At 41.1% G+C, this 144,179-nt stretch overlaps 1 protein-coding gene across 1 annotated transcript; it reads right to left on the reverse strand.

Annotated features, from left to right (window-relative positions):
* Positions 1–958: 958 nt before the first annotated feature.
* Positions 959–113,121, reverse strand: adgrb3 (adhesion G protein-coupled receptor B3). The gene is made up of 30 exons (XM_041947375.1): positions 112,368–113,121; positions 67,880–67,990; positions 65,259–65,420; positions 58,956–59,120; positions 58,042–58,206; positions 55,969–56,133; positions 55,354–55,455; positions 49,877–49,983; positions 48,678–48,872; positions 46,754–46,822; positions 43,705–43,813; positions 36,281–36,427; positions 34,758–34,833; positions 32,397–32,499; positions 31,847–31,890; positions 21,487–21,613; positions 20,339–20,442; positions 20,132–20,234; positions 11,971–12,121; positions 10,040–10,109; positions 9,577–9,643; positions 8,224–8,309; positions 7,789–7,887; positions 7,275–7,446; positions 6,842–6,937; positions 5,954–5,993; positions 3,781–4,460; positions 3,603–3,638; positions 2,619–2,723; positions 959–1,332 (listed from the first exon to the last, which is right to left on the reverse strand). Exons 1-30 carry the CDS (start codon positions 113,119–113,121, stop codon positions 1,144–1,146), a joined length of 4,599 nt encoding a protein of 1,532 aa, XP_041803309.1. The 3' UTR covers positions 959–1,143.
* Between the last annotated feature and the right edge of the window lie 31,058 nt (positions 113,122–144,179).

Raw genomic sequence — 144,179 nt, forward strand, 5'->3', positions numbered from 1 at the left:
GGAACTATTGTGGATAATCCAGTCTGTACTCACTCACCTGCAGACAGAGTTGGATGCTTAACAAAATCCATTCAATTTTTATGCATTTTAGAGTAAAAGGATACTGTCAATTGCATTTTAATCTTAATAGTACAATTTTCCTAAAATTCCACCCTTCATCTCATGCATGGATAAGATGCATTTTCCTAATCGGCCACATGGCCATCATTTGAGTTCACACATCCAAATGTTCTCTCATCAACGCAGCGAGTAATGAATTCCACAAGCAACAAACCACATAAACTTGACACAACCTCTGAAGCAGTACGAACATATTTCCTCTTTTATTTACATTCCTTTTCAAATGTTAACATTTTTCGCTATAACTTTTGATCAGGTTGGCATTTGTTCTCATTAAAATAAATTGGCACAAGTAAAACATATGTAGACAAAAGTTTATTTACACCATACAACATTTTGTTTTTAAATATTTTATACAGAGCTGCAGACGAGAGAGCTTGCTGGGATCCTTCAAGCAGATTCTGCAGTATTAAAGTTGTGAAATATATTATTTATATAAAAGTGAGTATTATCTTTATTGCATTTAAAGCAATGAAGAATGTAGCTTGACAAACATTCATTTTAATATGACAGAAAAAATCCTCTTTGCCTCCCATGTTTTATATTATAAAGTAAAAAGTGTAGTAATGGCCAAACAGACTGTTATAAACTTTTTAAAAACCTGCATAAATATATACATTGTGCTCCCGGGTCCAGTTTTATGAAATCAAAACTAGACCCAATGAAGCTGGGACGACATGGCATGTCATTTGCTTTGTGAGGTTTCATCTAGAGAGATTACCTTTTTTAGCCAGTTCCTCAACAGATAATTTGAAACACATGATGGTAAATATTGTACACCAGGCTGCCCCACACTAAGTACACTAGTGAGAATACAAAAAGTAACACTGATGTTTTTTTTCCCTTTTTTTCTTTTTTCTCTCTCCTCAGTCCTTATATTGTATTGGCACATATTGTCCCTGCCACACTCGTATTATCCAGATATGTATGCCAAGGCTGTTAGAAAAGTCTGTTGCTTTATTCAGTGCAAAATACATCCCCATCTCCTCCTTCCCTAGTTTGCATTTCCTCCTTCTTCACCCTCTAGACCTCTGTTTGGAAGTCTCCCTCCTGGACGTCTAAGGGTAAGTTGACACACTTTTCCCACTCTGCAGGCGTCATCTCCAGTGAGTCCTTGGTTTCAGATTCTAGTACATTCATAGTGGCGTAATTCTGGTACTCACAGGCTGGATTGTAGCTCTCCCATGGGTTCTTGTTTGGCATTGCCTTGTCCTGTGAACATGGCCAGTGGGGTGTGATATTAGTGGTATGACATCCTCTGCAGCTATACTGTTATTTTTACAAAAAAAAAAAAAAAGGAAAAACTTCAACAGAGAATTCATTTCATTCAAAAGGGCATCATATGAATTCCTACCCACTGCTAATCGAAAATAATGGATTAATGCTGTGGAAAGCATCAAATAACAAAAGATAATGGCAGTGTATTAAATGTGACCATGCTTACACTATTATCATGGAGTCGTGGCACAATCGTGTTTTCCCCAAGCTCAGAAACTGGTGTGCTATGTTGGCTTCATGTGTGAGCCATTCATCTGAATGTGCTCTCATTGACAGTCCCAAAGACACTATTGCAAAGAAGGGAGAGAAGCTGCTCCCAGTCAGGGAATATAAAATGGATACTAATGTCTGCAGCCAGCTCTGCAGTAGATTCATTTGGAAAAAAAAAAAAAAAAGAAAAAGAAAAAGGGGGCAGCGAGAATGTACTGTAGTTATCGTTTTCTATACAAAAGAACTTGCACTGGTAACTAAGCAACGGGCCTCAAATTACACTGTGCTGTAGGGGTGATTGAAATGTGAGGATTACATGCAGCCAAAAGCCCGCTGCGTAGTCTAATAGTCTGGCTGTGTTTGGTCACCAGCCCAATTTCTATTTGTTGCATTCAGCACGGAAAACATTGCTGCTTGTCTGAGGGACGGATAAAGCCTGACGTCCCCATTGTCTGCAGCTCCAGCCAGGTGTGGAGACAGATGGGGGGACTTTCGATCTGCAGCGAGGTCGGGAAAAAATCCCCATAACTCGCCTGACTTCTAGATCCAGTGTGACAAACAAGAGGAGTTTCCCCCCACACAGTAAGAGAAAAGCGAACTTCAGGGAATATTTGTATAGATGTTGATAGATTAAATAATCTGCCATGCATTAATGGAAAAAAAGATGGGGTTGCTAAGTAGATAAATGTGCATGTAAATAAAAGTGCATTCATGGCCTTGCATTGGAATGGATGCACTCTATTGCAACACGGATACCAAAGGTCGTTCTTCCCTGAGACTGGCCTTGTGGAGAAAATGCTTTTAAGGGGCAGCCCCCCACCCCCCCCGCCAGCTGCTGGCAAACCCGCTATGTGTAGGAAGGTTCACTTCCACATGAATACTTCAACTACATAACTGCTCATTTGCACAATCACACATTATGTGTCCTGCACCGGATATCTGAATAGGGTGTTTGGATGTTGCTCTCTTTAACTGGCTGACCGCCACCCCCCTGGTTTCCTGTTACTCACCATGCTGCCCATATTTGGTATGTCTCGAAATCGGTCCAGGGTTTGAAATTTCTGATTCAGTTCCTGGAACAGCTCCATGTGTCTTTTCCTGGTGTGCATGACTTTCTGCAATGGCAAGGGTTTTTTCTTTGGTATTGACAGCCAATAATGGAAATGCATCTTCTTCTTCTCCACCCCCTCCAACTCTAATCAATTTGTCAGTGTCATGGTTTACTTATAGGCCAGGTTTGAAACAAATCTACTTGCCTCTGCATATATACAAGTGACTGCCAAAATAAAGGAAACACCAAGATAATTAAAGTTGGGGTATTACAATGCTGAAAGCCTGAACTATTTTAATTTGCGATGGTTGGAGTATCTGGATTAAACACAATTCTTCAGTAACAAATTGCCTCATTTAGAGTTTTGTTGGCGTAAGGGAAATCCTTATAATCAAGCCTTGGCACAAATCTTCCATTTTAAGGGTTGCTGTGCATCTAAGCTAAAACAAAATGCACCCCCACGCCAAAATAGCTGCCAGAAGCCTTGTGTTTCCTTTACTTTGAAAGCTTGTTTAATATATATGCAGCAAAGCCTGATTTAACAATGCAAAGGAAATGCTAAAGGGGGTTTGAATATGTGTTTGCAAGCCAATATAATCATTGTCGAAACCAGTGGTAAAATCAGATGTGAAATGTGCAAATGACTTTAAAAGCATACATTTTGAAAATCAACATATAGCTAATGGATGTAGGAGATGGAGGAGGACAAAATGTAGATGAGAACTGTTGCCCTGTTTGTCAGTTGACAGCCTTGCTTTTACCTTAACAACACAGCATGTCAATAAATTTAATTGAGTCAAGGCTGTGTAACTCCAATAAGCTTAAGAGGCACAACAAGTACTAGTAAATCAAATGACAAACACAACTGCAAAAAAAATGGCTTTTCTCTGCATAAAGAAAGCTCGATGCGTGTACTATGGCAGGAGACATTTGTTTTACGTACCTCGAAGTCCAGATCAGAATATCGTGACTTTCGTCTCTGTGAAAATAAAACACGAAGGCATTAAGTTATTCAGTCATCAGGTCAAGAAGATGTGTGCATTAGTGAAGTGTATGGCGTGTGGCAAAGTGTTTATTGCAGCTCTGTGTCCTCTGTGATTAATCCACACGAGCATATGTACCTCTAAGGAGCTCATAGATATTGTAGACCCTGTCTCACTCCTAGAAAGCCCAGCAGATTCCTCCATCTCAGCGAGGAAGTTCTTAACAGCCGTGCGAGGTTCAAAGGGCAGGTTTTGCATCTGCTCTGGAGCGCTAGGATACTGCTGCTCCAGGTTCACATTCATGTGGTCCATGCCCGACGGGCTGATATTGAAATCAGGACTCATCTTGTAATGCATCAGCCTCTCGTGTGGCAGCGTATCCATAGTGATGTTCATCTTGGTGTCCTCTTTCAGGAGGGTGGACGTGTTACACGACCCTGACACCGCTGCTGCAGAGGCGCGAGGCATGACTATGTAGTCTGTCTCCATCATCTGGCCCTGAGCCGGGTGGCCCTCCATGTCATGGCCGACCATGTCATGGTCGCTCTGGCGCATGGCGTCGTCGGTGCACAGGTAAACAGTGCGGCGCATGTCAGCGTTGCTGTCTGCCATGCACTGCTCCTTAAGGTCACCCACTCCCATTGGCATGTGCAGAGCTGAAGGCTGCTGGATAATCACTTTGGAGATGATGTTGCCAGGCAACGTGGAGTAGTTGAGGCCCTCAGGGGCCTTCTCATCCTCCTCATCATTGAGGGAAATGCGGGAGAGGGTGCCTGTTATGGTGGCGGCGCGACAAGAGCCCATGTCTTTGTGGAGTGCTGCAGGGCAGAGTGACACAAGGATTAGTTGGAATTTGTCGGTAATGAAAGTAGTGTCACAGTTTGTCTGAGATTATCCAGCACACGACCAACAGAACAAGAGAATTCAAATCAATATGAGCCAATTCCCACAGGATTTTGTGCTGCCGAGGGAAAACTGTAATGAGAGGACAAATAACTGAGATTACGCATTAAGTGTGACATTATGCCTGAATGCAAAGGGACACGTGGCAGATACAGGTATCTCTAGAGGATGTAACCGCAGATAAGGCAACATGGTTTCATTCTCTCCCCAAAAATTCACCCTGTAGCATCCTAATCCTAATTTAATGATTGGTGATGACCTTATAATGCACTGAATATTCTAAGAAATGGCAGATATCCATCCAGAAATACCTCCTGCTTATGAGAACGCCCTGCTGTCCCCACTGAGCATTTTAATCTTTGCATCGTGAATTATGTTGTCTGTTCGCAAAAGGCATGCAAGGAGGTCGCCAGGACAACAAACACTCACCTCTTTGTTTGAGGCTAATTTAATGCTCAGCGTTGACATGAGGGAAACCAGCTGAATCTGGTATTCATGCTGAAGAATTCCTCTGATCAAAGTTTACAGCCATATACTGCAGACTGACACTGCAGGACGTTACTTCAGCGGCCGACACTAATCCCTGTTTGTAAACAACCAACTTAAACTCGGTGAGCCCGGTGAGTGCATTTCTCTCCGACTGCACCTCTACTTCGGTCTGGATCTGGTCATGATTTATAAATGACACCTGTCTGCTGTGCCTTTTTGTATCAGCTGTGTCCACTTTAGCTTTACAAGACCGCACAGCATGGAGGAAGGTGGGTCAGAGGAGCCAGACGGCCCCTTTCGTCTCTTAACAAGCTGTGTTCCTGAGAGCTCTAAATAATGGTCAGGTTAGTCCCTGCAGATCCATTTAGGGTGTGTTCTTCATTGGTTTGGAAGGAACTGGAGAGAGGCGAGGCTCTGGGCTCGCCACCGCTAGTTATATGCAGGATGAACTGCACGATCTCGTAGGAGCATTTATTATCATTTTATTAAATCATACTTTAATAACAATTACTGTGGCTCAAAAGTACAGAAGAGGTAGATGCAGGAATCAGGAAGTGATATTACCTCCCCAACCAGTCAAAATCCTCCAAAAATGAGACCAACAGCACCCACACACTTATTCTATGACATGTTAATGAAAAACATAATTATGTAGTGCGACTGCCAGAAGATGGGAAAAGCTGCTGTTATTCACATTCATTGCAGTAAATCCGAAAAAATGGAGCGAATATCCAACAGCTCTCTTTATACTGTTTTGTTCTCAGATTAAAGTCAGTGTTTTGGTAACTGTGAAAAAACTCCTGTGGGGATTGTTGGTTGTTATGTAACCTCAGCTATTTTTTACTGTCTAACCTCTTTTGGGGTTTTTTACATGCCAGGCAAGGAGAATCCAGTTAATAAGAGACCATCTGTTCTTTACCTGATCGGCAGGCGATGTCCACATCTTTCTCAAAGTCCGTCTGTAGGCAGAGAGCAGTCGAATGGTCAGTACAGCTAAAAAATAAAGCCTTTTCTACTGCGTGCTGCGTACATACAAAACCAGAGGCACACTTATCTGTAAAACCCAGCTGCAAGATTAGGATCAATAATACATTTTTTTATTATTTCCTAATGCTTTAGAAAAATGCAGTCATTTTGTTTCCTCTGCTTCATCCTAACAATACATCAATAAAACAACGCTGGAAAAAAGTGCAACTGCAGCAGCTGGGAAGTGTTTTGTGCTGGCTGCTAATGATTGTATTGAACCAGGGGGCCCTGACACTGTTCGGCTATCATGAAAACTATTTCACCGTGAGGGGTATTAGAATACTAATGGCAGATCATTGCTATGATGTGCCAGTGGCGGGGTCGTGCCAGATGAAGAGACTGGTGTCCCATTCGAAAGGTCAGGCAGGGGAACACTCCTCTATTACCCCGTGAGAGGAAATGAGAGGCATGCGCTGCAAACACGGACAGTAAGTTCAATCAAACAGAAATAAAGGATTGCTCTTAGGGCCCAAGAAAACCAAAGGGAGCTAATGCCATTTATCAGAGGGCCAAGTGTCCACCCTGCATGTAATTGCAGCTTTGCCAAAGCGTTGCATGGAAAATTATAAACCTATGGGAAACAATGCCTTGTGTTTTAGAGGCCGTATTAAACCCAATAATAAGGACAAGAAAAAAAAAAACGCATGAAGGGCACAAGTTAAATTAAGGTCAATGGAGAACAAGGGGGGTTGCATGCATATTATATATAAGCAGGGAACATCGTCAGCTTAAATTATAGAGGACCTAATGGTTCCAGAAAACAGGGAGTAACTGCACCTACCATTATCTGAGCATGCCCATTAGGGAAGGTTCCTGTTGCATCGCCGCTGATTGGGTCTTGGCAGTTTCTGAGCCGGCATCTGAAAGCATCTTGGACCTAAAGACGGGGGGGTTGTCAGTTTCTCATTACGTCCACAATACTGCATATCAAATGTTTCAAAACAAACAAAAAAAGCTTGAAGGTTCAAATTGATTTTGTTATAGGTTTTTGTCCCCTGTCAGATCTGAAAAGGTACTGTATTTTAGTTGTGAAAGTCGTCAGAAAAGTACTCTCTAGAGCAAGTTAAGACGTCTGCAATTAAGCAAATCTACACCCTGCAACCTTTTACATGAAAAACTAAAAAAACAAAACCAAAAATAAAGACAAACAGCTTGTGTATCCGAGTAAACAAAGATCACGGGTGAAACAAAGATGACTTCAAATCATCCTCTACCTCTCTCCGTAGGATACAGTGCACCATCACAATGACAAAACCCTGCAGCGAGTCAAAGACCGCAAAGAGGATCTGAAAGAGGATGGAGCGCTTGTCTGTCATGGCGAGCACTGCAGACATCCAGGTCAAAGCCAGCAGAGGTAGGACGACACAGGAACTCCACAGGGACGCCCTGAGAGGAGGAAGAAGGGATCGTGTAGAGGAAATAAAGGCAAGCAAATTGGTGCGGATAACACGATAAGGCCCCGACTGAAAGGTAACATTTCCATCAGGGCCTTTTTTTTCACTCTGCAGTGACTGTAGGGCTTTAATGTGCATGCTAGTAGTAATGTAGTAATGTAAAATAAGTCTGTAGCTGTATGTTTACAGTAAGAGTCCTGTAGTGGGTGTGATTGGAACATCAGTTCACGCTGCAGTGGACTGCAGTATGGTATCGTAGAGGTGGACACGCTGTACATGCAGAGACTCCCCGTAGCATCGTCTTATTGATTCACAGACACTGACAGGCACTTACATTGCATTGCTAGCTGTAGTTGCTGATAAAGCAGTTGTTGATACAACACCACATTTGGCACACTTGAGAGTTAATCCTGTATGCGGCTCACTCATCTGTCTGTGGGACACAGAGACAACAGCATGACAAACAACGCTAACAGCCACTAGCCCGACTTTAAATTCTCCCCCGTCATATTAGCAGCAGCAGAGGCAGCCAGTGTGTGGGCGTTTGAAATGATTTTCATCTTGGACTGATTCTGCCAAAGAAGTACGATGCCACGACGCTCCCGAGAGAGATCTGACCTCTTTATGTTTATGCCTCTAATTTCCTTTTCAACAGCAAGAAAAAAGGAGGTCTGAATCTCCATATGTGTGAGAAAATCAAAGCATATTTATACTTATGCATGAAGTTGAGAAGAAAAACGGAGGTACTAACAAGGACGTGCTGTCATACCCTGCTCGGTGCTTCAGCTTCTTGTCCAGTATGCCGTCTCTGGACACTAGTTTATTAAACACCAAGATCCCGATCACCATGTTGACCTGTCATATAGGAAGAGGACAGGAATATTAGCTTTTCAGTGAATCAGCTGCAACAAGATTAGCTCAAAACCAACGTTAAATCTTAATTTCCCTGCTTGACATTCTACAGCACATAGGTAGTCGATGATTTAATGCCATTAGCCTGCAGGCGTATTTTTTTCTTTTTTTTTTTTTTTGCTTAAATTTTCTGAGTGCACTGAGCTTTGACCTCTAGCCTCTGTTTGCTCATCTCTGTGGCATTTCAGCCAATGGATGAGGCATGCCCTGGATACTCAGCCCAGCACAACAGCCTGAAGAAAAGATCAGCTTGACAAGAAACACTTGTCCTCTCAAAGGCACCTTCTCCTATTATTAGCAGGGCCCACACTAATAGGAAACAGAGGGCGACTTAGAGAAGCTGAGCAGCAAATTCTTTAAAACATTCAGCTACAGTCTTTTTCAAATCCCTTTAGCTGAGACAAAGAGCTCATTCAGTATTTATACAAATACATTCGGGGAAGTTTTTATCCCACAAGCTTTGTTACTGGGAGACATTTTATTATGATGTAACAGTATCAATATAGTGATAACAGCAGCTTGGTGTTCCGGCCGTTCTTGCAGAGATTAGCCTGCGTTCCTCAGAGGCCCATCACGAATGAACACCACAGCACGGCGAGACTTTGAGTCCAACGAAGACGTTTTGTCACTTTTTAAAAGAAATATCTGAAATCGCTTTTCATAGGACAGAGGTTTGATGCCGAAGAGCATGAGTCAGTGTTCGCTGTCCTCTGTCCCTCTGACACAGACTCAGTGATTTGCATAATCACATTCTTTGTGTAATTATCCCCCTACAACAATGTAAATACAGGATGATTAAAATACCCCCGTATATTAGATTTGAACAAATCGAATGCATAAATACTTTATAACTTCAAAGCTACATGGAGCACCATTATGGCAAATGAAAGGGAATTACTTGAGCACAGTGCCTGATGGGATGCTCATTACTTTGACTTTGAAACCCGAGCGTGTTCCCCCTGTTAGGCATTTTCATAGCAACATTTTGTCGCCTTTCATCACAGTGCAGTTCAGCCACATTGCTGCTGTACCATCACTTAAACTACATTATGTCTGTGTCATGTTGCTTGAACGGGATAACTGCACATTACACACCTGAGACATTACATGCCTCAAACATCATCTGTTTTTTCTTTGTTGTAAATCTACATTTCCCTTGTATTCTCAGCATATAAAAGTAAAAGCTGGACATCAGATGGCTGAAACGTACCAGAACAACAGCAGCTGCAGGTCCAACAAAGGCATATAGGAGCCCACCCTCCAAAGACAGCCAACAGCTGCAGGGAAAAGCAGGAAAGAGCAGTTAACTCCCACCAAGACATTAACATCCAAGTTAATGGTGCACGCCAGCATACAATTGTATTTCTCCCAATTGTCAGGGGAGAAGTGCCATATGCTGTAACTCTATTTCCAAAGTTTCACAGGATAATAAAATGCTAAGGAGATTTTAAGCAGTGTTTATGCGTTCAGTATCCAGCAGGGATACAACTCACACGGAATTGGGGTCTTGCTGCGCTATTTTGAAATTTGATTGGGTTCAGGGGACTTTGTTTACGACACTATTTAGGATAAGTAAGCCACTGCAGAAGCACTTAATCATTACTCTTAAGCGTTACCATGAACCTCCTGCATGTGTACTGAATAATGAATAGAGATAAAAAAGAAAAACTTACTATAATGGAGTCCCATAGCCCTTTGTTTTGGTGAATCCCATTGAAACGGCGACCACTAAAGCTGGTAATCCTTAAAAAAGAGAAAACAATCGATAGTTATTCGAGCAGCTCTTGTCAGAACTGAGAGGGTGAGCCCACTTCAGTGCAGGAAAAGTCAGCCTCTGTGCCTCGCAGTCATTAAAGAAAGTGCGGCTAGATTCACTCTATAAGAGGCTCCAGTATGAGACAATCATCTGAGAATATATGATCAACTGTATGCATTTCAGTGTTTCGTTCAACACACTGAGCAGTATTCCATTAAGTGGCAGAGGAGAACAGACTGTACTGTGCTTTGACAAAATGGCAGCAGTGCATCGAGTCCAGAAAACCACGTAGTGAAATTTCATCACTGCACTGTGAGAAATTTCCCCACCCTCCACACCTTTATTATGACAGGGATTTTTCCTTTTTCTTTCTCTCCTTTTTTTTTTTTGCTGTATGGCTCCTCATTATAGATTGGTGTAATGGATTCGGTCCTCACTACCGTGTGCTCAGAATATTAACGCTCTTTCCTCTTGGAGCAGCACAGGCAGGTGCTATTGATGTAATCAGTTTCCTGGAGGCACGAGGCGAGGACCCTGTGGCCATCCAGTGCCTCTCTGCAGTGCTGAAGAGGTAAAGAGTGCCGAGTGTACACAAGCATGTCATGAATCACCGCGCAGGCAACAGCCTGGTGGAGACGCTGCACTTCAAACCGGCTGAATTAAGAGACAACAGGTACGTGCTGCACGACGCTTTAGAAATCAATTTTCTAAATGTCCTCTTTCAACACAGGTGGCATCTGAAGAGGATTAGGGTAATTTTTATTTTCAAGTCATTCCATGCAAAAAAATTGCATCCATATAGCGTGATGCAGTTTTATTATCATACAACAGGACTCTGGCTGTCTTATTCATCATCAGATTTGTCTGTTTTGGCGTTTCTTTTTTGTAGAAATCTATGTGATTGTAGAACAGCCTTTGTCCGTTTTTTTTTTTTTTTTTGCAGCAGGCACTGCAATGACTAAGAGAACCTTGTTTGTTGCTAGGTAACAAGAAGAATGAGTGTGGGCTCTTTCATAATCAAATTGATTTTTTTAAAGGAGAGATTTCTAGTATTCTGTAAGAAAGAGCCCTTTGGACGAGGATTCAGACTGACACATATCAAATGGAGAAAAAATCGACATCTTTTAAATTTTGATACAGATATTTGGACTCCCTGTGTTTATTGGCACATATATATAGCTGTTGTTATTGTATTTTTTTTTGGTTGTGTGATATTCAAGTGCAGGGACCGCAGCGTGGGAGCAGGAGAAACTTAATTATCTGAGACCCAGACTGAATAAAATCTGTAGCAATACGAATCCTAAATCTGTTGCATTGGTTGCAATTTGCTATCTGTATTTCATTTGTGATGTGTGTTACAAACGTTAGACTTTGCAAAGGACTTCAGGATATGTATCATACTGAAACCAGCTTGAGTGCATAAAGTCAATACATTTTACCTGTGCAAACATTTCACTCCCCTGAACTATTTCTGAGGGTTTAAGATAAAAAGCATTCTGCTGCAGCGTAAATCCACGGCTCACGCCCTCTTTATCAGACATAAGGTCATCGTAGCCTGCTATGGGAGAGCCGCACCAGTCTGTCTCCCGCCACTGCTCATGGCCAGTCCATTTACCCAGCCCTCAGAGAGCTTGACTGGAACACAAAAGCATCACAACAAAGAGCCTGACAGGATGAAGATCTGGCTGCCCCACAGAGAGGATGAGAACGGCGGATTAAAAAAAAAAAAAAAAAAGATGTGCAGGTACTTGGAAAGACACCTTGGCCGGAGACCTTGAGAGAAAATGGCAGCAGCGAGGTATGATGGGAGATAATGAAGAGGTGTAGGAGAACACACAGTTTACTTACCCCAGCCGAGACACAGAAAGCGCTTGCGGATGAGCCTGGTGCGAACCTTTCCTGTCACCGCCATGTAGGACTGCCAGGCCTCTGTGAGGACCCAGCAGAACGATGCCAGGAAGAAGAAGTGCAGAAAGGCTGTCGTCATGATGCAGACGCCCTATTGATATGAGAAAAGAGGGTCAGAACTGACTGATTTAAAGAGATGCTGCTCACCATTACCTTTAAAACAGCTGATATAAAAATGGAGGTTCGGCTGTAACACAACAGCAAATGCAGACACCATCAGACTGCACAAGTACAGAGTCCTGTAAAGCAAGAGGCTCCCTGCAGGTACACATCAATTATATTGATATTTCTTTACTTCCTTGAACTATTCTTGAAGCAGCATTTGAATGTCTAGACCATCCCCTGAAGTGCCATCATGCACAGTGAATGAAACAACGCGTTGGTTTAAACTGCAGCAGCAGAGGTGGCAGTTGTAGTAAAGATCAGAGCCAGGCAGGCTAGCTGACACAGAAAGCCATGGCGTAGCATTCTTCTGCACTAACCCTCATTAGTATGCTGGGGATCCCACCTGGAGGCATGTGAGCCAAGGTCAACTGTTTTACACAGACAGGAGGGGAACAAACCACAACACCGCTTAAACGATACACAATGCACGTGTCGGCGGCAGATTGCATTCAGGCTTGACAATGTAGTGGCGCTTTTTCAGCGTCATTAGCTCGTCCATCTTTGTTCCACTGAGAGCTGCATCTCCAAATGGGATTGTTTAGAAGGGGATTAGAAATAAAGAAGTATCCTTAGGAATCTTGTCATTGCACGCTGACATTTGTGAGTGAGAAGAGATTAAGCTTTTTTTTTTCCCCAGTTCAGACTGTTTGCAGTGTGAAGCTGTGGTAATCTGAGCAATGCTGCACAAAAGGGGGAAGATTGAAGTGTATCATCTCGTCCCAGGGCGTCCACACCATACTGTGAGATCTCCCATACACTTAACATCCCCGCTGAGAGAAGCACACTAAATCCATCCATCGCCTGTAGTGTTCATGAGGTTCATACGAGATAATAATCCTGCATGAGAGGTGGGAAATTCTGCTTCCCTGCACTCATGAGGGGTGTTAAGCATGTAAATGTGGATTTAGTTAGAAAATGTTTATCATAATTCATGCATGATGCATTCAGGTGCAGTATGTACATTATAAAACCATATTTTCAATGTGGAACTCTGATACTTCAATATAATTGTCTGTAAAAAAGAATAAACTTGCTTACAATGACAGGATACATTAAATGTGTATATGCTGCAATTCTCTGGTGCAAAGTGACAACAACATAGCACACAAACAGCTATGTCAAACTTGCATTTTAACTAAAAATTCAGCAGTGGTGAAACCTAGCTGCAGGAAAGATCTGCTGGGAAAATATGTTATGCCATTGTGGCGACATAAATGGTGAGCGCGAGCAAATATGAGTCCGTTCTGGCAGATTCTAACCGTTAGAAGATTAACAAGATCAGCAGTGTCCTCTTTTAGAGAGCAAACTCCTTTTTTATATATTTGAGTGTTAAAAATTCCAGCCTCTTAAAATGCACCGGTATCTGCCAAAATCTTCATGGTGTACTGTAAGAGTCAGCCTTGACATTTTGGATTTTATCAGTAGAGTCTAAATGGGAAAGTAGAGAACATCAGTGCAGCTTTATAAAGTGTTGTAGGCAAATTGTTTTATTTGCACTCTTATAAGAACAGCGTTCAATGTTTAAATGCCTAAAATGTCCCACAGGAAACAGCAAAACAACTCTGCTTTAGTTTTTAAGTGCGTACAGCTGCTTTTGTAGAAATCACACACATTCTGTCCTATAAATCTTTGTCTAATAAGCTCTGAGTAAGAAATGCACGTGATTATTATAGGACAAACACGGCTAATGACTAATGTTTATATAAAAGTAAAAACAGCAACTTTACAAGCTTTTAAGTGAAGGAGACAACAGGGGGTGTGTGAAATCAGCATGTACACTAGCCAAACTGCCTGTAGTTACACCCCAAGCTAATTCTAGTGTTGCTGTTGCTCATGTGCTGTCCAAGGTGCTGAAAATAGAGCCTGCCTTGTTTCCTGGAAACAGGTCACATGCAACCATTCTGTTTCACGGTTTTGTAGCATCCGGGCTCAATTGTCCTCAAAAATACAAACTGTACATTTATAAAGAGAGAAGTGACATTATGATAGCACCAGTTGGACACAGACAGTCATACACAAACAAGGTTGAAACCTAGAGTTCACACTGCCCTTTAGAAAGGCAAATGCCGGGAGATGTTGAGCGCACTGTGCCAGTATCCATGGAAACTGAGGAACTGAGGAAGGGACCACATTAAAACATTGCAGAGCTGATAGACGTGAAAGTAAGAGCAGGGGCTGACGGGGAATACTTCAAGCCAGTTCGATAATGGCAGTTTAAGGTTAGGACAGGAAATTTGAAGAATTTCTTACAGTGGCCCCACTAAACTCTGACGGAAAGGTCTGGGCCGAGCCTCGGTGCTCTCGTAAATGTTAAGGACTGAAAGCCTAGCTGCCACAAACTGGTGCACACCTAATGCAATGACTCAAATGGAAAGAGGGAGCAGGGACATATTGATAAAAAGGGATTTCATTGTTGCTTATAGTCAGGCGGAAAACACCCTCTTCATCACTGGATTAAACTAATGTTGACTCAGTGATCAGATTAGAGGTCCGGGCGTTTTTATATGCTGATCGACATTCATTCGGCCTGGCTAGCAGTGTAACTTTTCATACATATTCCCCCTATTAATGCAAGAAGCACTTAAAGAGATCTAAGAACTAGCTTGCTGGGGGAGAAGCACATTAATTGCACTGTATGTATAAAATAGTTCTGCAAAGATCTACAGCGTTATTTAAAACGTTGCAGAAGAATCTGAGCCAGACCTTAGAACATCACTTTCATCTTCCCAACCGTTGTGAATCAGTGTGGGAGGAGGAGGCTGGTTGTTATTTTGACTGAAGCACCCTCCGTTTGAATCAAGCAACAAGTGCCCCAGCGCTTTATACAGTAGGTGCTCGGGTGGAGGACATTAAAAACTCCAAACAACAAAGTGGTGGTGGTGGTGGCAAAGTGTTGTTGAAGCACAGAGAAACACTGAACAAAATGCATCGACTTTAGCACTACAGTCAGAAAATGGCTACTCCTACTTCCAGTTCTATGGATGTACCTCGCAACAACCTGGAGCGAGTTCATACTTATGACACTTCTGCTTCTGCCCACTTTATTTCAATGTGTAACACTCGTAAGGCTCCAAACAATGAACCTCACAAGAGGAGTCCTGCTGTTATGAAGCCGCTACCGGGCATGCAGGAATAAGCTGCGTGATGGCTGTGGTAGTTTCTATTCATTAGTTATGTGGTTACAACATTTAACCTTCCACTGTCAGGCAGGGATGAATGAAATCCTTCTTTCCTCCACCTCTCTATACAGGAGGTCAAGCATCCTGCACTAAAAATATACTACTGCTCATATGTGCATACTGCAGTTACTGCACGTGTAATATACAGCGCATATATGACCTTGAACTTGCCTGTTTTATGTCTTGCATGAACATGCATGCAAAAAATTTTATTCTTCATTTTCTTAAAACTCATCAAAATGGTGAATCCTCATGATATTCAGATCGGTTTGCCGTTTCCGTTTGCAGATTTTTTCTGGGGGTTTTCCGCATTTGTTGGATAGCAGAGGCAGACAGGAAAGAGTATGACATGAAACAAAGGTCGTCGACTGGAATCGAGCCAGCGACATTGTGGCATGCTCTGTAACCACTGGGCTCCCAAGGTGCTTCGCTTTCCCATTGCTACCACTATCACCAAATAATGTTGCAAATGTATGGAAGGCCTGAGTTTACTAAAGTCATGGGACCTCTGTAGTATATTTAATTTCAAGTTGAATTTCAAAGCTTTTCATAATAACAAGGATATTCATCTTGACACCAGCTTTGATAAGCCATCTGTGCTCATACATGACATGCAGTGTTTAAACAAAAGGTGATAATTGTCAATCTCCTGACGCATCAGGTGGTTTAGACGCCCAAAAATCAGCAGAGAAGTTGCACAAAGCAGTTTGTCTACAGGAGAACTGTGTCAGCTCACAGTGCTAACCAGTTTATGACATGTTAAGAGCTAGTTTTTTTTAATCATTTTATAAAAGCCGACTAATGTTCTGATGTTTTATTGTCCTCTCTTTATAGTGACCGGAAAGGCTGACACACAACAGACCTTGACTGCCACCAACATAATGTATAAAACATTTTTACTCATTATAGGATGAACATTTTACAGGAACAGCCTCTCTAACTCCAACACTTTCTACTTCTACCTTCCCTGACAAAACAAACAGTGTCTGCTTCTCTGTGCCTTCTTACCATAAACCAGGATGAACAATGACAGAGGACAAAAGAAAAGCACAGGCAGGCAAAGGTGAGTCACTGATTTCCTGCTCCCGGAGGACACCTCCACACCAAAGAGATGATTTCTATTAGGCGATGAGCAAGTCTGAATCCACAAACAGTGGAGCCAATTATATGCACTTCTTACAAGAGATGGAGGAAAAACAAGTGAGGCAGTGTCAGGCAGTGTGGCAATTAAACCCACACAGGGGCTATGTTTTCTCCTCCTGCTAGCCTACCACTCAAACAGAGGGTTCTACAGTATGTCTGATCAAACAGATGAAATATTTCACAAATATTATTACAAGAGGAGGTGCAGTCAAAACAGAACAAAGGGGCAGTGGTAATAAATTGTCCTGGAAATTTTATCCACAACGTTGTGCAGACCAAAAAGACAGTTGCAGCTTTCTGACTTGACTGAACCAACGACAATATGCTGTATTTTTCTTTGTTGCTGATGGGCCTCAGAAGAACTGCTTTGGTTTTAAGCACTCAGCTCGGTGACAGTGACTCTGGCTGTCGCCATCTTGGCAGTGCCTGACTCCACTGAACTCTCAGGCGATCCAAAAATGGGCAAAGACGTGGAGCGTGGGTGGAGCTGAGGCGGGCTGAATGGATCCTGGTAGCTGAAACCTAGCAGTCACTCAAAGAAGCCATGCCCTTAATTATGCATAACTTTAAGCCTTTATATAACGTTTTCTAAGAAATTAGCTATAGAGAACAATCAAAGCTGACCGAGTGCACATATCCAGAAGCAACATTTGATTTGATTTGATTGTATTTTAAGCAGTTTGATCTGCAGAATTGAATCACTAAACCTCCATCAAGTGATTTTTTGGCCACTTGTAAGCAGAGCAATATGCTATAAACACACTGATATGGCAAACGTGTTAGCAAACAATGGCCTAAATACACATCCAAAACACTGAAAGCAACATTAGCATTTATTTGGAGTCATGCTTTTGGCCACCTGATGAATCTTAAAGTCCAATAGCCACTCTTCTTTTAGCTATGCTTTGGTCTCCACCAACTCCTGGGAGAAACATCTGGCTCTTTAAATGCTCCACTGTGTTCACCAGCTAGCTGCTAACTGCGTCTGTCTGTTATTTGGTGCTGGGCAGGCAGCGGGCATATCTAAGCCGTCTGCTGTTGCTGTGTGAAATAAGTTTGATGAGAGCCATGAGAGTGAACCAAAACGCTGAGCTGAAAGATGCGAAAACACTCGACAGAGCAGAGGCAAACTGCTGAGTCGGGTGATAATTCTCTGTGGGTTCACAACTACAACTGACCTCTTTCACATGACATAGTCATTTAATCTATTGTTAGTATGAAAAAAATTGATTGGTGCAGCTTTAACGTTCAGTATGAATAACAATACTGGCCAATTACAAATAAATTAGTCAGTGTTGCTTTAATGTGGCACCCAGCGAGCCCCGTGAGCCCTGTGAATCACTCTGGGAGATGCTGAAATGACATTTTTAGTATGTCAATGGATTTTCTGAAAACCACCTAACCTCTTTGCAGATTTCTGAGATAGATATCTTATTAGGAGCATGCAGAGTGAGTATTCCATGTTAAGTGGTGGTCCTTATAATCAAGACAGGAGATGACTGGAGCTCTGATTAAATCTGACAAGGCTTCAAACCAGTTCAGCTTTAAAAATGCCCTGAAGCTTCGTGCATTCATAGTCTTGGCTACTACTGTGTGCCAGATGTAAGGGCCAGCAAGAAACAGATGAACTTACCATGTGTGGATGCTGTTTTTTCTTGTTTTGTTTGCTTTCTCTATGAGGTTACAATGGTCTGCATGACATGAACCAATTCAGTTTCTAGTGAATGGCTACACTTAGTACATTTTGTCCCTGTTTAATGTATAGTGTCACCAGGAACCAGAGTTTGTGGGTTTACAAAACACACTTCAGACTATTTTTCTTTCCGTTCATTCATTCATTATTCATGATTCAATTTTCATTGAGCATGAGAAAATTAATGGGAGGAAGCAGTTTGATTTATGAGCAGGGCCTGGTCCAATGTGAGCCCCCAACTGCTGGTAGGCCCATCTGCTCCCGGAATAAGTCATACATGTAAGCACAGTGTAAGTAGCCACTCTGCACAGCTCCAGAAAATGCATTTCTAATGATGGAATACCCCCACAGACATACATTTTTGCAAGCGTTTCAAAAGATTGTTGGCTCTGTTTCACATATTCTGTTGAACTCCACTAAAATCTATGACTGCTGCGACATAAGAATGTCCAAATACTAAAACGCTGGCTTGTTAATGAGCCGAAAAACTAAAGACAATTGATTAATGAGCAGAAACAGTGGGACATAATGAGATGAGGAAAAAAACAGTGTTCCTTGCAAAAAGGTAAAGGTATACTGAGAATATGGTTACACAATAAAATGGACAATGTGTCATTCTGTAGTGCTGCCAAATGACTGAGAAGGGCATCTGTGTGGGCAGCTTGTAAATCCCAACTACTGTTTGCCAAACAATCTTTTACATTAGCCACTTGTTTACTGGCCTGTTATGAAGCTGGGGAGAGGAAGTGATACATATTTATTGGATGCAGTCCTTCTTTAACTACAGCACTTGTCCTTTTGGATCCTGCTGACTCGATTTGAACTTCAGCTCTCGTTGACATCTGAGCAAAAACAGTTTCATATGCCTCTGTGATGGCTTCGAGTCATTTCGGTAATGCACACTGCATGGAACAATCTAAGCACGAGAGCTGCTTTTATCCTCCACCAGCTTTATTGTCACCATTATAGGATCCTCTCAGGGGCGACATCACAATAACTTCATTAGTCTTTGATTGACCGGTGCATGTCTCCCGGCGTGCATCATGTCTGCCTTTCTTCTCCTGCACTGTTGAATATCCTTAACTGCCAAACTATTTGGACTCGTTAATAACTGCAGCGCTTCACGTTGGAACCATAGCAATAAAACCAGCATCAGTATTTCATCTCAAAGTGAACTGACTTTTTGTTCTCTTTTTTTTTCTGTTTTCTTTATGGCCTCACACTTTTACTGCAATTAAAGATCATCACCGTCTCAGTGCCAACAGTTTGGGGTTGTCTCAAGTTTACCAGAGGACAATGTAACACCTGAGTAAAGACCAATGGTCCTGAGCCAGCACAAAGTAGATGTACATCTTACAGAGGCATTAGAAACACTTAATTTTCCATTTGGATGAAATATGAAAAGCTTTTCTGTACAAAATGAGTACTTTGCTTGAAGGAAGCTATAAACTAACTGTTATATTCTTGTTTTGTACTTTCAATGACAAAGCCGACATCTGGTATACAAAAGGATCTATTTTGTAGATCTGAATTCTGGTGAATGAAGAATGACTGAACCTTTTCAAAATAAGAGTAAAGTGGGCTAAAATGTGTCCAACTGATTTGGAATAGGTGGATTTGACTGAATTTTGACTATTGTTTATCTTTTAAAATCACAAGTAGGAACATCATGATATTCTGCATGATAGACTGTACCAGAACACATTTTCACAGGTTGCAGTACAAACCTTTAAGACCTCTAAGGAACGCTCCCTGTGGCTAACACACACGGAGAGTACTGAGCTCTATTCAACCTCAACAAGGCCACAGTGAAGTGACGCTTGAATCTGTCGAATGCACTATTACCCTGTCTTGTATAAAACAACCACTGGACGTCCACATGTTTTAAAGCGTGCAGAATAAATCCGTAAATGACACTCACCGCATTGTGGGTCTGCGTTTGTCCAACAAGGATCAATATGTTTGAGCAGATTATAGATAAGCAGAAGTTGAGCAGGATGATGGATCGTTCAGAGCGAATATATCTAAAGAAGGAAAGAACAACAAGAGAAACCAAAATCAGTGTGTTCCTTTGTGCGGTTTGTTGTCATGTGGTCGCAGCTTATGCTCTTAAAGTGTTTGCAATTACCTCCAAAGCACGGCATAGATCACTGCCAACGTGATCAGGGCGAGGCAAGACAGACCACAGCCAACTATCAGTGTCACAGATGGGACCCCTGAGTACTCCATGGTCTGTGGAGGAGACAGAGCAAGACGAAGCAGTCAGTGGGAGGTTGGACGTGGCTCATGCAGGACAGTAAACCTTTATTGTTGCCCAGAGATTGAACCAATCAAAACAACAACCACCGGCCTGAATAGTCCACAGCGAGTTCCTTAATATACTGTGAGGTTTGAAGTGCATGCGTGGGCTTGGAGGTTGTTTGCCCAAAACTTTCCACCTGTCTGTGCTGGAAATGATATTACACAACAGCCAAGGCTGGAGCCAAGACACTGGAATCTAGAGCATCAAAATAGTGCTTTTGTTTGATTTTGTCATTCCAGGCACACTTAAAATCGTAATGGCTGGCCAATCACAGGCCTGCAACCTGGGGCATACTGCACACCAATGTGGTTTCATACAGTACATGCAGCCTTGAGTGAATCACAGCCACTTTTATGGCTAAATGAACGCTTGCTTGGGGCCTGATATAGCTGGAGGCAACAGGATTCTTAAGGCGATCTCAATTCCTGCTGTGTACTAATGCAGAGGCCACAGTGTAAGTACTCTATGTCCTCAATGTTAATTACTTTATCTTCTCAAGAAATTCGAGGCTTCTGGTTCCCTTCGCAGCAGTCTGATTCCAGCCATGGCGAGCCCAGGGCATGCTTTCCCGACCTCACCTGCAGAACCTGTCCGCTTTCCCCGCTGCCAGTCAAGACAGCAGCCCCGTGTAAACGTTAAATCTGACAACTTTTACCCCTCTCCCTCACCGAGAATGTGACTGAGGAGGAGAGGGGACACGAGAGCATCGGCATGCACACGCCCTCCCGCGTGCACGCGTGCACGCGCGCACGCAGAGTTATCTAAAATCTATGTGCAAACTCGAAATATCCCCACACAATCTCCCTTCACCGCTGAATTACTATTTAACGGGATTAGCACGCCAAAGATTCAATTCCCATTTGCACCATCACACACATGCACACACACACACACACACGCTCGCACAGGCAGCGTTTCTCCTTTACATTGGCCTATAAAACCCACACTGAATAACAAATCAATAGCCTACTTACTATTTCTCTTGGTTGCTGAGCCAAAATGGCGAAGGTAGATACACGATCACATAAGCACTTTGTATGGGATGCATCTGTAAGCACCGTTTTACATCCTTTTGTGGACCAGGCTCCCCAAGAATCGTTCCTGCAAGAAGAAGGCAGAGGCAATTTAGAGGTTTAATTCCAGCGGTGGCACGACTTCACAGGACTTATCGACATCGCTTCGCGGTTTTTTACTTAATTATTTATTTGAATCGGGAGAGCTACAGAGCCGTGCAGACTGTTACATGAAAAAAAAGGAAAAAAAAAAAGAGGCGAACAGACACATCGACACGGCTCTTGTGTGGCTACAAGCAGCATTTCAGCTGGAAGCAGATAGAGAGGCAGAGACACGGAGGAGGGGGAGGACGCACGGAGCTGTCCAAGCAGACCGGTGCTGATTGATTCGCTATACGCAGATAAATAGCAAGCAACTGATGTGAAAACACCGTTATTCCCCCCATAAAGCGTAGAGATAAGAGCGTTCATATTTACCTGCGTGATTTTCTATTCCTCTAGATGTTTTCCAAACGACTGTATTCCTTTTTCCCCCCTCCTCTCAATGCCCCCCTGTTATCCTGTCTTTTTTCCTTTTCGGTTGATTTTTTTCGCCTCCCCTCCTCCTTTCAACTGTTTTAATTAGCAGCTTTTGAATGCTTCCTTAGGGGGATTTTCACCCTGGAAACGGTGGACAGCATCAGATTGATACTCTGTTCGTCTCTGCTGGCGTGAGAGGGGGAGGCTGATACAGTGGAGAAAGAAACGCGCGCTGTCGCAGGATCTGTTTATTCGGCTGCACGTCTAATGGCAGCACGGGGATAAATGATGTTTTTGGAGCATTCCTGAAGATCATTTTACACGAAAGTTTGTCGCAGCCCGGCGAGAAGCGCTTTGCAAAAAACCACCGCAGAACTAATACCACCCCGCGGAAGCAGCGCGAATGGTTGCAGCCGGTCCCCACTTCACACCACTAGCAGGTGAAATGAAAGGAGCGCTTCTCTTCCATTTGTCATTCGCCCCCACTCATTTTCAATCTCCGGGAAAAAAAAAAAAAAAAAAAAAAAAAATCACCCTCGTTGATTAAATACCCCACGTGCAAAACTTTATTGACACGAGCATGCTGACATGGCCGAGCTCGGATCAGTCTTTGCCGCAACACATAACCCGATATTAAGATTCGCGTCACAAAACGCTCGAGCAAACACCTGTTGTCCTGCAAGACACCTTGCTGTCCTTCTACTCCGCCAGACTCATTTCATGACAGAGGCAGAATGAGATTCATGCCGCTGATTTGGAGCGACACTAGCTGTTGATTTGTGTGCCAGGTGGCCTCTGCTGCGTGGAGCAATCCTGCTGTGTCATTTGGTCAATATGGCAGCAATATTTATTATTCCTGAATGGACCGTGGAGCCAAATTTCCAACCAGGGCCGAGCAGTACTCTGGGCTGTGTGTACACAATAATGCAACAATAAAGAAATCATCACTATTTACTCTTAGCTAATGCCTGTTTTCAGTCTGGTACCACTCAGGTAGACATTTCAAACCATAAATTAAAAATTTGAATGACAAAATAGGTGGTTCTCAATTATCCACATGCAGTGAACAACAAATGTGCATTGTCATAACAGTGATATATAAGGCCCATCTTCTCTGCAGGCTGTGGAGGATGTATCTCACAGCAGCCACAGCAGGAGCCCTGAATCTCGTCTTAAAGGTTCACAGTGAATGCATCATTCTGCCGATTCAAATTTTCAAGGCTTTCTTTGGTGGCTTCATAAAGGAAAGTTCAGAAACTGACATTTCATGATAATAACGGAAAGTAAATTCTGCAGTGAGGCTCTTGAACAAGTCCTTAGCGTAACTCTATTGAGCTACATTGAATTGAATTGGAATAAAACTGTGACTCAACACCTTCTAATGACTTGGATGGCATAGTGGGCATTTGAAATGCTCTAAGACATTGCATAGTTGAAGATTTCTTTGAGCTGGAGGCCAATCAATACATGACAGACAGAAAACAACATGATTGGCAGGAACCAAATGAGCTAAAATGAGGCACCTGCAGGTGCCATTAGGACCTCAGTTTAGTACAAGAATGGAACCAGTGTATGACCTCCAATCACTGTTGAAAACCATGTTACTGATGGTCGCCCAAAGCACTTTACAGGCCCTGGAAGCACAAAGCCTTGCAAAATTAAGCCTCACTGAAAGCACTTTTTGTGGCAGCTTTTCATCAGTAGAGGTGTGTGACTGTACAGGAGCTTCCGCTTTTAAAACCAAGATGAATGTTGGTTTCCTCCCGCCTAAACAATTTTCTTGGACTATGTACTGCACGAACCCAATGAGAAGTTGCAGAGTAGGAAGTCCTTTAAAATTGTCAGTACTATTGGTGAGGTTGCTTTGTGCACATTCATGCATGATGGAAAACAACAGTTTACACACATCCTTTAATAGCAGTGCAGGCCTTTCATTGTTCCCTGTAGGACGGGCCATGAGGAAACTGCTGGTTGACCAACAAGCATCACACCCTTTTACGCATCTGCACACATGAGATCGCCCTCGGTGCCGTTGCACCTGAAAGCATGATTGTCAGATTGAGAAGCGAACCTGCTCTATAATGCACGCTTTGTTGCGATGAGATTGATAGCATGTGTGCTGCCTTGCCTTCTTGAAAACTTTGCGATGAGTCTGCCACTCCCCCTGGTGAAGACTCAATCCTCGCCATGATCTGTTCCTAACTTTTGACTTGCTAGATGTTTGCTTCTCTTTTGTGCCAGTGAGGGAAAGTGACAGGAGAACATCCCTGACTGGGGATTTATGTACGCCACGTTTGATGTGTTCTCTGACCTTATCTGGGCTCGGTGGCCTTAGAATATCAAATGTCCCCAAGAGAAAGTGTCAGTGTTGATCTTAACCACAGTGAGACTGATGACGTTGACGTTCATCACATACCCTTTGTTGACCACTTTCTATCCATGCAGTAACGTATCTACAACTTTGTTCTAAAACTTTCAGGATCACAATATGTGACAGAATTTGATCGTGCTCCAAATTGAACACATTTAGTGTCAAAATGCAAGATAAGTGACAGCAGAGTGACATAAAAAGGCTGCAAAGTTTAAGACACATTCAGTATTTAAACCCTCGCGTCTGGCTGAAACACAGATAGACAGTTGTTCAAAAGTCCAATTAGGTTTGTGTTCCTTGCTGAACTTTGACAGATTGAGTTCTTCCAGCCACAGAGATCTTATTACTAAACCCATAACTTATCCAGATGTCCAAGCAGTGCACTTAAGAGTCAAACAGTGAAGCTCTGTAACCTCATGGTCGTCCAGCTAAACAAGCTGAAGCAGTGTATATATTAAATAGGTATAGGGCCAGATAGGGCTGCAGTTTTTTAGCCTGTGTTTTTCTTATATGTGTCAGTAAGCTTTGCAAATCACCATGTAGTATTTCCTCAGTAACAAGGAATAACAATCCAAAAACCTATTTACATGCATTGCATGGCCACATCAGGTTGGCCAGGCACTGGGCTTGGGGCTCAAAGAGTGCTTCAGGCGATGCACTTTAGGCAATTTTATAAAGTCTTGAAGGACTGACACACAATGACGGGCAGAGGAGGGCTGGGGCAGTGCTGGGAAATTATTCCATCCATCTTGGATCTCTTGATGACGGGCAATTTATATCAGCCTGTGGGCCTTGCTGCGTTTGTTAGCTGAGTGAAGACGAAAGAAAAATGAGTGCATATTTTTATGTAGCAAGAAAAATCTTATTAATCCTGAGTGGGACAGAACTCTGAAAAGGAGGCAGCAAAGCCAAAGAGGCTGCAGTTTGGGTGTGTTAGTGAGGACATGAATGGCTCCAAAGGTACACACAAAGTGATGGAGTCATGCATCTGCTAACAGGTCCATTACGCTTATTATCACTGCAGTAAGGTGACCTTCAGCGCACCTTTAACTGTGTCTGTCCTGATCCGGTTGTATTCATTTTAACATGCGTTGTTGTCAGAGTAACACAAAGGTATTTAAATTTACATGACTGGAAAATAATTGTTGCAAACATACTTTAAAGCTTTGTACAGTATGAATCAACCCCACTAGGTTTACAAGTAAAGACATATAAGAACAATCAATTAAAGCAAAGAGAATCAAATCAGTCACAACTGTTGGTTGCATGAGTCATCACAGCACCATGACACTGCTGCACTTCTACTTCATGTGCTACCTCAGGGTGCACATGTGATTTACCCCAACTCACATCCTGTGCTGTCACACACACAAACACAGCAAAACCTTCTGCTGTCAGCTAATGCATGGTTAGTGTCCTCATCAGTCCATCATGAGTCCTCGCTGGAGCGAAGCTTACAATTACTGTAAACATCGCCCACATTGTTGCTTCTTCTGCCTGCCAACGTCCTTTTACAGTGCGCAGTGATCATTGCAAAGTGGACAAGCAGCGGCCCTGAGCAAAACCCAAAGTGGTTTTATTTCATCACAAATGAACCCATCAGAAATAAAGAGTGCAACGCTCATACCATTGCTGTCTCCTGATCTGCAGCATTGACACTTTCCATTTGAAACCAAACCTAAGAACATCAAAAATATTCCCTGGGACTGAATCTGATCAAGTCTGTGGATCAAATGTGTCTATTTGAGGATCTATGACGTGAGAAGGCTTGACAACTGCTGATCTCAGATATGAAAATGTCGAAGAAGCTTGACATCAAAGGAGGAAACCATTAGAGAGCACTTTCAAAAGAATTTGAACAGACAGATGAAACCTGAAATCAAAGATAACTTAAACTGAAAGATGAAGCTGGAGATATGAATTTTGAGCTCCTAATACGTGTCACCTGCTGCAGGTGTATCCACTGTTTTCATAACTTGTCAAACTTCTTAATATTCTATATATTGGTTTATGTTACTAAACATCAGCAAAACAAAGCTGAAATACGTGTATCAAACTGGGCCCATGGCAGTCATTTATCTTTTATTCTCTATATCTTAATAATGTTAGGAGCCCAGGTGATGGAGAACCGGATTTTGCAATACATGTTTCTCTTGGTTCTTCAGATTTGCTGCAGTTGGCAGCGTTTGGTGGGGTCTGCTTGGCTCAAATCCAGCATCTCCAGATGTTTGTAGAACCTGAAGCTGCAACAGCTGCTTTCAGCACCTTGATGCGTAAATGATTCATATGCTTTGATTCCACAGGATGAGCTTTTCTGGTAACATTCATGGTATGAACTGCGTAGCACTGAGTAATTCTTTAGTAAAAGCTGAATTACAACATTTAACTACTGATCAGTTCAGGTAACTATATTTTTGTCTTGTCTGCTGCTAAATCCAACAATAAACTGCTTGGTGTTGCTTGGCCTCGTTATTGCATGGTGTGTCCTCTAGTTTTTTATCCTATCCTTTGGGCTGTTATTGTTTAGTATATGGCCTTCTACGTTCTGCAGAGTAAATCATCTCAACTGACTCGAGGAGAAAACTGTGCAACTTTAAAAGAAGGAAAATGCTTAATCCTGCTGAGTTTCAGCACTGCAGTTATGGCAAATGCATTTGGCCATAAAGATTACAGTCTGTGTGGTTATATGGCACCGTAAAAAGGAAACTACATTTAATACTTGCTATAGCATCATGGTGATAATATAATTTATTACCTACAGAGTGCTTTAGAGTGGAAGCAAAAAGATCAAACAGGGGAAAATAAATCTTAAAAGAGAGAAACAGGTGTAATAAATATGGCAGTTATTAAGAAGGCTATGTGTTGTAAGAAGATGTTTTAAAGAGGGGTCAAGATGCTGTTAATCCTGATGTGGCAGGTTGTTTCAGGATCTACAAGCCTTTAATGATGAGGGTTGTCCTCCTCAGTTTTGGCCTCTATAAGACTCTGTTGGATAATCTGAGAGGGGACGCCAAAATATATGCAATTACAAAGTCTGGAAGACACTCATGTGGCTCTCCATGCACTGCTTGACAAGGCTTCAAAAGCATCTAATTGCAGTGGAATGTCAAAAGGCTAAAACTGTCATTCTGTAATTTTCTTTTTCTGCGAGTTCAGTGGCAGTATGGAACAACTCAAGAGGTACAATTCATTCACTTCGCAAAATTAGATTGAATAAACTTCCCAAACCATTTCAAGAAAGATGAGTTTCAAGCTAAGAGGCTGAAAAGTAGTCTGATTCAAACTCATGATGCAATGATATTAAATTTCCAAGATAGTGCAAGATAGTTCTTGATTTGAACGGTAGATTACTCCCCCTCCCCTCCAAATATTTATCTTTGAACACAACAGGGAAGTTAACTGATCTGAAATCACTGGGTTGCGTTTCATATGTTTCCCTCGGCACAGCGGTGGGATATTGGTAATTTCAGGCGTGTTTGATAGCTGGAAATATTGACATTTGAAAGAGCAATAAAAGTGTATGCATCTGACATGTTTACACTTGGTGCTGTGGAGCCGCAGACTTAAGAGTAAAGTAAAAACAAGATATTGGCTCTCTGGATGCTCTAATGTTGGATTTTTCACAACACATGGAGCGCTTCATACTAGCACGGTTATTGATATCTTTGTTTTTTTCTTCACAGCATTTCTTTCCCACGTGGCTTTAAGGTAATCACTGAGCCAGCCAGGTGCACTAGATTATCCTACAGCTCTCTGGCTGACAAAACTAGTCAAAACATGGCAATTACAGGAAGCAGACATCATCAAACGTGGCCCAGACCTTTGCCTCATGTGAAAACTATAACAGCAGTTCTGACAGGTGAGCAATTTCACTTGCAAAGAATTATGATTACTTGGAAACACATTTCCTTGTCAGGATTTATTAATACTTGTTGGAAAGATGCAGAAAATGATGCGCTGTATTGTTTGCATTCAAATGAATTATCATCTTATTCTTCTTGAAATAGTGGTGATAGACTTATTCACATCCATGTGTAAAAGTACTAATACCACAGTATTAGAAAAATATTCAATTCCAAGTAAAAATGCATTCATATATATTAGTTACAATTGATGCTAATTTCAATCAATTTATACAGTATGCTGTTGGCTAGTATAATCAATAACAATGCAAGTGTAAATACAATGTACATGTAAAATATGAACCTGTGAAGTAGCCCACTTGTAGTTGTAGCTGTATGATAAATGTAGTAAAAGTTAAATTTCCCTTTGAAATATAGTGAGGTACAAGTATAAACTGGCATAAAATCGGACTAGACAAGTGAATTACATGTACCTCAAAACTGCACTTAAGTATAGTACAGTAAATGTTCTTCAAGATACTGTGTATAATCTTCGGGCTCATGTAATATCAACAAATTTTTAGATGTACAATCTACTCAGTACTACTGAGAAAGAATTTACCAAATTTTAAAACATGAGAGGCTCTTGCTGTCTCTCTTATTGCTCCTTTTTGCTCAAACAAGACAATAATGTTTTCTAGTTTTGCAGATATTAAGATTTAACCATGTTAAAAATGCACCCATTTGGTTCACTCTGGAGAGTAAAATATGGGCAAAAGGCCAGTACAGAAGGCCACAAGGTAAATAAGGAAAGTATGGATTCTATCACAGTATCAAGCTGCAGCTTTGCAATGATGAACAGCGTGTTCTCCTCTTTAAAGGGCCTCCTGGTCGCTTACACAAAAAGACAAATCACAACAGCTTTTCCTGGCGTTGTCACATAAGAATATTTATGCCTCGGGTTTCCACCCCTGTGGTGAAAGCAAAGCAGCAGAGACTCAGGTGTGGCAGCTGTCTCAGCCCTGCAGCCTATACTGTAGCTGCATCCGGACCACGACGAGTTAGTGCAGCGGGCAGCACAGAGGACACAGTTCTCCACTTGTGAACAACATTTTCATTCTGCTAATTGTTACAGTGAGCACTCTCAGTCCGTTTGAACCAACATGGCTGACAGATGGCGTATTACCCCCCTCAATGAGTCCTGAGAGTGGCTGCTATTGTGTAATAGGACGAGCCAACTGTTTGAAATGAACATGATAATCATACCACAAAGTCATTCGGCGGTGCTCTGATTAAAATGACTTGGTGGATCAGAAAAAAAAAAATGCTGATATGGTTTGTGAAAGTCAGGGAAAGAATGGAGCAGAGTTGTCCCACTTGTATCTTTCTTGTTCAAAAATAGACCAGTTGCCCTCAAATACCAATAGAGATAGTGATAGAGGACAGACCATGCACATTTCACATGCTGTTTCAATGTGCAAATAACAGTCTCATGTAAGCTGTTGTCAAAGCTGGTTCATCCACAGCCTGTTGGGTTAAAGTATGGTCTAAAATATTCCAATAACTGCTCATCAAACTTCAATTAAACATCAAATACACACTAATAATAATAATAATAATTAGCATTAATATACTGTAGGGCTGTGTTGTTGTTCTGTTTTGGAAAAATACACCATCTAGCTACCCATCAACACTCCTGAACACAAAGGCTGATCTTAAAAGTATAAAGATTTCAGTCCTGGTGAATTTGGCGACACCTGTGGTTGCTAGTGGTAACTGTAAGTGCCTTTCACAGTAATAACACCGGTCCCCAAGCTGCGTTCAAAAGGCACACATGTCGACCATTGGGGGAAGCAAAAGCAGCCTTGAGCAGCTACTGTACTTTGTCAGAAATGCAACAGAAGGAGAGCAAGGAGTGTGTCTGTTTACAGCCATGGGCTGAGAGGACTCCCCACATTCAACAACACTCGTCTTCTGTGTCACATCCAGTGAGTGCATGCACCGTTTCCTGTGAATCCCTTGTGCATGTGTGTGTAATCTGAACCTCACACAGGAAAAGCGGACTCTTCAGGTAACGATTAAAACTGCTTTATATAGAGAGGCAACTACAGCATGCAAATAGAGTGAATGGCTATAGCTCAAAAATCCTGGCCATAAAGAGTATTAAAAATAGGGTTTGCTATCGTGAAAATGTTATCACTTTTTGATCAAAATGATTCAACAGCATCAGGAGGATTTTCTAGGAAGAAAAGTTGACTTTTTGCATGTGGAAATAATCCAGCAACTTCGGTTTTATCAGATGACACTGTGACAGGCACACTGCTGTCAAGTGTTGACTGTGCAGGTACGGAAATCGCAAATAAGGTGACACCAAATCTCCTTAAAAAGCATCATGACAGCAAACTCAGGCAAAATAAAAGGGCACATGTAGCAGTCGATGAACAGTACAGAAAAGCATTCATTAGGTGTGTAAATGTACAGGCTGTGGACAGAATAATGACAACACATTACATGATAATATAGTGTGACTCAATAACTTTCTTTGTGATGCTTATGATGTTTAAATGTTGTTGCGATGGTGTCAGACCTTTTCTTGTCTCAATCTGAAGGCTTTGCTTTGTGCTGTTGTTGTGTTTCTTTGTGTTTTGTATGTATTTAGTTACATTTGTGCCTCATTCCTGAGCGAGCAATGGGAGATTTGGAGAACCACAGAAACAATACATTTTGCAAACACATAAAATATATTTTGAGAAGAAATTATAACAAAAAAATATTTTGTTTGAGCAAACAAAAATCTATTCTGAGCTCAATAAATGCATTTGCATGTTTGCTATTATCCATAGTAACGTGCAATAACAACTGCTCTCACTCCATACATATGTCCTCATGATTTTGGAGAGTTTCCCCCTCGCTATATTACATAATTCTGCAGCACTTGTGGCTGATGCTCCAGCACTTCAGGCAGTGACTATCTGGCCTGCTTGTATCTCGCTCACGCTCACTTGTGAAATTAGTATTTTTCAGATGTCCGCTGAAGCCGACGCATGCTGCTAATTGCAACTCACTTCTGCGAATGTCTCTGGAATTGTGAACTTATGACTCATGAGTGACTCACACCACGTTCACATAAAGGTTTCGATGAAACCATGCTGAACATCTGCAACTGCAGAACCACACCGACACTGACTCAGACGCTGAAAAACTCCTCAAACTGAACAACAACTGGCTTAACTCGAGACATGTTAAGAGTCTCAGCAAAGCATCGACGTCATACAGTATACCTCACGACAGTTTCAGTTATTCCGATTATTTTGTCCACCCTGATAATGGTTTAACGTATAATTTTGCCTTGCAGGTTTACTTTCTCCAGCTCTCTTGCTTGTTTGCTTCTCTGCAAAGACGTGCACAAGAGAAATGTGTGTTTGAAGGGAGGATGCACACTAACCTAATTTCAGAGATGCAACAGCAAAGTAAGATAACAAGTGTGTTATCCTGAAAGCCACAGCATTACTTCAAACTGACAACAAACCCTTCCTGGGTCTACCACACAAGATCTAAATTAGAAGAGTGAAAGTGCATGCCCACTTACATTATGGTGCTGTCCCACAGTGCACAGTAAGGGTTCATTGTTCCCTGGAAGGCAAGAAAAGGACAAAATGTTTACCAAGTAAACTATGATGATAATTGATCATCATTATCATTATAAATCAACTGCATATTTGTCCTTCAGCGTTTGAAAATGTGTTTCACATGTGGAGTAAACTATTAAGACACACACACACACACACACACACACACACACAAACCTGCTGACAAGTTCAGACTTACATGCACTTTATCTCCAAGATGAATAAAAAGGCCTGGAACATAACAGGGATTGTCCAAGTAATTATCTGACTGCGGCACACTCTCCTGACACCGGATGCTTGCAAATTAATTAGCGAGCCAATTAACCGCCATTGTGTGTTGGCTAATGGGTGGCGATATGTGCTGTGGTCTATGCAGAACATTCAGTCGGCACACAAAGACGTAGCCTTTCATCTTATATGGCGAAACTAACATGCAAAGCAACCTTTATGGTTCCAAACATGTGCTGAAGATGTCAGCCACTGTGATTCAAAATGACAGGTGGTGCTTACGTTTGCCAGGTGAGCCAGTTCAATCTCCAGGTGGGACTCCGTCGCCTTGGGCTCAGGTCTCACAGTCACAGCAATGACCTTTGAGTTCACAACTGTGTCGTTCCTGAGGCAAACAAAGATGGCCAAAAGTTAGAAAATGATAATTTCTTGGATTTTTAATTCGTGTAATTGTGGGTAACGATCTGCTTCGCTTTCTTACACAACGTGCTACAGTAAAGGCTCATGTTTGATTTGTCTGCTTAACTGTATTCTCATACTGTATATCCCTATAAATGTTTCATGGAGCTTATGGGTATAAAGGATGAACATCAGACAACATTTCCAGTGTTCAAAGCCTTTAACCTGATTTTACTTCAAACACCTGAGGTCTCTTTTTATGCTCTGTGAAGAAGCATTAACACTTGAGGATTAGCTTTAAGTGCAGAGTGAGTGAGACTTATGTGGGATCTATAAGGAACACTGGTATGAAAACCTGATTTGGGGTTTCTGAGAAGATTGTGTGCACATATTTTGAATTTAAAGTCCCTCTCCGCTGGCTAATCTAATCATCTAAAATTTAGAGTTCTTTGAATTGATTTTTAAACTAGTCAAGTATTAGCCGAAGGTATTTTCTCTAGTGCAGCTTGTATTGAATGGTAACCCAAATATCAAACACTCAATAACAGGAGGATTGAAAATCTGCCCATTAGACGTCAGAGCAGCTATACAGGATGTTTGCCAGTAATGGTGTTCAAAACATCCAAGCGGACCAGAAAGGATAGAGTACAAATCAAAGGCTTGTCTGAACTGAACGAGATGTTTCTTTGTATCCTAGGCTTTTAAAGTCTGGCTCTATAGTCCTGTTTCAAAAACCATCTCCAGCTATTGTATAGTTGACAGAATATTCTTTTTATTAGAACCTGAAATCCATGAGCACTTCCCACAAGGAAGAAAACTGTCAGCTTCACAAAGGAAAGTAGAGGTGATACTCCAGCAGCCCCCTGTCCTACCAGCACCACTTGAGTTGAGAATATTTTTACCTGACTTTATCATAGGGTACGAGTCAGTTGCATTAAAATGGGACTCAGTGGAGTAAATGGGTGCGCTCTTTAGTTCTCCACTCTAAGTGCGCTGAGAGTTTTCTGACATTTGGTGGCAAAAAAAGTTATTTTCTTCTTTGAAACTTCACAAGCTTAAAATCTGGCAAATGGAAAATCCTCAAGTCTGACACTTTAGCCGCTTGATCTGCTTATCCTTCTGTTAGTCTGGAGAGGGCGAGCTTCAGTGTCCCTTTATGAGCTCCTCTCCACATGTGCACAGAGGGTTGCTGCTCCACCTGTGACAGCTGGCCTGGCCGGTCCTTGAATGACCGCTCTGTCCTTGGGACGTTGGTGCCAGGGACTTGTTGACTGGGGTCTGACACCAGGTGTTTGTTTGGGACATCCTGCTGCTTTTCCAGGCACTAATGTCATCCTTAATTAACTACATATTGCATGCTACAGTGAATATCTTTCATTTACCAGGTTAGAATGAACACAAAGACATGACATTTCTGCAAGTTTCATGTATGCAAAAATATCATGTTTGTTTTCTCTTAGGACAAAATCCCAAGAACTACAAATGAGAAGTATCCTTAAAGCTACAATGTGAAAGAATTGGCCACCTATTGAAGGTTGCTCCAAACAAACACGGGGCAGCATCCCACCAGAGTGACCGCTAACTGCTGCTCACTAAACTCTTTGCTGTGGCCATCTTTGACTGTAGCTACTAGCTGCTGTTAGCTAGTTAGCTCAGTTAGCCGTGGAGCTAGTGGCCCTGTAGCTGACTGAAGCACAGGGGGATTCTTGTTGTTTACACCACGGGCAACGGAACCAGGCTCAGCAGCTTCCAAGTGAACACAGCCGGATCAGGACCGAACATGTCCTCCAAGACCGACGGAGGCCGGTTTGACGACACGGAAAACAGTATTGAGGTGATTTACAGCTCCGACCTCCAGCTAGCTGGTTAGCATGCTCACTTCAGTAGAACTGTTATTTCTTGTGTTGATAATTTTACTTAAATTTTGAATGTTTTAAACTAAAATTCTTCCAAATTGCTCCTTTAAAAGTCATCAACTTAAACCTGAAATAGTATGTCAACAAATTGAATACAGGGAAAGTGTCTGGTTTTCTGTTACTCCTGAAATTTCAACAGTTTCAAGTCTTTGAAGTGGAACATTTCAGGGACACTGGAGTCAGGCACAGCCGGTTTTTAAGACTTGATCTACTACTCTGAATATAAATGGACACCTCTGCTGCTTCCAAAGGATTAAATCTGTCTCATATTTCCTCTTGCCAGCAGACCAGAAAATACAGACAAGGAGATACAGTATGCAGCACTTACTTTGGTGAAGGTAGCATGAGTCCAAGAGTCTTGTAGAGAACTGTTCCCAAAATGAAGACAGGCGAGCCTTCCATATCTAAAGTGGAAAATGAACAATTAATGAACAGTAATGTTGTTTTTTTATACTGATAGACTTCCTTTTTCATAGTATCCCCAGCCTTATTATACAACTAGAGCTTGTTGCCAGATTTTCAGTTCAGTTCAATTTTTTTATTAAAAAAGTAAATATTCAAAATGCCCATATCATATATATTTAATACTGTAAGTTTTGCCTCCAATAATATGGCAAATTTTCATTATTCAAAGGAAAGTTTTAATTGGGAGTAACACTTGGCTTAAGTGAACCTGCTAGTTTGCAGTGCCAAAGCAGTCTCTGCCAATAAAAAAGATTTTTTTTTTACAGAGAGAGCTTTCCGCAACTTTTTTCAACAGACTTTGTTGACTCCAGAAGAAGAAGTGAAAAGTCTCCAGTAGAATCAGCCTCTTACACTGTCCAAATGAGAGTGGCTGGGATTAGGCACATGGCACAGGTTCCCAATCAATGCCTTGCTTTGTTATCTTTGATATATTCCATTCAAGACTGATCACACCAATTAACCAAATTGTTCGGCTCGGGATTGCAATATACAGTGGCAACTGGCAGCGCTTGAAAGGATCCTGAAAATGCTGAGTCCATGGAAAAGTCAGTGTCTGAACAAGCACAGGCAAGCAAACTGGCTTTGTTCAAAGGCTTGTAGCATTATTTCCCTTTCCAAAACAAGGGGTGATGTAGCATAAAACGTTAAGAAAATACCCTCTGCGGAGCACTGATGTACTGTATCTGGGTGAGAGTCTTATTGTAAGTTTTCCGACAACACAATACGCAAATCATTCTGCTTTTGATGAAATCTCAAGTTATTTGATTTCCATTGGCCAGCAGTGGCCAACGAATCCTTCATTGTCTACTGTAGGGCTGCCCAAAGTTGGCCCGTGGGCCAAAGTTGCCCTGTCATAGCGTGCAATTTGGCCCACCAGATACAAAAATACAATTAATTACAACAATTATAACATAAACTGCTGTTTATACTGTTTTATTATTCATGAGGTAAATAGGCTCTTTAAATATGTAGGATCCATAATTATTTATTAATTGTCATGATGTAAGCATGGAGGGAAAAGCGCTGGAAGTCATTCAGTTAAGGGAACTTGGGTTCCTAGCACCATTTTGCATCTTAACGCACAATACAATACTGCTTTAAGGCCATGGTCCACCATTCTGATTCAGTTTTGGCCCTCCAAAGAAAAGGTTTGGCCACTTGTGGTTTACTGTATTCACTATGCATTAATCCTACATTTCTACCACAGTTTCCTCTGCATATCCTATACATGTTCCTGCAAGTTTTATTGAGAAGTAAACTTTACATATACATTCAAAGACAAAGTTTGTTCATGAAGACTGTGCGTGCGTGTGTGTGTGGTCTCCTAAAGAAAGATGCACTAGACTAGAAGTAGAATGACTCTGTGAAATATAGTCAGTCACATACCTGCTGACTGGGAAACAAAGAGGCCCTTTGGGATGACCACTTTATCTTCAGAGTTCCTGGCCCAGTCAACCATGCCTTTACGACCCTTCATGGGGAAGTTGATGTCAGTCATCACAGACACTGCAGGAAGTCTCTGGATGCTGGCCACTGCAGAATTCAAACACAGACCAATGAAGAAATACTGATGATCGATATTGTACTTTGGAGTATTTTTGAGTTTGTAGTTATTAGTTATTGTTATTCTCCTTTACATATGATGTGTTTTTCCTGTCTTGCGCACACGTCACACGTTAACTATGAACTTAAGTATGAAACAGGCACACATAGATGCATGCTTCTGTGTTTTACATACTGGTGCATTTAAGTCTGCTACATAAATACTGCATATTACCATCATTTTACACTGATTTGCATAATTTGTTAATAATCTTTGAAAAACAAACAAACTTTGCTTCCAGCTGCCATGTCAGGTTGTTAAAAGGTCAGATGGGAAGATTGAGACCGCTCTCATGACTGTATGGTAAATATGAATCAGCATCAGCAGCCAATGAGCTTAGTTTTGCATAAGGACTGGAGTTTATTTTATTTTGTTATTTTTTGTATTTTTGCCAATTATAACTTGAACTAAACTTGAAATATTGGTTGTGGTTTTGCAGGGTTTATGTGCTGGACTACTGTTTGGCTGTGAGCAGTGACTTTAGAGAGAGCCATGGAAGCTGTTCCAGTCTTTATGCTAAGCTAACATAACCAGATGCTGGCTGTAGCTTCGTATTTACTGTACAGGCTGTATATAAAGCTGGACAACATAACAGTTCCGCAACAGTGAAGCCAAAGCATCTTGATCGCCCCCTGGTGGCTGGCGTCACTAGAACTCATAAACCCTGCTCCCCCGCCCCATTTTAGCGGATGGGACATGGGTCAAACTAAAAAAAAGTACATGTCAAAACAATTTTCCCCAAAGATAGTGTGTTATTGCAGGTAGTTCCCGGTATGTTCAAGTGTTGATTTTTGTTATAAGTTTGGTTTTAATTAGTTAGGAGGTGTGATGTTATGATTGACAGATGAGCCTTACTTGCAATTAGGTTGGGCGGTGTATGGGTGGGACCTCGAATCATTACTGTGCATCACTACTACTCTATGGTGCTTTTTGAGAAGTTCTGAAATGATACCGTGTGTGAGTTTTCTATCTTTCTATCTACTAATGTCAATCATCACAGTGTTCAGCTGTGCAGCAGTCAAAAAAATGTATTCTGTTTTATGTCCTGAAAGTGGTCACACTATATCTTCTTATCTGTTTTCACCTGCTAAATCTCTGCTTGAACATTTCAAATTAGGGGAAAATATGAACACAACAAAGGAGAAACTTTCATCTATCAGAGGTTGTGCAACAACACATCTGCTTTACTCTTTAATGCTCAATCTCTAATTCATGTTTAAAGGAAAAAAGGTCAAAAGACAAGACTGTAGCCTGCAATCACTCCCAAATTGAGAGGCAGATCTTTAAGCACTCTGGCTAAGAGCACACAACAGTGACATTTACGTATTCAGATGCAAGATTTGTTTACATCAGTAATGTCTGAGTATGACAGCTCTATATTTCCATTTGTGATGAAGTGAGGAACACAGAAACACTAATTTTCATTCTTCAAATTGAATAGCGTATGTGAATATAGAAGTAATTTCTATGTCAAAGAAATCCCCAAATCGGTTGTTAGTGCATCCAAACACATTTACCACAAAGTGCAAAGTCTAAGCAACAGCTGGCATCTGACAACTGGTAGACAGGTAATCTCCTTAATCACTCTTTTCTTTTCTCACCTCCCTGCTGAGGTGCCGTAAAAGGCCAATCCGTGCACTAAGGCAACGACAAGGAAAATTCCAAGGATCGGCTAAAAAGGCCTCAACATTACAAGGGGGGGATAAATATGTACGGTTCTCTACCTGGTATCACATCCAGCCGTGGTCAGGTGGTGCTTCAGCGAGGGGAATCTGAGGCTAATCCTACCATTGATGCAAAAGCTCTATTGTTCCTTGTGCTCTGCCAATAATACAATTTGAATCCTGGCAAGACTCCATGTTTGAGTGAAATGTGTGACAGAAGGTGTGTCTGTGTGTTTGGGATGATCCAGCAGCGGGCATGAAATCACAGAGTGCCACGAGACCCGGAATTTGCAAAGAGGCCTGTTCACAGCACCAGATGTTGGAGCAGGAGTGGTAAGTGTGTGTGTGTGTGTGTGTGTGTGTGTGTGTTGGGGGGGTTTAGTCACGGGTCACACTGTGAAACACAACAGGGTGTTAGAAAAACTGTCTTTCAGAGTTCTGGGTAATGCTGCAGGTAAATGGGGCTTTGCACTTGCCTGATGGGGCTAGACGGCATAAATAAAGTGATCATTTCGGATTGTGATGCTTCTGAACACTGATTCAGTGAATCTGCATGGCTCATTTTCATAAGAGGGAATTATAGCATTGCTCATTACATCTGAATGCGTTCATGAGAGGTTCAGCATTAAGTAAACTGTTGAAGTCTGACAACACAAACATTTTGCACGGAAAATAAATTAATGAGCATTTGCAGCTATTGTATGTGTGTGTAATTGCAATTAATCACTATTAATGTCAAAATATTCTCTCGACCGTGAAGTACAGCCTCGCAATAGACAGCAAGAACAAAGATGTCAGACGCGCATGATGTATTTCACCTTCAGAGCGGTGTTTAATTTTCTAACATGTCCCAAGCTTCACTTTGTCCTCCAAGTGTTTGCTTGTAAGGAGAGTGGATAAGTTGCTGGAGTGGAGAGCCTTTTGCAATCAAGGTTATTTTACTAAAAGTAGGAGGACAGAGAACGATACATCGGTGACAGCCAGTATTTATCTAGGTGTCAAGAGGCTGCCGTAAATTAGTGACGAAATGATGCCGCAATATCTTACTCAGCCAGATGCTCTCCACTTGGCTTCCGCCAATGGAGCCACAAAACTTTCCATTCCTTTAATCAAGGGGGCCACGTGGCCACCAAGGCTCTGTGGTGTGAGCTGAAATGACTGTGGCAGGCTACCAAAGCCTGTGCTACGTCCAGGGGTAAGAAAATTATCCTGAAAACTCCCTGTTCCACAACCTACTTATGTATCATCAAAATAGAGTTTGGTATATTGACTCCGTTTCAAACTAGATAGTAAAATGTGGCTTGATTAATGCAGCTTTTATATAAAGGCCTTGTGTCTCTTAGTCTGCATTGTGGAACACAGTGGCAGCACTGAAAACACAAACAAGACGCAGCATTTTGTTCCGACATTTGCAACAAACAGGTAAAGCGTGTAGTCAGTGCTTGTGCTAAAAATTCCTCCCTACAACACCTTTCTATTTTTCCACCGGTGGCCAGGAAGGCTCTGGCTGATTTTAGCCAGAGGCAGCTCATTACTGCCACATCCTCAGATAATTGCTCAAAAGCCAAATGGCCCCTCCGTGCTGAAAATTTCCCAAAAGCTGCTTCAGGAATCTGCCTGCCTCGGTCCTGCACTTCCAGCATCACTCTAAGAGGTTCACACATGTTCCTGAAGAGTTTGATGAAGACTAATGTGTGCTTTTGGCATGAGCCATCAAAAATGACTATTGTTTCCCCTATTACTTTATGTAGACATTAAAATTCTATATAAAACCCAAACCTTTCCAGGCCTCAAATTAATGTATGAAAGTTCATGTTCAGGCATCCTATTCATCAGTCCTTTTCTATGAGTTACAAAAAACAAAAATCATAAGTTTCTTTCAATAAAATGTACAGGAAGCAATATGCCACTATAAAGGATGGAAACTAAAGGGAAATGATTCTGGGAATCAGAATTTTGTCATTTTGATGTATTTTAACTGAATTAGTCTGAAAGAAAAGAGGGGCTTTATTAATATAAGTGATGAGCCAACACAGCTGCAACTCATTAACAAGGAGCATGTAGTAATCAGGAAGACTTCAGTCACACCTGAACTGAAGTAAAGAAGACAACTGGAGGCTACGTGCTTACAAAAAGTTCTCAGTGCCTGTGATGCACATGCAGTTTGAAAGCCATGTTAATGTTTATTGTGCAGAACTAGGAAAAACAACATTTAGCGTTGTTGCTACATGAGAGAAAAAGTGAACTGTTAGTATTTTTTTTACCCCTTTTCTTAATTATAATTCAAACTGCCTAGGGATCAATTAATATCAGCGTGTGTGAAAACAATTTTGTGTCAACTAGACCTGCCGGTGGTTTTCTATTTGAAGTTTTAGCTCATTTACTATAATCCACACACTGTTATTGCCAAACATAATGTCATAGTTTTTTAGATTTTTGTATGAGGTTCTATGTTCCAGGCAGCCAGTGTTTTCTATCATTTTAGTACACATAAGAAGATAAAGTTGCAGGACTACCAATCACAGGGTTATCATCAATATTATATCTGCATTTATATGTGAAGAAATGACATCATTGTTAGACAGTGCAGAGAAGACTTTTCAAATTCAGTCCAATTCATTTTTTAAATCCATGTCCTTTTACATGTTGTACCACACAACAATATACCGTTCCAGGTGGAAGTCCAGTGTGCTGCACGGAGAGTGAGCTACAACAGAAGTTGCAAACATAATTAAAACAAACGCATAAACAAGAAAGAAGGAAATAGATAAGACAATAAAATACTTAAGACCAGCAGCAGACCAGTAAAAAAACAAGATGTGAATTAAAACCACTAAAAACGTGAGAATAAAATAAGTTTAAATAAAATAATCATTAAAACCAAGAGTTGACCAATAAAAAAAGTGATACATGAGGTAAAACCAATAAATTGCAGCTAAAAAGGAATGTTTTCATTTTGGGTTTAAAAGACGACAGACTTGGAGCACATTTAACTTGAGAGGGCAGGATGCTCCAACACATTTTGGGCATGAAAGCTAAAGGCACCACCGGTTTTTGTGGGGACCCGGGGAATAACCAGGCAGCCTGTTCCACATGACCTGACCGGTAAGAGCTGCTGTCGATCGGGATGCTTTCTTGACATTCCTGTGAACAGCACGTTACAGGAAGCGTGGACGAGTTTCTCACTGGCTTCCTGGGATAAAATGCTCCTTTCATGTGCAATTTATCTTAAATGACCCGGTTTCAACTACGCTGTTAATGTGGCTCTGGAAAGTGAGCTCAGCACCCAGGATGATGCAAAGGTTTCTGTCTTGTGACGCTTTCAAGAGACAGTTGTGACAATCTCCTGTCTGTTAGCTTTTAATGACAAGCAGGATTTCTGTCTTGTCACGGTTCAACACTGTTCAAAACTCTGGACATCCTATTATCAATATCCTTGACAGATTCTGCCAGTGTGTCAATAAGGCCGAGCTCATCGGGGGGCAGGGAATTATATATCTGTGTGTCAGCATAATTATGGTAAGACACATTGCATTTCTTAATAATATAAAGACATTATGATCACTGTAGTCGAGTTTTTAGGCTTCTGTGATTCAATTTTAATTTTGTGTGAATTCAATAGAAACTAATGGACCTAAAAAAACATTCTCAAAAGTGAAAAATGATGGTATGCTTGGAAAACAGTCAGCAGAAAAATATACATGATATGCAGAAAATAAAAATAAAAACCCATGCAACAACTCCAGCATAGGCCTTCGAGAGCGGGCCAATTATGCCAGTCAGTGCTTTCCTTAAGACTGAAACACAGCGCTGAGCTGCATCACCACTCCATGTTTACCGAAAGATTTTCTGTCATATCATGCCTGACGGATAGACACAGTTTAATGCACCGTCCCACAGATTTGAGCAGAGGCCAGGAAGTCATATGGCCGACTAATATAATAAGAGTCAAGTGTGTCTTGTTCAAGTTTAGCTATGAACTGCGGCACAAGGAATTTGTATGAATCTGGATAAAAACACTTAACGGTCAATTTAGAGTCATTCTCACAGAATGGATTGCATACTGTGTATGAAGCAGGGGTCATGTGTTAATGCTTTTCCCAGCATTAAGAGGAGTCGGTGGCAATGAGGTTGGATGACTACCATTAAGCCAAATTGGAAGAAACATAAAATAGGAGAAGGGCACAGAAGTATTATCGTGTCTGTGAATGCAGTCATTAATGTTTGGCATTATGAGATGCATTCAAGCCTTATTTCCAAGTGTCCATTACTTAATGTGCCTCTCATGGCGTTTCATAATGGCATTTTGATGGGTGCATTCATTGTACCATGTTTGGTATGCTATTCTTGGGGGCTACCTATTTATCATTATGGAAATCATATTACCATAAAGAGCCACTGAGTGTGAGCGTTTGCTGGAAGTGGGTCAAATGTTAGCTATTGTAAAGAATACAAGGAAGAAACCTCGCTCCTCCAGAGGAATTGCCTACCAGCACAGCTGTACATGCTCACATTCACTTGCATGAATAAATCACGACCGCAATTCTATTATTCCATTCCAGTAAGACACCATTTATGGCTGAGTAAGAAATGAAATGCCACAGAGACCTCAGATCATCCAAGAGGCAGCGCGACAGAAGCAAAAAGAACCCACGAGAACATTAGGGAAGAGACATTCTCATATCCAGAGACTCCAAAGAGGGGGAGTTATAATCTGGACCACAATCAGCAGTGCAGAAAGAAAAATGTTACCAAGCTCATTACAGCTGCAAAGAATAACTTGTAATTTTGCTTGGAATTTTACAGGCTTTTATCAGACACTCCCACAACATATTTTTTTAAATAACTGCTAATCTTGCAAGGAACTGACAAACAATCTTTTTTATGGTGCCGCACTTCTGCACAACACGCTTTAGGGTACGCTCTGCTAATCATGTCTTTCTCAAAGGATTGCAGTACAGTGCAACATCAGACAGAATGACTTCACCTTCAAATATGCCATAATATTTTATCTGATTATTGCAACAGAAGCTATGGATGGATAGAAAATGTCTACGATATGGAAATTAGACAACAATACAGTGAATAATACAGGTAAAAATAATCTGCACCTGCACCTGTTGTTTTAATACTACTGCAAAATCAATTTGCTTTACACAATGATTTCAAATTCTTATTTAGTTTGTACTCCTTGAAATAAAATATTGGTAGAGTAGGAGTGCTGTGTGTAGTTTTTCTTTATAGCTCTCCTCTGGTGGGGTCCTACACTGCACACTCTTGATATTGGATTGGGTGTTAAGTGTTTTCATAGGAATTTAGCACATTAAGACCACAAGCTCAGTTTTAATTAACATTATTGATTTGCAGTAATTTTACTCCCCCACCCTTACCACGCGCCATTTATCCTAAATTAATGATGGTGGGGAAATTGACACAAGGAGTCAGCAGAGCACAGGGATTATGTGTCCATGTCAAGCAGAAATAAATGGCAAAACGAGCTCAGCCGCTGTGAGCTGGGAGGAAAAGTGGGCTGATTCTCTTACCCAAGTTCCCAGTCATCAAATAGGCATTGTGGAAATCCTTCATGCCCAATCCCACGATGTGGATGAATTCCTCTATGACCTGCATGAGCTCCACTGCTCCAGGATAGATCTGGACAAGATAAAAAAAGCGAAAAAGACACGTTCGATTTTTTACAAACACAGCAGTAGTCAGAATCACTGGATGGATGGAAGTATGGAGTGCAAAATACACGTGGAAGAAGGCAAACAAGAAAGCAGCTTACAAATGCATACTAGAAATGAGCTTTAGGCATAAAGTTAAACATGGAAGCTGCAAAGAACAGAAAACCATAAAATTTAATATTAAAAATTGTAAAAGCTGAACAAACTGAAGAAATAATGAAGCTAATTCAGAATATAAGAGAGGAGAAATGAGAAATGTATTAGAACTACAGATATTTAATTTCTGTTTAAAATTTGCAACAGATTTTAACATTTTTTGGACATTTATGTTATTTTGTGTTCATGTTTGTTGATTAGAATCATGATTTTTCTTTGGTTTTTTTGGTTTGTTGGTTACACAAAATGAACAATTTGGATATTTAACATTGACTTCTGCAAAAGTGTGATGGGATTTCATTCTTTTCTGATTTCTTTTCTTTATAGATCCAGTGATTAGTCCACTCAGTCTGGAAATAATGGGCAGATCGTAGCAGCCCTAATTGAACCATCCATGTGACATCAGCATCAGAGCTACAACCACCCAGTTTACACACACAGTTGTTGGTTGGCTTCTCCTCTGAAAGGCTCTGCCAAGTCAAGGGTGATTGCCTGGGTTCATGTGACGCTTCACGGACATCGGCACTCAGTGAGGGAATGTAGAGCCGGGAACTCAGCGCCATGGACAGCTCCGCGCCTCAACCAGTGACGCTGCTGGTCGGGTCAGCTCTTTCCTCGGAGTCGATAAATCATAGACACGCTAATCCAATAAGTGACCTTCAAAAGATTGGACAGTGGTCCTGGCTGCCAATCTAGTGGTGATGGGTCAGATCTAATAAGAGGCTTTGATTTGGGGGCCAGCAGTTTTGTCCTTTGACTGGGATAAAGTGAATGCTGATTGTAGGACTGTGCAGCTGTGCCTACATGGCGACATTTATGCCAGACTCTAACACGCTCTCCACAGAACAATGCTGTAACATTTCAAAATGTCAAATTGCTGGGGAAATGTGTCATATTATACAAATATTATCGCAGGACTGTAACAAATGTGTGAGCACACACTGATGATGTCAGGCAATTAGAAAGGCCTTTAAGTGGCATTAAGCAATTAACACCTCACTCTTGATATTCAACAAACACCTGAGGCAGGTATTTCCCCCCTCAGTGACACCTTGTTCTCTGTGCGTTTGCACATGCCTCCACATGTGCTGCCGCTAAGCCAGGCAAGCGGATCAGTGATGCTGAAGTTGAGAGCCTCTGACACAGCAGAGTGAAAGCCATAGTGGGGGAGAAAAGCACATCACGTCGCCCCTTCCGGCATGTCTGACGCACAGTGCAGTCATGCTCATTCGGCTGGTCTCCATGGCAACCGTGAGATGTGAAGGCAGCGCAGGGAAATGGCTGCAGTGGAGGTTCTGTAGACAGAGCTCTTCCTTTCCTTGCCATGGTAACAGTGACAGGAGGTGAATATATAGTGAGCTCTGCACAGAGCCAACTCTGCAGCCAGCAAAACCTCATAGTGAGGTGTTTCATGTGAGTGTTTTCAATGTCCACAGCATGCAGTGTGTGGGTGCTGTGTAAAAACTCGGCTCATTAATGCAGGAGAAGCCAGCAAGTGAGACAAATTGCTATCCGTGAAGTCCGAGCATCGTCTACTGAAATCAGAGACGCCGCTTAGCTAATGCTGTCTTGGTGGAGTGCCGAAACTGAAGCAGCACTCTTTAGACAGGCACATTAATAACTACAGAAATAATTAACACATGTCTCTTCTGGGTGTTCAATCACAGAGACAACGTTTTCTATATTTCCTCTAAGCCGTCTGTCTCTGTCTCTCTGACACATTCTTACTGACGAGACTGCTCATTTGTGAGCTCTTCTCACCGACAACCTACCTTTGGGGCCTGCCAAACCGAAGCTGCAGTGAGTAAACACCTAATTACTGCCTGTAGAGAAACTCAGGACTGGCAGAGTTTGAACTGCCTGCGTTCCACCCTACAATCTTACCTGAAGTCAGCCATGGAGAAACGGAGGCACAAAAAAAGGGATCTGACTGATTTTAAGACGCCACCTCAGTCGTGTGACAGTGCAGGTGATACCTAATTTAAGTCATTTTGCCAGTGAAGGTGACAAGAGAGCAGATGCCCTGCGCAGACTTGCAGTCATCACAGATGGTATGTCTGTCAGAGTCTGGATCTGCATGGTTTCGGGGTTCACGTTGTCTCAGACACCAGTGGCAGTCTTGAAGACGGGAGTTGCCACCTCTCGAGCTGTGAGAGATGTGCCCGACAGAGGACGTAGCCAGAAGCCAATCTCCATGGACAAACACGGTGACGAGAAAGTGCACCGTTCTGTACTCAAACTTTTCATCAATACATTACAACAGTGCTGCAGTCCCCTACATTTTGTCATACTGCTTCTCCATATGACACAGCTGCCTTACAATGTCAGAGAGAGGCTGATAGAGAGTCTTAGCTGCTCTGGTACAAGCAATGAAATGTCTAACCTGTTTGTTTCTGTTCTAAAATTTAACTGAACTAATGGCCTAATCACACTGGTTGCTATGATGTGCATCTGCTGGGCGAAACAATGCGTGTGCAGCAGGAGTGAGTCCTGCAGTGTTAATAGCTGGACAGTCTCTGTGACAGTGCTGCTGCCACCAAGTGGAGCTCTGAGGAACTAGCTTTCTAAATGAGGCCAGATGTCACACCTGCTGAAAGACCTCTCGCGGTGATATGTGTAGTACTAACCTGTCTTTTCTTTATCTCTGCTATTCAGATGGAGCAACTGCAAACAAGCTCTGAGTCGATTTTTGAGACGCACAATGGTCATGCCGCAACCTGAATTACCTCTAAGTGTACGGTAACATGCTTACCTTTTGTGCATCTTCCCATTTCTCCTTATTTTCCTCCTCCAAGAGGTTACTGATGATTTGAAAGAAGTTCTGTGGAGATGATGAAAGGGAAAATACGTAACACACCCACACACAAGTATTACAGGCACTGCAGCAAGATGCTTTTAAAATCATGACACATAAACACCATGCACTCAAAAAGGGCTGTTGTGGATACTATACTGACATTCACGGGGATTTCTGCATGGGAATAACGATGGTCCCTGCAGGGCTGAATAGCACCAGGACATTTGAAACCATGAGACCATGATGGTAAATCATCAGAGAAAAGACAGACATTGTGGACCGGCTCTGACAAAAATACACCTTGAACCCCCCCATGCAGCTTGCAGCAAACATTAAATGCTAGTCGAGAGAGGCACGAGCTGCAATCAAAAAAAAAAAAAAAAAGATGAAAGGGAATGTTTGAGCAGCTGTGTGGCTTGTCTTCTTCTGCAGCGGAGAGAAGGGGCTGCTTGGGGTGCATGCCTGCAGTAGTAATAGGACCCCCTGTCTGATCTTTAGCCTTGTTATTTCGTCTGGTCTACAATGTGCCTGAGGGAGTGGCTCTCTCTCTTGACACAGGCTATCTTGTTTTCTACTTGAATGCTTATGCTCCCTCTGGTGGTAATGTGCCCACTTTAACACTGCATTAGCGCAGAGACACACGGAGGGGGTGGGCTGGCTGACTGCTCTCCTGTCTGCCCACACACACTATAGAGCTCTCATAATAACCAGAGACAGGATGCTTTCCTCATCTCAAAGATTTTCTATGGTGGGGAAATGGCTGAATGGGCTCTGGTTTGCCATCCATGGCCAGCACATTTGGGTTTTATTTCTGCAGAGTATTATCAGCAGACCATACACCTTCCATCCTGTGGAAACGGCTGATAAATGTGCAGGAAACTGAGGAAAAGAGCATCCCTTACATTTTATAAATACCACTGCGCTTTGGAAGTGCATAATTGAGTTCAGCATTTTGATGACTTAATTACCTACATCTGAAGTACAAGATGTAAGCCAATTAAGTCCTATCACATATGCTGATTTATCCCAATTCTTGTGTTAGATATCTTGGTTGTTTGTTTTTTCCATTCTTTATGTATCTCTATTTCATATTTTCCCACTAACAGTTCCTCAAACCTCAAACACACTACATTATGAGCATTTTTTTAAATTAAAAATATCCAGTAAAACATTTTCACATTTAATATGGGAAAAATAACTTCCTAGTGAGTAGAAACAGCGCTGTGTAAATTGACTTTAGTTTCACACTGTTAAAGCAGAAATTATTTCTTTGCTAATATGAAGTACATCTCTGTGCAGAACAACAACAATAAAACAAGCTTGATGTAGCAACAAAGCAAGATTAGAAATCTGCAACATAACTATAATGGAGAATTAGGTTTTTCACTAACACTCGGAAAATTCAAAGCTTGCTTTGCCGTTGCCATCAAATAGTAAATAACATTTATTTCCTTCCTGCGGACAGCACAAAGACCACAAAGAGACGTGAGAAGGGTGTCTTTGAAAATGACACAGCACTGAGGACATAAATTATCTTATTGGTGATGGAGGTGGAGCTTTAGCTGTAATCTCCATCATCCTATTGACATAAAGAGGATCAAGACTGCAGTCAACCCTAACATGATGAGATGAAACAGCTTAGGACGTGGAGGAGATCTCTTGATACAATAGAGCCATGGGTGTGTTTGTCAGCCTTTGTGCTGTTCCAGACCTGCTAGAAAACCTTTTTCCTCATATCTGTTGGTGGTAAAATGCATCATACATTTCCCTTATCCACTGATTACTTTGTCACAATGCTATAGCCGCTATACAGTAGGAGATCAATATATTTTACAAAGATCCATGTCTCAGAGTTAGAAGAAGCCCACTGTCCACTTACTTGCACATCATCTGAAGATGGCTCATAGCTGGCTCTCTTGAAGGTCTCTGTCACATTGCGAAGGATCTCCACAGAGGACAGCAGGTCACCAGCGTAAAAGTTCCTCCTCTGGGTGAGGTCCAGCAGGTTTTTCGTGACCTGGGACATCCCATCCCCCGCCAGCATCCTCTGGCCCTTAGCAAGGTGCCCCTGAACCTCCAAAAACAGGAGAAGACAGAACTTGGGGCATCGGTGTCCTCAAGACGCGAGCTAAGCTACACATTTTGGAGTAAATGGAGTGCAAAAAATCGGGAAGAAAGACTCAACTCTCAGAGGCCCTTTATGTGACACTTATATCTAAGCCAGGACGAAATGTATTCTGCCTCACGGATGTTTTGAAATGAGCCAATATGAATAAAGGAGTTAACTGGAGCAGAAGGCACACATTTAGGCAGAAATTGCACAGCGAAATGACATTTCACATCATTGCACAGGGTTTATGTCCATAAATACATGTTCACAGGTGCAGCGTTGTATGTGCTATCTCAGCTCTTCTGAATTATTTTATTTTTAACAGTGATGGAGGGTAACAAAAAATTCCTAGTCCAGTGGAAATGCTATTGTGTTTCCAGACTAAGTACAAACACAATAAAGCTAAAATACATTTAATAAAGCTCTCTAAAATGGACCAAGACTTACAGAAAAAAAGAAAAAAAATATTTTTTTGTGTGTGAATCAGTCATCTCATCATACAGGAGATGAAAAAGGATGAAAGAGAGTTCACACCAGGTTCCTTTGATACAAAAAGGGATTCTATTAAAAAATAAGGTAGTTACCATTCAACTTTGTTATCCTGGTGCAATATAAACTTGTATTGTAATGCACTGTGATGGGTGTTATTTAAAATTTAGTGGGTGAGTAGAGACACTTCTTTCAGTGTTCATAAATGTGCAAAAGTACAAGCTGAGGCAACGAGACAAACACAGGTGAGAACGTGCCAAAAACTTTAAATCAAATAGTTTAAGCACTTGACGATGACCATTCATTACACAGGGAAAAATGGCAAAACCAGTGTTTTAATTTGCTCCCCTGTTGAGAGTGGTTAATCTTTGGCTACAGTGCGATGAGAATGGGGGTGGGGGGGTGGGAAAAACACTGGGGACGTAATTTATGATACATTGGAAACAGAGGCTCTGAGAGGGAGCTGACTTTGCACCTACTGATTGCTGCAAGTATCTGAATTCGTTTGTTATGCATCGAGCATAGCTGGGCTGCTCCCAGAAGGCCATACCACGGTGATCCAAAGAGCAGCGTCGACTAGTGGTGCCTGTAGAGGGGAAAGAGACAGCGACAGATTTGGAGAGGAGACAGAGAGGGATGAGAGGGGAGATGAGGATGCGGGCGTAAAGAGCGTAGAGGGGGAGGGGGGATCGGGAGTGGAGGGGTGTGTGGGATTAAGACCAAAGGAGAGTCAAAAGAAAGGCAGATGGAAGTGGCAGAGTAGAGCGAGTTGGATAAAGGAAAAGAAGAAAGACAAAAAAGGAGAAGGAAGACAGAAATATTAATACTTTTTAAGTAAGACTTATCTCTTTCCCTTTTGTCCATTTCTGTTGCCCATCACTCACCATCAAAATTTGATATCAGCCATTAAATTTTGCAGTGGAGTGGAGGCACATTACAGACAGAGGGGGAGAGAGAGAGAGGCTTCTGGAGAGAAAGTGCTGCAGTGTTTGAACAGAAGTGGTTTCATATTATGAGCTACAGACACAGTCCCATGGCTTTTAATATATGCACTGTGTGCCGTGTTAGTACAACTTACAGTGGATTATTCGAGCATGCAGCAGCTCAGCTGCGATAGCTGTCAGGCATTTAAACAGTGATCCCGAAATAGCAGAACCACCCAATATCCGCCCACATCGCCATACACATCCCACATAGGGGTCCAACATCACACCTTCCCAGCTGTCGACCTGGTGGAGTGCACTTCACACATCACCCCACCGCTCCAACACAGGTGCTTGACATCCTGAGGAAAACTCCCACAGTACAAAACATTTCCCCTGGCATCCGTGCTTCACATAAACCCTTCGCTATCTCTTGTTCTCTCTCTCCCTCCGTCTCTCTCGCTCTTTCATACGCTAACACACACAGACAGAGAGAGATCAAAACCACACCTCCTACGCCCACCTTCTCCACAGCTACTACCTGGTGATAGGCACTGAAGCCATGAGTGCACACAAAACACCGCTATATGCCGGGAGCGCCCATGCAGCACCATGAGACAACCCAGAGGGCAGCAGGAGAAGCCCATCGCTTTTTTTACAGCATCCGTCTCCCTCCACAGCGGCTTCACCTGGGCACTTTTATTTTCTTTCATAATCCAGACTCCTATTTTTAAAAATGCCAGCACTCAAAGGAATGTTTTCACATTTTTTATTCTATCATATTTCTGGCCTTCACACTGAAAAAAAAAATGGTAAAAAGTGTATTTTGTGATGGTGCGATGCGGAGAAATTAGGGATTCACTTCAGCGTTTTGGCTCTGACATTCCTAAAGGTCATTGTAAACTGAGAAAGACTCGCGCTTTAAGTGGAAATTGACAAAAAGACACAAAGTAGTAAAAAGAGGTCACATTAATGCTACTGGTTGTCCTACCACCAGATATTTGTCACCTGTATGCTTGTGAATGATATTTACCATAAAAGCACCAATAAAAATGTTAATCATGCAAGAAAGAGGTCACATTCAAGATAAGCTAGAACGTTTCTCGAATGACTGATGTGAATCTGATTGTTTTACTGATTTGAAAGACGAGTTTAAATCAAAAGCTACAGAAAGATGTTTTCAAAGGATGCCTGATGACCTTTAGTCTGCTTTCATTTTAGTATTATGCTGTATGATTTTGCAATCCTAATGTGAATTCACTAGCAGGCGTGAAAAGCCTGGACCATAGCTCTTTTTGAGTTTTGCAGATAAAATCATAGTTGTGGTTTATTAGCTGTATAATAAAACTAGAACTTTATACCACACGTGCCGCCATTTCATGAAATAAAACGTACATAAGCACTCTGTGGTCTAAATTTCCTGAATAAATTTTCATGTTATTTCAACTTTTAGATGGGCATTTGATAAAAACATATATTCTTCAGTGATTTAGGCTTTGATCCATGTCGGTGGTGGTATCAAACGCGGTCAGGGATGGCAACGTGAGGCTTTTGCTTTGATTCTGCATCAATCTGTCGTCTCTCCTTGCATCATCAGTGATGTAGAGTAGGTTGAGGATGAAATATAGGTCAGTGGAGATGCGCTTGATCAAAACCAAGGCTGCACTCCACTGAGGCATTGACCTGTCGCTGTCCGGTTTTACAGCATCCTAAACTCGGCTGCTGTTAAAGGGGAATTTTTATTCGAACAATCCTCCCCAAGACAGCAGGCTAGAACAGTGTTTACCAGAGATAAGAGGTGTCTAAAAACACTCACAGACAAGGACTTTAAGTGGTGAATATCATCCAGTGGTAGAAAAACAACATAAATCCCTTACTTTAGAGAAAGAAATAAGAAACTAGGAACTACCTACCACCAATGATTGTACTTAAATATCACACATAAAATGACGTCCATAATATTTTAATAAACCTGTGATGATTTTAACAGCTTGTGGTTTTCATTGCTTAAATTTCTCCCCACTTCAGTTGGGAGATGCAAACTTAAATTGAGATTTGGGGCTCTTGTTAAACAGGCACATAAGAACTTTTACATGCAAAATCTCTTCTGGAAAGTGACCCCAGGTGTCAGCAGAGTCAAAACTGCATGTAGAAAAAGGCTACACAAACAGTAAATATTTAAAAATGTAATCAAATATTAAAGCACACAAGCTATTCTTTTTGTATATATACTTGTCCAGTATAACATGATTAAGCATGCAAAAAGCACATCTTACAGAATCCTTTAATAATCTACAAGACTCACAGAATTACAGACTCACAGCATTCTGTGCTGTATGTTAAAGAAATTTGGGAATCTCATTTTCTAACATGCATTTTTCTTCTTCTTGCATCTTGCTTCAGCCTTGCACGGTGCCTAGAAGTCGCCAAGTCCCTTCAGGAATGTCTGACTAGCTAGACAGATGGCTGCTGCAAATGTACTTTGTGTATGAACCTCTGTTTGAGCGATACAAAGCCAACAAATTCATCTGCCGTGTCTGTGTATCCTCTCCACTTTCCCTCCCCTCTCGCCTCTGGCGGCCGTTGTCATCCGTGATGACCGAGGTGGCGCTGATGCCCGTGTGCTGGGTGCTTCTCCTATGATGACCTTGATGATGACGGTGACTACGGCTGAGTAGGCGTTGATGCCCCCTAACACATTTGGACGCTTCTCCCAAGCAGCCCTCCTGCACCAATGTCGCACATTTCCTTGTGTTGCCTTTGCTGATCAATATTTCATCTTTGTTTACCCGCTCTCAGCAGCAATTACATGTCCGACTGTCCTGGAAGGAGGAGGTTTGTTTGTGCGGTCTTTCTATTTACATTTTCCTCATTAAGGGTTTCGTGACTTTGACCTTGACCTAATTACAGGTCAAAGGCTGGGAGGTGTTGTTTTCATTTATAGCTAGACAACGTGGGATCTGTGAAACGCGCTGACACTGGAACTGTGATTAATGGCTTCACAAATGAACTTGACCTGACCTGAATCATTGTCCATCATGGTCTTTTGTTCCAGTGGTCAGCGGCAGCTTTGAAAGGGGGATGCACTTTGCTTAAACATGACATATATTTTATCATGACACTTAAATCTTGCTTTATTTCCACTGAGTCCGCCTGAGTCTGTTGATGCTTTTAAGACGCACCTTGAGTTTCATCCTCTGGCTTTTAGTAGTGTTATTAGTGCTGTTTTTATCTTTATCTGATGCCTGGAGTTTAAGATTATATTTAAACATGTCCATATTTTAATGTGTTTTTATTTCCACAACCTCTGTTATGAACATATATGTACATATAGGTGCTCTATAAATGAATAACCTTAAAAATTGAACCGCTACACAGGTAATAAGGGTCCTGGCTCTCTGGTAAAGTGACATGGCCTCCTCGTATTATCTTCGTGTGGGACATGCTCACAGCTCAGCTCTGCTTTATTGTCAGATGCCAGAATGTGTCTGAACCTACTGTGTGATCATAAGATACCAGCACACAGACTGCAGCAATGAGATACATCTCTGTAACAGCATACAAATGCAGTTCATTTAAGAAAAAACTGTGGAGTAAATTAATCATTAATGTCCAGGGTTCACAACAATACAATGTTTACTTCCTTTAAATGTAATTAATGTAATTAATGAATGTGACTCTGCTCAGTAAAGAACACTAATTAGTTTGTATAAAGGAGGGGTCTGTCTCCCCCGGACTGACTGACCTGAATCTGGCACACATAGACACCTCTTGGTGTAAATTAAACTGTTAATCAGCGAAGGTGTTAAATTCCCAACAACATCATTTCAGAGAAGAAGAAGAAAAAACACAAAAAGGCCTCCCTGTGTGCTGGAAATAGCTTCATAGTGCCAAACATTTATTAGCCATAAAACTAATGTCAAGCCAGAAAGCTAATGTCACGCTACTAAATCTTACTCTGCGTAACTTTGCCGCGGGTAAGCCATCTGTGAATGACAGCGTGTTTGCTACTACAGCTACTTTGCCAGTTAGTTATTTTATGGCTGTGGAGGAAATGTCAATTCAGAACACCTCCGACTGTTTAAAGTTTAACAACAGCTTACCAACCAACATGTAACTTTGGCACCCAACAGCGCTGCACTGTCCTGTTTTGTTAGCAAACTGACCTTCGGCGAGAACAAAAGTATCACAACAGCTTCATCAGCGGCTGCACTCCCTTTTTATCCCCCCCTCCTTTCTCTTCTTTTCAAGAGCTGAGTGTTAGTCTCGCCTTGCATCCTCTGCTCTAATGCCCTCCTCGCCATGCACATGTTAAAGCTTCTGCTTACTGTCTGAAAACAGACCTCGGTGTGCATTTCTTCAACAATGCTCTCAGAAACACAGCTACCATTCTTCCCCCCTCCGCTGCACACGCTGTGCACCGACGGGTGTAGCCGGGGGTTACATCGGTGCATGTGGAAAGGGGATGAAAGGATACGTGTTTTCTCCTGCCGTCGCACAGCTTTGGCAGCACATATAGTTTTATCACCATGATGTTTTGGTGAGTTTATACATCACGCAGAGAAAAACTAAAAGGCTTGTTCATAACTTGCTATGGCGGCAGAAATCATTATTCCTCATAATGTAGCCGAATTACTAACATTTTGATGTGTATTCAAACAGTGAAACTATGACAGTAGTGTAAGATTGCAGGCTATTTCTACCGCTATAAAGTGACTTGTGGCAAATCAGTGTGAATCAAACAGCCATCCCCTGAAATTTAGTCAAATGTAGGTGGATCAATCACGCCATCGCATGGTTTAGCAAAAAGCTGATTCCGGATCATACATATTAAAATGTACTCCAGCCTTTTGTCACCTTTTATGGGAGGACTACTCTTCTCAATTTACACTCACGGGATGGATCAGACAGATTTCTCATTTCTTTAAAAGAAGGAAGACAGCCAATAATAATGTAAGGAGACTAAGAAGACACTATAACATTTAGAAATTAGGTGGTGATAACAAAAGAAGAACTGCTGCTCGTGTCCTCACCTGTGGCGTTGGGTGGGCATCTATTAAAGGCCAGCTCTCCCGAAGGCGTCCGTCTCCACACCATTGACACCGCATAGTCCTCAGGACAAATCTCATACGGTGCTGGAAAGAAAAGAGGTGCAAGCGTCAATGCAAAGTGCTTTTCAGCATTTCCAATGTGATGCAACAGTTTCTTCATATTACATATAAGGACGTATGGAAATGTAGGAGATCAAAGCTGTATGGTGTTGGTGAGTATGAGCACGCCGTTTAGGGATTATAGTAAAATGTACCCTCTTCCTGAATCACAATTTTCGGGCGTGTAGATGCTACATAATTATAATAATAATAAAAATAAAAATGTTACTGTGACTTCAGATAATAGAAGCACTAAGTGATTTTATGTTTAAGACTCCACTTCAGAAAGAGATTACTTGAAAATTGTCATCACCTGTTTTTCAGTGACTTTGGAATATATTCACATTCATTCATCCCTCCTCTGTACCAGCTTCTCTGCATCTCCTCTTCAGATCCTGTTTTAACTAATCTCATGTAACGAGACATGTCATTCAACCCGCAGAGATAATTATCCCCCCGCTTTCATTCGGATGCAGGTCTTATTATCCTTTGGCTCACCTGGACAGCGTTGGTCGCTGCACTTTCTGACTTCTTCTCCGGTGCCGTCGCACTGCTGCCCGGTCACCGCTGCCCCCTGACACACCCGGGCTCGCCTCTGCCACCCGCCGTCGCAGGACTTAGAGCAGCCGCTCCACGGGCCCCAAGGATTCCACTGGCCGTTAGCTAAAACAGAATCATTCTGGGTTAGAGACAGACACTCTCGGAGGTGTAAAATGTGCCAAAAAACCAACAGAACGTCAACTAAAATGAGATATCTCTATGAGGATTTTTCTTCCTCTGCAATTCAAGCTTCTAATTAGAGTGTGACATCTAAAATATCATTTTTGATTACATTTATTTCTTTTGCTGTCCAAGCATTCAGTCTGTTGATGCAGTTTATAGGTAACGCTCCAAAACTGAACAGAATTACTCTAAATAATCAGGGGTGTGTGTGTTTTATGGCTAAAGAAGCTGTTCTGTGAGTGGTGATTATTTGCCTCACTTTGCCAGTATTAAAAAGGCATTTGTGCTGAAGTTTTCAAAACCAGCAGCATGCTTTATGCCCTTGTAATGAACACTGTTAAACTGTGCATTAGACAGAAAAAAACAAAAAGAACAAAAAAAAAAAAAACAGATGCTCCCCGTCAGCAATGTTGTAAATCATATGCCCTTGTCTGAACAAAAAGGTACAACACCCTGTGAGCAAGAAACACGCTCCGCTCTCATTTTAACCTCCACTTACCCCCTCCTTCGCACGTGCGGGGCTATTTTGTGTCCCACAACTAACCTGCGCCAGGATCGCTTCCGGAGGACAGAAAAGAACAGAAACCAGTGTGACCTGTTGGCTAAAACTATCCGCGAGACACTGATCAAGTCCCGGTGGATGCTGAAGCCTCTGCTCCACATCAGAGCAGCTGATTCCTCAGACAGATGCATGCTCATGAGTTTCAAAGAGCTCATTGTGCGGCAGCAGTCCTAGAGAAATTCTTCCAATTTTGAAACACATAACATTGATTCAAATCCTGCACAGGCCTTTATTGTACTTATTAGTCAGGCTTTTTTTTTTTTTTTTTACTTCTGTTTTGTTTCATTTCAAAAGAATGCCTGTTGCTTTTTAGCACGCTACATTGCTCAAAGATATATTTGAGCATTTCTGAAAAACATACTGGGTTTGCTTTGAACTCGTTTTTTTTTTGTGTTTTCTTTTTCCCACAAAGCAAGACAATGCCTCTAGCAGTCGTGAACATGGTGCTGACTTGTTAAATGATGGCTCAGGCTGTGTTGTCTCACTAATGTTTGATCTCTCACCTTGGAAACAAATAAGAATTGCTGAATAGGTAGGCCTCATTAAATGAATAAATTGCATAATGCACGCTCTCACTGTGAGGCAAACAAAAGCATCTCCAGCTTCATTATCATAAGCACAAATTGAAAGTGCGCATTCACAAGCTTCTACCGCTACTCCAGTGGTCCAAGAGAGCATAAGGTTGGATGGCTGGTTACACAACATTTCCACTGACTTTCAAACATTTAAGAGGAATCGTCTTTGCCACACACACACACACACATACCAGAGAAAAACAGAATAAAACCCCAGCTGTTTTGTGCTGCTGCAGTGAAAATTGCATCAAGAGATTATGAGAGTGCTCAGGCCCTTCATACGATCAGACAATTCAAAGCCTGATGGAGACCACTAAGCTGACATCTTTGAGCCTCTAATACATCTATGATGTTGACAGGCAGTTTGGACAGCTAACCCTGAATTATGTGAAAGGCATACAGTATATCTAACTGGATTTTACAAATCCAATTGATAGAGCATGGTCTTAAACATTATTCTTGATTCTTACAACACAGCTTTGATTCTTGCTGCAGAGCTTTTCGGTACACAAAAGAAGGGGTAAAACAGCTCAGTGAAATCAGGCTGCATGCTTCGTCTGGAGTTCACAGTAATGATTGTGGTCCTCGTGATTGTAATGACGATGGCAATATGGGTCGCACTCTTTTTTGTCTCTCTGTTCCCTGTTTGAAATAATGATTTCGAATTTAGACATCAAAGCGGATACAGAATTAAGAGGCTCAGGATTTTACCTGTGCAGTCAGGATTATGGCACTCTCTGCTTTCTGCCCAGTGACCGCGACACTCAGATCCCCCATGGGCGGCCGCTGAGCACTGCCTGGTCCTCTGCTGAGTGCCATTGGCACAGGTCACCGAGCAATCGCTCCAAGAGCTCCACTCCTGCCACTGTCCGTCCACTGAGGCACCAACCACAACCCAACAAGCATGTCCCATGTGAAGGGAGAAAGACGGCAGAAAGAAATGGGAGGAGATATTCAGATCACTATTCTCTCTCAGGGAGAAAACCAATAAAACAGACATTAAGTGGAAAGCATAAAAAAAAAAAAATTACATTGGCTACCAGATTTTGGTGAAACACACTGCTGGTTTCCAGCATTGTTTGTTTGTTTTTTTCTACAAGTTAGAATTCAGCCAAAGAACAAAGCATAAAAGGCGTGCTTGTTAGAATGTCTGTATATTAAGATTTAGATTATTCAAATATCAAAAGGCACAAACTGCAAAAATAAGGTTTGTTAACTGCCTTCCAGTTTGCCTGTCTGGGCAGAGGGAAAGCATCTGGGATTGAGTGGTTTTCACTGAGTCTGTTAGAGCAAAGCTAACATTTACTGTGTGGAAAAACTCATCACCACTAATCTGCTTACCATTCACAGGCCATTGCGGGTAAGTGATTTTGACGTCAGTATTACAGTACTGACTCTCAACAGGGTTTCCTGAACGGCATCATTGTGTAAGCACTACTACTTGAAATGCACCACAGACCCTACATTCATTCAGTTTTTTACTCACCTTTGCAATAATTGTTGAGTAATAACTATATGGAAGCGTGTAAGGTAAATCGCTTTTACCTCCCTCTCATCATCATGCCTTCAGGGATAATTGTTAATATTGTTATTCTTAATACATTTAGAGAGCAGACAGATGATACCTGGGCATAGGGCTATGTTGCAAAGCTTAGTCTGGGTCTCAGGTCCATCACAGGCCCTGCCTCCATGCTGGGGAGGGGCACACATCCTAGTCCTAGTGCGGTGACCTCGGCCACACGTGAATGAGCACAGGCTCCACGGTGACCACTCCTCCCATACACCGTGTACTGCGGGCACAGAAAAGGCGTCAGGCCTAATCAATGTCTCAGTCCCTGCTATAGCATAAACAAGCCCATAACAAGCTGCAGTGAAGCCATAAATGAAACACAATCAATCAAAAACAATTAGCAACAGAACTAATGTAAATGAAACACTGAGCACACAGACACTGTGGGTCTTCACAAAGCCTGGCCTCAAGCTTCAGTCACCTCTGTACATTTAGTTTTGGCTTTTCATGAACACAATGATAATAAATGGTACCCACTGACAATGTGTCCTACAGTAGTAACGGTATAGAAAATGATAAAAAAAAATATTCACATGCAGAATAACAACAATAAAAGTCCTGACTTCCAGGGTGTGGGTGAGGAGCAGCAGGTCTACATCGTGCTACAGTCTGCTGAGTTTATTTAGTGGACCTTCAGGCTAATGTGGCCTGACAATGGTTCTGCATATCTCTCATTACACTAACATGCTAATCATGCTTATACACAAAGCAGACAGCTCCTTAACCTGGTTCCAGACCTCTGACTAACCCCCCTGCATTTTACATTTTGTCGTGTTATTGTTAATGAAACGGCCATTTTGACTAAATATCAGGCTAGACAGCCCAAATCCAAAAGGGATTCATCCATTGTATAATATGTACATATATATATAGTCTACTTTTTTATCTTGTGGTTTTTTTTTCAAATGTTCTCTATCTCTGCTGCTATTTTTCTTCCCACTGATATTACATGCTGCTGTAATGCCCAAATTTATTTAAAGTTTTATCTTATATTATCTTCATTGACATGTTGCATATGGTGTTTCCTCATCACATATATGCCTGAGCAACTAATGCTAAACTTGTTGAAAGGCTAATAATTTTACGTGAATGAAAATCATTCTAAATCTCACGTAGCACACTGCTATCAATGGACTCTTGGCACATACTACCACTGCAATTGTTCAGTCAAAATATTAAAAACTAAAATAGCAAAATACATTAAAAACAACGACAGCAAGATGTCCCATTTTACAAAGTTTTGATCTTTAGAGTGAAATTTCAAAAACTTTTAATTGAGAGGATAATTTTGGCATGGGTTTCTAATCATTTCCGGCATTTCCCTTTGTATCTAACAACACTGCAGACCATTTTCCAGCACACATATCACTAAAATATAACGCTATTGATAAATTTGTCAATTTTTTACACTATAATTGCTATTTTCTCATTTCATTTTAAACAATAGCTGGTAAAAAGCACCGTTCCTCTTGCATCTTGCTTTGTGTGTAAGCTTAACAGGGTTCTGGTTGACAGATGGTGAGTCTTCATAGAACTGCAGAGAATATTTGCTATTGGCTCAAAGTTTTACTTTGGAGAAGGAAATATGTAAATCTGAGAGGCTGACAGCAGTAAGACACCTCCTGTCATGTCTTGGCACTCGCAGTGTTCCTAAACGTACACAGTGATATGAAATGGTGAACACAAGACTTTGAAAGTGTAAAAGTTTAACCTCTGATATTATTTTCCAAAGCAACTGCTGGCTTCTTGATCCCAGCGATACTGTGCATTTACTGACAGAACTGAAGGGGATGGAAATTGTATCAAGCCCAGATCACGCTGGAGCTATTTTCTAAGTGTATGTGCCTGCTAAGGACAAATCACATTATAGCCGCAAATTCCTTGTTTTCTAATCAGCTGCAATGGCACACAGGGAGCTGCGATTAAAATAACAGGCTGATATGTGTGCAGTCATGTCTTTACATTTTCAGCCTTTTCAAAACTGAGGCACAAAATAAAGAACAGAATTAATGACGATTTGCAGAGGACACAACATACTGTATGTGGTGGCCTTTTATCATTTGTTGATTGCAAATGGGATTTTAGACCTTGTCTGACTACTCTGTCCACAGGGAATTGATGGTTGGTCTTCAGAGGGGTCACTATCCACAGCTTGTGCAGAGGCTTAAAGTTCCTGCAGTACAATAGTTGGATCTCAGGATCAGTTGTAGAGTAATTGGACCTTGGGATCAAGCCGATGGGCCGCCGTGAGGCGAGCTACCGTCTGTCCCGGCCCCTGCCTCCAGGCACTGCTTTGATGCTCTTAGCTAAGTGTCCCGTGGTGGCCGAAGCATTTACTTTGAAAATTTCGAGTTCAAAGCAGGCAGTCACCATAGCTAGCAATGATGGAATAGGATTCCGCTTCTTTGTGTGTTTTTTCTCTGAACTGCGGCCACGATTTACAGGGACGGCCATGAGCGACCGTATTGTGCTGCTAGAGGTGAAATTCTTGGACCAGCACAAGATGGTGGACAAGGCTAATGCATTTGCCAAAAATGTTTTTATTAATTTGTGGTAAGCTGGGATTTGATTGGCCCTCTCATAACATTCCAGTGAGGTTTTCCCATTTTAACTTGTTAGCCTGCCTATTGTGCAAAGCTGTATTCACAATACTGTGCTTATTATTTTATTGCAGAGTGCCATCTCTTTTTTTTTGCCACAGAGCTGTTTGAGATGGTTTCGACTAAAAACACAACCAAGTCCACGCTGCTAATCATTATGCTGCAGCATGAGGCTGCTGTGTGCAATACTACACTTAGATTTGCACAATGCAAAGAAAGAATCAACGGCGCCTGGAAATGCTTTTGCGATACAGTAGGTTTTCCTCTCACATACAGTAATCAGAAGTGCTTTAAGAGTCCTTCACAGGGTTTCTCTAATAAACAGCCACTTTTCAGAGTTCATGTCCTTATCACATTTATAATGCTACATGGGGAAATCTTGTTTTTATTTTGCTCTTGTTCTTATTTAGCTTTCCCACAAATCAATTTTAATATCCCCCTTAATTCGTAAGTTTCCAAGTGTGACTGGCTCACAGTCAAACTTTACTATTTTGCACTGATGTCTTAACAGGAAATGCGCTCTTACTTGTACTAGATTGTGTCTTATCATTACTGTTTCTTCACTGGTTAATAATAAAAGCCAGAACTTCTTCCAGTCTTCAATTTTTGATTTGCCTCTGGGTTGTTTGTCTTTTTTTATCAAGCTGGCAAAAATGTAATATTTTAAGACGACACCTGTCTTTTGTTTGCAAATGCTTTGTTTCCATGGAGGCCATTTGTGCTTATGCTAAATGCCCAGTTTTTCCTCTGTTTACTGTAAGGAAATCGGTGGTGCTGCTAAATATATCCCACTCTGTATACCAGCGATCATACTAGCCTAATAGCAGCAGGTATTTAGTGCAGCTAAAATAGACCATTTCATTCATTTGAGGCAAATCAATATTTATACAGCATATCAACTGTCAACATTCCTTTCTACATTAAACACATACTTGTTGGACAAGGCTGGCGTTATTGTTTATTAACTCACTGTCAACAAATGTCATGACAGACCACAAGCTCCATCCTGAAGTAGCCAGTTCCTCTAAATCTCCACTGTCGCCCAAAAACCACTAAAATCATACAAGAGACATACCTTTGCTCTTGAGCGGCACAGTAAGTAAGAGTATTGAGCAGAGCGCAGTTAATTCCGAAAGAAGTCCGCGCGCCTGCATTCAGGTCGCAGACGCAGAGTAGGAGGCGCCCGGACAGACATGTCTGCGCATGCTCAGTGAGGGGAGTCGTTGTTTACGTCGCTTTGCTAGCTTAACAGAAAACTAAGCTATGTTAGCTGCGCTCGTTGAAATCACGGAATATCTTACTCAAGTGCAAAGGTATGGCTCTGCTCTGTGTTTTTGGCAGCGTTTGAAGGCAGTGGGGGGTCAGTGGCATAAACTGCATCAGTCTATAGTGGTGAACAGACAATACTTTATCACTTGCTGGTAGCAAGATAAAATAAAACCAGTGCATTATCCTGGCAGCCAAGAATCTTCAAATTGACTGATGCCATAATTGGTCAGTCTGAAAACGTAAAACAACTCTGTTCCCCCACCCCAGCCAAACCACACATTGTGAAATTTGTAATAGTTAATACTAACACAAATGAAAGTCGTGCTTTGTAAAAGTGTTTTAATGACAGCAAGGGTTAACTTGATAAATTGAGATAGCATAATATTTAACTTGCTCTGCAAACAGAGCAGTATTGAATGCTAAATACTGACCTCATTTCACTAAGTTATATTCAGTGCAACAATGTAAGAGCTAATTCTGCATTGCTCTAAAAGTTGTCACTGAACGTAAATCCTGTACTGCAGAAATGTCAAATATTAATAGAAATATCATAATGGGCTGCCTTCCTTCTGCAGAATAGCTGCTCCAGACTTTAAAAAAAAAAAAAAGACACGGGTGCTGTTAGTTGGGTTGAAAAGGGGGACTACTAAGGTAAACTATTTTGTAAAGCAGAGGTGTTATTGTGTTTTGGCAGATGCATTGTGTTGGATGAGTGGCATCACAGCTTGTATTGAGGCATGCTTGATCTCAGCCTGCAGCGCCTGAACCATTGTTCACAGATGATGTTGGTGTTTTCAGCGATGGTGACTAAAAGGTAAGGTTCCTTCAGACTGGAAGTGATGTATCTTTAATTCAAGCATACTCTGTTTTGGAGGTATCCTTCCACCTTGGCATAAAGACAGGTTGAAGAAAGAGAATCTATCTGTCTGCCTTACAGAATATTAGATATAGTCTCGCTGTTTCATGCGGCACCATGCCAGGTAGGATTTTTTTTTTTTTTTTGCACCAGTTTGCTACTGTAAATTTTTTAAGGTTAGTGCTGTAATAGCTGGATTTTTCGAGGATGACTTGAAAAAACAAATTCTGTGATATAACTGCAAGGTTTTCAACACAGATATTACAGGCAGTACAATTTATCGACGCTGCAGGACAATAAATTAGATTTTATCTAACTAAAAACACATGAAACAATTTAATAAATTAAAAATAGTGACATTTTAGAAGTTAACTCATCCCCTCTCTTATTTCGTCTAAAAATCTCATACAGGCCTGCTCTTGTGAGAAAAGTTCAAATTGTTTTATAGTTGTCCCAGACTTTTATGGCCCAGTTATTTGGTGATAAGCGTCTCTGCATTATTATGTGAAAGAAAGTTCTGGATCCACAATTAGCCACGAGCAAATACCTAATGTCTGCAGGTCTTGAGATAAATCAAAGACAATAACGAATTCACTTGGGCAGCTCCGTACGTTCTGGTTCTGAATTGATAATTATTCTTCATGCAAATGAATGCATATACCTGGAATTGGGCTGTGTAGCGTTTTATTTCTTGAGAATTAGGAGTTTTAATGCTGTCTGAGCTAAATATTAATGGCCATAGAGGAGTCACACCAAGAATGTATTTGGGCAACAGCTCTTTTGAAATGACTCATTCTCTTTCTAGCTCTTAATGTCCACGCTCAGTGAGAGAATGACCCCTTTGAAAACTACCAACTTCCCACTTACACATGCCACATCTAAAAATGAAGTACAGTACATCAGAAATCAGAATGTCAGAGGATGCAGCTCATAGTAATTTTATCAGCCATAATTAGTTAAGAGTTTGTGATGCAATATCAGAAGCACTTCACTTAACAGCGCCAGCAAATGTCTTGACGAAACATGAGTTCAGAATCTCATTACTAAATCAACATATTTGTCTGTGTAAACAATCCCAAAAAAGGATAATGGTGACTTGTTTAGAAAGGCACGCTGTCCTACCAGACGCATACAGACAAACATTAGGCCGCTGCAATCACCAGTCACAAAAACATCTGATGCTGATACCTGACTGCCAGTGACTCATCTGCCCTGCCATCATGGGTTGAGGAAGAAATGCCTTACAGTGTGTTTGAAGAAACGCTGCCAAGCTATTTTAAAATGCACGGCTGACCTTCAAGGAAATGAAGCTGACAACACATCAGTATCTACTGCTCCCCAAGCTCCATGCAGAACCACATGTCATTAAACCATTTCAATGCTGATGAATTGCCTTTACAGTTATATGAAATGGAAAACACAAAAGTGATCATGAAAAAGGAAACACATTCACAAAATAACATTAAAGAAAGAAAGCATTAGATTGATTATTATAATAGTACCTGCAATATTGATAATCATACATTCTTAAATAGACACATTGAAAAGTTTGTTAAAACACAACATCACATTTCCTCCCATAAACAACAAATGAGCAAAACATTAATATTCAAGAATCTGCGGCTAACACTACCTGGACAAGGGGCAGTGTTATTGCAAACCCTTGATTCTCTTAAAGGGCCGCTGCAGTGTGTTCCGTATGGTGAGACACATGTTCTTGTTCGCACCTGCGACCCTTGACCGCATGTTACAGAGCATGAGCTCCACTGGGACCACTCCTCTGCACCTGATTCACCTGTGTGGGAGAAGGGTGACACTAGTTAAATGCAGCAATATGGTCCTGGGGCAGGGCTTACGGGGCGGGTGGGGCAAGGTAGGCGGGGTTTGGTCAAATGGGGAGGGGCCAACATGAGTCACGTTGGGGTGAAGTGGGGTTTTTAAGATTTACAAGAATAGTATTGTACAGTCTATACTACCTTTATGTGATCTTTGATAAATACTGAATACTGACTAATGATTGAATTTAAAGCACAATTAAGTGTTTTGGGGTTACAATCATCGTGAGAAGCTGCATTAACAATAGTCTATGTGGTGTATGTGTAAATGAATCAGCCTTTTTCACAACAAATTTAAATGTGCATTTATGCAAAGATCACAGAGAGGGCATAGCTATGGTTATGAACAGTAAACATTGGGGTTACATCTAACCGTTTCACTTCATCTTTAAAAAATAATTCATGCATTTCAATGAAACCCATTAATGTGTTTAAACAAACGGAGAAAACCACCGTAAACAAACAAAACTTTATAAGAACATGGCGACATGCAAGAAAGACAACATCTGAGAAAATAAAATGGAATTAAATGGGTGTTAGTTCAGAAAGAGGTCTGAGATATGGATATCCCTTGCACTGCAGCAAACTCTAGTTTCCTTGACAACAGTGGAGGAAATTCTATGTTTTAGACAATGGTTTCAAATAATTTTTGAAATCTGTCTTACTCCATTAACTCCCAGGGGTGGAGAAATATGAGAAAGTTTGCTAATTTTATTCAGCAGATCACAGCCATTTTCATGTGTGTTTCATCTGTTTTCAACATATTCAAATTTCAGTTGTGACTGCCCAGAAGGAATCATAACAGGTAGAATTTAAGCCACAGAATGAGAATGGATTCTATGTCTATTGTCCAGGCCTTTGGGCCTATGTGAAGGTTTTGCAAGCAGATTGTGGAGTAGTTTAACTCTGCATGCCGACAAAATGTCATTAAATAATCATAGATCATAGTTGTTATATTCATCTCAAGATCTTTTTTGAGTTAAATTAAAAAGAAGAAGAGACAATCAATCTTCATGGTCCAAAATAGTCAAATATCAAAAAGCCATGAGATGCTTAATAAAGCTGTATATTACGATGAGGCAGTGGGGTGATTTCCAAAGCCATGGTAGCCTAAATGAAGAAAGAATAAATTATCTGGTGTCAGGTGAATGGACGGTCAAATTCCTGCATTAGAGTAGTCACCAAATAATTGATGTTTGATTATGTTAAACCCTCAGGTGAAGTATTAATTTTCTTCAAGGCTTTCTGCATTAGAGAAATGATTCACTACAAAGAAGAATAGTTTCAATTGCAGCTCTGAATACATTTATGTCATTGGAAGTCATCAAATCATAGTAGCATTTTAAGCACAATGTGCTTTAAAGTAGTTTCTCAACATGTAGTATCAAGGACACATAGATTCAGCCAAATAGGGATCTAAATCCTGCCCATAATTTTGCAGATCATAAAATAGACTGAAAGGTGGATCAATTTGTTAAATGAGGCAGTACAGGGAGAGTAAATTGTGTGAGAATGAGAAACAGAATAGCACAGCGATGCAACTTGACAGGGAAACAACAAACCTACAGCATGTGTACAATGGAGAGGCATTAATGATGATAATTATATGTTAGTACTGGTATATGTGTATGATGTGTTGCAAATTATAATGGCAATGAAAGGAGTTTTTAAACAGTGACAGCAATTTAAATGGAATAACACATGAAAAAATTAAAACATTTCCCAAAAATCAAAATTAAAAAAATCTCAATATCAGCTAGATCTAAACCCACCCACCGAAAAAAGTGTTCTTTAGATAGAATAAAGCAAACATGAACTAAATAATGAAAGCAAAATAAAGGGTTTGCTTATTTCAACACTTTCTCATTTTTGTTCATGCTAAAATACTAAGGTGGTAGGTTGTAAAAGTCATAATGAATGTACATAATTTCAGTTTTTAATTTATTGAATGCTACACTTGATTAAGTCACATAGCTTCACTTTATCTCTGAGGGCAGCATCTATCAGTTTAACTTTTGCCAAGTATGTGTTTCATATTTGGCTGAAAGGGTGGGTTTTTCCTCGGATGACATTTAATTTATCATGGCTTGGAGGAAATGATTAACTACATCTGGGCCTTAGTTTTAAACTGCTGTTTAATTAATGTTCTATGAATATACTGTATGAGGAATCCACTTGCCAACTCACTATGTGACATTAAAACAAACAGACCCACAAAACCCAATTATGTTCTATATTCAAAGTAAATACTCAGAGAAATGGGAAATTTATCTTCCTAGTTCATATGTAGCAATAGAGAATGGAAAAAATAATAATGCAAAACATTTCCACTTAAAAGGTGCAGTACAAGAGAGAGCATGCATGATGAAATTAAGTTTAGTTAACAAAATAAAGTAAAGAAACATAACTATTGTATTACCAGTTTGTGCCATAAATTTAGCAGATTCAGCTTGCTCCTGCAGGGCCTTTGTGTCATGAACTGATCTTGGCCGCTGACTTTTTACTGTATGCTCTCCGATCATTCCATATTCTATGGGACAAAATAGAGGTTCATATGAAAGCTAGGCTTAAACATGATTTTCTGAGAACAACAGCTTATTACATACTGTTTTTCAGGATGTTCGAAGCAACTGCAGTACATGGCTAGAAACAAAGACCACACAAGTATGTTTTTAATTTCTCCATTACTCTAGGGCATAGAACAATGCAACGAATTTATAAGGGTGAGTTGGAAGTATTAATTGAGCTTGAAAGCACAGCGTAGACACATAGCAAACATGCAAATAAACTCACATCGTTTTTTTAGACTCTAACACGTCACCAGACCAGCTCCCCCACCCCGCCCCACCCCCTGCCCTCCTGCACACCCAGAAAATAAAACAAAACAAAATGAAAGTAAAAATGTGTAAGCCATCGGAAAGCCACAGAGGAGGGGGTCATGGACATAACATGCTATTGATCCACAGTTTCCTCAAAAGTTTGTCATATTTGTGGGATTTCTTTTTGATTTATCCAGTCCAAAATATTGTGAGCTTTGTAAAATTAGACAAATGTATTCTGAGCTGTATTCATTACAATGCATGCCCTCTTTGTTTCCCACAAAGGGTCAAAGAGACAATGAGTACAATGTTCTGATGCCACACTGAGTAAAGTGATGCCAGCAATATTGCATTGAATTAAGAATTTGCAGTGGCTGTTCTAAGTAAATCCGACACACTGTAAAACATTTATTTTACTCACTTAAGTAGCTCATGCAAATTGTTTCTGTACTCCTGTTTTAATTAAAAACGTGCATTACTTTTGGCAGTGTGGTCCTAATGAGGTGATTATATCATTTGCAAATAGGCAATGCAGGTGATGCATCAACAACAAATTCACACATAGCTTATGTTAGTACATTAGACAATACAATGCATCAGCCATTGATAGGGAGGGTGTTTAAATCATCTCTTCTAATATAGTTTCTGGCCTCAGTTTCCTGTGTTCCCTACAGCAAACTGTGACTTAGAAAGACTGACCTCCCTCGCAGAGAGGCCTACAGGAGGAAATCCACCATCTCATCTGATCATATTCCACAGAAAGCTAAGATTTTCTGACTAATTATATGGTAAGTCGCTTGACTACAAAAAAAAGACTGTTGTCTGATCCACGCATCAGACTGTTGGCATTAAGCAAATCATATCAACAAACATGTTCCATGATTGGATTGAGAAAAATAAATAAATAAACCAAGACCAAAAAAAAAACAAAAACCCATCCCTTCCCAGTATAGCATCGGGGAAACTGTGTTTGTGTTTGCATAAAAAATTAGAATATTAAGAGGGTATAATGAAAGGAGAGAAAGCCGCTAGGTAGACACAAACATCGCAGCCTTTTGATGCTGATTGGGATCTTCAGAACCATGACTGCACAAAGTAACGAGCTTCAGAAGCATGTTCAAAGGTCTTTCAGTCCAATTTGATCGTGTCCACATCTGTTTTGCTCAAATTAAGCAGAACGCACAGTGTGAACTGTGTGTCGGACAAAGAATGTGCAGGTACACTGATGGTCGGACAAACAGCGGGCAGTTGATCTAACGGTCAGTCATGTAAGGCTAACTACTGTAGATACTTTGACATGTTATCTCTTTGTTTCGTGCTCTCTCCTGTGGTGTCTTGGATCATGAACCAATTCCCCATTTAGCTGAATAAAAGGGCTGTCTGATTTAGTCAGCCTGAATGTGAGCTACTTTGCAGGAAACCATACAAAAAGCAGGGTGCGCTGCTTTTTAATGAATTCATGCAAATGAAGCTAAACACTAAAAGCTATGAGACACAGTACAGTAGCACTTTCATGCCACTTGGCTCACTGGGGCTGGATGGATAGACAATACATTCGAAAGGACTTGGCTTCTTTTAATGCTTTCAGTTTTTGCACTCAATGTTAATAATGCAAAAATAGAGCTGAAAATACATACAACTCAGTAGAGACACTGTACTGTCCTGTATTCCATAGCACATCAACAGGGTTGGCTGGTAAAAAAGGCAGCAGAGCTTAAAATGTATTTGCAAAGGTCAGTATGCTGTATCCTGAAAGAAAATGATTCCTACCTAGCTCTCTGTAGAATTATTTAAATTTATAAGTAACAGAAATTTAAAGAAACTGGTCGGTTCCTGTATGAAGGAGGAAATGTATGGAGCTGCAGGCTGTTACATTCCATATTGTCCTTTTTAAATGCTAACCAACCAACATGGCTGCCTTCACAAATCATTGATCATTTCTCTGTCGTACCTTTGAAAATAATTTGCCTCTGCAAAACATTGATCAGCTAAGTCTATTAAATAGTGATATTAGCCCTGGAGTCAGTCTCACCTAATCTAATCTAGCTCTCAGCTCATGATGAACAATGCAACAAAAGCATCGCAACATGAAAGAGATTACTAAAATGTCATTAAGCATGATGTCAGTAAGATACTTAGATGACAAACAGTCACTGCCGAGCACACACTCTATGAATCAAATTTCACACATTTTTAAATAGAAGTGTTTCATCATCACAGATTCATCGTTTGATGACTGATGTTTGAGTAATTCTATCAGCCTGGACAGGAAGCGATTGAAAAAGCTCAGCCTGTTGGTACACAAATGAGAGCAGGTTAATTTGGCGCATTAGGAGACTTTTAACTGAATGAGTCTGGAGTCTCTTTTGATGCCACAAAGCCAAGATGTTAATCCTAAGGTTGTGTTTTCAGAGAGCCCGAGGTAGAATGGGAAAGAGCAGGATGTCGAAACACGACACCAAAAAACTACTGAGAAACAAGCACAGCGGTTTAATTGAACTACTAGGATTGTATTCAAGCCCGTGGCTATATGACAGTAAACATGAGAGACAAACCAGAATTTTAATAACTGGAGGGGCAGGCTGTGTCATTTTTCAAAGCAGCCCAAAACAATGTGTCTTCACTGTATATTACAAGGCAGAAAGTACAGATGATGCATTTGATGTGTCACTCCATAGAAACATGTCTTCTGTTTGAGACAGCATCGTTTTCAAGTTTTGGCCTGTATTCAGAACATTTTAAGTGTATGCTTTAGAGGAAATGAGGTTTAAGATTTATGAGCTGTCCTTCAGTCTGGACTAAAGACACTGGCCTGCTTTTTATTGATATCCATCAACCACCATGCTTCAACAACAGAAGAGAGACAGTGCCATTCAGAGAAATCCATCACTGTTAGCTTTCTTTCTTTTAATGGAATGAGGGATTCATACACTTTGTTTTGCATGCACATAACCTCAGTGGCATGCATCACTGATGAAGCATGCATTTTGGGCCTAAGAATTAAAAATCACGGGTGTTTTAATGACCACTAAATTTAGCTGGATTGACAAAGATCGAGGAATAGCGGCATTGCTTTCCCAAAATAATAGACATATTTGTCGAGGATTAAATACATTTTTGCCTAAAATAGGGGACTGAATCACTGAGATGACCTTGACAGGCGGATCAGCAATAACTACTTAATCTTCTGCAACAGGCCACACGTTTTAACACAAGGTCAAAGCCGTGCTGCTCGTCCCAGCAATCATTTCAAAATCTGAAAGATCGGCAACACTGCGGATCAAATGGATCAGACAGAAAGGGGCTGCTTCTGAAGAATACTTCCACAAATGGTTGTAGACCTCAATTAGTTTATATCCAGTGTGCTGTGGATTATAATAAATGCATGAAATTAGTAATAACGGAGAGGACACTCTGCATTCAAAATTTGCACGGAGCTGTCATATAAGCTAGTCTATCTAGCAAATTGTGCAGATAGTTTAGTGCACTGTATTTACTGAACAAAATGAGGCTTTAGGCCTACTATAGGTCATTATGCTGGAATAAAGTGGTTGTCATTTTGCATAGATACAGTGTGCAGTGTGCATGGAGAAGCAGGACTACTGGTCAAATATATACTTGTGCTTGCTGGATGTGTCCTTAACCTCCCTTTTCACTTATTTCATTGACTCATATCTAAACAGTGTGTTGTAAGACTGCAACCATATACATTATTTCCTCTGTGCGATGTATGTCCCTTGCCAACTCCATCAAACAAAAGTATTTTATAGCATCAGGAAATTACTTAACTGTCACCCAGAGATTAGAGTAGCAGAATTTCTCAGAAGTATAGCTGTCAGCAGATCCACTGATGATTTTTGTGACTCACCATGGATACACATGAACCACGGTGACTCCTTGTCAGTCACAGCTACAGCAACATGTCTCTCTATGATAACTCAGGTGGTCAACATTTTATGACGCTATGAAACATGACGTTTGACTGACAAAATTATAGAACTTCTATTTTGGAAACTTGTAATATATTAATCACCACCTCAGCATATCGTTTTAGTAATCTACAATATGTTTCTTTAATATCTAATATTGAAAAAAGTTACCTAATGCATACACGCAGCACACCCATTGCCCTGTTTCACATGTTTTGCATTTTTTAAGACTCCTAATTGGCTTAAGGAAGTTGCAGAATTAGCACTCCATTCAGTAACACTTTGCCACATCAAGCCCGCAGTTACCCCCAGTAAGTGCAATAATAGAACTTTTAAAAGGTGCTTGCTGCCACCACGCTGTGCAATCAGTTCATAATGGCAGCCATTTTGCCTGCTTTTCAGGGATTATCTACAAATCAGGTGAGTAATAAAGAGGTGTGGAATGAGATTAGGCTGTTTTCATCATAAATACCTTCCTCTCAACTTTAAGAAACTGAATGATTTGGTGGCTGTTGTCTCGTGAGTGAGGCTGCTTTGCAGGTTAACCTTACTGTGAGATATGTCTGGCCACTATAAAAAGGAAAGGAAAGTAGCTCTTTTGTTTCAGTCAGCTTTGGACACTGATCTCTAGGGGTGCATATGTTAGCAAAGCCTGTACTGCATGCAGAAACAGCCGACACAATGACAATCTTTGGCCAAAGCATTACAAAATGACTCAAATTACAGGCTGTGCAGGCACAGCAACCTGGTCACCACTGGGCTGTGACCTCAGCAGGTGACCGTAAATGAGGGTTATAACAGAAGGACACCACAGCTCAGATTTTGAAGCAACAGTGTTACTGCATGTGCTGTGGCCCATACAGGCCTTCATCATTGTGTCAAAGGTGTCCAAACACGGATAGTGCTGGACAGGATTTTCCTGCCCCGGCCAAACCGTTACGTGAGCCTGATTTGTTGGGCTCAAAGCTTTTCTGACCCATCACAGAACATTGAATGCTTTCAAGCTTAATTAGTAGCCATATTTACAAAGATATTCACGCTTGATCTAATTAATGTCCCACTAAAAAGCACATGCAGTACACAATACAAACAAATAAAAACTCTGCACGCAATCAAAGACAATGAAAGTTCCCTGGGTCCATGACCTTTGTCATTGCTGAGGCTTTGATGCCCTGCATGCTGGGAATTTTAAGCTTTCACACTGGCAGTGATCACGGCAGCCACAGAGAGGCCAGTGGAAGACATTTCATTTCCAGGTTCATCTTCACTGTGTGGACACGTTCCATGTGTAATTTTATTGAAAGGCAGCAAAAGTCAGCCCCATGTCCAATGACTGATGTGTCTAACCTTGCATGAAATGAGCCTTTACTCAGAGGCCCCTATGAGTCGCTTCTATCAGGGGCGCTGCGCTTACTGCCCTCCATGCATTCCCGGCTGACTGACTGACTGTCACAAATGTAGCTCTTAATGAGAGGCACTTCATTACCACTGCACGTTGAAGAGTGGAAGTACCCAAAATAGAGACAAGCGCACAGTCCACGCAGACCAGGAAGAGGGATACCTCCCCATACCCGACCCCGTCTTTGATCCATTTCGCAGCAGCTGGGCTACTGAGGCTGGCAAATTTCGGTCAAATGTAGTGATATTTCTTTTTTGTTAAGTGCTTAAAAGTAAATTCTTAGATATACTGAACTTCTCTTTGAGTCATGAACTACAATGAAAATATATTTAAACATAAAAAGATGCCAAACCATATTAAAAGACATTAACCTTTACACAAGGTGAGAGTGAGTACATACTACAACAAATTCGTGTTTGTACCAACATTGCCTGTTCATTTGTTTGTTTCCTGGAGGAATTAAAACCTAAACATCAATGCAGAAAAATGATCAAAGCCTGTTCTGGTTGATTATGGATTTTGTGCTTCAAACAATAAACATAATTACAAGTACAAGTAAATTACATTACTGAAAGAAAAGAGTTAGAATAACAAAAAATCAAAAATTATTTTAAAAGCATATATTAAAAGCAAAAAGAAAATGTGTCATGTGTTACGATGGAGTACATAAAAAATACATTACAGTCATCAAATATACATTTCTTCACAGTAGCACAGACTCTACACCTGTGTTTTCTTTATTTCAACATTTTAGAGGCATGACAACACATTTTTTTCAGAGTGAGTCATGTTTTAGACAAAACTGTGAAACACTACTTTTCAACGTAAAAAAATAATAAAGATGATGATTATGATGATGATTATGAAGTAATGAAGATGCATCATATTTCTCATAGATACACTTGCTCATCCGAACTGAGTCTTAGCTATTTCTCCAACCTCAAAATCAGACCACCATTCAGAGACAATCTTAGAAATGTACTCAGATGTCCTCAGTGTATCTCCTTACAGCCATTATACAACCCTTCACTATTGGTGGGACCATATGCTTGAGCCAATCTAAAAAACTCAATTAGTCCTTCATTAAGAAAATGAGGGGGTTGCACGGAATCAGATACAAATTAGGAATTGTCCTCTGAGACATACAATTATCCATCATATTCCTTCTGCCATCTGTTTGCTTCCTGTTGACTCTCCTAATGACTTAGATTGAAGCCAAATTAGAATTCTGTGCAACTGCCACTGCACCTCATTGTAAAGTCTTGTGAACTCCCCTAAAAATGGAGCGCGTGGTGAGACAAGCACTCAGAATATAGTCTGTTGCGAGTAGAGTGCATGTATTTTGTATTACTGATGTGTAGGCAAATGAGTGGCTACTGGAGATTGCATTGATGATTTACAGCACAATGCTAAATCACAAGGTTATTGAGCAGTACCTCACAAAGCAACCTAGATGGAGCTCTGACGTTATCAAAGCACTGCATCAAGAAGCCCTGTTGCTGGGTGCCGTGAGCAGATCATTCCTCCTCTTTTCCATACACTAAAGGGAACAGGCTCAGCGGTCTGGTTTCATATTATCCAAACATGTATAAATTGGATCTCTATTCTGTCAGAAGCCACAGTTTAGATGCATATTTCACAGTCTGAATATTATACTGTAATAAACTGACACCACAGGAATCAAAAGCATCATCCACATTACTGTGGCTGTAAACAAATGCTGGCTTATCAGTCTCTGGAAAGTAGGATTCATTTTGATTTAAATAAAAGGAGGAGGGGGGAATGAAAACAACAACAAATGAAGATACTCATTTCCTTGTCATCTAGTCCAGGTTTTCCCGAAGATGTACCCTCTGCATGATAATGTGAGCAATGTGTCATGCTTTCGGTTCAGCTGCATGATGCTATCAGAAAATGGATCCGCCTATGGAGCATTTTAAAGTGAAAGCAATGCCAAGATTGCAGCTTATAACTTTGAAAATCACCAGCCTTTTCAAAAAGCGACACTGCTGAACCACCCGTGACTGAAAGTGGGGCTGCTGCAGGGACACAACTGAAAGGACTACTGTGCACCGACAGAAACAAGGATGGAAGTGGATTACTAATGAAACCATTTCAAAAAGAGTAATAGTATAGAACCTACACATTGTATGCTGTTTGAAATACAGAGGTTCTCTCAAATCTGGGACACTAGTCTTATGCTTAAAGCGTTTCATGAATATTCTCTTCTACGTTCAGGCCAATCGCCTCAAAACAAGAGATTTTCTTTTGACCAGCTGGACACGATCTTAATATGCGGTTGTAAGTTGTGCACAATTATTCTTTGAGGCATCCTCTACTACAATGCTGCTGCTGAGGGATATTGGAAAAAACTATGGAAGCAGCTCTTGGCATCAGTATAGAAACACACAACCCCAGTAGATGACCTGGCAGTCACACACACTGCCAAGCTCGATGCCACCATGCCAAGCAATGCATCTGTCAACCGAGAAACATGACACATTTTTTAGCACCTTTGCGACTGCAGCCAATTTTCAAAGAGCATACCTTGTCCTTTTCTGAGCCATTTTGCTTGGCATACCAAGCAGTGACCTTAGATTTAATAGAGTCATGGTTTGGCGTCCACGGAAATTCCTCACTAATACACTAAAAATGAAACACCTAACACAAAACACAATATGGACTCTGTAACCACGGAGGCAAATGTGGTTGGATGATCATATTTCGTAGCAAGATAAATCATTTCCAACAGCCCCTAATGAGACCTTCATAATTCATGCTGTCAGCTTTTCCACAGCACCAATCATGTCTGATCCTTTTGCAGTGGTAAAACCCACTGCTTCAGACTGCCACCCTGCATCTATCAGCACAGGGAACATTGTGTCATATGCAAGTTAGTCATGAGGAAGATGCCTGCAACATGCCCTGTCTTTACTCATTGGCTAAGCTCATGTTAAAGCAAATACACGCTCAAAAATAATTACAAGGACACTGTGGCGATGCTGAAATGTCCTCAGACAAGAGCACAACAGCAGCAGAATAGGATTTTTATTTAATGGATTCTGATGCCAAGTCTGGGAACATAAGAACCATCACAGTTATTACAAGTTTCCAAGCCATGCATGGCTGCACTGAATTGTAATTACTGTGTGTATATTTATAACTATAAAGACATACAGTATCTGGGCAACAGGAATGAACTTTTGTTTATTTTTAAAGCTAGTATGCTTAGCCATTTCTGCAAAAGGACCTTTTGTTTATGTGGTCAGTTTTATAATGCAGCTCTTTAATCAAACATAACCTCTTACTAACTTAGCTAACACTTCAGTGGGGATCCAACTACAAAAAAAAGACGTTTAAAGGTGCTCATCCATACACAGTGTGCTCTACGTCATCATTTGTATTACTAGGCCTGCTTTAATCAATTCTTTAATTTATTCTGAGCAACAGCAGAACCCACAAACTCAGAAATTGCTTCTCTTAATGTAAGCCGGGCAGTCCTCTAACCTGTGGTACTGTCTATCCTTTATTTAGCCTGCTGCAAAGTGTTGAGGGAGAGACAGAATTGGAAACGCTGGAGAGAAAACTCTACAGGGATTCAGTCCCAGGACAAGGGGGGCATTTAGTTCGAGAGGCACGGGATTTAACCACTTGATGATCTCTGGAAACCCAGAATATTAAGACAAACTCAAAACACAATGCGACCGTGTACTGGGTACAAATTTTACCTTCTAGAAAATGTCTTCTTTCTCAAAGTGATTCTGTTAAAGATTTTGGGAAAAGATGCAAATGAATGGACAGTTACCCTTCACACTGGAAAAGTTCAGTAATAAAATCCCATTTAAATTGGACTGTGGCTAACATGATGCTGGGCTTACTTTTCAACTTTAATGCGTGTATTCACAGTCTTATTTTTGAAACTTTTGAAACCATATATCAAAGAGATGCAAAGTACTGTTAAATAGAGCAAAGAAGCATTATCTTAATTTTAAATTATGCTGAACAGTGCTGTTGAAATTATGCTGAGTGTTGGTGGGGGATAATTGTAATTTCAGCAGGGCAAAGTAATTGTGTGAAATAAGAAAAGGAAGGGCGCATAAAAAAATAGCATCATTAATTCAAGATGTTTTTATTTTTGTGTCTCCTCTGGCTTTTATCCACTTGAAGCCTTTGGAATCATCCTTAAAAGAACTGATGAAAGACTGCATATTAAACAAATAGGGAAACATGTCAATTCATTTGCATGTTTGTCACTTTTGGGTTTTTCTCCTCGACTACATAAAGGCCACGGTGTCAACCAGATTTAATGTGGTTTATCTGTGTAAAAAGAGCTGTATTGTCAGTGGTGGAGGGAAACAAAAACATGGCTGTTCTGAGTGAAAGCGGCATTCATTCATCAATATAACAAAGAATAAACACCAATGAAGTTGCTCCATTTTGCATGTCTGACAATGTGACACTAACAAATACGTTTCCTGTAGTCTGTCACATCTTTACAATTTGATTGTTTCCAGAGAAAATAGGTTGCTATTATGCTATAATCAAACTATTGCCTCAGTGGGGATATTTTACTTATGATATGTATGCAAGGGATTGTAACCGTATCAAAGTAAATGTCCATGTGCGTGGAAATAGATCAAAATTCACTACAAGTAATAAATCAAATTTTTAATGAAAACAAACTGTCTCCCGCGCAGCTGCCAGCAAACACTCCACAACACAGAAAGCAGTATTTATCAACGATGGCTGAACCTGCTGACTTTTCTGTTAAATCATTTCCAACATTGCCCAGCCACTAACACAATAAAATTAGACCACAGAGTTTGCAGTTTATTGAAGTCACCTGATGATTTCTTGACAGTTATTACAACTGTCAAAATAATATCTTGTTGCCATGTTGGGCTGCCAAAGTGCAAAGTTGCCCGCTGCAGCTTGAAATGCACTGTAAACAAGAGTGAAAGAAATTTGACTCAGTGGCTAAAAGCAGAAAATGTAATCAGTCCATGACCTTGTAGCTTTGCAAAGAAGGAGGGAAGTAATTTTAAATAACTCATAAACCAGAGAGGATGCCTAAATTCTCATCAAGTGGCTTTCAAAAGGCAAACTACGTATCTCAATCCAAGAAAAAGGTCCTCTAACTTTGCATCGCCTGGATCAAATCCTAGATGGAGTATGAAATGGCTTATCAGTGACAGCTCCTTGTTATATGCAGCAGCAGAGGCAGCCAAGAGTGACATTAGTATTGGAAATTAATTGTTTTTTAATGTGCACGTCTCCATCGTCCACCAGCATATAACCATGGACCATTACTGTGGTCAATTAGCCATTCAACATCTTACCGTTGGCCAATGTATGGAATTGATTACCACACCACAAGGTTTCCCCGCAGCCTACCATGTCCAGAATATTAAGTGTTATGTAAAAAAAAAAAAAGAAAGGTGGAACTCAACAAAGTAAATTAAATCAGGTTTAACCTAAACATGACTGCTTAATCGGTTTTTACCCAGAGGCCACCACCAAACAACAATATTTCACGTTTCCATCTCCATACACACAACACATGTCTTAGTACAGCTGGTCAGTGTAATTATTGTGCAAAACAAACACAGCCCTAAATCTTATTAGTGAAACTTCAGTTTTTGTTCTTGGATATGGGAAAAAATAAAGCCCCTTCAACCCAGCTTCTGAGCCTTTTTGGCTGTGATGACATTAAGGATGATTGAAGTGCATTATCTGGGCACACAATGGCTGCTGTCCATTCAGCTGTGCTCTGCAGAGCACTGAAATAGGAAGCTGGAGACACACTCACTGCAAAGGAACGTGGAGTTTTAAAGGCCCGTGACACCCAAGCCCCCCAATAGCTTAGGCTGAATAGCCTGTCTGACCCATTGTCGGCGAGTTCACGTTATTGTCGATGTACCTGTCTGATATGCAGTCAAAGCTCTCAGGTCTTCTGCCTCTCAGCAAAAGTGCTGTCAGGCTTGAAAAAAGGAGGTGATTTAAAGCATATCCCTTTCTTCAATTCGCTGCTGGTACCAGGTGAAGCGGTTAATTTGCAGAGAATAATCTGTTATGGCGATGGCAAGTATTCCACATAATGTCTCCCAGTTTATTCGGATTGTGCCTGAATGACTATGACAGAATGAGTCACAGTGTTTAAATTCATCAGAGTGCTTGGGATAACTTCTAATTTTGGGAGGCACTCGTGATGAATAAATGCAGCTGTGTACCCGCATTAAATAATCAATACATATTTATCATTCGCCGCTGTCAGACTATAGCATCCAACATTTCCTCATGTGAAGGCAACCGCTTGTTCATTCTGTTTCTCACACAACAAACAAAGTGTGATCTGCGTGTGAGCCCGAATGACAAAACCATTTCCTTCCATTTCCCTTGCACTTCTGCGAGAGCAGCCTTAATGAGCTTTTCAATGCAAAAAAATGTGACCCCATGCATATATTTTTCAGACTCTAATCAGCAAAGACAAAAACGCTGTCTCTTCATGCACCCTCTTGCTCTGATCTAATTAGAATTTATTAAACTAGGCAAAAGTTCAAGGACATCAATAGCTACATTTTCCTCCACATACAGAGTTAGCTGCTCAGACAGTAGAAAAGGATGGTGCACCAAATGGACGAAGGAACCATTTTAGTCCTAACTATCCTTTCACCTCATTACGGCATTTAGAGGCACTGATGAATGCATATTTTCTGTATTTCCCCCTGATTTTAAAACAGGCGGCACTGAATGGCCACATAAATCAACGATATTCAGCCAGTAATTGAATCTCCATGGACATGAGATGATATAAAAATAGAGGGTAATCAGAGGGCACAATGTGCTATTCTTGTATTTACGGAGTACCATGCAGACAAGAAACAGAACAGCAGGATTATGGCTGGATGATTGTCCTCCATAAACACTGTCTCCATATGAAATGCTACAGAATATGAAAAATAAGACCTCTGCATTTGAACATGCAGACTGTCTTTAAAATGACATGCATAATATATAGAAAAGCCTGATGTGATGACAAATACCATTTCAGACTCTCTGATTCAACATTCTCACAATCACAAATATTATGTGATTTTTCATGTGAGTTCTGTTAATTGATTTTGCAGGTATACACCTTTACAGTAATAATATAGAAAAATATGTGCCAAAAGGCAAATATGGATTTTGTTTTGCAGCTGCAGAAGCACATAAATATACATTATTTATATCTTATCTATTTTTGTTTTAAATTTTCCAGTGGGGCAACCAGAGGTTCAACAGCAGCCTCCTTGATACAATGCCAAGTTTTGTGAATTGTCTAACAGCATGCTGCATAAATAATTAAAAATGAGCAGTGCATTACAAATTTACAGCATCTCAAAGGTCTAAAATACGACACACATTCTATTTTCATATAGTACATCTGAGATTTGACACTATTACTGCCCTCTGCTGGGGCTGACCTACTTGATTTTCTTTTCTAAAAGCAAAATGTCAAAGCAGAGAACATGTTTAAAATGCATTACATGTGATCCAGCATCAGGACATAGACAGCTCTACATACTAATGTTTGCCAGTATGAAAACACAAATCTGTAAACTAGTAAATGAGGCTATGAAATCATAACTGGACGCATGAATGGCATCTTTCATGTCTAAAATCTAAAATTTGCAAAACATGACAGAAATGTGTTCGTATGTGCTTATTATAAGAGTAAATCACTCACAGACTTGGGTAGCATTCCGGTTTGTTGTGGGGATTGTTATGATTATTTGAATTATTAATGATCTCAATTTGAGCATATGCCATAACCCTAAGGAAGCTCCCTAAAAATGTATGCACTATACCAGTACAGAATTTAGTGCACTTCACAAAAGCATTGTTTTTTGGAGGATATTTGATTAATATTTGAGTAATTAATTATAAAGAAACAGCATCATGTCTTTTGTATTATATATGGTTTGTTTTTTCACTAAATAGCATATTTAGCATTCACAGCATCAACTGCTTTAGTTGACTTTACTGCCATCCTGGAACAATCACGATAATCACATCAGCCTCCCATTGTCAAGAAGAATACGTCTACATGTTGCACTGCTGTGCTTCTGTGCAGAGCTGAAACAATTGGTCAATTAACTGATTAGCTGGGAAGTGGATGTGCGCTACTCTTTAACGGAGGTGGGCAGTTAACCAGATGTACATTTGCAAAACCAACCAGTTCTTCCTCATCCTCGAAGTCTGTCCACTTGTAAAACCAAAAGATACTGCTTGAGAACACTTATGATAAAGCATTAATCTCACTTTTGTGTCACTTGTCCATGTACTTTTCTAGTGCAGCTTCTTCTTCGCCTCACTGTGTTGTGTTGTGTAAATTTGCTCAATACTGCCCCCTGAGGCTGGAGGCTCACTGGTATGTGACAGTTGGTTGGAACCGCAACTGAAGACATACATTACAATCTAGCATCAGTCGACCTTACAGTGGCACAAGACAGTTCACATGATGTGAGCTTGCTTTTCATCATAGTGATTGTAATATTTCTAATATAAAATGAAGCAACTTGAGTTAACCAAATCTCATTTATTAACTACTGCAGCCAAGCCTGATTAAGTGTAGTATAGGGAGGAACGCTTGTTGTTGCTTCCTCCTGGTGGTCTGGAGTATCAGTAGGTCACTCGCTAATAATGGGTACAATGATCAGTGTCCCACACTGTGCTACAGCAACACTACAATAATAGAATTATGTGTGCATTAATAAGAGAATGGAAGCAGGCAAAGCACACAAAACTTGCTTTAATTACTTTTATAGATAGTAACTGGTAATTAAATTACTTTTAGAGAAGTCACTAGTAACGGACGACTCATTTTCAGTAACTTGTACAACACTGCTTGTTTAACAAAGTTTGCACTGCAGTGAAAAATCAATCTCACACACACTAGCAAGACTGCAGTATGGGCAAACAAGCATCACTCAATACAATCTGAGCGAGTGCCATTTGAGGTTATGGGTAAAGTGTCAGATTACAGACAGACTCTGGACTGATTGACTGACTGTCCAACTGATCAATGTGTTCATACCCCACATTTATTCGTTGCTGGCAACGCAGAATATTTTTGTGTGCTTAGAACAGCAGCAGTCAAATTGCTTTACTGATGGTCTTGAAGTCAAACAGCCAGATTGACAGAGATCTGATCCAAATAAAATGGGGCAGCTTCAATGGCAGGCAGTCACCTTTCAGAGGAGGGAAGGTTGTTCGTCTGCCCCACCTGTGCCACAGAGAGCCTGACGTCTTTTTTAAGTAGCCTCAGGCAGTGTATTGAAATTTCATACTAGACTTCTATCCCTATTCTGAGCTAAATTACTATTGATGCTGGAGTGTATAGTCAAAGCACCTTGTCATTTTTATCAAGATATCAAGATTATTTTGTTTGCATTTAACACTGCAGGTGAAGTTTCGACTGTACGCCATATGGCCAAGACTCATGGGAGCTGTAGTTGTTTAATGCTGACAACATAGTGATTGCAACTTAAATATATAAATGCACCGACCATACACAGGCTACTGAGAACTATAGCCTTCTCCAAAAACAGATAAATGCTATGCTAGCCTATCTTATTGGCTTTTTATCCAATGCTAAGTAGAAGTCGTCCAGCAGCTCCCACACAGCTCCTGTTCTCCAAACAGTCTTCATTTCAAGACCAAATCATAAGTCCCACCTCCCTCACCAGCCAGCCGCCCACCACAAGTAAGTCAACTTTATTTATAAAGCGGCTTTCGAAACCAGAGTTAGAAGGTGCTGTACAATGCAAACATTGAAGAAATAATCAAAATAACATTATGAAATAGGCACAAGCGGTTCCCTTGTTTGGCATTTGATATAACTGACAGACTTATCACCCTTTGGCTATATGCCTGGCTAACCTTGCCAGACTCAAGTATAACAGTAGCAGTTTGACTGTAACTTCTTCTAACTTTCTGAATTCAACAGTAACTACTGCATATTCTAGCTATATGAGCATGAACGTATAGCCTAGCCTTGATATCGTGTACCCAGGATTCTACAATACAAAATGCTACTACATATTTACACTAAAACCACTGTAATCACTTCTACCAGAGTCTGTAGATAACACACAAAAGAGCAATCTAAAGTCATAGTAGGACTGCTTACATAACATTATTGATTTGGCAATTCCCACAAAGCAAAATTTTATTGCCTGTTGTGGTGTCTCCCTTTGACAAGCAACATATTTTCACTTAGTGGCTACATAGGCATTTTTATGGCAACAATTAGCATTCCCTGCTGCTGATGGCAGTTGATGAGCTTTTTTACCATTGGTGGCCACCATGATACTTATGTCTAAAAATTTTAAGACAAAAATTAATTATTTGGAGGAAGAAGTCAGTCTTTAAAAATGACACATTTAAGACAGATACTTTTCATCAGCACCAGTCAGGCAGAAAATGAATATTACTAAAATTGGCAGGATACCCAGCGGGAGTAATACTAAGTGAAGGTTAGTTTCCCATCATACATAACTGAGAAACTGTCACGGAAAGTAAGGGGCGGGGGGGCATCCAATAAAAATTCTGTTCCTTTCCACAGGAACACACAACAAGCAATTTATGTTGTGATCACAGATTCATGCGTATATTGCTAATGAAAATACAAATATTCAAAGCAAATAATGCTTTTCTGTGGCTTATCGTGCCCCTTTCTGCAGTGAGGATAATTATTTGTAAATATACAGTATATATTGAGCTTTTTATCTAATAAACACTGACATGTTTATAGCTGAAACTAATGAGCCCAGACACTTTCTCCATGACTATATTTATAAGATAATGCAAAATGCAATACATTCATTTGAAGTTAGAGCAATCAGCAATTCCGGTGTCTCTAGGCACCCCACAGAGACAGGAGACAGGATTCATTATATGACATTCTCAATAATTCATTACAAATGAGCCCTTCCTCTTTCTCCTTGTTTTAATGTCTCGGTCAACCGCGACTTGGCAGCTTGCATTGAATGACCTCCTCCGTGATCAACCTATGATTAGCTCAGTCTCCTTGCTTTGCGACAAAAAACGCGTTCTTACCAAACATCAGAGACACATCTTGAGCATGTGACACATGCAGCAGGAGTGACTTCCGAGGGGAATCTCAGAAGAGCACAAATCAGTCGGAGATTCTCTCTCATTAGCTTTTCGTCTCAGTAGCAGGCTGCACAGTTATTCATGGCTGCTACTTCATCCCTCACTTTTCCTTTTTACTCACTCTATGACTGTTCTTTCTGTTGCCTTGGAGATCTGGACAATTAACGACAATGTCCTCACTCCAATCTTAAAAGAACGCAGTCAAATTTTTATAGAAAGGTGCTGTGGGTAGCAGAGCACTTCCATAAGCCTCACAGAGAATCTCTGAAGCTCAGTCAATGCACCACTCATTTAAAAAAAAGCAGTCAGCATGCATGACTTCATCTATAAAGTGTGTCTATTGAGGGTCAGCCTACACTTACATTCAATTATACTGAAACAACTGAAAGAGCTTTATGTGCAGTATTTGCTGCTCACAGTTCAACTCCTTGAACCATTAAAACACATTCATTTGAAGTTAAATAAGAATTTCAAAACATCACCTCAACTGTCATTACGATACAACTGAAATATATCCTCTGTTATTGTCACCACCAACTTAGTAAATAGATATTGTAAGTAATATGTGATGTTTTATTCATTTCATTTCATTGATTTGTTATAAATTGCAAGCGTTTGGTCATTAAAGGGCCAGTGTGTTGGATTTAGTGCCATCTAGGGGTGAGGTTGCATTTGCTACCAACCAAACACCCCTTGTGTCACACTTCCCTACGGTGGCTTCAAAAGACATGAAAAATGCAAAAGGCTCTCTCTAGAGCAAGTGATTGGTTTGTCTGTTCTGGGCTACTGTAGAAACATAGCATTGCTACATGGCACAATGGTCCTTTGAGAGAAATAGGAGAAGTGAAAAAGAACAAAGGGGAAATTCTTGAAACCTAAGCTGAAAGGTGTTTAAAAGACTAAACACACCCAATGAAATGAGGATTATCATAAAGAAATTGAAACATTATCATCACCATCACTGATCAAAATACTGCATGTGCCTTTAATAGCCATAAGAATGGAGGAATGATGTGGTGCATAACCAGCATTGCTAACGGCATGGATGTACTATTGGCAATGTTGGGCAGGCAGTTGGACCACCACTTTGATCCAGACTGAAATATCAAACTATTGGATGGACTGATTTTCTGTACACACATTCATGGTGCCTAGAGGATGACTCCTATTGGTGATCCCCTGGTTTACTTCTACTGCCACCAGTAAGTCAAATTTCTAACTGTGAAATATCTCCACATCTGCTGAATAGATTGACGCAAATATTGCGCAGATATTCAAAGTTCCCATATGATGTATCCTAATGACTTTTCCCCTGTTCCCGTCATGAGGTTGAAATTTGTGGTTTTGAGTGAAATGTCTTGGCAACTATTGGTTGTATTTTCATTAAATTTGGTACAGAAATTCACGGTACCCCTCACGATGAATTGCAAAAACTTTGGTGATCCCATGACTTTAATCTAGCACCATGATCAAATAAAAAATGTAATTTGCACAGTAATTAGGTTTAAGATAAGATACCTGCAAAGACATTCCAATCAGCCACAGCTGTACTTTGTATTTAGTGGCAATTAGCAAACTTAGCATGCTAACATACTAAACTAAGATGGTGAAAATTATACCAGCTAAATATCAGCAAGTTGACATGCACTGAGAGCATGTTAGCATGCTGACATTAGCATTTAGCTCAAAGCACCACTGTGTCCATGTAGTGCCTTACAGAGCCACTAATATGGCTGTAGACTCCTAGTCTTGTTGATATATGCCTGTGATTGCTTTAGATGGATTTAACTGATAATAAGATACAGCAAGTATATTCATACAAACAAACAAACAAAAACCACTAATAAAAACGAGAATAATGTCTATGAATAGCTGTTTTCCAAAATTCTCAGACCTCTATGCACTTACATGATGCCTTTTCATCCTCCCCCTCCTGCTTCTAACCCCACTAGAGTCACGCCTTCTATCTATTCAGCAGCGTCTCTCAGCAAGCAAGGGGAGGGCAAAGGAGACCGCAATGCCACAAGCAGCACAAAGTGCGGCTTCTGGAGTTAGAACAAGTAGACTTTTGTTTGCTAAATCAGTGGGGTTCAGTGCTCTGATGTCTGCTTGATTTAGCTTCTTTCCTGGAAAATGACTGTGTTTATTAATGTCAGCTAACCAGCAATACTGTTGCCACTTTCACTTCCTCTTGAAATGTGAGGAAATTGCATGAAGGATTGAAAACACTGCCAAGTGTCATTTCAATCCTCTGGGTCAGGGATGAGACAGATCTCTGGCTTGTTTGTGTGATATTGAGTTGGGTCAGTACGGATTGTCTCAAATGTATCAGATGGGCACAGGTCCACAATGAGCTAATAAGCATATCATTTATAAAACGACTTCATCATTAAATCTAAAAACGGAGAGAATGGAATTGCATGCCTAGCTTCTTGTTACCAAGCAACCAAGTCAACCAATGCACTCACCACTCTGTCCATATTAAAGGCAGGGTGAGGGGAACTGGGATCCCTGTCCGTTTCCAAGCATTCTTTTTGGATATACCAAGTTAAAGGACAAAGCAATAGGAATGTGGACAGCAGATCAAGTCTAAGTGGGGTGTTTGAAATTCCTTTAATGAGAACTTGGCTCATTTAGAGGCATTATTGAGACTCCCTAGTTGATGTGACTTGAATCCAAAGCAGTTGGCCAGTTGTGATGGTTAGGGCAATATATTCACTGCAGGGATTTAAATCAAGCGAAAAAAGGGAGGGAGTGAGAAGCAAACAGAGGAAGAGATTTGGGCGAAGTTAGCCATTCTTTTGTCTGTAGTAAGGACAAAGCCACAATAAGAGGATAAGACGCAAAAAATGGCTGAAGGGATTTAAATTTTTAGACTGAGTTTCAGGGATCTGAATCAAGGAATCACTGACACCTGAAAACAGGCAGCCATTTATCAATATGTGCATACAGAAAGGCAAATGAGATCCTTGGGTAAAAAATATTGAATACCACCCCATGAAATTGCTTTGAAAGGTGCTAATTCAAGCAATATGCAGCTTACATAAGCAACAAGCCATTTGAATGGTTTTAGAAACTAAAAGAAATTGTTTCAGAAAGCATCTGTATTATCTTCATCTATACTTTTTACATCTCTATGGTGGTTAATTAAAATAAATTTTGCGTGACACTGTATAGCTTGTCACTACTATACAGCAGAAAATAAAGCCCTGACTCATGCAGTGTTCTAAGCACAGCGTTTTAAAGTACACAGCTGTCCCATTATGTCTATGAAAGTGGGCAGGAGAGGATGTAAATGTCCAGAATGCATCCGCCCCTACCCAGCCATCCACCCTCACAACAAATATCCATCCTATGTTTAGGATGTGCTTCTGCCTATGTGTCAAGTTCATTTCAGTTCAGCAGCAAGCGGGAAGCATATGACAGTACCACCCACCTTTTTATGGCACTTGACAGCCCCTCCGCATGACAGATAACTGAGACACAAAATGCATTTGAATAATGCAGACATTGTGTGCAATGCTGAGGCTGAGGCGATGGTCGAAAGGCACGTGGACAGACACACATGCCTAACCACCCCTCAATAAAATAGGTTTTTAATGGGAGCCACTTTTACCCCTGCAACAGTCTGCAATGCTCTTTGCTGACAATGGAACAAATGGAAAGCGCTGATTTTAAACGTGAAATTATTCAAAATTAGGATGAACAGCGAGGTCATTGAAGCTGTCTGAGGTGACTGTTCCCTTGTTAACTTCTTTTCTTTTTATCTATTCTTATCTAAAAAACAGTTTTCCCCCCTGTCCCCCACACTTTCATTTATTTATTTTTGGACTGAGCACCTGCCTCCTCTTAATTCTGCACACATACCAAGTGGGTGGATGGAGGTTGTGGCAATTACTGCATATCGAGCATCGCCACTGTCTTTTTAACAGAATCTGGCTACACGGCACCTAAAATGCATTTTAATATAGCTCCAGGTTTATTATACGTTTAGCCACTGCACAGACCACCTTCATTAAAACCATCTTACTTTAAAGGGATGAGCTGTCAAGGGCTTTGCAGATCACCCAAAACCATCCCCATGCCATTAATCTAAATTAATTCCCTGACAAATATGTCATAATATTGGGTGTGAAATATGATAAATGCTCACTTCATCCCCATTCATAATTAAGTCTCTTTAGCAAAATGGCAAAATTTCAAATTGCAGAGCTGGCGTGGCCCCTGAAAGCAACAAAGGTGACCTTATGCTTTCGCTCTAAACAACCTACTAATAATGGAGATTGCCCTTTTAAAAAGATTTGACAGGTGAAATATAGTGGAGTGCAAAAGATGACTATACAGTAGGTGTGAGCCACATACATATTTGAACCTGAATCGATGGTCTAAATGTACTCTTCCTGCAAATGTAGCTCATTAAAAGAAAATAAAACTCATTCTATCACAACACAATTAATGTTCTGATACATAAGAAGAAAAAAAAAAAGCTGTTTTCTGTTAAAAATTAAATGAGCTATGACTATACTTACTGTACACAGAGGAGGCATAAACAAACAGCAGCATGCATTATCATGCCCAAATCATTCTGTCAACAAATTACTGGTTTAATGTTGCAGGAGTTATAAATCTACATCCAGTGCAGCATTTGGAGTGGGTGTGTGTGGGTGCATGAATATTTGGTGGCAATCATTTCTGATTTAAATACATTTTAAATGTGTTTTTTTTGGCCAAATGCATAGCGGAATAGTCGGTGTGTGTTGTTGTTCAGGGGGGACATTAAAGATATGAGAATATGAACTGGGTCTGACGCCTCTCGGTGAGAGGAGAATTCTTCCAGCATTGCATGGATAAATATTCCTGCTCCAGCCAGCATCTGACAACATCGCTGTTCTGTGAGAGGCGTATTGAAAAAATGGAAATGCATGCAGTTTGTATTTTCATCTCATGCAACTGTAAAATTTCTAAAAGAAATCTCACAGCTGCACGATGCTGGCCTAACTGGTTCATTATATCTGTTTTCTCTGTCTTCCAAGGTAAATGACATAAGGTATTGTACAGCCCCAGGTGCCAACCTCTAACTAGACTAGGAGGCACGTTCACTTCATTCACTGGCCTTCCTGGTAATGAGGTGGAAGAGAGTGTCAGCCCATGGCCAGCTGGGAGGCACAGTCCACTGGTGAGTCAGACGAAGTGTGATAGGCAAAGCCAAGACATGGAGGGAGACTGCTGCAGTCAGACTGATGTCACAAGTGCTGGAGGACAAGCTAATAATAGGACATGTTTATGAAAATATCAAAATATAACATGCCATGGGGTGTCCTGGTTGCTCAGCATGCGGGGGACATGCAGTGTACTGTGATTTTCAGTCTGGCTCACAGCCCTTTTTTGCATGTTAAACCCTCTCTTCTCCTCTTTCCTGTCATTTCTGTGATACCTATGAACCAAACAAGCCGTACATATAACTTGCATATGAGATAATGTTCGTAACATACATACAGATGCTTCTTAAGCAACTTAATGGGTGTTGTAGTTTTTATCTACTGTATATAACATACTGGACTAAGACGGCTTGAAACAAGTGTTTCATGGTACTATCACATGCCTAACAGAGACCTTTCGGAGCCCTTCTCATCAAAAAAAATCATAGAATAAAATAACTGCGTGAAACCAACAGCAGCACTGCTAAAGCAAAATTGAAATGTCTACAGTACAGCATGCAGCAGTGCAGTACAGCACACAGGCTTCACACGTGTTTGTTTCCACAATTATAGGCCAATTAATCAACTCAGACAACATCTACGCCATTATGAGCCAGCAAACTGTAATCCAATGAATAGCATCAGAAATGGATGGGAAAGGAAATTACATCTGATGAAGCATCAGCTGCACTGTGTCTGAGCGGTCGGATTGTCACACTCTGGGCATTTTAGAAACAGAATACATCTTTAAAGGCGAGAAATGTGACAATTTTGGAGGTACTTGTTTTAGCAGGAGCATTGGTGGTTGTTATTTTTTAATCATTAATCTGCTTTTGGGAACTAGTGTTAAAATATGTGGCTTTGTCATTTAGATCCTTGATCTCATTTTCTCTCCCACTCCCACAGTGTTGCTGTGCAGACTTTAAAGGGCAAACTTTCCTCTGCTCTTGTCTGTCAGAGCGGATTTGAACAATTTCTAACAGCGCGAGCCTAGGGATGATCAGAATTAGTACAACACTGGCATAACAGACACCGAAATCCAGCTCTGATAGGGGTATGTTAAAGTCAAATGGGGCCATAACGTAATGCACCGATGCCCATGAGGCAATCTACTTTAATTTAACTGTTTCAAACCGTTGATGAAAACCCGACCCTGGCGCCTTTGTCAACCTTTAAATGCAAAAATATTTCAGGGATAGCTCAGTTATAGTTACTGGAATACTTTTAATGTATTTTTGTGAAAAAAAAGCTAGCTGCAGACTATATGGGAAAAAACCCTTTTTTTAACATTACTTAAGGTGACAACAGAATCAAACAGCAAATCTTATTCCAAAGCAAATTGGTGCCATTTCTAATGCATCACGGCATGAAAATTGACTGGATTTACAATTCACAACCTGAAAGTGCTGTGGTTTCGTTGATTATGTGCAACAATGCTGTGGCTTTTATGGACGTAAAGTACAACGCAAATGATTGAGTTTTCATTGGTCCTGTGATGGTCCCAGTGTGAACATACTTGCTTGCGATCTTGGCTAGAAATCAAGAAAACAGATTACATTCATTTCTTGTGCTTTGATGCCATTTCTACACGACTATACAGACAAATAGATGTGGACCATTCCACTCCATAGACAATTTACATTTTGAGCTCTCATGAGTAAACAGAGCGCTAACATACCAACCAAGGTAGCGACAGATTTGTGTGGGTGTTTACTCTGTCGAAGCCAACACTGACATTATCTGATGGGTGGCGTTTATTTTTTTCTTGCCAGTCCGAGGTCTTGAATAATTAAATGGGATCGGCGTGCTCCTCTTTTTGTTAAAGACGGGAGGTATTCTGACAGTCGCTGCTTGACAGGCTTTGCCCTACCCAAGGACGTGAGGGGCCTTCCAAACAAAGCCTGGGCTTTGTGCATTAAAAGCAGGGAGACACTGTCTAGACCAAATACCTCTTTCACACTAAGTTCACCATTGCCGTTCTGTCCTGAAAGGCAGACTCCGGCAGAAATCTCATTGCTTGCTTTAGATTCATCTGTCTGGCCAGCGCTGATGGCTTCAGTCCATCTGGGAGTTCAGTGAGGCTTGGAGTTACACACCTGACATGCTGCAAGAATGGACACAAACCAACCCTCCCTCTGAGAAGAAATTTGTTTTTTCACTGTTAATGTCCAAAAATGCTGCGAGTCCAATAAATCAATGCTTTTTCAGACGAATGCAAGAAGAAATTGATGGAGGGCATTTGTAGGACGGGCGCAAATAAAGTACTGGCCAAACATCCAAATATGCTCTCCCGTCAAGGACAAAAAAAATAATGTTCCATGATTTTCTCTATGAACAAGTGTGGCCTTGGGGCGGAAAGTATACAGAGACATTTGTTCAGTTTGTCTTATAAAGTAAAACCACGTGAGAGCCCTCTTAGCAGTTCCATGACGTGGTTAGAAAACTGCTGATCGACCAAAAAGAACAAAGAGAAAAACATTCTCACATGGTGTTGAGACAGAAACACAGAAGTAGTTCAAGTCAATCATAGCTGTGGCATGACGCTGTACAGATATTTGAGGAACAACAGAATTCTTTAATATACTAATTATGAAACAAATCCGTCATTATGACTATTCCTGCATGATTATATAATTTTACTTTTGGCCGTCTCACTAAATCAGTTCAAGAAATGAATCACTTGTATCGCTTTAATCAGCCGATCATTTAAAGAACCTTAAATCGGTTGCTTCATTGAACAAGTTTCTGAGTCGCCTCCACTCCCAGTACAGCCAAAAAGGTTATGATGCAATATGGCTGTGTAAACCAGAACCGTGGTGCACTAGTACCTGCACCAGCTGGCTGCGATGTCTGCTCATCTCTTGACATGATGTTCATGTGTTTGTGTGTTCCAGGGTATCACCGCTTTGATAATGATCTACCCACTAACATCCACACTTCTACTTGCCCGCTTTGTCAAAATAACTCCTGGCTCACTATCTGGATTGTCAAATACATTTGAGAGTGGTTCGCTGAGCTCAGCGAGACCCTAAGGAAAATTTCTGATGTAATTTAATCACAGTATTACCTCAACAAGTGCAAGCGATGGAGAGGCAAGTGTGGGGAAAATCCGACCCGTGGAGGCTGTGGTGGATTATATGCAGCTGTTAGCTCGTTGTATTTGTTTGAACTCAGTGTAAAAATATTTTTACACGCAATACATGAGCTGATCTTACCAAAACTATGAGTATCTGCATGAATGGTCTCATCATTAACATCTAATCGCTGTTGCAGTGTTTGGTTAGTCAATGCAACTGGGACATTAAACCTAAATTAAAAGACTTAATTCATACTTTGCACCTATGTGACATGTGACGAAGGCATGTAGGATTTCATTATATGTAGATCTATGGAAGCCCTCGGTGTTAGCTGTTTGGTGTTAGCTGTTTTGGATCTTGCACATCTTTGTCTGATCTCCACAATATTTAGTCTTTTACTATTTGTACCTTTGTGTGTGGCCATGTATGCGTGCATACACCTGTCTGGCTGTCAGCGCTGAGACCACCCTCTTCATCTATGATGTATAGAAGGCTGCAATTCATAACTTTGTTATTAATTAGTCTGACAATTATCTTTTTGATTAGAACTTGCTTTGTCTGTAAAGTATGAGAAAATGGTCAAAAATGGTATATCCGTTTTCACAGAGCACAAGGTGACATCTTCAGTTGGCTTGCTTTGTCCAAAACCCCCAATTATTCAATTGCAGACATATAAATCAGAGAAAGGCAGAGAAATATTGTCACATTTCATGAGCTAGAACCAGCAGATGTTTGGAATTTTTATTTGCAAATAACTTTAATGATTAATCGACCATCATTATTCTGTGGATCAATTAATCAACAAATCACTTCAAAAGTAGATGTGCATTATACTATACTATTCATTACAGTTGTTGCACCCTGGAAAAATATCTTAAATCCCCTAAACACTTGGTTTAAATCCCAAGTCTTTCTCCATTACATTGCATATTCGCCACTAAATAGGTAAAAACTGATGTTATAATGAGTGAACAAGTTAACTGATTCAAATATTGCTAAATTCTGTGCACGGTAGTGTGTGACATTACCTCTTCCCAAAGGTGCCATGCCCGCTTCAAAGTAGTGAGAAGAGCTCAGACAAAACATGTAATGTAGCCAAAACTGCCGGACCCCATCTCTCACAGTAAGAAGCTGATCAAGGAAATAGGTTTTCAGGGCCTTTTAAACATTGTATTGATTCAATTCCGGTTCTTTCCTTCAACCAGCAGTGGTACTGTGGGGATGCATCCACCGATAATCTGTAACTCATTAACATAGCCTGCGCTTTACTGCTATGCCAGCAACATATGTCACAGCTAATATAGCTCTAAGTAAGACACTTCCAAACAGCAATCTGTAAACTGTGCAAATTGTAAGGAATGCACAGCAGACTGGAGGGTAGAGATTGTAATAGCAAATGGAGGGTGAAATTTACCTTATGGACTAAACAGCAAGGCCTCATGGATGGAAACTTACCATAATAGGGTCGCACAGACACGGACACTGTGGTGCGAGCTGCTGTGATAAGCGCCGACATTGGGATGAGCAATCTCTGCAGCCACCCAGTAACCCTGACCTCTTAGGCTTATTGTAATGCCTCAGTCTGCTCAGGACACAGATAACAAAATCAGCCACTATTTTTCATTTGTCTCTCGGGTCAGAGATATGAGGCAACGCTGACCTTAAAGCTGTTGATTAGACTTTACAGTCGCAAAAGCTAAGGTGAACGCTGTAATTTCCAAAGTGAAAGTGGAAGACAAAAGGCAACACAATAAGCTGTGTGTTAGTATGAAAATATATTCAGAGCCTTATCACTTATCTGGAGCCTCTTGGGAAAAAAAAAATTGCCAACGCTGCATCTCTTGACACCCACAAAGAACAATGTTTACAAAATCCTTTGATATCTCCCGCAATTCAGTATGTGTACGTTCACTCTGCCAAATGGCAAAGGATTCTCTCGCTTCTCACTGCTCATACTCTTCTTTCGCCCCCTTCCTCTAATTGTCACCTCACATCAGAGAAGAAAGCTGCAATTATTGCACTTCAGTAACTGTTGAGACAACAGCACAACAGTCGAGCTTTGGACACCGCTGAGCTGATGGTTAGGCAAGATGGTCTGAGGAGCAGAGCTCTTAAACTGGAGGATCTCAAAGCTCCAAAGCACCCGCTAAATGGTAGTTTTAGATCGCTTCACCGGAGTACTGGAGGGTATAGACATTTTCATATAAATGTGTCCATAGAGGGGCAAACCCACAGAGCTGTTCCAGGTGTTGGTGCCTAAAGAAACCTGAAATGCCTCTATCACTGCTCAGTAGCCCTGCAGCAGCAGTAACCGTAATGTCACACATCTTCCGGGCTTATGGTCACACGCGCTATAAAAGTGAATAGGCACTGTCATGTAAAAATGGGCACTTTCTTTGTTATGCAAGTTTCCATCTGCAAAATTACACTAAATTCAGTTGTATTCCTGTTAAAAAGCGATTTCATGTGAAACATCACCGAGAAATTTTAATTTAATGCAAATAATAGTAATAATCAAAACTCATGCGGCAAGTGTTTTATCCTGATAGCATTTTCACCTCAGTTTGTGTTTGTAGGCTTCATTAATCTGCTTTGGCTTCTAATACTAATAGTTTCCCAGTTAGCCTGCATCAAATAAATTATGGGAATAATCACTTCGGTTGCTCATGCAAATTAAGACTTTGGCTACTACTGGGAATTTTACTGTATATCTTAATCAGGTCAAAGGAGAAAGGTCCAACTTCTAACCACCGTTATTAAGTGATCACCAGCGAGTGCATGCAAACCCCTGTCTCCGAATGCATGATCCATTTGCAGCAATGGTTTCCATGGATACCAGTGTTCATTTGCACACGCACAAATGTGGGGTTTGCTAAAAGTTGCTATTTGAAGTGCAGGTGCCGTACATTTGTAGGATTGAACTTGTATACTTAAATGTGCCACACAAATGAAACTGATGTCAAAAAAAAGCTTCTGCTTTCATCATGGCAGCATCCAGCATTGGGAAATTTTAGAAGAAATGATTTAATTTTTGAATTTAATTTGCAGTAAAATTACTTCAAATCAATTTACTGAAAACCTTTTCATCTGTTTTGCTTCAGTAACTATCTATCTATCAATGCAAAAAGAAGGTTTGGAAGGAAGGAATCAATAAACCATTATGATTTTACTTCATTATTACCCCACTGCTGTGGCATCAGCTGTGTGCCAGCATCTCAAATAGGGCAGCAGCAAATATAGATGCTCGAATAAATACATTTATAAACCTATGAATCAAAATATTTTGCTCTTAAGCCAAAACTGTGATGAATTCATTTATTTATATCAACAACTACATTAAAGATTTTCTTTTTTACATTTATTACACAGTCTGCAGAACGATTCAGGCACATTTCTTTTACTTGGCAGAGAGAGAGGAAAAAAAGGGGGGTTTAGTGTATGTCTGATGGGCCACATGATCAGTTGACGCACAAGGATGACCACCGAGTGCTGGCCTCCAGACATCATCCCTGCATTGATACATTTCAGAGCAAAGCAGGAAGACGGCCTTTGAGCGAGGAATACTGATGTTGTTGAATCCTTCAGAATTCAGAATAAGTTGGGGAAGGTTTTCAGCTTTTGTCCTGCACTGGATTTTGTCTTCAAATCCACTGTGGCTGGAGAGTTATACAGTCAAACTCTCTGTGACAGGCATCCACCTGGATTTAAGTCACGCCAGACAGTGGGAAACAGAAGATATTTTACAACTGATAAATGATACAATACGTGCCGTAATAGAGGAGCGCTAACACATCAACACTAACACACATAATAAAGGATTTGAGAGCCACTGACAAAATAACCAAGTCTTTAGTTCTAATTCAAAACAAATGAAGCAATAAATGAGTAAAATGAGAACAATGACAACCAAATAAATAAATTGCTTTTGGGCTTTTTAAATTACTGTGTTTGCACATTTTTGATACTATGAAAATGCAATTTTATTTATTTAGATGACTGTTGCAAGTCTGTAGTAGATCCCAGAGATGCTGGCATGCAAAAGCCCCCACCTATACTGTTTGTTTTATCTATTCTATACATATTCTATATGCTCTGCATTTGGAATCAAATTTTTAAAGTGGGTACAAATGCAAAGTACAATTGGAGATCGTTTTCTAATGCACTGAGTCATCAGGAAATAGACGTGCAAGAAATGCTTATTAATAGTGACAGAAATCAAATGCAGCTCAGAGGCGGGGTAAGAATCACAGGGCGATTATTTTCTACATTATCACTTCAGTGCCATTTGCTCTATATTCATTGGCTTGGTATAATACACACACGTGCACGCACACACACACACAGCAGCTGTGTGCATGACCTCTTTTCATAGATGTATGTATCAAAGAACAAAATCAAAGGCTTGTAAAACTGCTTCACACATAGAAATGGTCTATTATGTTTCCTTTGGAAACAAAGGTGTCTTTGAATGCACCAAATCAAAGACTGAACAGATTACAGACGTGAACGCAGAATTTACATGGCAGCCATATTTGATTTACATCATACTCAGAGTGGCAGACGCTACCCAGAAGACAGCCAAAACTGCACAAATAGGGCAAAATTTAACAAATGTAAAATCAAGCCATGATTCGTCTTTGATTCAGTCAAGAGATGGTGAAACTGGGCCAAATTAGCAATTGACAAATTAAAGTTCACAACATCAGATACAGTAATAAGCAGTTAGTAGACACTATCTTAAAATTACTTTAACTACAGTAGGTCTATTGTAGCAGACTAGCTGTGACTTGTTCTAACACTTAAAACATACTGTAATGATTAATGTAGCTCGCAGTGACTGCTGAGATATAATCTATTCGTTATAAGAGATGCAACAATGAGTCTGTGACGCATAACAAAGTATAATGTCTATAATATTTAATATAACTTCTAATGCTGACAGTCAATCTGCCATTAATTCTTCATTCCTTCATGTGCCTTATTTGCATTTCTTTTCATTCAACTAACATGCATCAACATGCGTAAACTCACTTTAAAGAAGTGAACATAATATGAATGGCATCTGCAGAACGTTTGCTATTGCTGCTGTTAATGATCAGAGGGAAAGAAATTATTTTATGTCAGCTTTGCTGAGAAGTCATGCATGAAATTCAAATAACCAGACAGTCCGAAGACGACACGGAGCATTGTAACTAAGGCATGGCTACAGTAGCCGGGGATGAACGCTTTGCCTCGCACTGCACCAGACGCCTCCGTCATCAGCGGGAGGAACGCTGACACTGACACACCATGCTTGGTTGACCTCTTGCATAATCCAATCATGGGTTGACATTGTATAGAGCTGTAATAACAGATTAACTCTGTTTTATAAATCCAACACTCGTCTTCAACGACTGAATGTAGCATTTAAGTGTCCATTGATACAGCAATGACAAAACACTGTACACCCTGCTGATTGTATTTGCATAATAGTCGTCTCTTCCACACGCCGTCTAAGATATAATTTTCCACCAAGCAGAAAAGAGGTGGTTCAGCGTTATGTCGTGTTGCACCTGTAACCGCCCCTCACAGTGATGTCACAATGTGCTCAACAAACCCAGAGGACACTTTTACTGCAAAGTGAAGAAGCGAAGTGACGGAAACCTGCGCCGCTGCAGACTTTCTGAGAAGTAATTAATTGATCTCAGATGACATGTGAGTGATGTGCCTTCTCAAAGCTTCATTTGCATATGTGCTCTTATTTTTCAAACGCGCCGCAGTTTGTTTCGTTTTGGGACCTCTGTACAAAAACTTGAATTGCAAAGCAGTGATCGTCAGAGGATTAAAAAAAATCCCAAACCCGACTGAAGGCTTTTACTGGGGGCTCTGCACAAACAGCAGGTCCTGGAAGTCTGGACTAGCTGTGGTGGTACAGTATTGATTCAGTAATCCAAAGCCATCTCCCAAGTGCTTCTGATTTATCTGTCACATTTCATTATGACTCCTGCGCTCTGAAGCTCTTTCTCTTTAGTACAATACTACAGAGAGCATCTAACCATCTGATGTGTCTTCTGTATTGGCCGATCGGATAGGTCTCCCTGAAGCAGACTTTCACTAATTTGCTGCAGTGTGATTTGCTCATTTTACTGTGTTTAGAGATCTCACACTGACGCTGCCATTGAAACTGCAAGGACATTGTGAGCAAATTAACAATTAAGGGTTATTTAAGGAAGGAGCAAGTTTATGATATTAAATACTCAAGGAGAGCAATTAGATTCTCTGCGATACAGACTGCCAGAAATAGTGGTTCTTCATTTTGAGCACTTTGTAGGTTGCTGCTAAATTAACTCTGGAAAACAAAGAGACTGTCCTCTTGGGGGCAATGACAACATGGCAGGGGCGTCGTGCAAGCAAAAACTCTGGAGGGGTGCAATAAGAGCAGAGGGCATGGGGATCCTTCCCCAGAAAAAGAAAAATAATGATGCAATTTTCTGCAATTTGACATATTCTAACACTTTTTATTTTAAAACTTAACTCACTCAATTAGCTTCCGTAGCTCTGTAATCTCCCACTCTGTATTAGGGTAAGTACAGTATATTTATTTAGAGATTTTCATGTCAACTTGTGTAGTTATGGTTCTTGAAAATGACAGTCACTTCTTCACTCACTTCTACACGAGCTGCTACACTGCTGCCACTTTTCTGGTAAGACAGCTGAATCTTGTCTGCTTCATGACATTTTACGGGCCATAAATTCACGTGAAGAGACTATATCCACGATGCAAATTCTTTTAGAGAGTGTAGATAATAAAGCAGCAGACGAAAGGAACCTGCCAACATCGTAATAGCTGTCTCTTCAAACACAATGTGTAGGAAGCAGCATGAGCGCACATGAGACTGTGCTGACATCACATAGTAGTGTCTGCTACATTAGGTATTATTATTATTATCTATAAATTTGTTGTGAGAATGAGAATCATCATTAAGTTATTTGCTTCTTTTTACCTGCTTCACACAGATCATCACTATCTGTGATAGTAAACAGCTTTCTGCCATAAGATTCATACAGCTCTCCTTTACCAGCATTAAATAGGATCCCATGCGATCACAATTCACGACTAGCGAGCCAGAATGCTACAGCTGGACTGAGGGATGCCTCCTAACTTTAGCTGGTACCAGCCAATCATGCAAATCAAACAGTGTCATATTTCTCAAATGCACTCAAGTGTGTAGAATTAATTGCATTTCATTTTCACACGTTTGGAAAAAGGGATTGATGCTTTAGTAACCGCTGCAGCAGCATACTGCTAAGCTGTAGCTTACATCTCCTCCAGCATTGATGTGCAACAGGGTGAGTGCTGTGTGCGTGCTTACCTGCTGCAGTGAACAGATTTCATCTGGCAAGTTTTGGAAGAAACTAACACCATAGGAAGAATGGTGTATGTGACTTTTTTAGGCATGATGTGTGAGATAGTTAGGGTTAGGGTTAGGTTAGAGGAATATGTTTCACTCATAATATAAAATGATAACAACTATAAAAAAAATAGTAGTTAAATAATATAGAAAATAAACTACAAATATCAAGGAAATCAGATTGGGCACGACGCGTCTGCAGCACGGGTTGTTCTGGCAGGTGAAACGAGCTACATTCACGTTCTGATACCAGAGGGTGTGTGTGCTGTCTCCAACAGTTTCCCTCCACCAAAGCAGCAGTCAACCTTAATCAAGTAGTTCTTGTTGCTAAAACCATACTTGCTGTTATTTCTAATGGCCCTATTGATGGCAACGACAAAGCTGATTGGTCGGTCCACCACTTTTTGCCCTGAATGAAATATCTCAACAACCATTAGATGGATTGCCCTCAAACTTGCTGCAGGCATTCATAGTTCCCAGAGGATGAATGCTCCCAACTTGGATGATACCGTTACTTTTCCATTAGTGCCACCATCAGGTTGGCTTTTGTGGTTTAGAGAAATATGAAATATCTGACTATCGGATGGATTGCTGTGAAATTTGGTGCAGATATTCAAGGTCCCTTGAGGTCGAACTGTAATAACTTTGGTGATCCTCTGACTTTTCAACTTGCACCATCATCAGGTGAACATATCAATTTACCCTGTTCTTTGACCCTCCTGTCAGCCTCAGATGTGTTTTGTATAAAGTGACAGTTAGCACATGGTTAGCATGCCAACAGGGTGACCTGTTAAATGTTGCATGCTGAACATCAGCATGTTACCATTCCCATTGTTAGCATGTTAATGTTAGCATTTAGCACAATGCCTATCACATGAACACCATCTTCGCCTAACCTGCTGCATCCACTGTGCTCAGAACTCGGAATAAAATAACCTGTTGTTGTCGTGTTGTGAAACGTGCTGAAACAACTTTGTAGTTGCCATTTCCATTCAGCTGATTTGTGCTCGATGTAATTCTTTGCGAGCATGTGGTACCAGCCTTCTCCTCCTGTCTCCTTTAAAGTCTTATAATATGCTTATGAAGTTCAGAGACTCGCCATATGACAAGTCTGCTGCAGGCGTCCATGTTTTCCCAAGCAGATGCACTGGGACTAGATTGGAAGTTGGGAATACTCACTTCAGACTTTGAATGTTTTGCAGTAACCAAGGCCTTTTGGTTTCTTAAACATGATCAAACCTTAACAAATGGGATGGGGGCTTGACAAACCAGCTTACCTCGGGACAATGATCTCCACAGATAAGGCAGCATGCATTTATATCAGTTGCAAAGACAGTGGATACAAAGCAGTGTATCCTGCAAAAAGACAATATGCAGACAGCTTGAAAATCACATTTGTGTCTCCAAGCCAATTTCAGGACTAGCTGTCCACACTGATATTTCTGCACGATCGATAAGGAATTGTATGTCCAGGCATTGTTCGGCTATTGTAAGGACTCAGTAGTGTGTAGGTGTGACCTGCGTGCTGCAGGCCACGATGAATGCATCAAGATAAATTGTCCCTCCCTTCACGCCTTCGAAATGTCTCGTTGTGGTGCAGAACTCTGCCACCGCACCAGACAGCATCAGTGACAGATGAGTTTAAGATGTGCAGCAATGTTGGCAGGCTAACCATGCTCTGAATGTGACATCAGTGTCGTGTGCTGGTTGCCAGTGGTGTAAAGGACAGTTTGAAATCTGATTTAAACAGGCAGGCTGTGGCACACACACAGTATCCAGAAATTCTACTCAAATCTGATTTTCAATGCCGCCACAAATGTGGTTCCAATCTGATATGTAAAATTAAGTTCCTGTGTGCCCAGACCTGAGGAAATAGTCTGATTGCTATCTGGATTTGCTAAATATCAATGTCTCCAAAGAATAGTCATTATTTACTTGCACTTTTTACTCCGGAAATCAAAACATCTGCATCCCAATCTCTATGACAGCCCCAATCAAGAATCACCTGTAGTCAAAAGAGCAACACCATTCTCCCATTTTCTATAACTGCATTTCCCGGTTGGGGTCCTGAAGTTAATAACAGCACAAAACAAATTGAAGTTTCATGGAATTGGAAATTTTATTGGCACACAATTATGATTCCACTGCTTTACCAATTCTCAAAACGTCTGTCTACAGTATTGCATACAACACTTTAAATAAATTTACCTCTTAAAACACTAATTATGCAGGTTATCACAGTATTTTATAATTGAGCATTGCACTTACCTGACTTGCTATTATTATTGTAATAAAAATAATGATAATATTTGAGTTGGAGTCCTTTCTGTCTGTGCTGTGAAGGACAGAGAGCTGTAGACAAGCTGACAATCTGGCACACAAGAGTGTTGCAGAGTTATAATTTCTGAATCTCATTCCGTGTTACATAACACGTCTTACAGTGAGAGAAGCTGAATAACCACGATGCTCCGTGGAAGCATGCAGGCGGCGCAAGCAAATGTCAGCTGTCTTAGTGATGGCCATTACCAAAATATCCCATCATGCATCTGGAAAGCACTGGTGCTGCCATTTGAAAGAGGTTTCATTCAAAATTATGAATTTACAATTAATAATAATATACCTGAAGAAAAAGATGCAACTGAGGCGTTTGTAATTGTGTTGTTCAGACACCTTCTGATACAAACTGGGCCAGTTAGACAAATTAACAAAATGAAGTTGTTAAAAAAAAGACTTCATATTATTCAAACAATATTGCTAACAATATGTTGCATGTGGTCAGTTGTTGTGTATCACGTATTCATGTGCTGGCTCTGCATTTCTCTGTGGACAGTGAATGGCATCGTGTCGTAAAAGCTTAAAACTATTCACCGCTGAACTTAAATTCAATTCCCCTTCATTTTCATTATGCTTACATAAAGCAAAACACAGACTTGTCCTTCCAAGAGCCAAGCCTCGGAGCGAAACAATGCCTCATGATGTTGCTCATTTCCTGGAGCACTGTTGTATAAGCCGAACATACAAGTGCACCTTTCTTAACACAAACACAGTTTGCCTGAATGCTGACATAGTTGGATGAACAACTTTTATTGTACTTGTTTGTCCTATAGTACATTATGTAATGCTTGTTGTGTGTTTTCTTTACTTCACTATTTCACATCTTCTACAGAGCATGAGCTCATCTCCAGTTGTTTTCAGCTGTCTTGGTTTCACATCAAAGTGAAGGCTTGGCCACGAACAAAGTTCAAATATAATTTATTTATTGTTTTTTATATCCTCATTACTTATAATGCAGGCTAATGTAGCAAGGAGAAAACCCTGCCCATGCTAATTATTTAGAAGGGATAAGAACAAGGGCACCCAACAGAGACTGTGTAGAAAGAAAGAGTGAGAGAGAAAAGGTCAGGAGTTCAGCCTGGATTTTCCTGATCCTGATAAATCAGTCTGGATCCCCTTTCTTCCTGCATTCGGAGACAGTTTTTGAGTTCTAAACTGTCCAGACTCAGATTGAAGGATATATATATATATGTGAATTATTCACCTTTAGCTCATGCCCTTGACCATAAAACTGCATTTCAGAGTAAAGTTTCACATTGCAGTTGCCAGAGCTTGAGGTCTAATAGATGTTATGATAAATTCCTCCTGAATGTAGCTGCTATGGTACGAGTCCATGGTTAGTATTTGAATGGAAAATACAGTTTTGATTTAAATTCTTACTGCATTTGAACTCTTAGTCCCTGAGCAATGTGTAGACTGCATGGTATTGCTGTGCCACACTGATTATGTAAGTGTGTGTGCTGCCCTAGATCATGGTATAACATTTCATTTTAAAGGCAGTATCCATTACATGAGGGCACTTGCCATTCTCTGCAGAGGAACTGCCAGTGGGAGCAGATACAGAAGCCCCTTGAGAAAAAAAATTGGATTTTGCCTCCACTTTACCACATAGACAGTGTCTTTGAGTGACAGACTCATTTGCCAGGTTTTGTGGGTGGATGTTTATGCAAATGCCTCTCCTCTGTGGGCTGAAATAGCCATCCAGTGACAGGCCAAAACTAACTGGGTTGAAATGCAGGAACATGCAACCGAGAGGCTGAAAGCAGTGCATAATTTACATTAGCATCTCTGGCACTGCGCAACAAGGGCCTGATAAAATTTACCACATTAAGCCAGCCCACACAAAAGTTAGAATATGATTTTATTTTATTTTATTTATTTTTTTAGCCTATTAAAAAAATGACAGGGCATGTTCACGACATCCAACAGTGTTTATCCACACTAAGAGCTTCAGAGGCTCGCCCTCACTTCAGGACTGTAGAGCAAAGCTGCAACACTCGTGTGAATGTTGTTTCTTAAAGGGATGAATAGCACGGTTGTTGAGGCCCACTCTGAAGGGTTTTGCATTCTAAATGAATTTGTCATATGAGAATCACAATTGTTCTTCAATTTCGTTTTAACAGTGAGCTGGGTTGCTCCTTTCTGCTTGTGAAGCAAAGCTCCCAGACCTTCATTTCACACTCAGTTTTAGTTGAATATACCGAAAAGAAGTTCACGGTGTGCCCTCTTCTCTCCTGAATGAGACTGCAGGAAAACTGTATATTCTTCTTTTTATGGCAGGGAAATCAAAAGTGGTGATTACTTTTGAATTATGCATATGAAGGTAGTAAAAAAAAAAATCTGATTTGTATAATAAGATGAGACAGACTTCTTCATCTACAGAGACTCATTATTGTTATGTTTGCATTCATATAGAAAGCTTTTTGAAGTCAAAGGAAACAGGAACACAACAGTGGCTATTCCTTTGATTTCTAAGGTTCACTTATCTTTAACTCATAAATTGCAAAATAGAGCCTGGATGCTGTGATGTCGCAGCAAGACATGCTATTACAAATGGAAATGTTTTATAATGAGTACGGAATGTGTTGCTGCAGTGGTAATTAAACAGCACAGTGGCACAGAGTACGGAGCCTTTGACAAAGACCAGAATCAGCTTCAGCCATGCACACGCTGCTGTGACAAAACTGATGCTGCAGCAGTGCGCTGCATGATCACATGTAAAACTAGCTCTTTGCAGTGGAAAATCACAAAGATCTCCAATAAAAATGCTTTACCTAAATCTCATTCGTTCCAATTTATATATATTACGCTCTGACATAATCTCACAATGCAAAACCTTTAATGCCTTTCACTGCTCCTGTGTTTACTACAGTGCAGCGAGGACAGACCACTTGTTTAAATACAGTATAGGATTTAGAAAAAAAAAACATTGATGGTAACTGTGCAGATTGTTCAGCATAAGCACAATAAATTAAGCAGATAAAATAGTGGCAGGTTTAAAAAACTGCTGCTTCTCACCATTACTTTTCTTCATTTGAACTGTCAAATCTTCAAACGGCGTATGAAGCCAGCCCCAGTTCAGCATTTTCACTGTCTGCATCGTGGTGGTGGTTTAGATTTGTTGCTTCCTGTTATTTTAATTTAACGGGCAAAGCTGAGTTGAATGAGAGCTGGAATGCTAAACAGGCAAATCTGTGGCATTTCAAGAAGAATTTATGAGTAGTTGTGGGAGCTGGTGCAGCGTGGATGTACAGGCGCACAAATCTAGCAATCTGTTTAGAATTCATAACAAGAAACACGCGTACAGGTGGGATACGCACGCTAATAAATCACACGTGCACGTTTCATCGCTGCTTATGCAGGATTTTACTGGAGAAGCGCTTCGGTTTTGAGGACAAGAGGTGTGGCCGCATCACATCAGGGCAGTAGACACTCCATTACGCAACCCATTACTCTGATTACAGTTCCTGCTGTAATATGACGGTATTATGGGCAACAACTGTTACTCGCAAATTTTATTACAATCGTATTTATTGTAGGCTGTAAAGTTAAAAATGTGGATTTGTCGCCTCTTTGACACTGCAGGAGTGATGGAGATGGGTTGATGCACCAATGTAATGTAATTTACTGGTACTTTGCTCTGATATGTAACTTGTTACTAAGTAGATTTACTCAAATATTGTACTTATACATTTTCAATACTTGTAATTTACTTGAGTATTTATGTGTCATGTTATTTTATTCTTCACTGCATTTCAGAGAAAAATGTTGTACTCTTTATTCCACTACATGTATTATATAATAATAACTATAGTTAATAGTTGCTTTTTAAATGAATGTTTTGATTTATGTATAAACTATAATGCACGGATATAGATTAAGCTATACACTCTCTATATAAATGGCCTACAAATAGCTCCATCCCAATCAACAGTATAATGCCTTACTTATGCATTAATGCATATATAAACTAACATAATGTATAGCAGTATAACACTCACAGGGACAATATTTCTGCATTATGGGCACTTGTACTTTTTATATTTTATGTACATTTAGCTAATAATACTTCTGTACTTTTACTTTTTTCAGATCCAGATGAATCATCATTTTTATGTGGAGGTAGTTTCAGCTACAACATCAGTTCTTTGCATTCGAGGGACAGTTTAACTTCGAATTTATTCATGCAGTCATTTTTGCGATGTAGTCACAGATTCTTGTTGTGCAACCCCTTCTAGACGTCTGAAAACCATAAATCATGTCCACACTTTTTAAATTGTATTCCAGGTTTTCTTCCGGGCTTACTGCATTTCATTGCATCCTGTCTGCAGTTCAGCTGTGACAACACAAGGCTTTAATTTACTGTGAGACAGTTTGCAGTACACAGTCTGGGTATAGTGGAGAGTTATCACTCTGACTTCCAATTGCCATGCTGCTGAAACAGAGCCTCAAGACTCAGATCACAAATCCATGTCAAATGAACCACGCAGCTGATCTGCATCCGCTCACTGCCAGGTTATCATCGTTAGCATCAAGGCTGGCCCTAAAGCAAAGGGTAGATTTACAGCAGCTTTCATTCAAAATAAAGAAAATAAATATCAAAATAGTCAGGATAGATGATAAACGATAATCAACTAAAACTGAAAGTGATGATTTACAACTGAAATTGAACAAAAAAGCCAGAATATCTGCAAACAACCAATCTCAGATTTTGATCCACATGTTGCTTTGCTGTGATTGGTGAACATGGCATGGCCTTTCTCTAATTGAGCCCTGTGAAATATTTAATTGACCTTTGACAGAAAATTGTTAGGTTTTCAGGGCCTCTATTACAGAAATTCAGCAAGTGCTATTTGGTATTATACATGCCTGTGCAGGTTTGATCTTTTTAATCCTTTAACTTGCCGAGCAAAGTAAAAACCATAGGCCTCATGTGGTGGACCCTATACTTTATTGCTCCATAAATTTATAATAGTTGGGAAACTGAGACTTTTGTGGTTCCAAAGAGCCCATTTGCATCCATGTGTGACAGTGTGAGCAGCTTAAGCAGAACTTTAAACATGGCAACAGTTTTTGTGGTTTTATATCACTGTGTAAAATGACTTAGGAGTCACCTCAGAGCCTCATGAATTTTTATACGCAGAAACAGCGACCTGGCCTGTTTGAAGAATATACAGTTTATATATGTATATTGTTGAGTCACGCACAGAAAAGAACAGCTCACTCACTTCCAGACGTCATTATCTTTTACTAATAATTACAGTACTTGCATCTGCTGAATTTTGGTGTAATGTTGCACCTCATTTTAGCACTTTTCTGCATGTGTTTCACAAAACTGAAGCTGGGTCACTTCCACACTCTGCGCCATTTTTTTTTCTCCCTTTTCTTATTGAATAGGCGACACTTAATAGGCAATTAACGGAGAAAGGAGATGCCTGACACTTTCATGCTGATTCTTCAGGGCCTCTCAGTCTATGTCGCTTTTTGCGTTGACCTTGTCATTCCTCAACAACTTTCTTTAGCATTTCTGAGCAAAGCTGCCTCAGGAGGTTGAATACAGAAGAATGAACACTGAAGACTCAGCGACAAAAAGCCAGGGAGAAAACATTGTATCTGAAAATCAGAGAGCTGAGCACAGGAACAATATTTACAGTAGGTGACAAGGTGTAATAATTTAGCCAAGGATTTTATGGGGAATTGGGAGACGGGATATTTACAATAGCTAAAGACAAATAATGCATGTCTAAGATAAAACAAACAGATTCTGTGCTGTTGAGCTGAGCTCTCTCCTTCACTGAATTGGAACTAAAATGGCCTCCAAGTGTACTGAACAATGGGGGTGAGCATAATGCAGTGTGACTACTGAGTGACTTGACTGAGATCCAAAGTGAATAAAAGGCCTCACTATGTGAGGCAGCGAGGCTGAGCTGCTGCAGTGCTCAGGACTTTGGCGGGTGACAGTGCATTAGAACGCTTCACACACATTTCATTTGCCAATAAAATCCTATTGCCATTTCCCACATGGCACATGCTCCGTGTCGTCAGGAGCTGTAATGATCAAATACGCGTCTCCAGCTGCACAAATAAGCATCTGCATTTACGCTGAAAGTGGGTTCGTTTCTTCGATTATGTGAGAAACTTACATCTGCAGCGAAGGGATGTGAAATTTCTTTTCCTCTTTGTCATGCTTGTTAAACAAAGCTAAAGTATCCACACAAAGAACTCGTATATGTTTGCATACAGTTTAGTGTACTGCATGTGAGAGTCAAATTAATGTGTGAGCACTTTTCCCTCAAGTGAAAAACAGAGGATTGAGGCTCAAATCTGTGATGTCACAGGCATTTCTAACCCACTTCTTGTACTAACAATGAATTTAGAGGCCTCATAAAATATTTATTTGAACATTATGCATACACATGAGCTTCAGTTCTTTGCAGGGTTATTGGGTTTGAAACAAATTCTAAACCTTTATCTCAAGACCGCATCTTACTGTCAGTGTCATGTTTGTCATCTTCCTCCACTGTTACCTACCAGTCAGTGACGACACGGAAATAGGAAGTGGGGCCAGAGATGAGCGCGGCTACATGCGCTGAAATATCTGACAGAATCAAAATAATGTTCACATGGAAAAACTCAGATTGCCCTCAGCCAAGGACAGACTAGTAGACGGAGCCTCAAAGCAAAACGATGCCTCATGATGCTGCTTATTTCCTGGAGCCAAGTGCAATCTGTGGTTGATTGGGACAGTACTTTGTGAATTTTAGGATTGTAAGCGTGCACACATGTAAACAGCAGCCTTTGCACTGGATTGGACGGGGAAAGGGCAGCTATCCGGGTGAGAACACACTCTAGAAATGTCTGCCGGTAGTTGCTGTCTGGCGCCTGAAAGCCTCTTTCTGCACTTGATTCGTCTTTTCAAAATAAATGCACCAGGGAAATTGAAATTTGTGACAGTGTAGAAAATCTTTCGACATTTTCTACCTAGCTTTGACTTACAGCTGTTTTCCATCCGTCTACTCCAAAACTCTGATTCACACTAGCCGTGGCCTCTCTGAGCATTCATTGGACTCAAGAAAACAGCCAGGACACGTCACAAGGACAGTCGCTCATTCACCTATGGGCAGCTCGCAGTCGTCAGCCTACTTGACTTGCATGTGCGGCATGTGGGAGGCAACCCACACGAACGCACGACACAAAGGCAGCAAAAGGACGGAGAATGAAATCTGTCTGGCTGTGAGTGCCACTGCGCCACTGCGCTGCCTCCGTTTACAACTTTTATTCATGAAATGGGAAGAATGTGACAAAAATAAAACTGCATAAATGACTCATCCGAGTTGTACATCCGTGTAGGACTTCATTGTGTCAGCGCGGTGCTCAAAATGCCACAGTATGAAGGCATGAGGTTTGTCTCTTTGTCTACATAATCACCTTAAATAGTTAAGAGCTTTAACCTTTTGAAATGTTGCTATCCTCAGTCTGTGTGAAACGCCAGTGGGGCGTTTCGGTGCCATGGCTGCAGTATACAACCTCCAGCCCTGCTTTTCTTTGATGTGCTCTGAAGCCATCCTCTACCAGGAACTGAGAAGATCAAAGACAAGCGATTTTATCAAATGGAGCCCTTGTCAACTGTTTGTAATGCTTTATTCTTCATCAGGAACACCCACTCTGTCACCACGATGCCACCGGAGACACAGTGCTCTTTTAAAACCCAGCGGTGATCTCCCCGTTATCCAGATGAAAACGGATTTATTCAAACCTCCCATCAACCAGCCCTATAAATAGAAGCTTGTGGAAAATCTTCTGAGAGGGGGAAAAAAAAATAAGCTGTGCTCTTAAGCTGTTATTAACATGCTGATAGAAAAATGTCAAATGTTGTTTTGGAGCAGAGAATTCTCAGTGAAAATGAGTGTCGTGTTTCCTGGTAATATTGGCGATTTGGATTCAGGAAATGAAATTATCTGACAAAAATACACAGCTGAGTCATACTTCTGGTGTTCCTGCACATGCTACTTGTCTGCAGGGTGAGTTGTGGTGGTAATTTGCATCAGAAACTGTATGCATTATTGCTTGAGGGCTCTAGTGAAAGGGTAGGTGAACGATACTCAACATGAATTCATCATCCACTCACCCAACAAAATCTGAAGCACGAGTAACTCTCACAAAAGCATTAAAAATACCTTAGGCGTAGTAGTATCTAGGTGGTAGTAAAAAAAAACTGCTGCATTAGTTTGCTTGGAGAACATGTGATGTAGCAGCAGGAGTCAACCAAACAGCTGAACCACTGCAGTCGATGTTCACCTGTTCTTGATTAGAAAACTGCCACCTGTTCTCCACAGTGCTATTATAGCAACTGTTATTTTGGGAAGTGCCACAGGGGAGATAGCTCCATAACATTCCCGCTATCATTACCCCCCCCCCCCCCCAAAAAAAAAAAAAAAAAATCCAAAGGTTGACTCATTATTTTTGGTTCAGTGTGCCGTGATGAATGCCCCTCCTTTGTGTCTCACGGTAAACGCGCCTCACCTCTGAAGTATGCAGCATGCTCCTCTGGGGTTTTTCTCTGCTATCTGTTAAAATGCAAGCAGCTATGTGTCAAGAAGCGCTCCCTTTGTAATTCAAAACGCTACACAAGTGTGTTAACTGCAAAAAGCCCCCCCCCCCACCCTGCTACCTGGTGACACTAATGAACAGAGCCATTATGACCTTATCATAACCATTTACTATTAAATGTTCATCCAGTGGCCTGCCTGTGAGTGTGTGTGGATGTATAGGTGTTGTACGTATGCAATTACACACGTGTGAATTACGACTGCAAGCAAGTTGACTGATAGCAGCAACTACATGTTAATTATTGCTCAGTTCCAACATACAGTGAAAACACGTTGCATTGCTCTATGGCAACACTGGGCAAGTGGCGCCCCTATATAATAGAACAGCCTCGCAAATGCTGATACCCTTTCATCCAATCATCTCGGCCTAAATGTGTTTAATTATCAGCTGCTGCAGATTTGACTGAGCGCTAAACTCTTAAGACTCATCCACAGGTTTGAAATGTTCCATCGCACGAGCAGTGTGACGCTGCTGCAGCCACGATCCCGGTGTGACACGGACGCCGGCAAAGAGCGCGGGACGCGTCCGTGTTGGCCACTGTCGGCCTTTGTGAGGATGACACTGACATAAATGTATAACACACAGAAATTCTGTTTGGGTTTGCAGCCATTTTAACTGTGTGCTGATGTGTAGGAAAACAGCCATTTTAAATTCACAGCAATGATAGTGCATTTTGAATTCAGTCCAACCAAACGAACGAAAAGACCCCCTGTAGGTGGTTTGGTCTGTGCTGCTGTGGTCTTTACTAACACCCAACTCCTCTGGCAGCTTTGCTCTTGAAGTTGACACGTTTCTGAGCCAACTGCAGTCTATATATCTATGTGTGCTCTTTGTTTCATGGGCCATCACACTTCAAACATGCAATAAGGGCAGAGAGGGGAGTGATTGACGTGCACATTTGACTGACATGATGACTATCTTATCTATGCATACAGTAGTCCATTAAGTCTACGTCTATTTCAGCACAAAGGAGAAAGACGACAGGATACTCACCTTCTTTAGGAGGCCGTTTCACTTCTGCACTCAGGTTGCAGACCTGCCCAGCTTGTAGTTGGGGTGACAAGCAACCCTCCGTTTGTGGATTTAAAGGTAAAACCACGTTGTTGAGCATGAGCATACTCTCTGATTCTCCATCGCCTAAATGCTGAGGACATGTGCATTTTGTGTACACGATCCCACACGTCTCCACTGTCCCTTTCTCTAATTTCAGGCAGTTTTCCAGCCACGTACAGAGCACTTGACACCCAAACTGGCTGGGGCTTGCCTTATTCAACACCAGAAACTCCACAATGGACTTCTCCTCCTCATCCAGCTTCTGTGGCGTCAATCCGTTATAGTCGTAAGGGAAAACTCTCCGTAGTTGGACGAAATTCTTGTCATACAGCAAAAATACATAAATATTCTTCGAATCGCACAGGTACACTATAGACTCGTTGACTTTCAGCAACTCGTTGATCTTTTCGTGCGAGTAATGATCAAACTGATAAGCAAGCAAAGAATACTCAGAGCAGCTCAAGTCTCGTTTGTATAGCTTCAGGTAGATGCTGTATTTGGTTGGGTCTGGGTTCTCCAGCGTCCATGTACAGTTTGTATAGTTCTTCGGAAACATTTCAGTCACCGAATACGATCCATAAATGACCCCCTTGACCAGAGTGGAACACCAATAATCTTGGGCACCAGTTAATCCAAACATAACCAGAAGATAGGTGGAAAATATATAAATCAACAGGTTTCGAACAGCCTTCATCCTATGTCATTTGGCCTGCAAGGAGAGATGGAGAGAATTACACGAAGCAATTTTTAAAGCAGAGGCCACAGGAAACATGATAGATGATCTCTATCGAATGTGATTGATGCGCTTCACACATTTCTTATGACGTGCTGCCATGAAAATGGAAGGAGGGGAGAGAGAAAAAAGACACATTGACCTCAGCAACATGTCTTTTGCATCCCCATCCTGCCTCCTTCATTACTATACTTTGTGCAAACATTGCCACCTTGTGGTCGCTTCAGCGATTATTTATTTATTTATTTATCACAGAGGAAGAGGAGGGGGGTGGGTGCAATAATGTGAGTCATTTAGACATTTATAATTGGGTCGTATTCTGTATGGCACAATCCCTGGAGATATTAAAATAAGGCTGTTTAGAATATCTGACACATGAAGGGGCGAACAGCGAAAGCGGCGTCCAAGTTGGTGCGGCGCGTGCTGCGGGGCATGCCGCTGCTCATTTTTTTACGCAGCAAACAGGAGCTTCTCTCCAATCAAGCTGTTTTCTTCGTGGTTTTGGTCTTGTTTCCTCACACGACAGTTAGATAACGCGAGGGAGACGGACGCGAGCCGCCGACGTGCTCTCCGCGTCCGCCTGCACGGCTCCTCGCCTCCCGCGCGCTTTCGCTCCGCTGACGCGACCTGCATGTCTCCGAAATTCAGGGCTTGACATATTTGACAATGCAATTTGATAAAGAGCCAGCGTGTGTGTGTGTGCGCGCGCGCGTGCGTGTGTGCATGTGCATCTGAGTATGTGTGTGTGTGTGTGAGCTTGCGTGCGTGCGCCAGTGTGTTTGTGTGCGAGCGAGAGGAAGAAAGAGGGAGATGGAGAGAGAGAGAGAATGCAATGCGATGTCCTGATTGCTTTAATCCTACAGGCAATGCAGCTGTGAGCAGTGTCACAGCAGAGCGTTCGTGTGTGCGTGCGTGTGTGTGTGTGTGTGTGTGTGTGTGTGTGTGTGTGTAGGCGTTGAAATCCCAAGCAGCCTACAGACACCAGAGTCCAGATAACAGATAAATCTGCACTCATGTTTCCAACTTCTCCCCCCTTTTTTTCCTTCATTCTCTGGGTGCCGAAACCCGCGGGTCACGCCACATTATGATAATATAGGTGTTACATAAAGATTTGCGGGAGCAGCGTGGAGTGGAATCAGCTTTTAGTCGCGATAAACCCGCATGATTCCGCAAACGCTGCGCGAAAAATCAGCATTCCGTGAGACGCGGACTCGCTCGGGAGACGCTGGAGCGGCTCCGTCTGGAGAGGACATCTGAACGCGGGGACGCGGGCTGCAGCTCATGCGGTGTCAGCTCGACGCTCGCCGCTTTAAAGTGGTTTTTTGCCTCTCCAGAGCGAGATCAGCTCTTAAAAATCATCTGTTTAAGTAGGCTGGACTAATGCGAGCGGATGAAAGCTGCAAAGCCATCGCGTTGAATGGACAGGGCAAATATTAAAGAGGAGGGGGGTTCGGGGGGGGAGGCTAAACTTTAACTGACAGATGACATATGAAAATGAGCTTTCCGGCTGTGGCTCCATGCAACGAGAGCAATAATAGTTGAAATGATCTTACCTTACACTGCGGAAGCTATGGCTATTTTTCCAACATACTTGACCACATCCTTTATAAATAAATTCTGCAGCCCTCCAGCGAATCGATACTCCCCATTCCCGACAATGCAAGTCCGGCGCAACAAGATGGTTCAATGGACGAAAATAAAATGCGTTACACTCCGGTCTGCCCGCTCACATCCCCCCAGTCTTCTTCTTCTTCTTCTGGGTTTTTCCCATCAAAACGGAGCGCAACAACACACGCCAGCCACCAAGAAAGAAGGAGAGAGAGAGGGAGGGAGAGCGATAGATAGAGAGAAAGAGAGAGAGAGGGAAGGGGGTAGAAAGACCGAGAGAGACACAGAGAGAAAGAAGAATTCTTGGAGTGATGAAAAGAAGAGAGCAATTTTTTACAGCATTACCATGAATTAATTCGCCAGACTCCACGTCTCTATTCCCACTGATATGTTTTCTCCGGCAAAGTCGCGCACGCACACCCCCCCTCTGGAACAAGGGGAGAGAGAGAGGGAGGGAGAGAGAGAGAGAGGAAAAAGATCCGTAGTGGGTGGATGTGAGATGTTGGGGGGCCGGTGAGTTACAACAGAGAGAGGAATAGACGCGCTTTGCTCGCCGCTCGCAGCTCCAGGAGCAGGCTGCAATATCACGTCACACACTCAGCCGCTAAGATAAAGCACGTACGCACGCTTCTTACTGCCGCTGCATCTGGCACCGCCAATACTTCCCCCCCTCTGCCCTCCTCCTTCCCTTTTCTCTCCCCTCCCTCCCTCCCTCATGCACGCCTCCCCTTAATTCGAGTCAAAAGGGTTTCCCCCCCCTGAACTGGACCCTCTCACTTGTGCTCAGACAACGCCGCGCTTTGCTGCTGCAGCCTCTCCAAAACAGGAATATTTCACGGACTTTTATTTTTTTTACATTTCTCTCTCTCTCTTCTTTTTTTTTTTTTTTTTTTTTTGTGGAGGGAAGGGGGGTGCATGAGAATAACACGATCATAATTGCAGCCCGCGCTCTGTCAGTGGGACCTCGCCGGTGTGCTCGGTGATGTTTTTTTTTCCCTTCTCTCCTGATGGCTGACAGCCCGCCGGTGTTTTCATTTCTTCCCCGCTTGCTGCTGTGGGCTACAGCACGCTGCACATCCTCCTGTTCGCCGCCTCCACGCTGCTGGAACAACAAATGCTTATGGGGCAACTTGTGCTCGCTTTGGAAAGTTGTTCCAGTGTAGTCTCGCACCTTACAGGTGCGTCTCAAACCTGTTTTCTTCACCGTCTCCTTATACAGTGTTCTCTCTGGGGAATGCTTATGTGTATACTGTATTTTCAAGGTAAGAATAGAACGCGCTTATGAACTATGCCTGATAAATAAAGGAACATCTTCAGCCTCTATGCCCTTTTCCTCCTCTCACATGCTTTGCCCTGACATTCACAGAGGCGTTCATTTAGCAATCAACAGTCAATTAAACCCACTGTTACCTCCAGGCTCCAGCAGTTGGTCACTGACAATGCGGCATCAATGGCTCCGCAATAGCCCTCATTGCCTGTTGGCTGAATTCACGGGGAGAATGGGACGATGATGGACATGGGCGCTGGGAGTTAACACAGTGGTCCGAGGCGCCCGCTCATCAAGTTCGCCCTCCCATTGAAGATGGAGGGGTTTTTGTTCACATAGGTGGGTCTTTTTGTCAGGTGCAAATAAAGCATCAGATTCATAATCATAGGCCTACAGTCTTGAATGGGGAATGAATGTGCGTGACCTTCACACATGTCGGAGCTCAGTTCATTTGCATCTTTAGAGGCATTTGCATATTCAGAAATGGAGACCTTAGATTGGTCGGTGCAGATAGAAGCAATTGTTCCCGCTTCACGATTTGAGCATGTTTTTTTTTCCACTTTAGTTTCTTTTTTTGTGTGTGTGTGTGGAGGGTTGGGTCAGCTGCTCTAATCGTTTTGCTGTGCACAGTTAACTCTCATTAGCCTGGCCGTCTCTTTCAGGCCTTGACTGAATGCGTTCCATCTGAGCAGATGCTGCATGAAGAGCCCATTTGTTTATTTATTTCCAGGAAGTTTCAGTGTGAAGTGTTTGTAAGCCAGCCTTTTCCAAAGAATGCTCCAGAAGAGAGTATCAGCCACAGCAGTGTGAGAATCTGAAAGAACTTGTTTATATCCCCAGCATCCTGTACCAAGCAGCGTTTACAACGTTGTTAATCTGCTGCCAAACTTATAAAGGAGATTGGAGTCATTCGGCGCAGTTGGTTGCCGTGGCCTGTTACTGCATTGCTTCCTAATTCCAGTCTTCCCCAGGCAGCCAGTGGAACATCGGGGGTGACCTCGAGCCAGCCCGCTTTCCATGGCCATAATGAAGACTTTGGCGTTTAGGGAGCTTTTGGCTCAGTAAGCTAAGAGGTGGAAGAAATTCTTGCAAAGCCTTATTGAACAATGACAACACAATGAGTATCTCTCCACTGACTCATGGGGAGGCCATTTGCCAAGACTTAGGAATGCTGCCATGGCTCTCCCCTGCAAAGATGTTTCCAGAGTCCAAATGGCAACCTGCACGCTTTGCCGTTTTGCGACCGGGAGGAAAGATGAAATTCATCAAGAAGTGTGGTTTTGGTGCAGCCGAAGTTGAGTGACAAAGAATGACACGACTATGAGTCAGCTCGAGAGTGGAAGGTGCGCATCACTGTGCCGTTACAATGACAGTGTGATATCGCCTACAAAAGATTTATTCCTTGCAGTGGTATTTGAGATGAAAATGGATAAACAAGACACGACCCAGATTCTAGAAAGGTTGGGACGGCGTGCAAAATGTAAATGAAAATAGAATGCAGTCATCTGCAAATAAATTGTGTCAAACAATGGTTTATAAAGTGTTCCTGAGCCTATATAGTAACATCCTTATGCAATCATGTGTTCACAAAGTGAACGCTTGTGAACGACTGAGCCTTTCCAGGATGCTCCTTTCATACCCAATCATGATCTATCACCTGTTACCAATCAACCTGTTTACCTGTGGAATGATCCAAACAGGTGTTTTTGGAGCGTTCCACAACTTTCCCAGTCTTTAGTTGCCCCTGTCCCAACTTGTTTGAAACTTGTTTTCAGAAGAAGCGAATATTTACAGAAGTCAACGAAGTTGACAAGGTGAAACATGAAATATATTGAGTTTGTACAATTTCCAATTCCACAATATGTCAAAGAGGATTATCAAATTATCCCGTTCTGTTTTATTTATGCTACACAGCGTCACAGCTTTTCTGGAATCTGTGTTGTACAATGACAGTGTGACTTGTCCTATGAAAGATTTATTCCTTGCAATGGTTGGAAAGTTAGACATGAATAAACATAAATGACATCGTGTTGTGGTTTGAAACTATGTTGAAGAGTAATTTGCCTGATGTTCACATCAAAGGAATGTCAGATGTCTGTGTGTACAATAGATTGATTAGCCGGGGCGGGAGCAATATATTTCGAATCACATATATGTTCAGAATGCTTTTTGGATTCACTGAAATATTTTGATGCTGAATCCGGTTAAAGCTTAGCAGTAGCGCACACAGCATTTCAATTTATCCCCAGCTACAATCTCTAAAAACAGTTGTGATACTTCCCGTCTAATAGCGGTTGCACAATCTGTCATATTATTCTGTCAGCTCAAGAATCTGTTTGAGCACATGGATTTTGAATTATTCATGACCTCGCATAAAGAATAGCCCTATTATCACCTGCTCCTGTTTGTGTGACTGAGCCGGCACTCACACACGTGTGTGTACGCATGTGTGTGTGTGTGTGTGAGTGCAGAGTAGTATGTCTGTTTGACATAATGGCAGCTTTACAGCATTCACGTCCATTACAAGATCTCGTGCGATAAACATCAGCCTATTGATCATGTGATAAACATCAGTCTATTGATCTTAACCAACCTTTATGAATCATTATAGTATGACTGCTTTAAGAATGTATGAACTCTCTCTCATAGAAAAAATATGGCTGTTCTCTGTACTCACCAATGCATACAGTCGCGCAGGCTCCCTCACACACACATGCAGGCAGATGTGTGTGTGAGGGGAAATTCTCCAGACGGCGGTGAAATGTATTCAGACTTGCAGCTCATCTCGGTCACCACCAGGTAATCCATACGTTGCATTTGTCTGAACTCAGTGATAATGGCCTCCTCCCTGTAGGAATCTCAGCTGGATGACTTATTGGTAAACCCCAAATGAGCACGTCTGAAAGAAGTTTTTCTTGAGGTGCTGAATCACTTTGTTTTCCTGTGCTGTTGTGGAATAAGTTGTTTCGCTATTTGTCATTGCAGAAGTTATACATTTCTTTAATGGGCAGATCTGGGAGTATTTTCTCATCTCTTTGCCACCTCACTGCTACTTTTTCTCCAGCCAAATTGTCGTGCAGAGGTGGTGCATCTGCCTTACCCCCAACAGCATATACAGGTAGCATCATACACCTGTGCATGCATCGTTAGGTTTAATGATTCTTCTGAACTAAAAGATGTCACCCTTTTGTTCTTTTTGTTTCTTTTTTTTTGCCAAAAGCAGTGTGGCTCGAGGGATTGCAGTGTCTCTCAACAACTACTGGAAGGATTTCATTAATGTACAGAAGTTCATGGTCCCTGGAGGATGAATCATTCGGAATTTGTTGATCCCCTGACTCTTCCTCTAGCGCCACCTAGAGGTCAAGAATTTGAGTTAAATATTTTGACCAACATAGATTTCTGTGAAAATTAGGAGCAGATGGTCCCCAGAGAATGAATCCTATGAATGAATGAATCCAAATTACTCTAGTACTCTAGCGCCTCTGTGAGGTTGACATGTGTTGTAATGTCTCTGCAACTATTGAATGGATTACCATGAAATTCAGTTCACTCGTTCATGCATTCATTCAATTTGTTCAATCTTTTGTCTTATGACCAAATAGCTGCAAAACTAATGTCACTCCCATCAGCCTCAGCTTTACATTGTGTTTAGTGGTAATTAGCAAATGTTAACATGCTAACCTTAAATAATACACAGCATATTAGTGTTAGCATCGTGAGCAGGTTAGCATGCCTATTTTAGCATTTAGCTCAAAGCACCACTGTGCCTAAGTACATCCTGACAGAGCTGCTGGCATCGCTGACTCTTAGGCTACTTTAATATTTCTTGTGAACCTTTGCAAAGGGTCTTTTTGTCTTGCGGGCTTCATGTAAAAAACAATACTCTCACAGGAAGGACTCCCAGATCTCGTGCTATTTAGAGCAACATGATTAAATAAGGAAGCTGTAACCTACCCTGGGACATGAATAGAAGTGCATAATCACTTTCACAGACATGAGAATGCCAAAGAAACCTGTGAAATATCCGCACGTACCGTGAGAATGCAGGTATCCACAAACACTTTGCGTTTCCCTTAACACGCTCACAAACTGTTAGCATCATGGATTCATGCTTGCTTCATGCATCAAGTCTATTGGATGTCACTAACAGTGTGTACAGGTTTGTGTCTTATGGTTCGATGCAATCATTATACTAATGATGTACTGCTCTATTAACAAATTAAAGCGTGGGCACTTTCCTTGCATCCCTTCAAGGGCTGTTTTCCCATTTTTCTTGATATCTAATTAAAAACTGTTGCAGAAATTGCGGAGTGCTGCAGTCGAGATGAGGTTAAGTGCTAAGGGCAATTGTTGCACTTCTTCTTGTATGGCAATCATAAACACTTCAGGCGAGTGCAAAGGGAAATGTATGTTAAACCTATGAGATAATCAATGTCTGTCAGAAAGATGCATAGTTGGGCTCTTTGAAGATATACTACGCATGCAATCGATGTATCAAAATGACTTCCCATGTGTGGCATATGAGCCTTTTGACTCCTAAGCACACACGACTCTTGCTCGTCAATAGCAGTGCTTTATTAGCCACATTTGTTCTTGCTAGCAATGCAATTTGAATTAGAATTTAATAAAAGAAACTCGAGTTTACTCACAGACAATGCTGAGAGAAGACTGATAGTGTTATTCCTTTGTTTTTTTTTTTTACAGACGTAAATAACTTTACACATATTTGCATTTATTGTCATATTGAGTGAGAAATGCTGAGTCTGAGCCCCTCGGGAGAGCAAAAGGCCAGAAAATGAGTCCTTTATTAACTGAAATTTGTCACTAGGAGATGATCTGTCAAACATGTGCAACTGGATAACTTATTCACTTGTTATATGTCAATAAATCATGGTTCCAGAGATTCACTTTTATTAAAAAATTTGAAACATTTAATGGCCCAAAACATTAAAATCTGCATATAGTAATTACTTTAGACGTAAAAATGTATCTTAAATGATTTCACAGGCTCTGTATGACCTCACTGACACGCTCTTTCACCTTAAACCCCACTTTAAATTTACACTTAGAATAACCTTGCTTGATTAATGAGCTGAAATGTATAGTGTACTGACACACTGCACTCTGATACCCACTGCGGTAAGAACATAGTCTTGGGACATCTCTGCTCAGAGACAGCAGGCCAAGGTCTGCACAATATGGCGTTCGCAGTCTAAATGTAACTCTGACCCTGCAGCATCTTCGCAGTAATCAGATAAAATCTAACCGTCAGTTAATCAACAGTGTAAAAATGCTTTATAGGGGTGATATGATCTCATCTTTTAACAGCAGTGACGGCGCTACTTTTAACCCTTGATGCTGCCTGCTGTCAGACAGAGGAGCTAAAAGCACTGGTGAACCTTGAACTTCTGAGGAAAGCGATAGAGCTGCTGCACAGGGGTAAAATAAACACACATTACTTATCTGAGTTTGGCTTTACTTGAGGGTGGCTAGTTTGTTTGGACGGCTGTGCTTTCAGGATTAGATCTAACTGTGTATTGATTGAATAGATGACAGTAACAAACGTGCGTCTGGTCACGTGGATGGAGCGTGTAGAGTAAAGATGACGAGGCTGAAAATGTGTCCGGGTGCTCCAACATCGTGGATGTTGTCTTTAATTAGTCATTGGAAAATAACTTCAAGTGCACAGCTGAGCAAACAAACACCCACACACAGTGGTCAGTATTTGCACTAGCAAAGCCTCTGAAGCTTGGATGCAATGCTCACAATCACAGGGAAACTGATGTTGTCTTGCTTCAGCAGTTTGACATATTTCTGGAAGAGGCAAGACGCTCGGATGGAAATAATCACAAATCCTGGTTCTTCAAAAATGAATGCACAGCAGCCAGCAGGCACAATCATGAAAACTAGGCTTGCAGGTGCAAACCAAGGCATGCACCAACATATTACATTGCTGCTGAAAAATTGCAATTTTGCAGGTTTTATATGATGGGAGGGCTGGAGGAAAATGGAGAGGTTCAGGAGTCTTTAACGGTGCCATTTGCTGTCATCTTTGCACACGCTGGCACTGGCGAGCAATGGAAATTGAGCTGTTTGATCATATCTATGGTATTTATTCATGAAAAACGTACATCATAATATGGATGATTATGAACAAAGTGAAACAAGCGATTTCCCATTTAATCACTTTATGGGGACTTTTAAAGAGCAACCTCTTGTATCATCAGTGGCTGCTCAAAGAGTCTCAAGAAAGCCAATCAAAACTGGATAATCCCCATGATGAAAAGTGTGCTTTCTATCCGCATCTTTTATTGCTTTCCCTCCCAGGTCCTTTTGATGTTAAATATACCATTCTGCTTCCATTCAGATTCCTCCTTTTAGAGCGATGATGCTGACACTGCCAAACCAAACCAAATCTCCCAGCCGCACAGTTGCTTGTTTACCATATGGCTCGCTATAAATATTAATAGATTCATTTTCATTTTTAATACATGTGTAAGAAATTGGGCATAATTTGGATGATTTTTGGCAAGAGGAAAATACGAGCATCAAACACGGAGAATCCTGTTTGCCGGGCAACCCCATTGGAACAAGATAGCACTAAGCTTCAACAGGCACTATTTCTTTAACTGGAATTTATCATTCAGGGGAAAAAAATACGTAGGGCCTGTCATGCATGTGTGACCTAAACTCTGCCAGTCTGGTGAGTGCAGCTCTGCTTTACATTCCACTCACACTCCTATTTGCCTTTTCCATGCCTGGGTTTAGAACTGAATTTTAAATCAAGGTATTTTTTCCCAGCATTGTTCCTTTTTTTTTTTTTGCCAGAGACAATGCTTCACTGCATGAATCCTCAGGGCCTTTATCCGCTTCTTTTGAATGTGGTTCCAGCCACCAGGCCTTAGACTCCCTCTCTGGCTGTGTAAATATTCCATGAGCCGCTGCCCCCACACTGTGGATTGACAAGCATTCCTGACTTAAGCACTGGCGGTGGATGACGGACCTAAACCTACAGTACCGTGCTTTATTTTACAAATTGGCAGATCTTTTTTTTAAAAAAACCCTCAGTCTTTGCAGTCACAGCATGTGTCAATTAATATGGAACAACTCATGACCGCCCACGTTATAGGTGTTAAAATTCCAAAAAGAATATTCAGAAAAAATCATTATAATTTCACAGGTTTTTTATAGTATAGGGAACAAAATATGGATGACTGATAGCGTATCGGTGTGTTTCATTCAGTACAAAAAAGGGAGAGAAATCATGCTGACAAAGGGCTCTGGAAATAGCCCCGCAGCAGCCAGGATATGGAGCTGTGTCCTTGTTAATCAAGGAGATCATAGGTCACCTTGGCAATTATCAGTTCTGAATGCACACAATAACAAACTATCTTTCCGACAAATCACCTGCCACATTTTCATTTTCGTGTCTATAATTTATTTTGCCCTGCGATGAGGAAGTGAGGGGGCGGGATAGAAATAGCCTGACAATCTTAAAGATGCCTGGAAAAGAGCTGCTTAGTCATTAATAATAGAGAAGAATATGAGTTAACCCCATCGTTTTGGTATTGGCATTAGTGCGCTCCATTGTCTTCTGCAGGCTGTAGTCCCGCTAATCAATCGCGAGCCACTAATCAATCTCTGTCACCTTCACTGTTAACCCCAGATATCTGTTCCACTGCTGTAACATGATTAAAACTTCAAATCGCTGGCTGAACAGTCTGCAGCCTGAACTCGGCATGGCTGGATTTATTGATGATTTTCCCGTGTTTGCACAATCCTTTCATCACATTCATCTGTTCGCTGATGTTACTGTATGTTGGAATCAGATTCTGGTGAGTCTCTTACAACTCCAACATTCATGCAACTGCTGAATGCCTTGTGAGATGGGCTCTGCAGTAACATTGACATTCCTTTAAGATGTGTTTAATACATTGCAGAGACTTTGCATAGAAAATATGGACTATACATCCTGCACAGTCCATATTTCCTTTGTACTTTTCTATGTGAAGCGTGCTTTTTTCCTATGAAAAGCCCCACATGCACTATTTGCTCTATCTATTGTAGCTTTTGTAGCTCTGTGGACAACTCTGAGATACAGCTAATTAAAATGTCTGTGATAAAATAATTAGCCTCCCTGGCAGACAATGGAGAGTGAAATTCTTTCGTAATCACTCAAATGAACTGATAAGAAACTTTTCAAGCATCTAACAATTTGCTGTCGACAGGACAACCACAACTCAGTTACTAATTTTTACTTGCAGATATGCTTTTATTTTTTATTTTTTTTTATTCAGCAGCACAAGGTTCTTTACCGGGATGAATGCCCACATGCCAGTGGGTGGATATGCAGTAGTGGATCAAAACGTGGTGCAAGACTTGTTTTTTATGAATGCAGGTCAGCATTCAAAAAGAAAAACACTTACATAAAGTTAAAGAGGCATAGTTTTACTTGTCTAAATGATTGAAACACAAACCAGACCCCTTAGTTGCTGTTGCTTGGCCTGTCATGTGCTTTCTGATCTTGCACAGCACATCATTTGCAATGATAACAGGCAGATTTACCACTCAAAATTCAACGTCATTATTGGACTAATGAGTCCTTGAGTTGAGACAGTGGGGACAAAAGCAGACTTCTTATTTCCAGTTGGCAGCTTCTGAGATGACAGCTGTCACCAGCAGATTTGATCAGCCGTAGCTAGTTAGCTAATTAAGCTAACAACTGCTATATGAGTGCTTGACTTTTTTAGTGTTTCCATCTGACTCGTATTAGAACGACAACCCTGTGAAAAGGGTCTAAAATATACTCGACAGCTACACATTTGATACCATGCTAAAGGCTTAAAGTCAGCACCTTCTCCAGTTGATGAAGCAGTGCTGGAAAGTAACTAAGTGCATTTACTCAAGTAAGTACAATTCAGAGGTACTTTACCTGAGTATTTCCTTCTTTGCTGCTTCTACTCTGCTACATGTTTGAGCTAAATATTTTATTGTCTACTCCGCTACATTTATTTGACAGCCACTACTTTCTTGGCAGATTTAGATTATTAATAGAAAACATACATCAACTAATAAATGATGATATGTTGTCAGAGGGGAAACTAACTAACAGTATCGAAAGTAATTATACTGAGCTCCAACTTCACCAGCTGCAACATCTATAATTATAATCCAGTGATATTGTATGTGCTTCTGAAATGAACCATTCTGCATAAATATATTGCATAAGTATATTTTGATGCTCATACTCTTATATTTTTACTTTTACAAAAGTAAAACTTTGAATGCAGGACTTTCACCTCTAGCAGAGTGTTTTTACAGTGTAGTATTGATACATACTGTCTCGGTTAATGCTGACTGGGGGTCGGAGTTCAAACCTGAAATCTAAGGCAGAACAGAGCTTCTAAACTCTGATAGCATCCAGTGCATGCTTCCACACGGGGGGCTATACACATTTTATAAGTAACCTGCAAGCCCACAGACTAGTGCACGGCAGGTAATTAATAATAACTACAACTCTTGGCCTTGGAAGCAGCCTAACACCATGTTACTACTTTAGCTGTGAGCTAGTTAGCCGGACATGCTAGAGATTGTAGCTGCTCGAGCAGTTAAACACACTGTTTCATTCACTCTTTGCATGTTTCCATGCTCTCTAAATGTAGACTATCACTGTGCGGCCTCTTGCAGACCTGCCATGCCTAGCTATGCATGCTAAGCTGTACTGTGCTCAGTTGCACAGACTGTCTATAGACAGCCACTGTTCAGTCCAGTCCAGTGTCAGGGTACGTTCCTCTAAGATATCTTTGACACGTCTTTAATTGTCTCAATCTGATTTTGAGAATTGCATTGTGGGTGCTGCATGAGGTCAGTATTGGCTGCTGTCCGATCAGTAAATTGACCAGTGATCTGTCTGCTCTCACAGCAGATTTGGGCGGCAGCTGCTTGTCTTAGGCACTCTGCTTTCCCAGAGCACAATAGGATGGAAACTACGGGCTGAGAACGCTTGATCGCCATATTCATAGAAAAAGTAGGAAGTGAGAAGCAAACATCTCTCAGCTGAATCCATTTAGTGTGTTTGGATGTGTTATGAAATATGTATTCAGTATGGTCTTACTGAGCAACATAAGGACACCTCAATCAATACTGAGTGTTCCACTTCCATTTTGATTGGGGCCACACACTTTGATTTATTAATCTGCGTAAAATGTTTTTCTTTCTTTTCTATTTTTCACCATGACCTTGAGTATAGGGTCGGCGATTTGAATTCTGCTCTTCGGCTCTGCTGAATAATAAAGATTAATGCTCAGAGATTATGCTCTTGCCATGGTGAGTGAGACACATGAGAGGATACTGAAATGCAGACAGACCGTGCACAGGCGATAATTGATCTGATGCTTTAATGTTAAGAAGTAGACAAGCACTGAACAATGCACTTTTACAAGATGAGGTGAATGAGCAAATTGCAGACAAGATGTTTCCTTCATTCTGCTAATTGTGATTACAATTGTAGAGTACACAGTTCGAATAAATTGCCCATTTGCTGTTTCGCAGTTTCACTTCTGACTAATGTGGCCTGTCTGAAATTATGCATAAAGGAATTTGGTTTGCGAGCGCGTCCAACAATATATCTCCTCACTCTTCATTGTTTAATACAGCCACAGCATGCTGCTTGTAATACAGCTCACACATTCCTTTGTTTTACCCGGCTAAAGTCAAACATCCCAGTTGTTTACAGTCATTTTGTACGCCAGGGAACTGTATCATAATCGTCATCTTATACTGCATTACACAATTAGTGCTTTGGAGTCAACCTTGTCTGAGGAGCAATTGCCTGTATCAACCTGTCCACTGTAATGAGGCCGGCTGAAAACTGCCTGCACCGCTGGTTTCCTGCATCTCAGCTGTCCCTTGTGATATCCATCTCCTGAGTCTGGTCTGGCTTGTCAATCTGGGCTGGAGGGAGACACTGCCTCCACTGATCACATCTGCCCAGAGAGCTGCTTTCAACAGCATGAATGGTCATGGTAAACTGTGCCTCTGTCATCACAACCAGACAGTCCATTTAAATCACGCCACACTACTTCTCAGAGAATTCCCCTCACCGGCTCTTCACTTCTGCTGTAACATGTACATACAGAGTGGGCGGCAGAATTTTGACAGACTTACCGCTCATGAAATAATTAGATTCAGCATGTATTAAAATGTCTTTTCTAATGTGAATTGTAATAATGGAACCCTCAGAATTATATTTTTACAAGCCTACAGCTGCTTAAATTATTGCTCGTGCACTAGCTTAGTTTAATAAACCAGTAATAATATCTGGCGCCACCCACTCACCTTGCAATATTGACTAGGACCTGTCAGAGTCTGTCCATCCCAGGAGATGAGTAGCAGGGAGACAGCTGAGCTGCTGGATGCCAAAAAGTGGAATGCAAAAGTAATTTCCATTAAAGTAAAAATCCACTTTAAAACATAGTTTATATTACCTCTATAAACTTGGACAGTGAAATCCAGCCTTGTGTCTAGGGCCATATTTCTTCTAGAACAGATGAAAGCCAGCCAATACTTCAATTTGTCATCAAAGCAAAACTGTCCATGTCTGCCCCATTAACACTGACTAAGAGTCAGCATCCATGGTGATGTTCAGAGGAGAGATATATTCCCTAGTTGAGCATCGATATGAAATTAAGCTCTTTCGTGTGTAGAGGCTACAGGAAGTGATCCCCGTCAGACAACAAAGTCACCTCCCGGTTGACGGAGCGGCTCACGTCCCTTCATGGTATCACTGATTTGCGTCTTGGATTTGACCTTTTCAAGACAACCGTCCACGCTCATAAGTATGTATTTACTGCTTTGCCCAAGATCGTAAGAATAACAAAAGGAGCTTTGGCTAGATTATAACTTAATGATGACCTGTCAGCCATCATCCTTTGATCAGCTCGCAGCATGCACAATGAATGAACTGGAGTGCAGATGAAACGTGTTGTTTTAACATTTCACGGCATTGCGCTCAAAATGGGAAAAAGTGATTTGATGGCTTGTAAAGAGTATATCACCATGCGGCTGTCATCGCAGCCAACTGAGCCCACCTGATACTCCCAACTGAGCTGATGAGCCCTGAAAAAAACAACCAGGGTGCCTCCCTGCGTGGAGGGTAGGCCACCTGTGGTATCCTACAGATGTGCGTTGGAGGGGAGCTACTCCGCCCCCCCAGTGAGCGGTGGGATATATTAATGGGGTAATCTCTGGTGTACATCTCCGAGGGAATTCTTGAGGAACACCACCAAGAAGTCCTATTCTTCCCTCTTGGGGCCCGTGCAGGTGCGCTAATACGATATTGGGGCTGTCTGAAGCGCTTATACTGCAGAGCGATGACTAGTGAGATGAATTAGAAGTGTCCCCCGCCTCTCTCTTTAATGACAGGCCCTCCTCTCCATTTCTCAGGTCTCCAATCAAGCAGACAACTCGCCACTGCTTTTCTCCAGCCAGGTCCCCAGCATGAGGATGACCCATCAGTCTGCCGCGTGTTACATGAGCCAATCTGCTGGGATGATAAATGATAACCAGGAGCTCGGTGCTGCTGGCCCTGTCAGAGGAGATTTCGGATGGGAGGGATGATGGGGTTGCCGCGCCGACGCATGGTGTGGGCTCACAGCAGGTACAGAGCAGAGGATCCAGTGCCACCAATTAATGTTTGTCTTAGTTCACCCTGGATAACCAGAGCACGCTGTACACCACGCAGGCAAAGCACTGCCCCGGCAGATAAGAGCCGAGCAAGTGTGCGATACTCCTGGGAGCGCGAGAAAAGCTGCGAGGTATTAGGCAGATAGGAAACAACCAACAGGAACAATTAGTCTGGCGTTCCTTCGGGAATCATCACCTGGGAAAAAGAACAAAAGACAAAACTAGAAAAACATTTTTACTCTTTTTCCAGCATTGGCCTCATGTAGAGAACTGCAGACTCCTGAGATCAAAAGCAGTTCAGCAGAAGGGTCAATTAGAGCGTAATAGTGTGATAAAATCCCACAAAGAAGCCATTTTTTCATCTTCCTTCCTGCCAGGCTGCTTCGTCCTGCCCTCTGCCATGTCTGCATCACTACAGCAGCTCTGTGTAAATAGCTGCCATCTGGAAATGTCTTTAACAGCAGAGGGTGCCAAAGCTTTTCAGTTTTACATTTCAAGTCACACTGAATCTCACTGCCTTTAAACCTCCCCATTTAGGCACAAAATTGTGCTTCTATTTCACGATTTAAAGAAACGCAATTCGCTCCATTGAGCCACTTGAACTAAGCTAATGGGGGGAGAGGGGGTGGGGATTTAACGTAAAGGCAAAAAAACCCCTACTGGGGCCTCCTAAAACATCGTCAAACAAACCGTCAACACAACATTACATAATCCCTGTGAGCTGCTCTCTATCAGCATATTTCACCAGCTTCACTCCCAGGTGCCTTTAAAGCTGATTTACCAGGCCTCTGTCTACTTTATTGGATGTTTTTGTTCTTCAGGAGCCGAGTTGAAATGGAAACATGATAAGCAGGTTTACTGCACTAATGTCTGTCACATATCCTCCCGTCCTTTCCATCCTTTACCATCCTAACTCGTTTTCACAGCAATGTTTTCATGAGGAAAGCCCAGGGTGGCACATGCACAGGCACCTGTAACGCAGCATCTATGTCTGATAATTAGAGCTCACTGAGGTAGCTACAGTGCTAACGCAGCCGTGTCAAGCGCTGTAAATCACACAGGCTAGCCCATTAAGCAAACTTTTGTTCTTCAGATTGAGCTGTTGCGAAAAACACTTTTCCGTGACACTATATTAAAGTGCATTGAGTTAGTGCGGTACTGCAGTACCTGTTCTGTGTGACCCAGGAATGAATCCCTCTCACCATCTGCTGTGAGAGAGGGAGGAACACAGAGGGCAAGAGGATGTGACAGAATATAAAACATATTCGAGTGTGTGAAAACAAATTAACAGTACCTGCTCAAGCTTTTTTTTTTTAAATGTTGTTGTCAAGGATGGAGCGAGATTGCGCCACATTTCCTCTCACCCGCTAATTGTTTTGCTTTGAGGTCATGGCGACGCCACGTGTCTCCGCGTCTGTTCAAATCTTGTTTGTTTTCTCAGTTGCGCAGCTCAGGTGAGTAACATTATCTCCTGATGCTGCATCCTATCATTTGGAGCTCACGCATCCCGAGCTGACTGTAAGTTAATTCCGTCGGTCGGAATGAGCATCCTTCTGACATTTAAACCGCAGGGAGCCCCTGATACGCTGTCAGCGAGAATAGAGAGCATGCACCATGAAAGTGCAGAGACAGATATATAGCAGCATAATCTAAAGATTGTCTCAGAAATCTTTGGTTTCAAGCGCCAAATGAGCTTGCGAGGCAGAAGGCTGGCCGGCACTGCGAGTGACAGATGTCTGATATGTTTGGCATGGATTAGCTAAAAGCTTATTTCTGCACCTTCTCTGTCACTGGAGCGCAGACTCCTCAGACAATTCACCAGTTTCCAAATAATGTGCAGGCTGCGAAGCGTCCAAGCAACAGAAATGGAGGTTGTCCAGCTTGTGCATCTAAAAAAAACAACAAAAAAGAGTCAGTCGACGACGTTTCAAGGTCAAAGAGTGTAAATACAAATAATTTGCTATAGTGAGTCTTTCTTAAATACTCTCGCTAATTCTGAATAGGAGTGTGTAAATATGAAAAACCACCTGTCAACATAGACCCATGATTTCCACCTCATCTCTTCTTTGTGTAATGTTGATGAATGGCAGACTATTCTTTTTATCACTCAAATGGCCGTGTAGGGAGATATTAAGAGCACAAACATTAGCATTTGACCAGTTTATTTTTTCACAGCAAAGTCAAAAGTGGACTGATAAATCCCTTTCCACTAATGCAGAGTAAAAAGCTCCATCCACCTCACATAATGTTCCATCCAGCATCGCCCACAGTGATGGCCAGTCAAATTGGATTAAGCTGAGGTGGCTTGGGGCTTCTCTGCAGCTGCTGCTGTTTGATATGGGGTTTAGGTGTGCTGCAAGTGTTAACTTGGCTGGACTTAAAAGACTCGCAGAGACACATTAATATTTTATATGAAACTACAGACCATGATGCCAATGAGTCATTGGCCTTAGAAAAAAGGCAACATTATAGTATAATATGTGATGATTATATAGGCCTACACCATCATCGTCTTTCCACTCAGGACATTTGTGAAGTTCAATCCAGTTTGTTTTTATGACTCAATAGTGGAGGCATCAGTGCTCAAAATGGGCTTAAAGAGACAAAAATAAAACATTATTAAGCAAAAATATAACGCAAAGTATTAATAATTATTTTATTAACGCAGCACCTTTAAAAACAGAGTTAACAAAGTGCTTTGACAGACCAAAGCAGGGTATGCCGAAGGCAATGTAACAACAGAAAGCCAGCCGGGCCAAACAAAAGCAGGATCAAACTTACTTTAAAAATGCAAAATGTCAGTATAAATATATGCAAATAAAAAGAATAAATGCAATAACAAGATATGGCATGAATGCAAATAGATACAAATAAAAAGAATAACAGAAATAAAGCAATAAAAAGAGAAAAGTGCATGCTTTAATGCAATTGAAGGTGCTTGCATGTATGTTCCTACATTTTTCTTTATGCTACTGTCTTAAACTCGATGTTAAACTGTTAAGTGATGGGATCAGCACAACCATTAATGTCAAAAACATAAAAATTAACACAAGAGCTTGAACGTGACGGAAGACAGAACTTCAGACTGGATTCCAACAGAAGGCAGCAAGCCCTGTGGCCACAGCCATGGCCGGAGGTGCCTTAAGGTACAGCTCCACAAGTGGCTGCTGCAAACTGTCCTCGCCGCAAAACTGGCAGCGTATGCAGGTTATTTTTCCAAATGCTTAAAATGATCTATATTAGCGTTGCTGAAAATAGCCTCATGTAAATGCACTCTATAGCTAGACAAGGCTCTTTACAACAGATGGCTACAGAGCTGCCATGCAAGGCACTGGCCTGCTCACTGGGAGCAACGTGCGGTTCAGAGTCTTGCCCAAGGACACTTCAACATTTGGCTCGGGATCGAACCGCCACCATAGTGATTAGTGGGCAACCCGCTCTGCCTCCTGAGACATAGCAGCCACGCTCTTGTAGCTGTATGTATTAAACGGCCACCACAGATGCTTGGGTATCTATCAAGTTTGGTTTGTGTGCTGTGCAGAAACACGTCCTCCAGTTTCAGCTGTTTTAACCAGACGTCGAGCGTGGCGGATGGTGGCACATCAGAAAATGCTCAGAGTTTGTTAGGTGGGTCTTTTTGGAAGGCGCTGACAACTTATGTACAACTCATTTAGGTGTGAGGCAGGACTCGTGTGGTTGCTGAGTCCACTCACAATCTGTGATATCTATCATTGATTGATTAATGAATAAGATAGAAACATATATACAATCATTTAAAATGTGTCAATAATTGCATATCGTTTTTTTATTACAAGTAGGGAAAAGGACAAACTTAATGTACAGACAGTGTTTGTGATGTTGGTACTGTGAACAAAATAATGTAATGGATAAAAGACTGAAATCTTTACACTGACGTCACATTTGGGCTAAATCACATATTATAAACAAATAACACAAATATTACTTCTGCATTTCAATTTTTCTTTATTTTAGAGAATTCATCGGAAAATGTGGTGAAAAGCAGGTATATTTAACAGCCTTTGTGCGCAACTACAAAGTGCATAGCAAAAATAATATGTCAGGATTGCTGATGTAATTTAGCTCTCATAACTGTGAGGTTTTGCTTTCACATCATTAAAGATGAGCATCACATCCTACACACTCTGCAGACTGGTCTGATCTCACACATCTCCACCATGTATGATGCACTGAAATGGCCATCTCTAAATGTAAGTATACATACTTAACTTAGATTTAAATGTCTTTATTTTCAGTTGTTCTCCATATTTACAGCATCTTGCATTTGCCTCATATGATCATGTTAGGCCCTCCGCTCAGTTCCACCTCTCTCACTTCGTCATGCTAACAAAATCCTGTTTCATCGTGCGGTACGTTAAAGCATGCCCTGAGACGGACTGCTGCTGCTATCAACGAAGCTGTCACTGTCTGTTATTTATTCAGACCTGATGCTCACACTTTGATTGTATTTGGTGATCCACTCACACTCGGCTGTTTAACTACTGGCCATTTTGGCGACCTTGTGGTTCTAATGTTTTCAAGGTTTTCATCAATTCATGTTTTGCATGTGGCCGTATTGATAACTGTACTTCTGTTTTTAATTTATTTATTTGCCTCTCCTCTGCTGTTTTGTAGTTATGGTGATATTTGCTGTGGCCTATTCGACAGTAAGATGGTACATCTCAAGGGATTTGTCCTTTCAGATCTGATTTGAACTAAAATTCCATATAATGATATTGGTCTCAAGCAATTATAACCTATAGCTTACTACTGTTGCTGTTGTTCTTATGTATATATTCATATATTTATTCATATAATCATATGATATTAATATAATTAGTTTTACACAACATATCTAACTACATAATTTATTAGCTGCTAACTATTTTGTACATAGAAACATAAAACAAATGGCTAATTATTGAATTGAATAATAACTTCATTTTAAAACACTTTAGGTTTCTCCCTTTTTTGTTAAGCTGTACAAGTCATACCCAGTGTATTTTTCATGTGTTTGAGAGGTATTACAGCAGCCGCTTATAAGGACATTCTTCCTCCTCTATTTTCTAAAAGGGAAGTCGGCTGTCTTTGATATTGGAAGCTTCACTGAAGTATTTCTGGTTTGTCAGGATAAACGCACACAAATAATGGGAAATACTAACAAACCAAGTGCTTGGATGTATTCGTCTTCTCATGTTCCTGGTATGAGCACAAATGAAAAGAAAGAAAGAAGAACATTGACACTTAAATCTAGTATCTAATCTAAAATGACACCAGTAGTGAATTCTACTTTTTAATTTTTTCCTAATGATTCTTCGGAGTATTTATGTAAGTGTCGTGAATTTGCTGGAAAGCGTCTTTTGGCATATAAACTTCATTTGAAAGGGGTCATTAGGTTGGATAGATGTTTAATGGTTTCTGTAATCTTTCTCAGTATCTTATGAGGTGGCTTCAGGTTTCTTGCAATAAAATCGTAATGAAATTCTGCGGCTAATCAATGGAAAGATTTCTGCTCTGACAGGAGCCGAGATGGAAAGCGGATGAAGGAAGGGCCTAAAAACAGGAATATAAAGAGAAAAAAACGAGAGGTGACATTTCCATGGGAACGGCTGCATCTTGTGCATTCAGAGAGTGAGCCGCTGTGGAAAGGAGCAGGACATCTGACCACAGAGATTTTATAGCACTGTAACGGAGCTCTGACCCAACCCTGCCTGCAAAGGAACATTATCAATGAGATCAATACTTTAAAAGAAAGTTTACCATGTTAACTGGGTGACTTGTGCCATACTGGCTGGTGTATAAGCACCCGCTCTATTATCCTCAAGCCGAGCTCCACGCTGCCTTCGCAGTGCATATAATAATCCCCCCCAAGCACTGAGAACTTGTCAGATCTTAAAGCAGAAATCAGCTAAATTTCTGCAGAATTTCTTTTGTAGTGGACTGCAAGCCAAGTCCGGTGAGAGCAATTTAACACATAGAATCCATGTGATGTTGTATCAAACGCTTCAGTTTGCATCAATTTTATATAATATCTTGTTACTCTGTGCGCCTGCTTTAAAGAGCAGTTGCATATTCTTGTATCCTTTCAGGCATTCATGCATGAAACTTCAGTGGAGACTATAAGCATCACAGAAAATCCCTGTATGTCACTGATAAGGCCTTACAGTGATATGGATCAGAAGGGCATTAGTGTCTGGTGGATCAATAACGGCAGATGTTCTGCCTGCACACAACCACCAATCTTTAAGAAGGGGGCTTACTATGGCACAATTGACAAATTAGGTCTGCGGGGCCTAATGACTAAAAGATAACAGGATAAAAGATGACCGCAGGCTTAATCTACAGTCAGAACATTTATTATTCACTGTCAAAAAATTTAAGTTTTAATCGTATGGTGGTTTAAATTCCTGCACGTCAGGTCCACGTAATGTCGTGCTCAGATATTTCCAGCGCAACTAGAATTCAGTTTGAATTCAGAAAGTATTTCATCGATTGAAATCATCGGTGTTGGATTCTCGCAGCTCCAACGGCGTCCTTCTGCGGTGGCCCTTTTGGAACAATCATACAAACAGAAATCAATGATGGGCCGGGCAGAGAGGATGATCACGTCTCCACATTTCTTTCTCTGCTGCCGAAGCTCACGAGGATGAGACACGAATGAGAAACAGTTTACTTCAATATAGCACATACTGCACGCCAATCAGAATTTTGTTTGGTGCTTTAATGCTGTAATTTCATCCACAGTGTGTTACACTATTGGATTTTTCTGCTAAACATTGGTTATGCTGATGCATTTATATTGTGCTCAGACAGTAAATTACACTCAACAAAAATGAAATGATTAAAGGAATCAGCTGATCAGCCATTAATCACAAAGAACACTATTCTCACAGATATCTCTGTCAGGAAGGTTTTCATATTTGCACAAAATCATTCACCCAAATTGCAAAACAAACAAACACGAAAAAAAAGGCAAAGAGATTTCCTCGACAGCGGCTCATACGCATGCAGATGTAAATCTCTGTGAGATTTCTTCTGCCGCCCGCATATGATGGCTGTAAATGTAAATTTGTGGCGTTCAAAGCACTGAAAATGACATTTAAAAAACTCAACATGTCAGCACATTTTTTCCAGGAAAGACTTCCAGCAGCTATACTCAAGATAATCCTCTAAGTCATCATGGACAATTTTCATTGAAACCCTTTTCTACTGAATAATGCTCTCAGGTCCCTCAAGAAGTATAATAGGACTATTTGACTGGAGTGTCTGCTGGTCACATGTAAGTGTGCACGTGGTCGGGTCTATTGTGCAGCGCTCTGTACATTTTCACCCTCCTATTTCAGATTGCTAGCAATTCAAAATATATCCATTACAGCTGTCAATGAACACAAGATGAGGCAGGTCTTCATTTCAAACGCGTATGTCAATCATAGTGCCTGACTGGTTAAAAAAAAAAAAAATCTTTCAAACCTGTTTCACTGTGGGGTCTCATATTGGAAAAAGCAATGAGGAACATCAGAAGAGAACAAGACAGGGTTGGTGGTGGGGGGTTCAAATCGCACACTTTACTTTGCCAGTCAGGAGTGTCTGCATGAAAATGACTGATTAGAAGAACAATCACAGTCAGAGGGTTCGCCCGAGAGTGTTTACACAAGATTCAGAGTGTGCTCAGATTCTCTTTGGTTCCTGCATGGTTCCTTCCTGCTGAATTGTGAAAGCAGAAAGTGGTCAAAATGTGATCACAGGCTGGTAACCAAAAGAGGCTGCACGGGTTGCGCAGCAGGCGCCATCTTTTGCTCTCAGAATCTCATTCAAAAGAACGTTCAAAAAATTTACTGCAATATGTGTCAGTCATGCTGAGGCAGACACCGAAGACGGCCTTTATAGTTAAGAGCTATAGAGGTTTTTGGTTTGTTTTGCTTCTTTAGAGTGCTATAAAGTCTGTTTGAGAGCAAACTTTAAAGAAGAGTGCGCTTTCAGAAACTTCTTTCACACACAGAAAGCCAGTCTAAAACTTTGTGATTTCTGGGAATGTCGACAGTGTTGTGTAATATTATCATTTAAGACCATTTTAATGATTTAAGCAAAGGGCAGTATCAATATACACCAACGCTTCACTATTTGCAATCACACTGAAGCCATTTGGGCTGAAAGTCAACAGTGATTTCACAGGACAGTGAAAATTGCTGCTGTAAATGAATGTCTCTCATATGTATCTCTGCTTATTGTGACTGGATGTCCCAAATTTCCTCCAGTCTGTACTGTGACATTCACACTATCCACATAATGTTCCGCTTCCGATGAGATAAGGAATGTATAAGCATCCTTTATACCCATTTATACGATATGCAAATGAGTTATTCAGATGTTTCACCTGGTTTACTCTTAATTTGCTCATCCGTCTATTAATTAGGGGCTTTCTTCTTGTGAATCATCCCCACACTCAGTGGAAGGCGCCTGCTTTGATAGCTCAGATTTGTGGCTATTGATTTTTGGTTCGGTGACTAGAATAATGCAAACTGTTAGCGGTGGGCCTGTTTTCGATTGTTACGAATAGAATCACCTCTTTTGCTCCCCTTGAAACACATTTCATTTGGCCAATACATTTGCAAAAGTCCCGCCAGCCGCTGACATTAAATGTAATAATAATGATGATGGTTGATGATTTTAATAGTTTTCTGTTTCAGATAAATATATAGACTCCAGCTGACTGAAAACTGTAGAAGGTAGTTTTGGTGCACCAAGGATATAAGCACTCTTTTTGCATTGCAAAACATAATGATTTACGCTGACAATCTCTTTGACTCCAGAAATAATGGCAAACCGATTATGCCATTTTTTCATCAGCTGGACAGGCTAAATGCTCACTGCTATAATATAATATAGGTTCGCTTTTGTACATGACGTTAGAATTCAGATTCAAGCTGATAATACAGTCGATGTGGATCTTTTCATGTTGAAATCTTCACTTGTCCTGTCTTCTTTATTATTACCCAATATATTCACACCCTGTATCAGGCCAGAATAACCAAAGCTGATCACTGAGCAGCTGGGGGTCAAGCACTTTGCTCAGAGGCACCTGGACAACAACTGTATATTCCAGGCACTCATTAATGTTACACTTAGAAGCTATTAAAATGTGCACAAAGGTGGTTTTGAAAGGCAGAACCCTCTAACTTAGCCATCTGGCACGAACAACAGCAAAGGAAACTGTGACCCATATGAAAGATTTTGCTCGAGAACTGCTGAGTAGCATCTGCTCGCTGTGAAAATGCCTTGGGTCCTTCACATGACATGACAAATTACACTGGGCAGTTTACATTTAATTATCCACTTCAATGCTCACCTCAATGAAGAATTACAGGAAATGGGAAAGTACATTATCTTTAGCAAGTACTTTAAAACAAGTTTCTTTTTTTTCCCTCCATCTTTGCCATTTTCAGATAGACTGAATGTGATTATTCCCATTCAGCATCTAGATGGGAAACATTAACACTGACAGATGTGACACGAACCGTAGTGAGAGGAAGTTTCCCAGAATGCATTTGAACTTGTTTGATGGTTAGAAATCGTAAACATTGTGTGCTGTGGTTAGTAGTCCGCCAGATGGGAGAATACTGTATGTTTCCTTGGAGTCGCAGCTGGCAGTGTTTGCAGAGAGGAGCAGATTCATTCAGCAGTTGTCGGCCACCGTGACAGAGATCAAAGAAATGTTCTGCGGATAAATAAGCCAGCTGCATTGAGTGATGCATCATTTTTATAATGTTAACTCATCTTAGTGTCGTTAAGATTCATAACGTGAGTCCAGTCCGGAAACACAAGGGATGTGTTGTGCGTGCAACATATGTGAGCGTTGCATTTGCTAGAAATCTGATTATATCACAATATCACAGATTAGACACGTTTTCAGCTCTTTGCCCTGTTGTGCAGAGGTGGCTGACAGCTCAGTGGGTCTCTGGTCACTGTATTTTTATGCACTGTTGAAGTCAAACTCAAACAATTGATCGCGCTTTGGAGCGCTGGCCGTTTATTAAAAGACCGTGTCACCTTAAAGGGTTCGTTCAGATTTTTTTGAAGTGGAGCAGTATGTGGTAACAGAGTCAGTGCGTTACCTGCAGTAGATGGCGGCCGGCACGCCCCCCGTTTGTAGAAGCAGACAGTGCTGGCACGGAGGCTGTACAATGTACTGCTGTGGACGGCTGCAGCAGCCAAATGTGTTTGAGCTATGGGAAAAAAGGCCCACCTAAAAGAGTTAATATCAGTTAAAGTGCATGTGATGTTCCCTTCCAACTGAAGCCATTACTATGCTCTCTTCAGCGTCACCAGACTCCTTTGACAAAAACAGTCATTTCACCTCACAGATCACAGGAGCTGCAGCTCTACCTCTGCCTCGATTGATTAGTTTGTTTGTCTTATTGTGTGACTTTGGTGTTAGTTTGGATCCAAACTAAACAGTGTAACAGCTCATGCTTCAGAAACTCCAACCTGAAGCTTTAAGTTGCTAATGACCTCCATTTCACAGCCACCCAAGTTCTACTGGACTGGCTTTTAACGTAATTGATCACGGTCCTGATAAAAGCTGATCAATCACCTGATAAAAATACGTAGTTGCCGCTGACATAGCTCTGAGGAGCAATCAAGGTGGTTTTCTGTGGGCTGAGAATCCTCCTTGTAAATCTCTTAGCATTAGTTATTGTAAGCGTGGAGAAATTTCATGGTTATTTTAGTTTCTGTTTACTTCTGCAAACACATCCACGGACATACTTCACATTTCCTTTTCATTTTCCAGATGACACTGAGCCTGTTTGACAGCATTCTGCTGTGAGAGTGCTGTGGTGGAACACATTTAGTTCTGCATTTACTGTAAGCACATTTTTGTGATACTTGTACTTTAGTTATTTCCATTTTATGTTAATTTATACTTGTACTGCACTGCATTTCAGAGGGAAATAATGTACTTTGTCCTCCACTACTTCCATTTAACACTAATCATTCCTATTAACTTTGCAGATTCCACTTCTACATACAAAACATCCAATGAGCTTATGAATACAAAGCACTGCTACCAGTTACATTACTCAACAGTATTTAAGATTTGCTCCATTTCAGCAAACAATAAAAAGCTGCTTACACTTACACACTGAGTGGTAATAATCCAATAATAGATGATGAACACTGACAGGAGCCAATTAGTCCGAGAGAAATAGTTAAGTAATTATTGTTAAGATGAGATCACTTTTACATTCTGCTGATGTGAGTCAGTTTCAGAGTTAGGTCGTCTGTGCATTCATATATCGTGCATTAGTTTTGCATTATTTGAGCATTGCAAAACATTTGACTCTTTTAAAAATGCAAAGCATGCATTAGATGCATATTAATATATAGATCAATATGCATGTAGATATAAACTATTATAAACAGTAGGTTCATATAATATATACAACATGTCCTCTATATTTTCAGTTCATTGCAAACATTGCCAGTTGTCAGTAAATTAGAAATACTGGTCATCCATTCGAACCTTTATCACACTGATTGTTTTTTCGTATATGTTCCTTATTCTTCGAGGAACATTGTTTGCAGGCTCTTCAAAACGCCTTTCATGAGAAGCGTTTGTGGAGACGTTTCATAGTACCCGCCCTCCTCTATTCACTTCAGAAAACAGGCTCCTCAGAAGGTAAAACACAAATCTAGGTCACCATACATCTCATTGCTTTGATACTATAGCTACTATGGGCTACACCGATGGATTCAAAGAGCATGCAGAATAGCAGCAAGTCTACTGCTGTATGTACCAAAAGACAGAAGGTGATTCACAGCAGGCGCTTCCACTTTTGCCCAGGATTTAGGTCAGCCAAATAACTCCAGGTGGCACGGGTCCTTCCCTGAGGTCGCAGTGCTGCCTGCATCTGGACCAAGGATAGCTACAATGGCCCCGGGGGCATAATGGGACATTCATTTTTAATGTAAACTAACCCATCTCTAGTCGTGGGCCGAAGGTGACGAGCGGTGTGCTTGACTCTACGGCGGCTTGTAGCCAGTAGGTTTGCATTCCGTGTTTATAATTCATCCCCAGAGTTCCAGCGGTGGCGAGGAAACAAACACATTTAGCTTTTATCCAATGAAAACTGATGCTTGTTGAACAGCTCAGAGGTTCCAGAGTGCTAAAGTAGCAATATTTACTGGGTCCCAGGAGTGAGAGCAGTAAACAGATGATACCTGTTGGGAGGGGATAAAAGGCATAAAGTCGGAATGGGTACAACGTGGTTCACACGCTTCCTTTTTTCTTGGGAGCGGTAAATAGAGTTCAGTACTCAATACTCTGATTACTTCATGTGTGTTTATGTGTGGCAAACATAAACATTCATCATCAACATACCAATTGCATATGCGTGTGTTATTTCAGCAGCAACAAGTATCAGGGAAGTGCCATATTCAACATAATGAGACAGTCCTGTGCCATGCTCAAATCTTCATCCACTTATTTCAAAGCCTCGGTGCGACTGCAAACTCCTTCAAGCCCTTCTTTGCTGTGCCCATGTTTAGAATTCCTGCTGCGGTGATTAAGGGCACTGTGTACCTGCTTAGAGCTTTTTCCTTTGTGTGCCGAGCAGCGTTTGAAAGCGCGTTGCATTCACCCTTGATTTGTCGAAAAACAATGTGAGTTTCTGCAGACACCGTCTCCTCCTCTTAAGCAGCCAAAAAGCCCACAGTGGTGACAGAGACCACTCTTTGAAGTAGCTTAATGGTGATCGACACATTCCCATTGTGCTCTCTCTCTCTCTCTGTCTCTGCTCATACATTCATAATAAAGTACAGGATCTCACAGAAGAGGGTCTCGGCCTTAAACCTTATCCATTTGTTTACATGGGTGAAAGAAGAAAATGGTATTTATGCTTTATGTGACTTCTCCACTCCAAGTGAAGAAATGTTAACCGAAATATCGGCATTGCTCAACAGAAATATGTGGTTAATACACATAACAATATATTATATGAATGAAGACTGGTATTATATGATCGCCATTATGCAGTCTGATTGAGAGGAATGAGCCGGAGCAGGAAATAACAAACATGTCTAGTGGTAACATATTATGGATTTCTTGTTTTACCTTTGTGGTCAAACCTTTTAAACAGCACCACAAGCTGAGGGTCATACCAACCAGACAATGGTCCCATCTAAATGAAATAAATAAATGCATAAACAAGGCTGGAGCAACAAAACCCCCCTTTTTTAAAAAGATTTCTTATGAATTCAGCTTATCATTTGTGAGAGGAAGAATGTGTTGCTTCCTGTAAGAGCTTCATCTACTCTTTAAGACCACAGATATGACCTCCTCAGCACTGTTTTCTAAGACTGATTCTTTCGTTCCTCACTAGAACTGCATGTGTGGCAGTGTTGTGAAACCACATCTGGACCATAATTTAGAGTTTTATTTTGAAGGTGAACGTTGAAACATTAAATGAGGTGGAAGTTAAAATTTAGTGACCTCTGAACATTTTTAGAGGTGTGAATGTTTTTATTGTATTCTATTTCTGAAGTCCCTGTAACAGCAGCAGCCATGGCACAAAAGCACTTGGTTTAACACATTCATCTCTTACAAAGTAGTCATTTGTGGCTAAAAACGACAGAATGCCTTTTCCTTCTCACTATTTTCAGTGATCCTTACCACGTTTCCATAACAGCTCCTGGATTGGGTGTAGCCCTCTCGTAAATAGGCTGTGACCTAGCTAAAATCTCAGAGAGCTGTCAAGCAACTGGACAGTGATGTTCATAAACCGGGTTACATTAGTGACATTTGACCAGTTAAACTGACCCATATGGAAAATACCAATCTATATTAATGTGCTCTACTCCATTTCCAATATATATTAATGCAGGGTATAAATTTCTTTAGGTCTGTGTGTCGGCATTTCATCAGTATTCTTCCTGCATTAAATGGAGCTCCTGTTAATTATTTATCATCCTTTTAGCAATTGATGCGCAACAGAAGATGCTGAGTCAATTTTTGTTTATCTCTTTATCTATTTGGGGCATGATTATGGTAAAGTGTTAAGTAATTTGCAAATATGGCCAGTAATTTGAGGCGAATTACAAACATAGCCTCCATGCTTGAGACCAGAGTTTCACCGTTTAGGCCTTTTTTTTTCAAACAGGATTCACGTTTCGTCACGTGGTGCATTAGTGATCGGGGCAGCTGCTGCAGCACGCCGGTGCTCATGATCCTTCAGAGGCTCGGCGTAAACATGTCACTGCAGGTTAGACGTATGATTGCTTCTGCATGATCTGCGCGATCAGTTAATCCACTTGCTGCCATCACTCACTAGACAAAGCACTGCACCGGTGGATTATGTGCTTATATTCCTGTAAAAATGTCCATTTCCCTAATGTGTAGCTCATTCCATCAATTTGTTTAATATTTATAAGCATAAATTGCTGCAAGTGAAAAGTTTATCTCTGCAAAATATTGGAGAGATCTCCCCGAAAACCACCCTGAAAGCAGCATTTCCCTCATCAGTACCAAGGATTTCCATTGATCATCTTTTCAAATCTGCTTGTCTCACAGTCTCACACCGCTTGTGTTTTGTTACACTTAACGCGATACTCACTGCTGGGCACAGGACACCCTGTCTCAAACCTTCCCTCTCGAAGCCTAATTTGGCATAATTTAGTCTAATCTGTAATGTAGTGATTAGATAAGGCTGTTTTGATTACAATCAAGTAGTCTATTCACCCAGGACATGGAATGAGCAATGTTAAATTGCTACTCCAGAAATTGATAACATTTACTTAATTATATACAGCGGCTTTTCAGTCTTGCATCCTCCAGGATCTCTTTATCCAGTGCGCTAATGGAAATTAAACGACAGCAAAACTAGTTATGCTTTGTTTTGAGGTCCTGTGTGAGATTAAAATGAGGTAATGAGACAGAAATATCGGGAGAAAGACAGCAGGTGTCAAAACGTAACTGGAGGTGTTAAACAGGTGAAGTGCAAAGGTTCTGCCGAACACTGCAGATGCTAAAGGTGCGTTACGCGATAGACTTTATGCCTTGCAAATGCTGCAATAAAAAGTTTGGGGAAACAGGGTCCTGCATTTTAATTTGCTCCCGCTTATTTGACTTCACTTTCTGCTGTCAAGCGGTGCAGTTTCTGTGCCCTCATTCTCACAGAAAATCTGCCAGTAATGCTTCACGTGGAATCAAATTTAAACAGAGCCGTTAGAATATTTGCAATTCAACAAATCCACGCTCTCGTGGCAGAGGAATGAATCAAGGAAAGTAGGAAAAAACTTATTATTACACTCCTCTGTTACATCCAGTTTCTGAATAATATGATGAAGCAATGCAACAGAATGTAGGTTAATTATGTATTTAAAATTCAGTTTTAGGATAAATAGTTCATCCCAGTTCCTTTTTCCAATATCCTGAATGGGTGTTGAA

This window comes from Chelmon rostratus, chromosome 11 (genome assembly GCF_017976325.1).
Source record: "Chelmon rostratus isolate fCheRos1 chromosome 11, fCheRos1.pri, whole genome shotgun sequence".
NCBI classification, from domain to species: Eukaryota; Metazoa; Chordata; class Actinopteri; order Chaetodontiformes; family Chaetodontidae; genus Chelmon; species Chelmon rostratus.

Coding starts and splice junctions, on each gene's coding strand:
- adgrb3 (XM_041947375.1), bottom strand. CDS start 113,121: ATGAAGGCTGTTCGAAACCTGTTGATTTATATATTTTCCACCTATCTT. Junction 9,644..10,039: donor GGCTATGGGACTCCATTATA/GTAAGTTTTTCT, acceptor TTTTCCCTGCAG/CTGTTGGCTGTCTTTGGAGG. Junction 5,994..6,841: donor ATGGGCATGCTCAGATAATG/GTAGGTGCAGTT, acceptor CTCTGCCTACAG/ACGGACTTTGAGAAAGATGT.